This window comes from Anolis carolinensis, chromosome 3 (genome assembly GCF_035594765.1).
Source record: "Anolis carolinensis isolate JA03-04 chromosome 3, rAnoCar3.1.pri, whole genome shotgun sequence".
Lineage (NCBI taxonomy): Eukaryota > Metazoa > Chordata > Lepidosauria > Squamata > Dactyloidae > Anolis > Anolis carolinensis.
The window spans coordinates 192,201,010-192,345,188 of NC_085843.1; the positions used below are offsets into that span (position 1 = coordinate 192,201,010).

Sequence of the window (144,179 nt, forward strand, 5' to 3'; positions counted from 1 at the left end):
GGTGTCACCGGGGAGGCCTTTCTGTGCCCGTTTAGCACGGGCCACAGCAGGGATCAGCGCCCCGCATCACCGTATCAGAGTCACGCAAGGAATGCGGGAGGACCTTAGGGTGTGGCTTGAATTTTTGGACAGGTTCAATGGTATCGCCATTTGGCAAGATAGATGGGAGCCGGGGAATGAACTCCAGGTACACTCCGATGCGGCAGGCAGCAGCGGCTTCGGAGTATATCTTCAAGGGCACTGGTGCGCGGCCAGGTGGCCGGACAGTTGGGTGGGAGGTAGCATTCTGCGGGACCTCACCTTCCTTGAGTTTTTTCCCATATTAGTAGCTGTGCGAACCTGGACCGAACAATTCAGGAACAAGAGAGTACGATTTTGGTGTGACAATCAGGCCGTAGTCAGGGTCATCAACAAACAAACATCAAAATCTCCTAGGGTCATGAGGCTTGTAACGTTTTTTGTACTAACTTGCTTGGAAGCTAACATCACTTTCTTAGCCCAATATATTCCAGGTGTTCACAATGAAGTAGCGGATGCATTGTCCCGTTTCCAGGACGACAGGTTTCGGTCGCTAGCACCAGAAGCGGACCTCCAGCCCACCATTTTCCCACAGGAGCTGTGGACCCTTGGAGAGGAGAAGCCTGGTCGGAACTGATGCTAACCATCGCACCCGCGACCAGGAGGGCCTACCGGGCAGCTATGACTACATTCATCAAATTTAGGCTGGAGGCGGGGTACGGCAGCCGGTGGCCAACCAGCGAGGACGAGGTGTTACATTTCATCATACATCAGAAGAGGGCCAACGTCTCAGCGCACACCATGCGACGGCAATTGGCAGGCATTGCCTTCTACAGCAAAGCGGCAGGATGGGGAGATCCATGCAACGACTATCGAACAAGGAAGTTATTAAGAGGATGGAGCAAGCGGGCACCGAAGCAAAAAGATGGAAGACGCCCCCTCTCTTACAACACTCTCAGCAGGCTCATCTCGTCGTTGAAGGGAATCTGCGCTTCACGTTATGAGGTGAAACTTTTCACAGCAGCTTATACCACAGCCTTCTTCGGGGCACTAAGGCTAGGGGAGGTGGTGGCCGACTCCAAGTCCAATGGTTCTGGGAGGGCACTACAGCTCAAGGATGTTTCTATCAGGCGCAATTCACTAGTGATTCGGATCAGGCAATCCAAGACTGATCAAGGGGGAAGGGGGGCATCCCTCAACATACAAGGGTTAGAACCGGGGCGGTTATGTCCAGTTAGGGCACTCTCGGAATTCTTGCACATGCGTAGGTTATCCCCGGGAACGCTGTTCGTCCATCGCAATGGTACCCCTCTATCGAGGTACCAGTTCATGGCAATATTCTGTAGTGCCCTTCGAGGCCTGGGTCTTCCCGCTGCGGAGTACGGAGGACACTCTTTTAGGATAGGAGCAGCCACCACTGCAGCGGTGGGAGGTGTGCCAGTAGACATCATAAAAGCCATGGGGAGGTGGAAATCGGCAGCTTACTCGTCATACATCAGACCTGGCCTTCTCCTGGAGGCTACGAGGTCTGCCGGCCCCTCTCCTCCTTTTCCGCAGGTGCGCCGCCGTGAGTCGAGGAGATCAGGCGACGGGAGAGAGATGTCATCATCCAGCAGCGGTCGGTCGGGGGGGACCGAGCGCCGTGGCCGCCAAAGGACAGCGAAATTACCCCCTGAGCACTGGACGGACTGATGAGGACTCGCGCATCAGGCTGCGAGGCGGGATAGGACTCAGGTCGTCGCTCAGCTGCATGGCAGCGCTTAGTGGCCCACCGTTTGGGCAATCGGTATCCATGCCGAGGACCGTTGTCAGTTGGACACATCGTTATTCATGTTATGGTTTTTTGTTGGCTACGGAAGGTAGGGTTGGCGGCAAGGAGAGTGGGGGCCCCCACCCTCCTTTTGTGGCGTGTGGCATGGGTCTCGGATCTCGTAAAATACTCCGCCCCCCCCTTTTCATTGGCATCAGGGGGGAGGGGATATTTTAGATACCACCAGGTGGCGCCGGAGACCGACTACCGGGCCAGGTGTCGGTTGCGCCGTGACTCGTCTGGATCAGGCAGCAATGGGCTGTCAGATCATTGATCCGGGACCCATGCAGGGCAGCCAACCCTTCATTCTGTAACCAATAAAATGTTGTGGCCAGTTTACCCAAACCGTTAATGTGTCTGTGTGCTTATTGTTCAACATCGCCCTGGAAGAGGCAGTCGACCATGCCCAAGCAAACTGTCTTCTCCACATTCTTCTATGACTCCTGAATGACTCCCTGAGATCCATCCTGTTTATAGAGGTTTAGGAAAGTATTCAGTTTTACCATGTTCATTCTTGTTCTTTTTTAATGGACACCCAATGAGAAGTTTTTTCTTTATTCCTATTTTTGCCAAGGATTAAGAATGATATCATGAGTGACTTGCTTATCACAGGATTACTGGCTGAGATGAAATGAGATTAGTTCTGCCTAATTCAGATCTAATACTTTATCTACTCTTAATACATTTAATTGAAAGCATCTTGCAAATGTAATGATTGAGTGCGCAGTGATGAGTTTGGCATGGAAGACTTCCTGATACATTTTGATCTTTTTTTCCAGTTTCAAATCATAAGTATACATGGCTATGACTGCACTCAAGGAATTCATTCTGTCTTCATGAATGGTAGACATTTTATTTTAAAAAATTAGAGGAATTTAATCTAAATGCATCTGCCAGATGAATGAGCTGTAGTAAAAAAGAGATTTGACTTATTGCCTGTATGAACTCTATAGGTATTAGAGGACTCGTGGAAGTGAATGATATTAGCTGGACCCAGCACACAGGAATGTACAATTATTATTATTCATATTATTATACAATAATACTCCACAGTAAACCTGTTTATACTGCTCTGTGGTTTTCAACAGACGGTATGTCGGATTTCATTTGAAAGATTGCACTCCTTTAAGTCCTTCTTTCACAAAGCTGTAAAAAGTTGACTTTGGGGGGATTACAGCTTGATCATTGATTAAATAACTAACCATTTGCTGCCTTTTCATGGTGTCTGAGGTCTTGATTACATTTTGAAAAGGTGATGCCTATAAATCTCTGAGCAGGGAGGGTTGGAATTACAGTATGTGAGAGGGAGGAGAAGGGGAAAAAGAGGGAGAATATATATGAGCATTTTGGTGAATGTTTGAGAATGGGAAGTGACTGATACAGGTCAACAGTAGGATCGTTCTACTATTTGGGGCTATGGCATCACAGACATCACATATGTGGCCATTATCAATATTGTAACTATTTTTATTTATACCCGACTTTTTACACCAAACCAGGATTAAGGTGCCTTACAAATTAAGAGGTTCAATATAGTGAAAGCATGTCCTGAAACCCAATATTTAAATGAAATTATACTCTATAAACAGTTTAAAAATTAAAATTCAAAATGTTCAAAAAAAAAGTTTCAAAACAGTACAGCGCATGATTGCAAACTTTTATTAAAGATCCTTCATTCTCAAACACCTGTCCCAATTTAAAAATACCACTAGATTTGCCTTTGCACTACCATTGCAGCTTAAGAAAGGTAAAGGTAAAGGTTTCCCCTGACGTTAAGTCCAGTCATGTCTGACTCTGGGGGTTGATGCTCATCTCCATTTCTAAGCCGAAGAGCTGGCGTTGTCCATAGACACCTCCAAGGTCATGTGGCCGGCATGACTGCATGGAGCGCTGTTACTTCCCGCCGGAGCGGTACCTATTGATCTACCCACATTGTCATGTTTTCGAACTGCTAGGTTGGCAGAAGCTGGAGCTAACAGCGGGCGCTCACTCCGCTCCTGGGATTTGAACCTGCGACCTGCAGCTTAAGAATCAAAGTATAAATACTTTCTGTGTGTGCCCCCCAGCACTCACATTATTTGATAAAATTATTTCTTCCTCACAAACTATAATAATCAGCCCTGGTTCTATTCTACCTCCCTTTTGTGATCAGTTTCATTAGGCAGCATAGATTTCTAATAAAAAGAACACATTACTACTGGCTCAAAGCATATATTTTATTTATTTATTTTCTTACTGTATTTTTATCTTATCTTTCTTCCAACATAGGGACTTAGGGTGGCTCAGAGCCTTCCACATTCACTGGGGTTAGGGGTACAACACCCCTGTGAAAGTGAAAAACTGTGAAGAAATTGCATTTTTTTTTACCTGAAAGAACACCTCTGTAGGAATTTAGGTCCTCCAGCATGACTCTATGGTCAATTTCTATTGGAAGGTGACTACAAAACCTCACTGGAGGACCTAGGGATTCTTATGATCTCTTCACAGACACTGCTTGAATCACCAAGTATCGTCACAGATTGTGACAATCCAGGCAGTGCCTACCCAGGGGGTGTAGGGACCTGTTGCACCACAATGTCCCAACTTCCCCCCACCTGATCACACAGAGAAGCATCAAGAAGCAGTCTGTCTCCATGGATTCCTATCGAAAGATGGGGTGCCTCCCGTCTTTTGCCACCGGCTATGTTTTTGGCGGTGGCAGGGGTTTTTTTTTGGTTTTTTTTTTTTGGTTTTTTGTTTGTTTGTTTGTTTGTTTTGCAGTTTTGCCCCAGAGCTGCCCCAGAAGTACTTCTTTGAGGTGTGATGGGTGCTGTCGGGCCCTGTGGCAAAACTGCTAAAAACCCATTGCTGCCACTGAAAAATAGCCTGTATGAAGCGGTCCCTGGATTATATTCTCTGTAGAAATCTCTAGGTCCTCCAGCATTACAGGAGGAAGTTGACAATAGACTATGGCTTTCTAGAGAGAATATTTTCAATCAAATCCGTAAATAATCAAATCTGCAAGTCAAAACCACAAATGTGGAAGAGTGACTCAGTACTAGACTTTTCCATGGATCTAATCCCCCCACCAAAAAAAAGAAGATACTGCACAGAGAATGTCTTTTAAATTCAAACCGAACAAAACAAATAGAGAAGATAAACAAACAATACCAGTCAAACTACTGGAGATCACTCATCAAATTTTAAATTTCTATAAATAAGTCATTCCTTGCCTGTTCTGCCTCAAACTCCCTCAGAATCATCTTAAAGCAACTTTTATTACAATTCCAAGTTTCAGATCAATCTTGTTGAGCCATTTCAGAACAAACCCGTAGAATCCAGCACTCACCGCTTTTAATAATAGCAAAATGTGATTCATTCAGCTCAGTCTTCACAAAGGGGTAACCTCTGTGGTTCATAATTCTGCAAAGTAACAGAAAACAAGATATATGTCATTGACTTACAAAATCAACGGAAGTATAGCTCAGTAGATGCTTTGAAGGTAACCAAGGTCTTCAGTTGCTGATGTGAAAAGCATTCACACTATAGAATTATAGCAGCATTTCCCCATTTTACCTGCCAACCTATCATATCCTAGGGCTGGCTGTTTAGGGAGAACATTTATCTCACCTTAGATTCCATTATATTGAGCCATGGCAGTTCGAGTGGAATCATAGTGCTATAATTCTGTAGTGTGAATGGGCTCCAGGTGATGAAAATACTTCTGTTCTAATCCCTTGACTTCACAACCATTGAAAGCAGACTCAATAGGACAATTATCAGGCTCAGGGTTAAGACCAACTTTATGTGTTAAATACCCGACTTGGTGGTGGGCATGAAATAATTGAATCCTAAGAATAATTTAATATCTATCTATTAGGCTTGATCGATCCATGAAAAATTTGATTCTAAACTCGTTTCAAAACTAGAGGGGGCAGTTTTTCGTTTTTGTTGCTAATAACGAATTTGGCCCCCAAAATTTTTCGAAATTAACGAAAATTCGTTATTTTCTAAATTAATTCGTTAATGGCGGACGCGCATGCGCGGTGGCCCAAAAACAGCCCGAAGGGGGGGGGACTTAGGGGGCTCTCCCGCCCTCATTTTTTGAGTGATCTTCTTCAAACTTGGTACAGTGGTAGAACACATTTAACACTGATAGCTCACCAAAATGTGGAACGTTTCCCTTATCCTCTGATTTTTGGCAAATTTTCATAGCTTTTATAATAAACCTTTTTTTAATAATTGCAGTAATCTGTTCCTGGTTTGAAAGTCTTATTTCCTGTTAAATTGGGTTGTCTTTACTGTGAAAGTCATTGTTCTACTTCAGAAACTTTGTTTTTGTGGCTGAAACTTTGTTAAATTGGTGTGTGTGTGATATATATTGTGTATATATATATATATATATATATATATAGTCCCTGCTTGTGTGTGTGTGTGTGTGTGTGTGTGTGTGTGTGTGTGTAGGTAAAGGTAAAGGTATCCCTTGACGTTAAGTTCAGTCATGTCTGACTCTGGGGGTTGGTGCTCATCTCCATTTCTAAGCCCAAGAGCCAGTGTTGTCCATAGACACCTCCAAGGTCATGTGGCCGGCATGACTACATGGAGTGCCATTACCTTCCCAGAAACACCCAGAAAATGGGAATTCCAGACAGGAAACAATCAGGGCCAGCTAATACCTCCCAACAAAGGATTCCCCCAGGTAGGAAGCAGCCAGGCTTTGAAGCTGCAAGGCTATTCAATGCTAATCAAGGTGACCAATTGCAACATTCACACTTGCCTCCCACAGACAAGAGTTCTTTCTCCCACCCTGGACCTTCCACAGATATATAAACCCCACTTGCCTAGCTTCGCACAGACGTCAAAACCTCTATGTCTGCCACAGATGTGGGTGAAACGTCAGGAGAGAATGCTTCTGGCACATGGCCATAGAGCCTGGAATACATACCACAACAGTGTGATCCCGGCCATGAAAGCTTTCGACAACACAACCACAGTATCCATTCAAGTTCATGTAGCGTGGTATGGACTGGAGACCTGTATTGGGGGGAGGGAGGGTGCGAATCTGGGCCCCTGGGAGCAGCCGAGGACGGGCCTGGCCCACACCCCCTCGCATCCCGGGCCTCTTCCTTCCTCTTCCTTTTGTTATTTAAACTATATATTGTGAAATTATGGTGTGTTTTTTTTCATGCGTGTTCTGTGTTCAAGATAGGGAGACCAAAGAGGAAAAGCAAGGGAGGGACGGAGGCCCCAACACTTCCGGCTCCCATGCGAACTCCCCCCTTGTGTGCCTTGGAGGGTGGAGCATGCGCACTGGCTCTCCCTTTCTCTATGGCTCTTTTCAGGTCGCTTGGGAACCCGAAGTGCCTCCTCCCTTTGCCTTTGTGTCCAAGAAGGAGAGAAGGACGTTGCAAGGTTTGCATTGAGGGTGTTTCTCTGGTGGGTTTGGCTTGGAAGGGGGCTCATTAAGGCCCAATTAATTAATGCACTGAGCTGAGGCGAGGCGGCGGCGGCGGCCATTTCCCCCCTCCGTCTTCCTCCTCCTCCTCGGCCTCCTTCTCCCTCTCCCCCTCCCATTGGCTGAGCCTCCCATTGGCTGAGGGGCAAAAGGAAAGGAGTTTGGGTGCTTTGCAAAAGCTCTTTTTTCTTAACGAAAAAAACGAAGAAATTAGAAAAAACGGCCTCTCGCGATTCGAAACTGCGATATCCAGACGTGTGGACAACCAAGGTTCGATATTGCTTCAAAACAATCGAAAATAACGAATCAATAACGGTAAACGGGGAAAACGAATTATTTGAGCAAGCCTACTATCTATCTAAGTATCTATGGCCTGGGATGTCTGTATAGATACTATTCTGTTTAGTATCTCTTCTGACAATAATTTGTGTAAGTTGAGTGGCGGAGCCTGTATAACTGAATAAATCCATTTCCTTTCTGAAATGCAAAGAAATGTGTGTCTCTTAATAAGTAAGGATCTCAATAATGTGCAATAATTTTCCAATCCTCCCACCTTTTATGGAGGAAACTGTTTTTTTCCAGTTAGGGCTTTTGTTACTAGAGCATGACCAGGAATTGATAGCAGGTAGCAAATCTCCTAGCAACTCATCATCTAAGGCTACAAAATAACATTATGGAAGTAATTACAAAGGTTCAAAGTAGAATGCTTTGAACAGGAATTGGGTTGCTTCAAGGAAAAAACATGAAGAAAAAGATTACACACAGGTCATATCTTAAGAAAATGACATACACAATATAGCAATATCCAAATTATTTTACAAGGGGATATTCTTTTACAAGGGGATATTCAACATGTAGTATGCTAGTCAGTTCTCTTTCTTTGACATGCAAATAATCCATAGGATTCTGCAGCATCTGCTGGTCACATTCATGCATTGCTAGATGTATGCTTAAAATATGTAATGTATTTCTTTAGCTGGACATAGATATGCATGTTGTTGAATGTTTAGACTGCCAATACTATAGCAGAAAACATATTTATACCATTTGCCATGTGAGAAGCTTTGAGATATGTGAAGATAACTTTCATGTTGCCTCTCACTATCTTGGCTTATGTTCTCTGCTCCAGTTTTCCTGGAAACTGATACAGTACTCCAGGTGAAAACTGGCCAGATCAGTAATATTACTTGCCTTAATGCGGTCCTTATATTTCTGTTAAGGGAAAGTAGACTTGTCTAATCACAGAATCATAGAGTTGGAAGAGACCTCATGGGCCATCTAGTCCAACCCCTTGCCAAGAAGCAGGAAATCGCATTCAAAGCTTCATATACAACTGTATCAGACTGTTGACTCATGCTTGTGCTCTACTTGTTTAGCTTATGGTGTATTATATAGTATTTGTGGACATAATATTTGTTGACTAAATGTAATCCACTTTTCATTTTTCTTCAGTTGCTGAGAAACCATTCACAAGCACTTTCTAAATTCAGTTTGTCAATCAGCTACAATATCTCCTAATCTACCAAGACGGTATTTAATTTTTTTTTAAACCATATTTTTGAGAACCAAAACCAGCATTATTTTATGAATGCTCACAGAGACAGAGATTTATGGTCTATCCTAGATGTGTTGCAGGTATCAATGTAAAGTTACTCTGGTGGTGTTTGTCCAGCTCTTTTTTTTTCTTTTTAAAGATGGTGTGCAGGGAATTCACGTGAAAGACAGGACAGTAGATTCTGGACAGGCAGGTGGAAAAATCTGGCAGAGTTATTTATTTTTATTTATTTACCGTATTTATTTTCCGCCCTTCTCACCCCGAAGGGGACTCAGGGCGGATCACATTGCACACATATAAGGCAAACATTGAATGCCTTAACATAGAACAGAGACAGAGACAAATGCAGGCTCCGAGCTGGCCTCGAACTCATGACCTCTTGGTCAGAGTGATTTGTTGCAGCTGGCAGCTGGCTACTCACCAGCCTGTGGATCCTCAAATCCCTTTAGGTACAATGGTACAAGGAAATTGTGTCCTTTGTATAAAATGGCAAAATCAAGCTTTGTCTTTTGGAATTACTATTTTTTTTAAAAAACATTTTCAAGCTGTGGATGGTTGAATCTGTCCACACAGAATCCATGTATACAGAGGGCCGACTGTAACTACAGCTTTGTTGAGATGACAGATTTCTACTTGGGCAGCAGTCTCTCATCTCTACCATATGTTGAAGGCACCTGAATTTAGTGATCCTGTAGTTGTTGAAATATTTTGATCTTGTAAAGCAAAAAATCATTAGAAAACAAACTCTACCACACACAGCCTGTGGACCATATGTATAGATCCTATGAGAGTTATTATCAGACAGCATTTCCTTTAAAATGCATAACTTATGACACAGAAAAAAATGCATTGTGACTGCACTATTCTCTACATGAATCTCATACAATTTCTTTAAAATTCTGTAGGGTATAGATGAAAATGTGATAAAAAATAGTAGCACAATGGTGACGAGTGTAGAAACCAAGTCCTGTAAGGAATGGTTGAAAGAAATGAGGTATGTTTAGCCTGAAGGAGAAAAAAAAATGAACGTGTGACATGACAGCTGTCACCAAATATCTGAAAGGCTACCATGCAGAAAGTGGAAAAGGTTTGTTTCTCTGCTGTTCTAGAGGACAGAACTCAGAAAGGTGCTTGGGGAGAAACTAAAGAAACCTGTTTCAGTTACACAATAGGACAAACATTCACCGGCAGCAGTTATTTGGCACTGGGGTAGCCTTTCTCATGATGTGCTCCCTTTGGAAAAAATTAAGCAGAAGCAGAATGACCATATGTCAGAGATGCTCTAGCTACATCTTATTCTGCAGTCCCCAGCCTTTAGAAGGATATTGGAAAAAAATGTTCAAAAATGTCTTCCAACTCTGCTCCTGGAATAATTTCCCATGCCATACATGCATATGTAGAAATACAAGTTGAAAATAGCTCATCCAGAATTCCAAGATCCAAAGTTGTCCATGTTGATGGCTGAGAAAGTGACACCTTTGCTTTCTGATGTTTGTTTCATGTGCTAAATTATTTTTAAAATATATGTGTTTACAAGGTATATATGAAACATAAATATGGAATTTGTTTCCAAAAGATACCAAATACAAAATTGAAAAATGTGTTATCGGTGGCAGCACATTATTGGTGACAGGTAAAATATTATGTACAGATCAAAACTGTCAAAACGTATCAGATCACTTGGGTACAGTTATAGCAAATGAATTCATATCTTCAACACGTTTTTTCAGTTCCTGTAAAATTTGTTTGGATGTATTTGGTGCCTTTTGGAAACAAGCTCTACAAATGAATTTTGTATTTAGACTTGGATACTGTCTCTGAGATATCTCATTATGTACATCTGAATATTCCAAAATCTGAAAAGGAAACTGGAATATGAAACACTTCTAATTCCAAGCCTTTAGCTTGGGAGTGTGAGTATGTTATTGTCATTTTATACTTTTGATATTAGTGAAGCAGTTGTGGCATTAAATGTTTGCCGTTTATATGTACGAGGGTTGAATGAAAAGCAATGCCTCCACCTTAGTTACTTTGGTTTGAATGCAAATATTTTAATAAATCGAACGCAGAAATAATCCTTAGAATGTGCTCTTTAACTACGACTATTCACTTTTCCACATAATCACCAGACAATTGGATAAATTTCTGCCAAAGATGAACAAGTTTTTTGAAGCTGTCACGGAAGAAGTCGACACTCTGTTTCTGCAACCAGCATCTCACAGGACCCATCGTGCATAGATCTTCGGATAGCCAAGCAAAGCAATAATGTGACCCACATGTTCTTGTGAAATGCCGATTATGCTTGAAATTTCTCTCTGAGTGGTGCGACGATCGTCCTGAATCAATCTGTCAACTTTTTGCTTGTGAAACTCGGTAGTCACTGTGACAGGACGTCCAACTCTTTGTTTGTCACGCAAGTCAGATATTCCCACCTCAACATCTTTAAACTTACTTGCCCAATGATTCACAGTACTCACATCAACACAATCACCATAAACAGCTTGCATCCTCTGATGAATCTCCTTTGGGGTGACACCTTCTACTGTCAAGAATTCAGTGACTGCACGTTGCTTAATTCGCATTGACAGACTGTCTGCACAGAGTTCCATACTTCACACTTTAACAACACAACCATTAAATGCTAAGACTTCCCACAAAATGGAACTGTAGAGGAGAGACTACTGAACAAGTCAGTACCTGCTGCTTACGAGTACTGCCATCTGTTGAGGAGTTACTAAGGTGGAGGCATTGGTTTTTATTCAACCCTCATATGTTAATCACCCTGAGTCACTCTAGGTCTAGAAATAAAGTTATTATTATTATTATTATTATTATTATTATTATTATTATTATTGACACAAAGACACAGTATGACACAGCAAACGAGATATAGATGCTGGATCTCGTATCACAAAATCACAAGTCCAACACTTCCCAAGCATTTAGGAATGTGTGATGTATTTTCAGATGATGCGCACAGATCCCAGTAAGGTGGCCTTTTGCAGTTCACAGATCATAATTTTGTCAATGTTTATTGTTTCCAAATGCCGGCTGAGATCCCAATCACCACTGGGACCACCTGTACTTGTTTATGTCAGAGCCTTTGCAGTTCGATCTTGAGGTCTTGGTAACGATTGAATTTTTCTTGTTGTTTTTCATCAATTTGACTGTCACCTGGTATGGTGACATCAGTAATCCAAACATTTTTCTTTTCCACAACCATGAGGTCTGGTGTATTGTGTTCCAGAACTTTATCAGTCTGGATTCGAAAGACCCACAGTATTTTTATGTGTTCATTTTCCAATACCTTTGCAGGTTTGTGATCCCACCAGTTCTTTATTACTGGCAGATGGTACTTGTGACATAAATTCCAGTGAATCATTTGGATCACATAGTTGTGCCTCTGTTTGTAGTCCGTCTGTGCGATTTTTTTTACAGCAGCTGAGGATATGATCAATGGTTTCGTCAGCTTCCTTGCACAGTCTAGATTTTGAGTCATCAGCTGATGATGACGATGATGATGATGATTATTATTAATAATAATATTTAGGATAATAGATACTCAATCTGTAATCCCACATGATTTAAACTAGAGTCTGCTGTAAAAGTACAGTTGAGCCTCCATTTTCATGGTGATTCAGGCACAGCCCACACACTCACTCTTCCTACCTTTTTTTCTCTTCCAGTTACTGAACATGACCTGTTTCACCTGAGCAAGGAAGAAACATGGCGCATTTCTTTTTCTACCTGCCCCATTGTTTATTTCCAATAGAAAAAGGGGGTCACCAATGCAAAACAGATTAATACAACATGCAGGAAGGAGTCTGTGTGACATGATCCCCCTCTTCTTCCTGTTGTGGTGTATGTCTGTTTCACCTGAGTAAATGAAGGGAGAAACTTGGTACCTTTTTGTTTGTCTGCCTGACTGCTTTCTCTACCCTCCTTTCTCTACTCTGAAGGGTACTCAAGGCGGCTTACATATGGTAACCATTAGATGCCTTAAAATACATACAAACGGAGACTTAAAATCAATTAAGTTTAAAATGAATACATATTAAACATTTAAAACATTACATTCAATATTAAAATCACATCATCCAAAAATCATAGTCCAATTCCGTCATCAATTATCCATAATTCCAAGTCTATTATTGCACTGTACTAATCACCGAAAGCCGGGTCCTAGAGCCAAGTTTTTTCTTTGCGGTCTCCATCAGTAGTAGGGTTGCCATAAGTCAAAAGGTACAAAGTATTGCAGGCAAAAAGTTTTCATTTTTATAATGAAGGGAACTCTTTGAGGGGAAAATGGGATTGTTTGGGGGCAAAGAATGCTTTTCAGTTGATGACAAAATATTGTGGGGTGTGCCTACAGTACAGGGTTATTATGGTATGTATCATTCTCTAAATTAGGTAATTCTTTGGATTGTTATTTCACATTTGCTTTCATCTCCACAATTCCTTGGTTTTAAAAGCAAGTATTGTTTTTTCATGGTTCCCAGGTGGAGAAAATTGGCATTTATTAAAATGCTGTAAATAAAACCAGCCATAAAAATGCTGCCAGTGTGTCCAGGGATTCATTCCTTGATCTGTTGTGCTGCCAAAAAGGGTCATTAGAGCTCCATGCATACTGAAAGTGTGTAACTGTGGCTGCTAAAACTGAAGGGACTCTCAGTTCTGACCTTGGAAAATACTCCCACTTTTCTTGAGAATTTCCTTGACTAAAAGAACATCACCATTCCAACTTACTTCCCTAAACTAAGAAAACGGAAACTGTCTAGGGCAAAAATATCAAAAGACATTTTCAGGAAGCTTGGAAAATATTTTATCAGCTATGACTAGTCCTGACAAATTGACATTTGGAGACTGATCTGGTCTTAAATATTTCAGTCTCTTGACTGAAAGGGAACTAACTAACAGCTGAAGGTACCTTATGGCCTGAATACTGTTATTACTTCCAAACAGAATGGATCTATTGAATCAATGAGATTTATTTAGATGTTGCCTCGCACTTTAACTGTTAATTTAATCAATCTCCTCTAGTCTGAATAAAACTCAATAAAACTAGGCTTCCATCTGCTGTCCTCTCCCATTTCCTTTGTGAATTTTCATGATGACAATTCTGCTGCTATGGTTGGTCCAAGTTTATGGGAATACTCCAGTCAAGAGGTTCAAAAGTTACTTTAAAAAAGCTATTTTTTCCCATTACTCACCATGATATTTAAAAAGTATTCTATTGCCATTCCTTTTTACAGTATTAAATAAGTTACTTGTTGCATTACTTGCTGCTTTGCTCATTTGCTACTGTGAAGAAACTGGACCCTGCTTAGAATCCACAGGTCTCTATTTTGCCCCATATCCTGGTTTGGAGGGTTTTTCAGCTACTGGAGCCAATTTTGGTGCTGTGGAGGCAATAGGGTGGAAGGCGAATAGGTCCCAAATCCCAATTCTACAAATGCAAACATTCCATCAGCCAGGCTTTAGCACAGCGGGTTAATCGCCAAGCTGCAATAAATCTTGCCAACCAGAAGGTTGAGAGTTCAAAGACCGGGTCAGGGTGAGCTCCTGACCTTTAGCCCAGCCTCTGCTTACCTAGCAGTTCAAAAACAAAAGTGAGTAGATAAATAGGAAGCACATTAAAGAGGGGAGGTATTTAGGCTCAAAAAAAGGAGGAAGTTTATGAACAAAGCTCTTTGGTAGGGAGATGGAGCAATACCACCTCCTGGTGACCGGAACTGAGCACAGCCTCCAAATATGTCGAAAGACGAGAAAGCCTCTATCTGTTGTCTGTCTTGTCATTGTTATAATCAGCACTGAATGTTTGCCATATATTTGTTCTGTGATCCGCCATGAGTCCCCTTCAGGGTGAGAAAAGTGTAATATAAGTACTGTAGATAAATCTATATCTATATATATAATAAAAGTCAATGTTTGTATGCGGGTATGTATGTATGCAGGTATGTGGCAGCTTTCTGATTGGCCACCACTTCCACAGGCCACTGAGACCACCAGAAATGACAGATCTGGCCCAAACTTGACACATTTAACCCCCATGAGTCACTTTATGGCCTGGTGCCGTTTGGGGGAGGATGAACCACAGATGATGGGATTTGCAGTACTTTCAAACACTTTAACTCCCACAGACTACTGCAATGCCCACCAATGATGGAAATGGACCAAACTTGGCACACAGAACCACTGTGGCCCCCTTTACGTCCTGATATATATTGGGGCAGGATGGACCAAGGATGATGGAATTTGCAGTACCTTCCCTCACTTCTTGAGACCACAGCAACTGCCACAAATCACAGAACTGAACCAAACCAGGCACACATATCCCAAATGACACACTTCACATGCTGCAGCAGTTTAACGGAGGATGGACCAAGGATTATGGGATTTTCAGTACCTTCATCCAATTCACCTCCCACAAACCACTGTGATGCCCATGAATGACAAAACTGTATCAAACTTGACAGGGTAGCCCACTTTACATCCTGGTGCAGTTTGGGGGAGGAGGGACCGTAGATGATGGGACTTGCACTATCTTCACTCACTTCCTGGGACTACTGTGACCCCCACCAATGACTGATCAAGACCAAACTTGGCACATAGAGCCACCATGGCCCACTCTACATCTTGGTGAGGTTTGAAAGAACTTGGACCTTGGATGATGGGACTTGCAGTATGTTCACTCACTTCCTGAGACCACTGTCACCCCCATCAAAACTTGACACAGACAACACCCAGGACTCAGTCTACAGCCAGGTGCAGTTTGGAGGACGATGGACCATGCACGATGGGACTTCCAATACCTTCACTCACTTCCTGAGAGCACTGCGACCCGCACAAATGACTGATCAAGACCAAACATGGTACATGGAGCCCCCATGACCTACTCTACATACTGGCTCTGTTTGGAGAGGGATGGACACTGGACGATGGGACTTGCATATGGGAGTTGGAGCTCACCCGCACCCACTGAACCCACCTGACATTGGATATAGGCTACACTTGGAACACAGGCAAACAATGCCTTTCTCAAATGACCCAGGCACCGCAGGGTCTCCAAGCTAGTAAATTATATTTACAAATAAGCAAAAAAGAACAAAATAGACCACTTCACTATGTTACCTGTAATTCATTACCTCCTAGCTGTGCCTAAATCAAAGAGCATGGTACCAAAAACAAGACACATTATTTTGGACACGAGGCACAAACAACTCTTTCAGTCCTTGGCCATAAATATGAAATGCTAGTGCAGATCATGGCTAAAAATAAGTTGTTCCTTAGGTTGCATCCATTTTGCAGAATTAATGCAGCTGGACACTACTTTAACTGCCATGGCTCAATGCTATGGAATCAGAGGAATTGTAGTTTGTGAACCACCAGTCGTCTTGGGTAGAGAAAGCTGAAGACTTTGTAAAACCTCTATTCTATGATTCCACAGCACTGACTCATAGTAAAGTGGGATCAAGCAGTATTACTGTACTTCTTCAGTGTAGATGAACCCTATTGAGTCTTTTGCTTGAGGAAGAAACCTAAAAATGGGCTTCTGTCTGCTGCTTACTATAATATGATTTGGGGAAGGAAATCGGAAACAAGCTGTAGAAGTCATCATTGATAAATCTCCCTCTTCATCAGATGATTTCAGATAAGAAGGCCTATCTGGGACAGTATGTCAAGGACAGAACGCCACCAGATAAAGTTCAACACAGTTTATTAAAGTTACAGAACTAAAAAGTGCCCGTATGAAACAAAGGACTAGGCAAACACTTGCCTTCAGTGTAAAAATACACAAAAAAGACTCCGCTGATACTAAAAGCGGTACAAAAGATAAACCGGATTAAACAGGAGTTTAATCCGGGTTAAACAGAAAATGCTTACTTCAGCCTGGCAATTAGAACAAACAAAAGCTGATAAACAAAGATTCAAAGAAACATAAAAAGTTGACAGCAGATTCCTCTCTGCTACTTCGAAAGCTGCCAATGAGTAACTAAGGTTGTTACTCCTCCGTGCAACAAACAGAATCCGGATCCAGGCGCTTCAATCAGGGTAGCCACGGTCAGCAGGGTCCCAGTCCGGTCCGAGGTCGAAAGCCAGGTACAGATGTCTTCGGTTCACCAATTCCACCGAAAGCCACAGAAAGGGTAGTCCGAGGTCGTAGTCAGTCAGTCAGTCCAACGTCAATCCAGAATAGGCAATTAATGTCCGTCAAGAAGACGACGGAGGTCCAAGCTAATAAGATTAAACATAGGTTGCACAACAAAAGCCCACACAGTTCCTCCCGCCGTCTATGCCCAGTGTCCTTGGTAACTTACATATTCAGCAAACGAAACACACCCGTCTTCAGGAAATTCCCAACAAGAGCCCAAGCGTTCGTCCAGATTACCTTGCCCAACGCAATTAGCCCTGGATTCAAGACCCCATTTTATGCCAGTTTACAACTCCTCATCGCTATCAGCTGTTACCCTAATTCCAGGTGCCTCATCATCATCATCCTCATCAGAGCTAAAACATCTTTGACTACGCCCCACAGCATCCCCAGCTGTGGATCCCGTTCCATCCCTCCAACTCGTCCACGGGTCCGATCCTGCAACCCGCCAGTCGCTTCCCATGCTATCATTACCAGGAACACCCAAATCCTCCCTCACACGAGTCCATTCCATGTCATCCTCCTCTGAGCTAACCACCTCTTCCTCCATTCCCTCGGTAAAACCCTCAAAGGAGTCTTCGTCAGTTGGTTCTGCAAATAAGTCCCTCAGCCGTTTCCTCTCTCGCTCCTCAAGAGAGTCTGACTCTTGAGGAGTCTTACGACCACGTCTCCCAGTATTGGAGCCATAAGGCTCAACCATAACACAGTACTGTTTATTCATAATTCCTACATTCACAAGTATAGAAAAGTATACTTCCCACTTGTCAATCCTCACTTTATATGTCTCTATTATGGATGGATGGATTTTCTGAATGACTGGTTAATTTAATATTCCACATTTCCCTCAAATTCTAGGACTCAAGTTTAGGAAAGTTAAAACAGATACAGCTAAAAGTTCACATCAAAAGGTAAAATACGATTAAACTATTTGGTGTAAGGTGCAACAAAAAGTAAACTATCTACCTCTGTGTGAATAATGTATGATGAATGAAAATCTGCAGATAAACAGCCCGTTTCCATTTAAAGGAGATGCTAACGTGAAGGGCCCAATCAAATTAAAACTGGAATTATGCACATTCAAAGCTGCATTAGGTTGAGACAAGGACATACAGATGGTAGAGCCTGAGCTACTATGTGATTTCTGGAAGGCTGGCAGTATCTCAGCAAACTATATTGCTAAAATGAATTTATATTGCTAAAATGAAGACAGCCTGAATTAGCTATTAACTATTTTTCATGTGGAGGTGATGTCTGCTTCATTCATTTCAGCTACTCAGAAGAGATTGGGCTCAGAGGTTGATCCCTTCAACTTGAAGACTGTTTTTTTCCTCCCCAATGAATATTTTATGGCATAGGGGAACACTACATGCTCACAGGTCCTTCCACAATACGCAGGCCCTGGTGATGTTACAATGAATGCTACAAGAAAGCAATCCCTGATGGTGTCATTAGGCACAATATCTTCAGAATATATTTTCGCAGTGTATGCCATTCAGTATACATGTCTAACAAATGAAAAACACACTTTTAAAGGAGGTGTTCTCATTCTGAGATTTCTCCATCCTGTCCTGAGAATCATAAAAGAGTCAGGCACTGAGATTTTAAGGCCCCATCTACACTGTATAATGCAGTTTCAGAATACAGATTAACTGCATTAAACTGGATTATACGGGTCTACACTGCCATATAATCCAATTCAATGCTGTCATTCTGCATTCTGAAATATTAACTGCACTATATGGCAGTGTAGACGGGGGCCACTCTGATATTTGGGAGATCTTAATGCCAATTACGTAAAAATGTCAAGTCTAACAAATGAGGAAAATATACAAGCATTTACAATGGGTTCTTGGTATCTGCCAAGAACTCATAAGTTCCATACCTAGTACGTATACAAAAATCTGTGGATGCTGAAGGCCCATTATATACAGTGACATAATTAAATTGTGTTCCTCTCTCTAAAATGGCAAAATCAAGGTTTGCTTTTGGAAAAAAAATTGGCATAGGAATTTTTTCAAGCCTTAATTGAATCTAGGGACATAACATCTGTGATTATGAAGAGCCAATTGTATGTATGTTACAAGCCTGCATTCTTGCCCTGAGACTCTTCCCCATCACTCTGAGGACTAGAAAAGGTATTGCAAAAGATCTCAGAAGACAAGCAATTGTGCCCAGCCTGTACCTTGGCTTTATGGGTTTTCAAGACTTTAATCAGAAAAAAGTGTTTTTATGACTATCCTAATACCTGCCAACACCTGTTATGTCAAGTAAACCCTGCAGCTAATATATGTACTAGGTAAAAGTAATAGATTATTATTAGAGGAGTGTACTCATGATTATGAACTCTGTGCACACTTAGTTTTTAAAGGGTGCTGCTGTTTGGTTATCATCAGAAAAGCAAGCACAATATTTGGGTTTAAAACCTCTTCAACAACCACATTCTTCAAGATGTTTGAACTATTTTTGGCACCACTAACTGAGGCAATACTTCAGCTATGTCATTTCCCCTCTGCCCTCACACCCTTGCAGACATCTGAAAGCACAAGACATTTTAATATGTCAAGTGTGGCGATTCTTATGAGGCTCTTTATTTCTACATTAATTTTTAGCAGTGAACGTAAAACTTGCTTTTCCAGCACTATTTCAAAGTCAGATCGAATCAAGAGTGTACTAGAGGGAAACATTTACACTATTTCTTTAAAATCTAAAATTCAAACAGGGAACAGACCATAATAAGAAAAATACCAAGCACCGTTTTCCATCTCCCATTCATTATGGCATGCTTTATTGAAAAGATTTGAAATGCGAATATAGCTTTGATCTCTCACTGCTGTAATTCATATAATCATTAATGAAATATGGCAGGATAATGCAAATCTCCTTCATTGTCTTTGGACCAGAGACATTTCAGTTAAGGTAATTTTTATTAAAGATAGATTTCCTGGTGTTGGCAGATATACCTCTAAGGCAATGTAGTATCTGAGAGTCTCTCATAATTATTAGAGAGTCTGTCATAATAATATCTCCTTAAGCATTCAACATCTGTTCAAGGATTATAGTTGATTCATAATATACCTATACACCAATCATAGTTATAATTGCAAATTTTCCAACATTTCTAAGCAAATCAAGAGTATGTCAAGATGGCAAAAGTGAGGCAAAATATGCAAGCTAACACAAGCTATAAGAGTTTGCTTTTGCCTGAGCATATTGTGAAGGGTACAGTTCTGCCTTCCCCTTTCCTTTTTCTCTTGCATATTAAATGAGTGCAAACCATTTTTGCACTTTGGATTCAATTTTCAGCAACTAATATATGCTGAGGACAAAGTGGAGGGGTGTGTGTGAAAAAAGTGAGAAACTAGAAGCTCGTTTATCTGAGCCCAATAACCTGCAGTGGCTGAGAAGTCACTCCGAGATGCCTACATGCTGTCTAGTGACTGTTTGTTTATTACAAGATAATCCAAATTAAACTGTCTTAGATCCACACTAAGGAAATGTTGGGAAATGCTCCAGAGTTCAGGCACTTTGGTCATGGTGTGGATAGTATGGTTAGATGCGATGAAAACCTATCTGCTGCCCACACAGGCCACTGCCATTATCTCTTTTCCCTGTGGTTGCCAACACAACAAAGGGGGAGCAAATTGGGACTGAGTTGTGCATCTACAGATGGCCACAGAGCTCTGGAAAAGCTCCTGGCCATTGTAGGTACCCCATGCTGACATCAGCAGAGGGGTCCATGTGACCACAGAGAAGGAGGTGAACTTCGCCCCTTCTCGCTGGACACACAGATCCATCTGTTGATGTCAACTCATGATCCCTTCAAGAACAGAAGATCTCCTAGGCCCCTTCCACATAGCTGAATAAAATCCCACATTATCTGGTTTGAAATGGAATATATGGCAATGTGGACTCAGATAATCCTATTCAATGCAGATATTGTGGGATTTTCTGCCTTGATATTCTGGGCTATATGGCTGTGTGGAAGGGCCCCCAGAGTTCTGTGGCTGTTTGGCAGTCAGGACAGCAATACAGAAAATAAGATAATGTTTCAGATCCCCCACCCCAGGACTATGGATGCCTCTGGGGCTGGTCCAGTGTGTTGAAAGCCTCAATCCCAAATATTAGCAGAGTGTTAATCAACAGTCCGAGATCAAGCCAATAGTCCAACAAAGCTGCAAACATTAGCAGGATAGGGTTGTTGTATGTCTTTCGGGCTATGTGGCCATGTTCCAGAAGTATTCTCTCCTGACGTTTCGCCCACATCTATGGCAGGCATCCTCAAACCTCTGAGGATGCCTGCCATAGATGTGGGCGAAACGTCAGGAGAGAATACTTCTGGAACATGGCCACACAGCCCAAAAGACATACAACAACCCTGTGATCCTGGCCATGAAAGCCTTCGACAACACATTAGCAGGATAACACAATAGAGAAGCCTGGGTCATAACAATGATTACCATAGTGTCCAGAATACAAGGTTAAATCAGAATCCATAAGCCAAGGTCCAAGGTAAGTCCAGAGTTCAGGAACATGAGATAGCAAGAGTCCAAGCTCATAGCTTCTAGAACTGACATTGCCGTCAATAATAAGATGCCACCCCTGGGCTCCTTAAATTCTAAGTTCACAGGTATTACCTGTTGCTGATTCTCTTCTCAGCAAATCTCAAGGACTTGCACAGCTGAGACTTCTTCTTTGCAGGTCCACAAAAGCTATACAGTTAACTCAGAGGAACTTGCTTGCACTTGTTCTGCAGGCTGAGGGAGCTGCTGGGCACTGCTGGTCTTCTGCTCAACTATTGAGCCTTCAACTAGCATCTCCTCATCCTCGCTTTCCATACTTTCCTCTGGACTGGCTGTGGATTATGTGGCCACTGTGTAGAAAGGCCCTAGGATATTTTAGAAGCATCTAAAAATGACAGATGATTATATGAGCCTGCCAAATTTGGACACTTAGGAGCTCATCACAAAGGACAGATTTTGTCAGCATATGCCGGCTCCACCCTTCTTCACCCACGGAGCCGACCAGCTTCCAGTAAACAACATTGCGGGGCTCTGTGGGTGAAATAGGGCAGAGCCAAAGCATGCCACCACCACAGCAACACTGGAAGTCCCCCCCCCCCCCCCCCGCATGGGATTGCCTTTAACTGAAGTCAGGAAATGCAGGGCATGGGGCGCTGGGTTCCCCATGCCCCCTGACGATGTACAACATTTCCAGTGGCCGTGCGACAAGGTAGTTGGAAGGTATTATTTAACTGAGGTCTGTTCTCTATAAGTACCACATCAATTAAATCATAAAAGAGTTATGTGAGAGGCAATAGAAAATTGATCTATTGCCCTCTCCCCACTTTCTCAAAGCACATAGTATTCTCAACTAGTCACATTATTTTGCTCTATGAGATAGTCAGTCTCACAAATACCTTTATGGTTGTTTTTCACAAAGCCTAAAACTGGGTGTCTGAATTAGTTGCCTCATTCTTTATCTAAATATTGGATAGGCCATAGAACAACATTAAGTTACATATACATGTACAGTAGAGTCTCACTTATCCAAGCTAAACGGGCTGGCAGAAGCTTGGATAAGCGAATATCTTGGATAATAAGGAGGGATTAAGGAAAAGCCTATTAAACATCAAATTAGGTTATGATTTTACAAATTAAGCACCAAAACATCATGTTATACAACAAATTTGTCAGAAAAAGTAGTTCAATATGCAGTAATGTTATGTTGTAATTACTGTATTTACGAATTTAGCACCAAAATATCATGATATATTGAAAACATTGACTACAAAAAATGGCTTGGATAATCCAGAAGCTTGGATAAGTGAGGCTTGGATGAGACTCTACTGTATATATTTTCAACCCGTGATGTTAAATAGTAAAAGACATGAACTAGTCTAGCCTTATCCTTCATTTCTCAGCTTCCTGCATTTAGCTTTTTTTTTTTGGAATGAGGAGTATTGAATCCTGCCATAGAGGATTCAATAGAAAATCCTCAACTGCAGGAGTAACATCCAGGAATATATCTATTTCATTACCTGAGATATATCAGTATAGTAGCACAATCCAGCTCTTTAAAGAAACCCTGCAGAGATTTAAAGCAAGTTCAAACTTCTGTGTAATGAAGTTTCCACAAAGCCCAAATTTCTCCATGTGCATAGTTTTATGTTGTCTTGAACTATTTGGCTTTAAACTGTCTTGTTTTATATTGTCAAACTATTCATTGTACTATATTTTCATTTTTTACTGTCTTCAATTGGTTAAATTGATTTTACTAGTATGTCATTTTAAGTTACCATAATATAGGACAGGATAGAAAAGCTTTAATATATAAAATATAAACAACTGTGGTCTCAGCAAGTGCCAAAACAAGAGAAAGGGGTACTCATTCAGTTAGACAATAAAAAAATTCAATAAGCCTGAGCAAAAAGATAAGGCTCAGATTAGATAAGCAAAAACACAAGGCTCAGATTAGATAAGAGGAAATACAGATTAAATATGAGGATAAGGCTGAGATGAAAGAAGAGGATAAGGCTCAGATTCTGGAAACATGACTGGATCCCACCAATCTCCACACTTACGTTTAGGAAAGTATACTTCTCCATGTAAATACTTTTGTAGTCCTTTCCCCTTCAACTGCAACCTCATTCTGTTTTAATTCTTTTAATTATGAGAACCTCTAGCACCGAGCTTTCTGAGGTTATGTATTACAATTGATTCTTGTTTAGTTTTCTCTATAGTCACTCCATGTGGTTCATTGGCATTGAATGTTTGCCACTGTGTATCTTGTTGTAAGCCCCCTGAGTCCCTTCGGGGAGATAGGGCGGACTATAAATAAAGTTTAATTTCATTTCATTTCATCACAAACATTGTCAACAGATTTTCTTTTCCTAATAATAATAATAATAATAATAATAATAATAATAATAATACTTTATTTATAACCCGCTTCTATCTCCCCAAGGGGACTCAGAGTGATTCACATGGGGATCAAGCCCAATCAACAAATAAAACAATACGACAACAGCAAATATAATTAAAACAATAACAGTAAAATAACATTAAAAATACAAAGACACATACATACATGGATATGTTTCTAATTAGGAAACATATCCATGTATGCCTGTGTCTATGTATTTTTAAAATTAGAAACATATCCATTTCAGTGGCAATTACTGCAACTCAATCAACAAATTGTGCAAATTATAAAAGTTATAACAGTACCTAAACTTGAACAACATCAGCCTTTGTTTGTGGTGGCAGAGGAGGAAGCATTTTTTCATGCAACACACCTAGGGACTACAGGCGACACACTAATGTAGCCCGATACATCTTTGGAAAGCTGTTTGCCCATTCCTTCTAGTGCGCGTAATATATAAAGGTAAAGGTTTCCCCTGACGTTAAGTGCAGTCATGTCTGACTCTGGGGGTTGGAGCTCATCTCCATTTCTAAGCTGAAGAGCCGGCGTTGTCCGTAGACACCTCCAAGGTCATGTGGCTGGCATGACTGCATGGCGCGCCGCTACCTTCCCGCCGGAGCCGTACCTATTGATCTACTCACATTGGCATGTTTTTGAACTGCTAGGTTGGCAGAAGCTGGAGCTAACAGTGGGCACTCCCGCCGCTCCCGGGGTTTGAACCTGGGACCTTTCGGTCTGCAAGTTCAGCAGCTCAGTGCTTTAACACACTTCGCCACTGGGGTTCCTTTTGCGTAATACATATGAGTGTGGAAATATGGACTTGCTTCTCGTACAGTGTGTGTCGGAGAGACCCATGGGGATTCCCAGCAACTCAGCAATGCCCTTTCTCTATATTTCCCTTCTCACTACTTCCCCATTCCTTCTAGTGCAATACTTCAGCTATGTCATATGAGTGTGGGGATGTGGAGTAGAGTAGGTTGCTGGGTCACATTATATGTTGGGTTCACGCTACCTTGCCTAGCAGATGGTTCATTTCCTGTTGCTGAGGTGAATCTCCTCGAGTGGCTCCAGGTCCCTCATCTCTCACCGAATCCCTTATCAAAGGGAGATGCATTCATTCTCTTACTAAGAGTCATTCCCTCTTACTGAGTCATCTTGTTTAATTTTAATTTTTTGGTCTCTTGAACATTGAATGATGTGAGATGGATTGTTACGAGCATTTGGGGATAGAAAATCCCGACTCTGTGTGTTTATAACTCATGGATGATCTGGGGGCGTGCAATTGCTACATATTCAATTGTTACAGAAGATATAAAATCTTTTAAGATGCAAATATAGTGTTTCTACTCCCTCTGCTGGGCAGGTACGGGTAATCTCTCTTTGGAATGCTATTTCTTGTTATTGAGCTGGCACCTTGGTTCAGTCTCCGCATATGAAAATACCATATTTAGTTTCATGCTGGTATTGACACAGGGCCAAATGAAGAACAAGAACACTGGTCAAATGGCAAACAATTCATGTGTGTTAAAATTAACATACTTCTATATGATTTGAGCAGTTACCATCTTTATTCTAGGAAGAGATGACAAAATCAATATTTTTGTTTACAATCACCCTCTCAAAATCAAAATGTAGGATTTTTCTTTCTTTGTTCAGAACATTCTACTAACAATCAGGAAATGAAGAATTACAGTTTGCCTTCCACATTCACTGGAGTTGGGGGTGCAGAACCCGCACAAAAGTTGAAAAATCATGAATAAAAAACCCACTTTTTTACCCAAGAAAACCTCAAGAGAAAATTGACCGTAGAGCCACACTGGAGCAGCTAGGCCCCTTCTACACCGCCATATAATCCAGATTGTCAAAATATATTATGCACATTATCTACTTTGAACTGGATTATATGAGTCAACACTTCTATATAATACATTTCAAAACAGATAATCTGGAGGTCATATGGCAGTGTAGAAGGGGCCCTAGAGATTCCATACTAATTAATTCCTTTAATAACCACATATGCAAAAGTTAAACCTGCAAAGGAGAAGGATCAATTGCATTTCCTTTTTGCTGCACAAACCACGCAAATGAAGAGGCAACACACGTAAATGGGTTAACTATGGGCAACTTTATTAATGGGGTTGTTGTGTTTTTTCCAGGCAGTATGGCCATGTTCCAGAAGTATACTCCCCTGATGTTTCACCCACATCTATGGCAGGCATCCTCAGAGGTTGTGGGGTATATGTGAGGTATATATCCTATATAAAACCCCTTCCCGCTTCTAGTTGCACAGGGGTCAGAAAGCCCATTTTATCAAGTGGTCATGAATCCTAGATATGTGAACTACCCATCACAAATAGGTCTTTTTCTTCTTTCTTCTCCCACTGACCCTATAGGCTTTGAATCCATTCCTTCAATATCCTTGCAACCCATGCAGAATCAACCTATACCATTTTGATGTAGGCATCTGAGCTACAATAACCACAATTCCTGAGTCAAACTACAGTAGTGACTGTTGGGAGTTATAGTTGAGTACAATTGGAGGATGCCAGTTTGGGGAAGCTTCATTCTCTATGTGGCTTGCTTAGAAATTGAAACTCAACATGGCTTACAAAATAAAAAATGAATGCCATACAGATGAAAACCTACATTATTGATACAGCTCAATTAATGAAATAGATGTATTTTTCTACTCTTGGTCACTACTTCTTGAATAAAAAATTAGCACCACAGGCAGAAATCACATGGAAAGAATAGCAATAGGCACTACAAAAAGAAATAATGATTCTAATATTTTCAGCAAAGTTTTTATTCACATGATATATTATATTCCATCATTTCAAAATGAACCAACATACACATACTTTCTTTTACTTTAGGTGTAGTTACTGGGAGGGAAGGATCGAAAACAAAAATTAGAGCTAAATGTGACTACTGGTTAGATTGAAGGTTAGCCAATTGTGGCTCTGGGGTTCATGTGCTTCAACTCAGATTTCTTTTTCTATTCCTTCACATCTCTAGAATCCTTAGACCAGAGTTTCTCAAACTGTGCTTCTCCAGATGTTTCGGACTTCAACTCCCACAATTCCTAGCAGCTGGTAAGCTGGATGGGATTTCTGGGAGCTGAAGTCCGGGGCCGGGCTGTGGCTCAGGCTGTTGAGCAGCTGCCTTAAATCACTCTGACCATGAGGTCATGAGTTCGAGGCCAGCCCGTGGCGGGGTGAGCGCCCGTCAATTAAAAATAAAAAATAGCCCCTGCTCGTTGCTGACCTAGCAACCCGAAAGATAGTTGCATCTATCAAGTAGGAGATAAGGTACCACTTATAAGTGGGGAGGCAAGATTAACTAATTTACGACCTGGAATGAGGAAGTGCCGTCAGTGTGGATGATGAAGCAGCTGCTCCCCCCTGTGGCCAGAATCGAACATCCCCTCAGAAGAAGGTTAACTTGCCTCTGCGTGTGTCTCTCAGTCTCTGTTTGATGTGTTTATGGGCATTGAATGTTTGCCCTATGTGTGTTATAATGTGATCCGCCCTGAGTCCCCTTCGGGGTGAGAAGGGCGGAATATAAATGCTGTAAATAAATAAATAAAATAAATAATACTCAGGAGGCAGAAAAATGAATTGGCTCTTCTACAGATAAGACTCTTGCAATATACAGATGACCTTCATCGTGGCAGACATCTTGCTAATATCCTAGAAAGGGGTATTCAAATAGAGATTGCTGCTCAGAATGACTATCCCAGCTTGGTTGAAAAAAAAAATCAATTATCACTTTTCTTTGCTTCTATCCTGCTTATCCAAAGATAACCCAAATCATTCTGCATTCACAACACAAGTACATTGGATTGATGTTATCGATGATGACCTTAGAGAGGAGAATGGTATTTTTCTACTAGGGCAATAAGTTTAGCTTTAAACCCACTATCAACAGCTACTGGAAATTACTATTTTTGCACTCCTCCAACAAACTCCCTTGCTATTTTCAAATAAACGCTTATAGATTGAAGTAACAAGGCAGTGCTCAGTTAACAATAAGTTGTTAAACAAGTTTGTGCGTTTGCAAAATGGCAAGTGAAGGACATCCTTTTAGGAGCTTCAGTCAGGGGAAACACTGTTATTACCTAGAAGGAGATGGATAAGATACCATAAAGTAGTTATTTAGTGCCTCCTGCCCAGATATTTAGGACAGTCTCTCACTAATCCCTTCCATATCCTTCCAAGTCCTCTTTTTTTTTCCTTGACACAGGGGGGAAAGCTTATCTCCAATCTTCAGCCCAAGTTTACTTACTCCCTCAAGAATGAATATGGCTTCCATTACAGCAGACATGAACCTACTCTTGGCTTCATGCTGAACTTCGAAGAATCTCTCATTATATTCAGCCTCTTGGACAAGTCTTTGAATTTAGCTATACAATTTGAAATGAATTTGCCATCCCAATGACATGAAAAACTATTACCAGGATGCAAAAATTTGATTTCATAATCTGTCATTTTAATATTTGTGCCCATAATGCTTCTCCAATTAATGCGATTAAGCAGTGAATCCTATAACATATGCAAGGGTTTTTCTCCTAGTCTTTGCTAAATTCAAGCCAGCCCTGTTACTCTAGTGAGCATCTTTTTAGAGCTTTCTAAAACCTTTCCAGAATTTGACAGCTGTCATATGCAGAAGAGCTCCAAATTAGTGCTGCTTCCTTTAATGTTACCTTGACCTGGAGTGAGTGCCCAGGATCTATCTAAATTATCTCTGTGGAGAAAATTTTGCTGAGACAAAAATATTACTTTGTTGCCTGGCTACTTTGGCTGGCCCAAGCGTTATTCATAAAGGCTGACCTACCACAACTGCTTTGATTAGTCAGCAATTACTTCTTCATCCATCTGCTAGCCTTCTCCTTATACAAAGCACACTAACCTTAGTACATTTTAGCATCTGGCTTCTTTCATTTTAATTTTTGGTTCTTTCCCATCTGGTTTAAGTCTTATTTATATATATAAAAGAGTGATGGCATCAGGGCAGCGGACAAAACAACGAAACTACAGGCCCCCAACCTTGAAATTTGACAACACAACCCATCATCCACGGCTATAGGTTGATACAACAAAAAGAAAAGAAAAATAAAGTCCTAATTAGTGGGAGAGGAATAATTGTTTTTATCCAATTGCTGCCAGTTAGAAGTCTAAGTTCCGCCCACTTGGTCTCCTAGCAACCTACTCAACCCAGGGGACAGGCCTCACTTAGGCCTCTTCCACAGATTATCTAATTTGCACTGGATTATATGGCAGTGTAGACTCAAGGCCCTTCCACACAGCTATATAACCCATTTATAATCTTATATTATCTGCTTGGCACTGGATTAACTTGACTCCACACTGCCACATAATCCACTTCAGTGTGCATTTTATACAGCTGTATAGAAGGGGCTTCATATAATCCAGTTCTAAGCAGATAATATAAGATTATCAATATACAGTAGAGTCTCACTTATCCAACATAAACAGGCCAGCAGAACGTTGGATAAGTGAATATATTGCATAATAAGAAGGGATTCAGAAAAAGCCTATTAAACATCAAATTAGGTAATGATTATACAAATTAAGCACCAAACATCATGTTATACAACAAATTGGACAGAAAAAGTAGTTCCATGCGCAGTAATGCTGTGTAGTAATTACTGTATTTACAAATTTAGCACCAAAATATCACAATGAATTTAAAACATTGACTACAAAAACATTGACTACTAAAAGGCAGACTGCATTGGATAATCCAGAACACTGGATAAGCGAATGCTGGATAAGTGAGATTCTACTGTAATATGAAATAATTACTGTGGTAATCCAGTCCAACCCAATTCTGCCATGGAGGACACAATGCAAGCACGCCCAACAGATGGCCACCCAGCCTCTCAATAATAATAATAATAATAATAATAATAATAATAATAATAATAATAAGATCATACAACAGATATTCAATACCACCCTACCTCAACAATTTCTCACCAACACCACCAGACAACACCACAGCAACGCTTGGCCGGGCACAGCTAGTCTTTTATAAAATACTAGCTTGAGTACCCGGCGATGCCCGGGTCATTTGAAAAGGGCATGGTTTGTTTTTGGATGTTAGGTAATATCAATTTGGTCATAAGTTATGCTATGTCTTAGAAAAATACTCAGTCTTCCCTGTTGCTTTTTATGAATGCTCCCATTAGAAAATGCATAAGGATGTGAGTAAACTACAATTCCCAGAAACTTTGGGTCAACTCTCCCAAAACTCCCCCAGTATTCAGTTGGCCATGTTGGGTCTGTGTGCCAAGTTTGGTCCAGATCCATCACCTGCTGGATTCAATGTTCTCTGGATAAGGGTGAACTACAACTCCCAGATTCCCAGGGCAATCTTTCTGAAACACCTGCTAGGATTCACAGTTGGCGATGTTGGGTCTGTGTGCCAAGTTAGTTCAGGTTGGTAGGGTTCAGAGTGCTCTTAGATTGCAGGTAGACTATACATCCCAGTCCCTAAAACTCCTATAAATCATGGTGAATTATCTCCAAACCTCTCCAATATGTTCAGTTGCTGATCAGTTCCTCTGTTTGCTGTGTGCCATAGAAAAGAACAGGAAAGGGTTAAGGGAGAGGCAGTGGGTGGGGTCATGCAAATAGGGAAAGGAACACTGGGATGTGCTCACTGTAATCTGCAATGTCCTTGGAGAGGGTGACTTGGTGGCTCCACAGCACTGGGAACTATAGCCTGTTTATAGAGTCGGAGGCTGTGTGAGCGAATGCCCGTGTCACATACACATATACAGATTTTCACTTTTATTATGTGTATAAACTAGCTTGGGGACCTGGTGATGCTCAGGTTATTTGAAAAAGGTATTGTTTGTTTTTGGATGGTAGGTATTTTCAGTTTGGTGTGGGTGAACTACAGTTCTCAGAATCGTTGATCAATCTTTCCTGAACTGGCCAGAATTCAAAGTTTGCCATTTTGGGTCTATATCTGTCCAGATCTGTCATTGGCTGGTCATCCTCTGGCTGTAGTGCTCTCTGGATGTGGGTGAACTACAACTCTGTTTTCCCCAAACATCTGCAGGATGTTCTGTTGGTCATGGGTCTTCGCTGTGCCAAGTTTGGTCCAGGTCCATTGTTGGTGGGAGTCACTGTTTCTCTGGATGCAGGTGAATTATAACTCTCTTTTCACCAAACTACTCCAGTATGTTCTGTTAGTTATGGCGGCTCTGTGTGTTATGTTTGGTAGTGATCAATCATCGGTGGGGTTCAGAGTGCTCTTTGATTGCAGGTGAACTATACATCCCAGTACCTACAACTCCAAAATGTCCAGGCAATTCCCGTCAAAATCCACTAGTATTCAAATTTGGGCATATCAGTTATGCATGCCAAGTTTGGTCCAGATCCATCATTGTTTGGGTTCATAGTGCATTCTGGTGTAGGTGAACTACAACTCCTATAAAAACCTCAGTTGGGGTCATGGTGCTCTGACTTGATGCAGGATGAACTACAACTTCCACCATGTGGAGTCAGTCCCCCAAACTCCTTCAGTATGTTTAGTTGCTGCTTAGTTCTGCTCTGTTTGTTATGCAGACAGGAAAAGCAGGAAAGGGTTAAGGGAGAGGTAATGGGCGGGGTCATGCACATTCCACACCAAAGGAGAACCCTGGGGTGCTGTATGTGGTGGAGGAAAACATAAAATCTAGGGTGGTGGACAGTAGTGTTTGGAGAGGACATTGGCAGGGGTTGGGCTACATGTTCATGGTGCTTGCTATAACCTACAATGTCCTCAGAGGAAGTACTTTTTGTGGCTCCTCAGCACTGTGGGTTGTAGCTGTTTGTGGAGGCAGGATGCTGTCTGTGTAACTCAAATGTTCTAATGCTAGAACACAACTAAAGCAAATTATAATATTTTGATTAAATTAAACAGGTTGGAAACCTATTTTTAAAATCTCGAAAAGCTATTTAAAATAGTTTGGCAGTTATATATTCAAAGCCCCTTTTCAGATGCCAGTCAGTTGCCAAGAACCTGCCTGTGTAAAATGTCTTTGCCAGACAGCAGAAAGGCAGAATTTGCTGCATTTACTTTAACCAATTCTTCACTTCAAAGGTAGAAAAGTGGTACAGTATTCAACTTTGTGGGCAAACATAAATTGTCCTAGATTCCCAGAACATTATCTGCCTCTCTGGTCTAGGGATGAATGAAAATTGACATCAGAATTTGTCAATAAGATAATTGATTTTCAAAAGGCCATATTTCTCAAGGTGCATGATGACCTTATTCTCAGTTTGAGAGATAGTGAAGTGCAGAAAGATATGATAGTGTGAGTCCTACAAGTTAAGACTTGTTTTCACATTTCATTTTTATGTTGATAATTGGATTTTAAGTAATGTATCTCACTCTAAGCATAAACATACTGAAATATTTTCACTGTGCTTTTTGTTAAGAAGAGATTGTCTAATAATAATAATACTCTGGCAATACACACTTATTCAGGGATTTCTCACATTGAATTTATTAAGATTTCCTTCTGAATTAATGAGAGCATTGAAATGTATATCCATTTGCCTCTTAGGGCCCTTCCATACAATCATATAACCCAGAATAGCAAGGCAGAAAAATCCCACAATATCTGCTTTGAACGGGCTTATCTGAGTCCACACTGCCATGTATTCCAGTTCCAGAACATGTGGCAATATGAGAGAGAAGAATGAATGACTTCCCAGAAGACACAATGGTTACAATGTCATGGGCTGTGTTTTGACAGCTTGCTTGCTATTCCTTTCTTCTTCCATAAATTGCTTTAGAGTATCAATATGTTTCATACATTTCTGACATTCATTGGCTTTCAATGACTTGCATTCTAGAGAAACTGGAATAAATGAATTACACCCAATTGAACTTAATATTCCTTCCCCACCACACAATAGACGGCAATTGGTTTGAAATGCACAGCTCTTCTGTCATGGGCATTCAATTCAATACGACAGAGAAAACCATCATTCCAAAATAAATATTGGCTGAATGCCTCCAGAGACAAAGTTTAATTTAAATCAGATGGCCAAAGCAGACTGACAGTCCACTCTGGCACTTTAATATCGATATTTTAACTTGTTTATTTTAACTAGTAACTATTGTTGAATTTTTATTTGAGTTTTATTTGAGTTGGGTCTTGTTAAATTCTGCAAGTGTTCTTTATGTACATTGGTGTTGCTCTGATGTTTTAAAGGCTGATTTTATGTGTTTATGTGCTTTTTTGTAAACCGCTCGAGTTCCTTTTGGGAGATGGTGGCGGGATGACGATGGTAATAATAATAATAATAATAATAATAATAATAATAATAATAATAATAATTAATAATAATAATAATTTGAAGTTGATACAATGTACAATCTTTGCCAGAAAGCTGGGTAGCTTTTACTGGTCACAATTTTTCATGGTGATGGTATTTTGTTGTTTCTGCCTTTCTGGAGCAGCACGTTCACCAAGATAAGTTTCTTTGGAAGGAAACGGAAGATTTGAAGGTATCCTGGCAGCTTATATTGTATGGAAACATTTAAATAGTTGGAATTATGATGTTTATTTATTTGGTCATTCTCAGTGGCTAATCTATTCTGAACTTTAAAGGATCTGTCCAAAGTGCTGAACTCTATCCCCCAGATAGGTTCAGCACTTTTACATCATCTCCTTTAAAGCTCAGAGTAAAACCTGGAACAAATTCACTAGCTGACTAACATGGAAACCATCAGCTGCCACTGATCCTCTGCAGAAGCCAGATCTCCTATTGCAAGCAACATTCATTTCCTGTCAATGGGATTATTTGAGCGTTCTTTTGGCACTGTGCTGGTACAGCTGTACCAAAAGTTCCGACTTTATTTTCTTGCTGCTAATGTTTGCAATCATAGGACAGGCCGCCTGTCAATCATCATTAAGTTTGGTTCCACCCCTTGTTCAGGGCTCTGGGAGGGAAGGAGCCATTTTTAAGTTAGTCTCTTTTAGGAAGCTAAGCTATTGGACGTAGACCGTAGAAAAGCTTGATATCTCAAGAACATCCGGGGATATAGAACATCCGGGGAAACATCTGAGGAAACAGAAACAGAAATTCCAGGGGAAAAGTCCCAAAAGCTCTGGCTGAGAGCTTACAGCCTCTCAGCCTCACAGCTCCTGAGGGAAACAACCCTAAGTTTCTAAAGACTCAAAGAGAGAACAGCATCACAGATCCACGGAAAACCCGCTGAAACATCTGCAAGCCTTGGCTGGTAGGTCCATTCGATACCCAGACACATTTGGAATCTGTAGTGGTCCCACATCAGCTAAGCCCATATTGATAGACAGCCTGGGAGAGGTTATAAGAGGGTTTTCACAGTTATCCAAAGCCAATCGCCTGTCCCTTGGGGACAAGACTCAAAGGGCCAACAGTTTATTAAGGAAACCTTGAAGTGTTATTTGGCTCCTCGAAGATTTATTATTTGTTCATCAATAAAGACTTTGTTATTTCATTAAAGACTCAAAGGGCCATCCTTTTTGGGAAAATTCTCAACAACCTCTCTTTAGGTGCCCTGGCTTCCTGCTGGGCATAAAGTATACGTCCTATACAAAAAGACAATAGTTACAGGCCCAGCGCGTGACAGAACAAGCACATTATATATTGCAAGGCCTTTGATTTTTTTTCCTGTCTTCACCATGCTCCTCCCACAGGTCCCTCCTCCCTCATCAACAGCACTATTTATGTTAACCATGAGTAATAACCTCAAGCAGTGTTTCTCAAACTCTGCTTCTCTGGGATTTCAGTTTCCAGAAATCCCAGCCAGTTTACTAGCTGTTAGGAATTCTAGGAGCTGAAGTTCAAAACATCTAGAGGAGTAGAGTTTGAGAAATACTACTCTAAAAGAACCAGATTTCATCCAATCTTGGAAGCTAGGCAGAGTGGCCCATGGTTAGTACTTGGATGGGAAACTGTCAGTGAATACCAGAGGTTATATTTCAGAGGAAGAAACTAGCAAAACCACTTCTGAGTATTCCTTGGCTAAGAAAATCTAATGAAGTACATAAGTTGACAGAGGACTTGCCACAAACTTCCATGGACATATCTTGACCTAGGAGCCCCAGATGGCGCAGTGGATCAAACCCTTGTGCTGCCGAATCCAACCCGGGGAGAATGCAGGTGAGCTCCCTCTATCAGCTCCAGCTCCATGTGGGGGCATGAGAGAAGCCTCCCACAAGGATGGTAAAAGCATCAAAACATCCAAGTGTCCCCTGGGCAACATCCTTGCAGACGACCAATTCTTTCACACCAGAAGTGACTTGCAGTTTCTCAAGTCTCTCCTGACACACACACAAAAAAGAGCTGCTGGAAGGAATTTATCCACATGGACAAAAGAAATACTATTTTAAATCTCTCATAAAAGGACATTATATGAGTTAGTGCAACTGAGCACATTGTATATATGTTGTTCTGGGTTTAAGAATAAACCATTTGTCCTTTATTGTTCACATGCGTGACACATATCTTCTTTCTTTGGCAAAGAAGTGCGTGGACTATACATTTTGATTTTTCATTATGTCACAAAAGGTTTCTTTTCAGGTGCAGCACCCGCTTTCTGGAACACTCTCCCAGAAGAATTAAGAGCGACACCATCCTTACTTTGCTTTAGGAAAGCTTCTGAGTGATACATTGTGGGATTTTCTGGAATTTTAGTTTGTAAATAACAGGTGTCTCCAGTGGAGATATTAATGGATAAGAATTTTATTGGTTTTATTGTTGTATCTTTTTACCATGATCTTAATTTTTTGTTGTTAACAAATTTTAACTGTTGGAATTTGTATTGAGGGGGATGTGGTAATTACTATATAACATCACTGTGTATTGAACTGCTTTTTCTGTCGATTTATTGTAAAACATGATGATTCGGTGCTTAATTTGTAAAATCATAACGTAATTGATGTTTAATAGGCTTTTCCTTTATCCCTCCTTATTATTCAACATTTTCACGTATCCAACATTCTGCCGGCCCGTTTATGTTGGATAAGTGAGACTCTACTGTATATGCTGTTATTGGATTTTGTTTTTATTGGTTGATTCTTGGGTCCGATTCCCATGTGAACTGCCTCGAGTCCCCTTAGGGAGACGGAGGCAAGTTATAAATAAAGTGTTGTTGTTGTTGTTGGGTTGTATGTATTCCGGGCTGTATGGCCATGTTCTAGAAGTATTCTCTCCTGACGTTTTGCCCACTAGGAAACTAGTGGGCGAAACTAGGAAACTAGGCCATGCCTCACAACCTCTGAGGATGCCTGCCATAGATGTGGGCGAAACGTCAGGAGAGAATACTTCTAGAACATGGCCATACAGCCCGGAATACATACAACAACCCTGTGATCCCGGCCATGAAAGCCTTCAACAACATGTTGTTGTTGTTGTTGTTGGAATTGAAATCCAAAACACCTGGAGAGCCAAAGTTTGCCCATGCCTGGTGTAGATTCACCCTCAAGATCTCTTTGCTTATAGTGTGTGTGATAGTAGCGGCAGGGAAAAGCCAACCTCTTGTAGCTCTAATTTCCAATACTGGGCTCAAAAAGATACTGGAGCTTTAAAGAGCCTGTCCCTTCGTGCGGAACTATTTGTGGGCGGAACCAATCTTCGCGGCCGACGGGGCGAGCCGGAGCCTTTGGGGGCAAGGATTAGCGGCGGACCCACGGCGGCGCTTGCTTGCTTCCTCCTCGGGCCTTCACTCCCTGACGGCTGCTGTTCAGCCATGCAGCCCTTCATGGTCAACATTAAGCTGTCGGCTCGGACCCTCACCGGGGCGCTGAACCCCCAAAACAAGGGGGCGGCAGACTGGTAAGTAAGGAATGGCGGCGACAGTCTTGGCCAGGATATTTAGTATTGCTTTCGCTATCTGCTGTGGTATAATATGTGGGATATGAGAGGAAACTGTGGGGTCCTGATTAGATTTTTCCAGGGTTATAGGGTCCGATCGCATTATTTTTTATATATATATAGTCACACAGTCTTTTAGTCTGTTTCCAAGTAAATATGCACAATAGACTCTCGGGCCCCTTCCATACAGCTGAATAAAATAGCACAATATCTGCTTTGAACTGGGATCTATGGCAGTGTGGACTCAGATAACCCAGTTCAAAGCAGATATTGTGGGGGTTTCTGTCTTGATATTCTGTGTTATATGGCTGTGTGGAAGGGCCCTCAGACTCCATCTATACAGCCAAATAAAACCTTGATTATCTGCTTTGAACTGGATTGTATGGCAGTGTAGACTCATACAATCCTGTTCAAAGCAGATAATGTGGGTATGTATTTATTGTATCAGAAGTGAATTGAGAATACAATTATAATGTATTTAAAAAAACACAAAGTTAAAATCTTGGCATTATGCTAAATTTTCTTTAACCAGAAGCTGGCCACTTTGAGTGCCTTTGGTGTCTTTGCAAGAAGATCCTCCATTGTGCATGTGGCGGGGCTCAGACTGTATTGTAGTAAATGGTCTGTGGTTTGTGTTGTCGAAGGCTTTTGTGGCCGGAATCACAGGGTTGTTGTGAGTTTTCTGGGCTGTATGGCCATGTTCCAGAAGACTATGTTTGCTCTTCTCCACACTCGCATGTCATGGACTCCACTTTGTAGCCCCATTTCTTAAGATTGGCTCTGCATCTCGTGGTGCCAGAGTGCAGTCTGTTCAGCCCCTTCCAAGTCACCCAGTCTTCTGTGAGACCAGGAAGGCGTTTCTCATCCGGTATCAGCCACTGATTGAGGTTCCAGGTTTTAACCTGCCACTTTTGGATTCTCACTTGCTGAGATGTTCCTGTGAGTTTCTCTGTAGATCATAGGAAGCTGTTTCTTGATTTAATTTATTGGCATGCTGGCTGATATCCAAACAGAGGATGAACTGGAGATGTCAATGCCTTGGTCCTTTCATTACTGGCTGCTACTTCCCAGCGGATATCAGATGGTGCAATACCGGCTAAACAGTATAATTTCTCCAGCAGTGTTGGGCATAGACATCCAGTGATAATGCTGCATGTCTCATCAAGAGCCACATCCACTGTTTTAATGTTGTGAGATGTATTCCATACTGGGCATGTGTACTCAACAGCAGAGTAGCAAAGCACAAGGGCAGATGCCTTCACTGTATCTGGTTGTGATCCCCAGGTGGTGCTCTGATTTACAAGAAGCACTGCTTGACTATCAAGCAAAAAGTGGGTGCTAGAAATAATACCATACGAAAGCTGATAATGTGGGTTATCTGCTTGGATCATCTGGATTATATGGCAGTGTAGATCCACTCGCCATGGCCAGGTGCTGGATACATGTAGTTTCTGATTGCTTGAAAGTTGCTATTAAAAATAGACCTAACTCATACTGTACCCTATTCTATATCATGCCATAAAATACACAGGCAGTCCCCAAGCTTCAAATATTCGACTTACATACAACAGCTGGATCATCTGTCAGAATTTTAAAACCGTGTAAAAACCTACTTCTTCTGGCAGGCCTACCCAGTCAGTATTTAAGCATGAATTTTAAATGCGTGTCTTGTGTTTAATCTCTGTTTTGTGTATTTTAATATTTATTTTATAGAAATATGCTTTAATATGTAGCCTTTATAGAAATACATTTGTAATATGTGGATGAAGGCTGCCAAGTTCGAATCCCACCCCGGGAGAGCGCGGATGAGCTCTGTCTATCAGCTTCAGCTCCATGCGGGGACATGAGAGAAGCCTCCTACAAGGATGGTAAAAACATCAAAACATGCGGGCGTCCCCTGGGCAACGTCCTTGCAGACGGCCAATTCTCTCACTCCAGAAGCAACTCCGGTTGTTCCTGACACGAAAAAAATAGCATAATTAAGAGCATGAGATAGAAATGGCAGCTGAAAAATCATCAGTCTATCATCGATTCACAAATGACTTTGGTATCCTATTTTTCAGAACAGAATAATAATGTATGTCTATAGAATTGTTGTTGGGATTGCTGAATTGTTAAAATTGGTTTAGAATATTTTAAGCACTAAATATATGGTATGATTTTTATTTATATGGACACTACTTACAACCTACAGTTTCTCCTGGTGCCTTTATGTGGCTTAAGCCATGTGTGACTGATCTGTTATGTTCATGAACCTGCAACATACAGTACTGGGTAAAGGAAAAGAGGATTTCAGATGTTTTTTAGATGTGTAGTATCTTCCGCAACAAGTCTAGTCAAATAGAGTATATGTAAGGTGATGAATGATTATGTAATTCTAATGGGAAATTATGCATGAAATAAAACGAACAGAGGTAAAGAAGGGGTACAAGTCAGTTGTGATGAAAAGGTGGAGAGTGAAGCTGTGAGATTCAACTCCACAGACTTCAGGAAAAACATATTCATAAATTATAAATTGAAAACATTAGGACTTCTTGCTATTTTGCATAGATGGCTGGTTCAGAACTCCACACCTGCAGTGTTACTAGAGGTGGCCAAAGAGTTCACTTTGTCTTGAAGCATCAGAGAATTATAATTCACTAAAACTTTCAACCAGGAACACCTTAACTGTTCCTTTATGTATTTCTGCTTTGCTTTATCATGTTTGTGCACACCAGATGTATTACATTTACAAAGTCTTGTGAAACATATTTTTTTTGTCTGAGAACATAGTGGTAGTGGTCAGGTAATGATGATGATGATGACCGTTAATGTTATTATTTCTAGGGGCTGGCAAGGGTTGATTGCATATGGATGTCATTCTCTAATTCTGGTGATTGATCCCAAGACTGCTCAGACGTTACAAGTTTTGGAAAGGCACAAGGCTAATGTTGTCAAGGTAACATTTTAAAATGAATTTAATGCTTGGTGGCTTGCATAAGGTTTTATCTTTCCTCCAATAATGTTTTATTTCCTTTAATGTGAGTTTTAATTAAACTAAAATGATCATGCAGCAACAATCCTTCCAACAAAAACTAAACAAAATAAAGAGTAAATATCTCCAGATTTATAGAGACAGCCCCGTAATCCATATCTGCAGTTTGACTTACCCACACGTGGAGAAAAATAGTTTCCCTTTGGAATTTGCTACGTTCTCCAAGAAATACTATAATTTGCTATCCCTGAAGTTCCCTTGCAGTGGAAAACAAGATATAAATAAAGGAAATAAATAAAATAAGTAAATAAACCTAGAACATTCCTAGAGAAAATATCTCTAGGAATGTCTTGGTTCTTCAGTTGTCACTTTAACGTATGATGTGACTGGAAGTAAGATAATTTAAGGGTATTCACCTGCATCTTGTGGTTTTAGGTAACTGTGGAATGATTGGTAATGTATTCTCCATAGATGTGGAGGTCTTGTAGTAATGTTTAGATTGTTATTGCAGTTCACATTTTACAAGTATGACATAGAAAAAAAAATGCTATCATGTTTCTGTTCAGTTTTCCTCTTAGCCATAACTTCCTAACAGGACATTATGTTAAACTCTCCACTTTTCCTTTTCCACTAACATTTAGTATTCTGTGCCTTCAGAGCATGCTCAGTTCTCATTGAAGTTTTCTCTGTTTTCCCACCCTGTAAACCACAGTGTTCATATGAATATTCTGATAGTCTTCTTGTTTCTTCTAGTTTGTGGCAAGTCTGTTTCAAGTGGCTGTGGTTGTTTTCTTGTCTTCAGGTTAAATGGGCTAAAGAAAACTACCATCACAACATTGGATCACCTTATTCTTTGCGCCTAGCCTCTGCTGATGTTACTGGAAAGATCATTGTTTGGGATGTAGCCACAGGAGCTGCTCGCTGTGAGATCCAAGAGCACACAAAACCCATTCAGGGTAAAGAAACTATTTTCATACTACTGCATTTTGCAATAATGAATTCACTTACCCATTAGATGGTGAAGTAAGTCTATCTTTTGAATATTTTTTATGTTCAGGTAATTCCTGTTCATGTACTCTTCCTTCCAAGCAACAGACACTCAGTTCAGCATTCTGAAAGGGTCTTACTTGTGGATAAGTACATACGCATATACAGTACATAAATCCTTTTTTTGGATGGAGGGTTCAGAGAGCCAATATTTTGCCCTTGTACTTAATCAAAACAACTCCCACTGCTAGGCAACCGTTAAGCCCCTGTAGAAGCTAACTTCTCCTGTCTCGTGATTTGGAGAAAAAGGGGAGACCATGAAAATTTGACTATTCTACATTCCTAGAAGAAGGAAAGAGGTGGGTGTTTTCTGTTTGGGAGCACACCATTATTTCTTTGCCCCAACTGAGCTGAGATCAGCTGCTTCTAAGTGTTCTCAATTGCCTCCCTGCTTCTTTCTCACTGGTGACAGCAGCCAGAGTCCTTCAGGGTTGATAGCTACCTTGCAATGGGGGAGAGAGAGATGTGGAAATGTATGTTCAGGTAGGATTTGAGTTTTAATATGACTGCTCAGCTTTACACATTTAATGTGCTTTATCCAAAGGCTTTACAAAGCAAGTCTTAAAACTTCATAGTTGAGAGAAGTGAAACTTTAAGTCTTGACAAGTTTGAAAATATTTATATGAAAGATTATTAAAATATTTTCTAACGCTTATCCTTACAGCTGATTACACCAGTCATTAATGCTGCAATCTTATACACACTTCCATGATATTTCTGCCTAAGTTTATGTTATAGGGTTGCATTATCCATTTATTGCAAATATTGTTTGATTTTTGTTTGTTTGAACTGTTTAGAAATAAAGCCATTAGACTTTAGGGAGCCCCTGAGTAATCAGTAACATCTTGAGGACATCACTGTTGATTTATTTTAGATTGTCTGAGCATAGCTGTTTCCCACTCACCTTTCTACCTCTCTCACTTTTTCCATGGTCACAAACCTTCACATCTTAGTTTGACCCTTATTGTAGTAATGAAGCTATGGAGCTGCTATAAAAAAAGGTAAACCATCCTGAGATGATTTGTTTGTACATCAGAAGGGCTGGGAGATACAGGGAAGAATATAGAAAGTGCATCCTTCAAAGTCTTCTGGGGGCCAGTGCTGCCACACTCACTGTACATACTTGCATGTGTTAATTCTCTTCCCTGATTCCTCAGTCTTTTTGTACTAGTCCTTTAGGTTAATAACAGAACTTGGTATATAATGAGTTTATGTCACTGTTACATACAACGAACAGCATCCAATTGTTCATAGCCTTCATAAGCTTGTTAGCAGTTCAAACTCTGGAGAATTTCACTCCGTTGCTAAGCAACAGTGAATTATTTCAATAGCTTTGTGTCTCCTGGTAATGTGGTTTGTAAATCAGGAAATAGGGTGGTAAGAGGGAAATCAGCAACCAAACAATCCATCACAACAGCAAGTTTTGTCAGTGGAGGTTTAGGGACTCTTTTTCCCATATGAAAAACCTGTCACCTCTCCTTATAGAATAGTAGAGTTGGAAGAGACCTCATGGGCCATCCAGTCCAACCCCCCGCTAAGAAGCATGTGTCCTTTCTCAACACATTTCTTGATTATGCCAGCAAAGTAGTACAGATGAATGATAATCATATGATCTGACAAGAGAGGAGTAGAGGATTGTATAGATATTATATAGATTGCTTTTTTGGAAAACATAGTAATTGTAATGGTATTATATCATTTGTATAGTTATGATCTACATTATATGCATATCTGACTGTATATAATGATGTAGCCAGAATGTTTGTTGTGATCTTACAGTATTTATATGCTGTCAATATATCTATATCCTTCATATCTAAATTGGAAACAGGTAGTGGTGGGGACTCTACTGATGTTATATCCTGAGTCCCCTAGGGGAGATGGGTGGAAAATAAATAAAGTGTGTTGTTGTTGTTGTTGTTGTTGTTGTGGTTATTATTATTCAAATAAGCTACTTGAAAAGAATTCAGACTAAATCATGGAAATGGTTTAGCATCTTTACATTTGAAATGCCTTATTACACAGAACTATTCATTACTGTGTTTAATTAATTATAAATTATGCTTTGTAGCCATATCATTTCCATTACATCATAAAAAGCGGTGAAGACAAATGCTACATGGTTTTCAGTGAAAAAAATGTCTGGGACATATTGGGTCATGGGAGATTTTGTGAGATAACTCCTCACATTCACATATGCCTGTAAACCTTTGGAGTTTGAAGAAATGAAGAGTAGGATGGGAACACAGAGAAATTAAGAGCACAATGGTTTCTGTAAGGATTATAGAACTGTGTTGATGTTCATTTGCTTTTTATTGCATCTGAGCACCAATGATCCATAACATGGCAATTTTATTCTAAGATTATGAAAAACAGTATAGGTTGGTATGTTGCTCCAGGCCTCTGGAGACCATTATTATAATCCCCATTCAGCCATGCTAACCCTATAGCTGACTTTGGGCAAGTCACAGTCTCTCAGCCCCAGACAAAGACAATTGAAAACTCCCTCTAAACAAATCTTGCCAAGAAAATCTTATGACAGATTTGCCTTAGGGTTGCCATAAGTCAGAAGTGACTTGAAGATGGTAATAAATGCTTCTTCAGTCTGCTGTCCTGAATAATTAGGTTGGCATCATCACTCAATGGTAGATTACCTGACAAATGTGTTGTTTCCTATCACCTTAAGTGTCTCCCTTGGTCTCATGGCAGCAATTGCCAAGTTTTATGTCTTTCATTAAAAATTAATAAAAAGCTCTAATATATATGTGCGTGTGTGAATTTCCTTAAGGTTGAAAGTGATAGCAGCTGAACAAAGAAGAAAAGATTGTTTTCTACATTAGTCTTTTAAAAAACAATCTTACATGTTAATGTTCTGTTATATGTCTCAGCCTCCATTGGCTTCCCCCCCCCCCTCCCTATAGCAAGCTGTGAGCCCCCTGCTGTTTTTAGTGCTACCCACATTCCTCATTATCATTAGGGTTATAGATGTGTTTTATTCCTGAAGTGAAATTCATAGCATCTTGGCAAAATGAATAATTGATAGTTTGCTTCCCAAGTTGTCTCATAAAACTTTTCATGACCCAGAATGACCTACACATTATCTCCTCTCATTGCAAACACTGCTAAAGTAATTCTGCTCTTGTCTTGATTACTTCTTAAGATGAAGCGCAGACAGTACAATCACAAATGTGATTTCAAAAACACAGTGATGAATAATTCTATGTAATAAGGTGTTTGAATCCTGGACATGTGAAACAGTTTCTGTCATTTAAGGCAGATTCTTTTTGAGCAGGTTATTTGAACTACTGACATATTTAAAGAAGTTTTCCTTGCATTCATGTAAGAGTGGGAAGATCAAAAATGGAGCCATTCTAATAGTTGAAGTTCTTTTTAGCATACATTTTCTTAATCCCTCAAGCACAGAGGGACAGATGAAGGCTGTACTTTCTCAGTAGAAAGAGAGTGGTTTCAGGTGACTGTTGCCTACAAATGACTGTTGGCTACAAAACCATTTGTTGATTTCCAGACATGTCTTTACTCAAACTCCAAGACATTGCCAGTAATTATTTAATTTACCTTACTTGATGTAATTATGGTCATTTTCCCTAGCTTCCTATATAAATAAGAATGAAAAAATAGAACCATTTATCTGTCTTGAAGTTTGATTGTTTTTAAAATAAAAAATATACAACATGTAAAATTTCCTCAACACACAATAGCCTTTTAGGATTTAAACCAGATTTGTCCTTGCTCAAGGGACAGGGCAGATAATATTTCTCCTTGAAATGTGTTTTCCAACTTTCCCATTCATTTCATAGTTCTCGCATTCAGCAGGACAGATGTGCTCTGCCATCTGATATTCTTTGTCCAAAAATGTGTATATATTACATCTGGGGACCCTTAAAATCTCTATACAAAAGCAATAATTTAATAACAGTTTGGAATAGTTAGCCAGAATTTTTCTCAGTATTTAATTACCAGTTAATTGAAATATTTCCTTGAGAGCTTTTCTTTACCCATCTCACCCAAATAGCACCGGTAATTGAATAACTTGAAGTGCATCAGTTGTAAAACAGCCTTTATTCCACTTTCAGATCTAATTATATGAGCTGGAGAGACTCTTGATATTCCAAATATCTAATAAAGCCAGTTCTGAAGTCTTTCTTATCTTTCTTATTATTGATGAAAATCCCTATTTTTTCAGTAAGTTTATACATGTAGTACGTTTATAAATGTTCATAATTAGATGTAATGAACCTGGGGAACTATGAATTTGAAGTTTCAGCACAGGCAGTTAGTTGTTTTCAGCTCTTTATTTGAGGAGTTTTCGACTTTCTATGTGATCCAATCATTAATTCTGTAGTGAAACTTTTCCTCACATGTCACTTCCTGTTCTTCACTTTGAAACTGTGCCTCCCTCTCTTGACAGACATGCAATGGTTATGGAGTCAGGATGCTTCTCGAGATTTGTTACTTGCAGTTCACCCACCAAATTACATTGTGTTATGGAATGCGGATACTGGCACCAAACTCTGGAAGAAAAGTTATGCAGAAAATATCCTTTCTTTTTCATTTGATCCCTTTGATCCTTCAAATTTAACATGTAAGTTCTGCATTAGGAAAGTACATATGACACTTCATTTCCAGGGTAAAAGAATTCCAGTGTAAGTAGTACTGTGATATAAAGTTTTGCTGATGAGTCATAACTGCCAAAAGCACAAAAATGCATTAAGAAAAATATCATAGGATGATCTAATTAACCTTGGCTTGTGACTTTTATAGGAAGCTTGGAGTGGGAGCGTCGGGAATTGAATGTGAAGTGGGCAGATGAGACTGGTTATGGAAGAAGTCATTAATTAAAACAACATATAACTAAATGTACTGTGAAACAAGTTCAAAGTTTGAGAGAATGGATGTGCATACATATTATAATATTTAGGCAGCTGCCTTATGCCTCAGGCCAATTTTTATTTAGTCTACTGAGCAGGGACTCTGATAGTACCATAGTGCAGAAAATTCAGGATTATGTACAGGCTACATTTACATCTCACATTAAAACATAGCTTAGTGTGTGGATAGAAAAGTTATCAGGATCACGGGGACTGTAGCAGCCCTTCATCATATAGGAGGGTGGTCATTATCATTTGCTCTCTGAGCACCTCCAGTCCCCTGAAACTGCTTTTAAACCTATCAGTTGCAACCTGAGAAACCTCCAAGGAAATCAGCTGATGATTTTGAGCCCTCCATCTGGGTCTAAATTCAGGAAGACCCCTAAAAAAACAAAGAAATTCTTTTTCTGGAGAGCTTAAAACCAAAATGATATAGGTTCTGTAACCACATTTTGCCTACTGCTAGTAAACTAGACCCGCTATTAACTTATTTTCTAATCCAGACTAAATGAAAAATGGTGCATAAGAAAGTAAAAGGTTTCAAATTCCTTTCAGCTGCAGAAAAGGATGTGACTCAAGCTCATTTTAATTCATGAAGGCTAATTTCTGTCATATTAATTTTGACATAGAATCATGGCCAATGTCTTACTCAAAACTACAGGTTAATCTGTTCCTGTCCAGATGTGTTGTAGTTTGACAACCCTGTAATAGACAAAGAAAAGTAGTGAAAGATTTCTTAGCACGGTTTCAGAGTGCTTCCTTGGTTGGAACATGGGAAGTTATTGGTTAGTTTACAAGAATAAAAATGATTAATTTGGTTAGTTGAAATATTTCTGTTTATCATCCTTTCATCTTGGCCAGTCAAGTATAAACTTCTCCATAACAATGAATATAGTTCCTGTTCTCATTGATTTCAATATAGGAATTAAAATGGTAATATAGTTTACATGTTACATATGAATATGAGTAAGGGGTTGTATGCAAAAAAATTTTTTATTTAAAAGTAATTCCCACTGTATTCACTGAAACTTACTTTTAAGCAAGTTGTGTAAGATTGCAACCTAAAGATTATAAAGTCATTCCACATTCAGATTTCAACTAAATTACGATGTTATGAGAAAATAATTCTGCATTTGAGAGATACATTGTAGAGAAACACTTATATCTGAACATGTGCAGGTGGTTGAAAGTCAGTGCACTGAGCTAATACCAGAAGGATAAACATGTCTTCCACCATATTCAGAACCATTGACAATAGAGATGTGCATGAAATTCGTTCTTATTGTTTCTTCCGTGTCTTTTGTTTGTTCGGAAGCACGAAACAGAAAGCCCCCTCCCCACACGAAACTCACCTCAACACAAAAGCCTGGAGCCAAAATTTCATGCATGTGTGTTTCTTCTCTTCCTCCTCCTCCCTCCCTCACACTCACAATGCCCTGCATTCACTCACGGTAGTCACGGCCGGGCAGCCCCATATCCGGACCTCAGGATCAGGGTGGAAGGAACCATTTCCCCTCCCTTCTTTCCAGGCATGTGTATGTATGTGTGTTGGTGTGATGAACCATGGGCCTTGTAGTCCTGCTCAGGACATTGTAATCCCTGATGAAGATGAAAACTTGGGTTTTTTACCTTCCCAGTCTGAACTGGATTCCTCTCAGCCAGATCCTTCCCAGGCAGATCTGGAAACCTTGCACCTGCAAGAAAGTTGTGCCCCAGAAGTATGTCAAACAACCCCAGAGCCTACTTCTCCCGTGTTCTTGCGCCGGGAGTTTTGTAAACAACAGAGAAGTTTGGATTCAGCTTCGCGCAGGAGTGCGAGGATAGCAGCTAAGAATGTTGCCAATTAACATTGGTTCTCGTGAGAATCTTTAAGGAGTTTAACATCTGGTCTCAGAGTTTAGCTTTCGTTTCTGATTCCCAGAGAACCGCTTTGGTGAGAAAGTTGGACTCTATATAGGTGTTTTGCCCGCGTAGCAACTTCGCGGAGTCAATTCGTCAGCCTACGGAGCGAGTTGTGTCTGGACAGCGCGCTCCGATTCAAGCCTCGCTTCAGCTCAAGCCTTGCCTTGTTATCCAGCCTTCGCCTTGCTTCCCAGCCTTTGTTTACCTACGGACTTTGCCTTGTTTCCCAGGACTAATCCTTGCCTTGTTTCACGGATTTTACCAAGTTATTCCACGGACCTTGTTCTTGTTCTTAGTTACCTTGTTCCACGTTCAAGCCTTGTTTCAAGTATCAAGTTATTTCCTAGCCACGCTCAAGTTTTATGGACTAAGGACCTTGTCATCTCCCCTCACTTTGCTTGGCAAAGTGAGTGTTTCGGTTATTGGATTACAACTTTGGACCTTAATATTTCTTATTGGACATTGCTTTTTTGGACTAATTCTGACCTTTCCTGAAGGGTCTAATTCTGGACTATTTTCTATACTTGTTTTTATTAACTTTATATATTCCTTCAATAAAGATATTAGTTAGATTCTGGCCTCTGTGTATGGTTATTGGTGCCTCTGCCGCCTGGGTCGTGACAGTTTGACTCCGCCACCCATAAGCACCAACTAACCGAGGCCAGGATGTCTACCGGAGCCGCGCCGGCTGGACAGCCGCTCAGCTACACCATCAGCAAGGACGAAGTGGACCGCATCCGTGACAGACTCAACGCGCAGGATGGAGAAATAAAAGGGTTGAGGGAGCGCGGAGTTCGCCTCCCGGCCATGGCGTTGCCTACCAAGTTTTCTGGAGAAGCTGCTAAGGTTCATGTTTTCCGCCGCCAATGTCAAGCTTATCTAGAGGCCCGTGATGCCGAGTTTCCCCAAGAAGACATCAAGGTGGCGTGGGTCTACAGTCTTCTAGACGGACCAGCGGCTAGCTGGGCGACGGCCCTGTTTGATCAAGCCTCCCCCCACCTAAGTTCAGCACAACGCTTCTTGGATCACCTTAAGGAGACCTGGGGAATCGAGGACAATTTGGAGGCAGCCGGTCACAAGCTCCGGCGCCTCCTTCAAGGAGACAGACCCATGTCTCAGTACATAGCCGAGTTCCGCGTGCTGGCCCACAACACCGGCTGGAACGATGTAGCCCTCAGAGGACAATTTCGGGAGGGTCTCAACATTGAAATGCTGGAAGAAATCTCCAAGGTGGATCCTCCCCAGACCCTCGAGGCACTCATTGATCAATGTTTACGGGCTGAAGTCATGATTGCCAACAGGAAACAATGGGTTCGAGGCCAGGGCGGTAGAGCCGGGGCAAAACCCCCCGCTCCCGCCAGTGTTCAGCCACGTCCGGTGTGGAGACCCCCGCCGCCAACCCCATACCCCAGAGGAGGCGAGGAGGTGCCGATGCAGTTGGGCAATGTGCGTCCCAGACTAGATGCCGCCGAGAAGGCCCGTCGTCAACGCTTGAACCTCTGCTGGTACTGCGGGAACGGGGGCCACTTCGCCAGAGAGTGCCCAGCCAAAGGGAAGCCTGCCGCCCGTCTTGCGGCGGCGTCCTCCACGGAGTCGAAGGCGTCTGAGCCGACTGGCACACAGCCGGCGGGGGAAGCCAACGACCGGGTGTAGAGAGGCTCGCCAACCCGGTCAAAAAATCCATCCAAGAGCCGCCAACCGGGGTCCTGTTCCTTCTCGTGGTCACATTATGGTCAGCAAAAAGGGGACCCGTCATGATCCACGCCATGATAGACTCTGGAGCTACCAACAATTTCATCGATAGAGAGTATGCCGACTCTCTGGGATTACAATATCATGATTTCAAGAATGCCCGTGTGGTGCAAGCCATAGACGGCCGTCCCCTCAAGACGGGCCCCGTAAGCCAGTGGTCGGAACCCACCAGGATGTGGATAAGGGAACATATGGAAGAGATTTCCTTCTTTGTTACCGAGGTTCCCCATTTCCCTGTGATTTTGGGAATTCCATGGCTGACACTCCACGACCCTAACATCTCCTGGTCCAACAGAGAACTGCAGTTTGCTTCACCGTACTGCCAAAACCATTGCCTCGTAGCCAAGGTATGCCATGCCACAGACTCCGAGCCCATCATCACCTTGCCAAAGAAGTACTCCGAGTATTGGGATGTATTCAATGAGAAAGAAGCCGAAAAATTACCCCCACATAGACCTTATGACTGTGCCATTGACTTGGTGGAGGGGGCCCCGATCCCGCGAGGGCATCTCTACTCCCTGACTGAACCAGAGCAAGAAGCTCTCAGGGAATTCTTAGAGACAAACCTTCGCAAGGGGTTCATCAGACCCTCTCAATCCCCAGCCGCCTCCCCAGTGATGTTTGTGAAGAAGAAGTCAGGGGAATTACGCTTGGTGGTGGACTACAGAGCATTGAACAATATCACCAAGCGGAACAGCTATCCCCTGCCCTTAATCTCGGATCTACTGGACCGACTTCGAGGAGCCAAGGTCTACACCAAGCTGGATCTTCGGGGGGCTTATAATCTAGTTCGCATCAGAGAAGGGGACGAGTGGAAGACCGCCTTCCAGACTAAATTCGGATTATTCGAGTCCCGAGTTATGAATTTCGGTTTATGCGGAGCTCCCGCAACGTTCCAGCATTTTGTCAACGATATTTTTCAGGACTATCTAGACAGATTCTTGATAATCTACCTGGACGATTTTTTGGTGTTTTCCAGATCACAATCAGAACATGAGAACCACGTCAAAATGGTGTTGCAACGACTGCGGGATCATGGACTTTATGCCAAGCTAGAAAAATGCGCTTTTGATCTACAAGAGGTAGATTTCCTTGGCTACCGCATCTCGCCTCTAGGGCTTTCCATGGATCCAGCCAAAGTTTCAGCAGTATTGGAATGGCGGGCGCCAACTAACAAGAAAGAGGTGCAGCGTTTCTTGGGGTTCGCGAACTACTACCGCAAGTTCATTCCAGATTTTGCCCGCTGGTCCGACCCCATCACTAGCTGCATCCGTGGAAAGCAGCCTTTCCGCTGGACTGATCAAGCAGAGAAAGGGTTCCAGCAACTGAAGAAACTATTCACCTCCCAGCCAATTCTACAGCACCCAAATCCTGGAACCCCTTTTGTGGTGCAAGCGGACGCCTCTGATGTGGCAATTGGGGCTGTACTCTTACAACCGGTGGGAGATCACCTCCACCCCTGTGCCTTTTATTCTCGTCAACTAACCACACCAGAGAGGAATTACACCATTTGGGAAAAAGAACTACTGGCCATAAAGGCAGCCTTTGAAACTTGGAGACATTGGCTAGAAGGGGCCAAATTCCCCATTGAAGTCCACACTGATCATCGTAATCTAGAACATCTAAGAACTGCCCGCAAACTAAATCAGAGGCAGCAACGTTGGGCTTTATTCTTTGAACGTTTCAACTTCCAGATCCATTATGTGACCCCAGCTCAAACCAAGCAAGCAGACGCCCTGTCACGTAAACCGGAATACGCTGCAGGACGCAAGGAGACCTTTGAATCCCAACTGCTACAACCTGAGAACTTTGCCACGCTCACAGTGGGGAACACCAAATCCAGTCCCATTGGTTCAACTTCCCCTACTCCAGGACCCATCTGTGCTCAAGAAATCAGGGCTAGTCAGCAAGCAGATGCCTGGGCGCAGGACCAACTTCGCCAAGGTCTGCATTTTCCCTTTTCGCTTAAAGATGGGCTGCTCTGCTATAGAAATCATGTTTATATCCCACCCGGACCGGGCAGGGAAAAAGCGCTTCGTCTGTGTCATGACTGCAAACCAGCAGGACACTTCGGACTATTTAAAACCATGCATTTGATCCTAAGAGATTTTTGGTGGCCCAAGATCCGCAAGGATGTGGAAAAATATGTCAACACCTGCCCAGTATGCCAGCGCTCCAAGATACGAAGGGAGAAGCCCTCAGGGCTTTTGCACCCCCTTCCTACCCCATCTCGCCCATGGGAAATAATTTCCGCGGATTTCATCACTGACCTACCACCTTCCTGTGGATTCACCACGATCTTAGTGGTGGTGGACCTATTCACCAAGTTAGCCCATTTCATTCCCTGCGAAGGCCTCCCCACGGCCAAAGAAACTGCGGATCTATTTCTTCAGCATGTTTTCAGACTACATGGATTGCCCAAGAGTTTAGTCACAGACCGTGGATCTCAATTCACCTCTCGTTTTTGGAAGGCACTACAAAAACTACTGGGCATAGACTCTCGCTTATCTTCAGCTCATCATCCCCAAACAGATGGGCAAACGGAGCGCACCAATGCCACTTTGGAGCAGTATCTTCGCTGTTATGTAAACTACCAACAGGACAATTGGGCTTCTCTGTTACCACTGTCTGAGTTTGCCTACAATAATGGAGTTCAAGCTTCTACAAAAGAAACGCCGTTCTTTGCAAACTACGGTTTCCATCCACGTTTCTTTCCCCCTGTCATTGAAACTTCAGAAGTTCCCGCAGCAGAGGATTGGCTGCAGGAACTCACAGCGGTGCAACAACTTTTGCTCCAGCAACTGGACCAAGCCAAGGAGGACTATAAACGCCACGCTGACAAACACCGCCAGCCGGGCCCCGAAATCAAGGTAGGAGATCGGGTTTTTCTGTCCACTCGCTTTCTGCCCTCCCACCGCCCATGCCGGAAGTTAGATGCCCGCTTCATTGGCCCCTATCCAGTGGTGGCGCAATTAAACCCCGTGACTTTCAAACTCCAACTTCCGCGTTCAATGCGCATTCACCCAGTGTTTCACCGTTCCCTGCTCCTTCCGGCGGATGGTGTGCGTCCTGATACAGACCAACCGGCCCCCCCTCCTGTTTTGATGAATGGGGAGGAGGAGTTCGAGGTTGAGGACATTTTGGATTCTCGCTTTCATCGCCGCCGCCTACAATATCTCATTGACTGGGTGGGTTTTGGGCCTGAGGAACGCTCTTGGGAAGACGCCTCCACAGTCCATGCTCCTGATCTAACCCGTCGCTTCCATCTGACCTATCCCACCAAACCGCGACCTCGCGCCTCGGGGAGAGGACCCCAGTTTGGGAGGGGCCCTGAGGAGGGGGATAGTGTGATGAACCATGGGCCTTGTAGTCCTGCTCAGGACATTGTAATCCCTGATGAAGATGAAAACTTGGGTTTTTTACCTTCCCAGTCTGAACTGGATTCCTCTCAGCCAGATCCTTCCCAGGCAGATCTGGAAACCTTGCACCTGCAAGAAAGTTGTGCCCCAGAAGTATGTCAAACAACCCCAGAGCCTACTTCTCCCGTGTTCTTGCGCCGGGAGTTTTGTAAACAACAGAGAAGTTTGGATTCAGCTTCGCGCAGGAGTGCGAGGATAGCAGCTAAGAATGTTGCCAATTAACATTGGTTCTCGTGAGAATCTTTAAGGAGTTTAACATCTGGTCTCAGAGTTTAGCTTTCGTTTCTGATTCCCAGAGAACCGCTTTGGTGAGAAAGTTGGACTCTATATAGGTGTTTTGCCCGCGTAGCAACTTCGCGGAGTCAATTCGTCAGCCTACGGAGCGAGTTGTGTCTGGACAGCGCGCTCCGATTCAAGCCTCGCTTCAGCTCAAGCCTTGCCTTGTTATCCAGCCTTCGCCTTGCTTCCCAGCCTTTGTTTACCTACGGACTTTGCCTTGTTTCCCAGGACTAATCCTTGCCTTGTTTCACGGATTTTACCAAGTTATTCCACGGACCTTGTTCTTGTTCTTAGTTACCTTGTTCCACGTTCAAGCCTTGTTTCAAGTATCAAGTTATTTCCTAGCCACGCTCAAGTTTTATGGACTAAGGACCTTGTCATCTCCCCTCACTTTGCTTGGCAAAGTGAGTGTTTCGGTTATTGGATTACAACTTTGGACCTTAATATTTCTTATTGGACATTGCTTTTTTGGACTAATTCTGACCTTTCCTGAAGGGTCTAATTCTGGACTATTTTCTATACTTGTTTTTATTAACTTTATATATTCCTTCAATAAAGATATTAGTTAGATTCTGGCCTCTGTGTATGGTTATTGGTGCCTCTGCCGCCTGGGTCGTGACAGTTGGCACTCAGCTGCAGGCAGGCACTGAGAGATGAGTGTGCACTTTCCAAGCCTACCTGCACCCCACCACACACACACTTTCTTTCCTGGGAGAATTTTTGTGTGGCATGGGGTGTGCAGGCAGACCTAGAAAGCTTGTGCATGCCTCTCAGTGCCTGCCTGCAGCCAAGCACCTGCACAGTCACACATGCCCTGCTGCCCACCACACTCTCCGAGTAGAAAGGAGGGAGGGGCAGTGGTTCCTGCTTGCTTGCTTGCTGAGGTCTGGATGTGGGGCTGCCTGGCCATGACTACCGTGAGTGAATGCAGGGCATTGCAGGTGTGAGGGAGGGAGGGAGGAGGAGGAAGAGAAGAAGCACAGTACCTGCCAGGCAGCCAAACACCTCCGGAAGGGGAGCCAGTAGGTGGGAAGCCCCCCCCTCCCCATAATGGACTGATTCCCCCCCCCCCCCCAAAAAAAAACAATAAAAAATAACCCAATTTCGGGAGGCTTTTCAAAAACAGATCAGGCCCCACAACAAAAGCCGGAAACAAAATGAAGACAAGCTTTTACCTGAATGCACACCACTAATTGACAATTGAGAATTCCTGGAGAGCAAAATAAATCCCAGCAGACTAGAAGAGATCAAATGATGTCCCCATTTTCAGAAAGGGCAAAAAAAGGGGACAAATGATTATTGTCCTGTCGGCCTGATTTCAATACCAGGAAAGATCCTGGAACAGATTTTTAAAATCATTTTAACTTATTGTATACGAAAGTAGAATAGTACAAATCTCAATAACAATTCCACCAGTTAAATAAAATAAGCAAATAATATTCCACTTACATTTTTTCTCCATTTGCTATGTCCTATTTTTTTAACCTTACCAATTCCATACTTATCTACCTGTTGTACCCAACGGTTTTTCCTGGAACAAACAGATAATCCATAAGCAGTTAGAGACTAGAATCCAGAGTAGTGGATTCAAGCTACAGAGAAAGAGAATCTCACCTAAATGTCAGGGAAAATCTTTCTGACAGTAAAGGCTACTTAACATAGGAGTACACCGCCTTGGAGCATAGTGAAATCTCCTTCTGTAATAAATAAAAATGCCATATGCTGCTAGGATTCTTCACTCCCCAGAAACATTACTTGTAATGATTTGCCAGTTACTTTAGCATTCACAAAACTGTTACCATTAGTGTACATGATACATTAAAAATGAAATTATATGGCCAAAGTGCTCTACATATTTATAGTGAAATCATTTTTTTTTCTTTGTGCAGTGCTTACCAGTGAGGGAATAGTGTTCATTTCAGACTTCTCTCCATCCAAGGCACCAGTCAGTTCTGGGAAAAAGGTTTACATTTCCAGTCCACATTCTAGTCCTGTTCATAACAAACTGGCAGCTGCAACAGGAGCTAAGAAGGCCTTAGACAAAGTAAAAATTCTAATCACTAATGAAAAACCAAGGCAAGTATTCAGGGCATGTTTTTATTGTGCTCACAAAACTTGTGCTGTAAGCATGAACCTATACAACATTTTGCTATATGTAGTTTTAGACATCACTAGGAAGGAACTAAATTTGTTAAACTATGTGCTGCTGTCCTCGACATCTGCAGGCTGCTTCAGTGCAGCTTCTGTTCACTTTCCAGGAGATTTGCCTGGCCACCTTCTTCCCCCTTCAAAGTTTATCAAACCACAAGCAACACTAGGACACAATGGGAGTAAGCTGTCTATGTAGAGGAACACCAAATTGCCTGAATATTTGCTGCCTTCAGATGTGTGGAATATAGTGTCAAATAATTTAAAACTTATCTTTTTGGTAACTTTCAAAATTTAGTTTTTCTACTTTCTCACATCACTCTAAAGGAAGCTGGGCTGAAATTCCATTTTTTTTCTGGTCTGAAGCACACAAGGGATTTCAGCCAGAAGCACAAGATATGGTGCAAATATCTTTCTTCAGTGCTGCTCAGAAAGAGTTGTTGTTTTTTCTCCCCTCTCTTTCAGTTCTTGGTTTTACTTCTCTTTTTTGCCCTACAATGTCTTGGTTGGACATTTTCTATTTCCCTTCTTTGTCTTCTGCACATATCCTCTTCCTTCTTCTCTCCACACTCCCATGACTTTTAAAAATACAATTATAATGGTTTCCACTAGTCAACCAGTCCTTCAACCAAGTAAAAGAGCTACCATGTCTGAGGCAAAATACAGAAACACAAAATGTGGGATTCTTAGCAGCTCTCATTACTTTTCATTGAGCTAAACCTAACTTTTAGTCCCACTTAGATCAAATTAGACTTAACTGGGATGTGATACATTAGTACAATGTTATACCTGCAGTTCTTAAGTATAAGGCAAGATGTTGTTTCAGAAGTATAAGTCACACAAGTAGCCTTAGTATATGTTACTCAACACTTTTTAGTTTTCTTGGGAATTGCAAGTTAATTTATCAAAAAAGCAGGATTGCTGCTTACAGTTGAAAGTATTTTAATAGGTCTTCTTTGTGATGTGTTTAGTGCTGAATCGGTAACACTGAATGACTGCCTTCAGTTATCCTACTTGCCTTCCAAACGAAACTACATGTTGTTACTCTACCCAAGAGAAATCTTGATTCTTGACCTTGAAGTAAACCAAACAGTAGGTGTCATTGCCATTGAAAGAACAGGAATCCCGTTTCTACAGGTAATAAAACTGCCTGGCAAATATGCATGCTTTAGTTCTCAGCGTTCTCTTGAAATAGATTTTTAAGATTCCTTTTGCTCTATATTTGTCTAAAAGGGTTGGTGTAATACTTAAGTTCAAAGGAAATGCTACTAATTTTTTTCATTTAAATATTGCAAATTAATGTTTAATACATTTGTTTCTGACTAGATGATATACTGCTACATTCCTTTCGTCCAAAGTTTTTGCAATACCTGGGTTTATTTTCTCTGATTTCTTTATGGAAGATAGATTTGTTTTTTAAACATACTGTATGTAAGCATGAATGTATGTGTGTAAGACAACAGTTGTGAGTCATTGGGAAACTTGGCATCAAAGGTTTGGAGTAAAAATGTGTGCCAAAAATAAAGTAACCTTGAAATAATGTTAAGATTGCTTGCTATAACCCTGAGTTCTGTTGTCTCCTTCTCAGTGTTTTGCCAGAATAAATTTGACAACTTGATATGTGCAAGTTGTTGAGTGCTTCAAGGTCTCATCATGTGGTGCTTTCTATCATACAGAAATGTTTGAAAGAAAGAAAATAAATTGAACACTTGTAGAATCTTTATTATAGTTTGATGATGGTTGTTAGCATGTTGTGAAAAGCAATAAACATGATTGAAGAAAATTACAGCCCAAAATGGGCCAAAATGATTTAATATCTAAAGTCTGCTGGAAATTCTCCCTCATTTCATGACATTATGAAAATTATTATAGTAGAAATAATTCTGTGGTGAATGGAAATCCCATTTTTATGGTTGTTTAGATATTTTCTTTAATAGTGACACAAGGCATTTTGAGCATGGGGGCTTATCTGAACTTGTTTGAACTTCTGGAATCATTACTCTGTGTGAGCTAGGAAGAAGAAAAGCTAAACATCACAGCGTTTATAAATGTCTGAGAATAAATTACGCTCAGTCATGTGGATAGATGGAGAAATTGAGGCATTTTGAAGGCATTAATCTACCCCCAAAAATCTAAACATCCTATCAAGGTCACCTTCAAGTTTAAAACTTCTAGAAGAATGTTCAACTGACTCACTGCACTGTACTGATCTCCAAGCTCCTATGTTGTAGTATAGAACCAGCAGTTCATCTGTTAAAGTGAGGGATGACCAAGAAGGAAGGCAAATCCAGGAAGCGAGATTCATGCTGTGCACTTTGTACACTTTAAACCTCCGATTTATTGGAAGTAATTTAAAGTGACTGCTGTTGGAATTGCATACTCAACCAGATGTACTGAAGTCTCTCCCAATGGGACTAATACTCAGGCCACCTTATGAAAAGAAGGTTCGAAATTCTCTATGTATATTTAATTTTGTAAAAGCTGTACTCTGCAGCTTTTACTAAAGCAGCCTTATGCTGCCCTGTTCATTTAGGTAAGCTTTATCCTGCTCCATATGAAGTCATGGCTCATTACAGGAACACCATTATGAGACAGATATATCAACTTGTTAATCTGTATTGGGATTTGTGTTGGTCAGTAGTCATGACTGCTATAGAAACTTGAAAAGTATTCACTCTCTATTTTTGTTTCTCTTTATCAAGGTAATTCCTTGTTTCCAGCGTGATGGGTTGTTTTGCCTTCATGAAAATGGCTGCATAACGTTAAGAATTCGCAGGTCTGCCAATAGTTTAAGTGCTACACCAAATGAAGATCCTGGTGAGCATGCTCATCATATCTACAAAATTAAATCTTCATTTTTGTTCCAACTTGGATAATGAACAGATAAATTACAATTAGATATTTCTAATATCTCTATATAGTTAAGACTTGAGGATAGTCCGTTTCATAATGCAGTAGTGCCCTAAATTCTCAGTAAGTAAAGAGATGGGTATTATTTGTTTAAAAAAGACTACCAGGTTTTGGAGAACAAGCCGTGGAAGCCATGATAAATATCATTATACATTTATATCATTCTTTTTAATAATGAGTCTTGCTAGATCAATTTCTTCTCCAAATAGTATGACCTAGTCATTTTAAAAAAATCTTCCAGTCTTTCATATGCACATCAATATTAACTACAATATTACCAGTTCATCTCATCAGTTCTGCAGTGAAAGTCAGCAGAACTGGTACAAGAGAACGGCAGTTGTGTTGGTTTTGACAGTTTTGGGTTTCTGATAATTTGTACTTTGCCATTCGCAGACCCTGACCACATTCAGGAGCTGGTTTATGACTTACGAAGTCAGTGTGATGCCATCAGGGTTACTAAAACTGTTCGCCCTTTCAGTATGGTTTGCTGTCCAGTGAATGAAAACTCTGCAGCCCTCATAGTGAGTGATGGCAGAGTAATGATATGGGAATTGAAGTCCACTGTTTCAGGCCGAAGTCTGCGCACTAGGTAACCTAATTAATATGGTTGGTTTTTAATTTATTGTATGCACACGGGGAACATATAGAAATGGTTATACTGTTAAGTTTCTAATGTTGATGGTTAAAGTCATATCCTGTTTGTACATTTCTATATCTAGAGTGAGTGAAGATCACTAAAAATATAATCTAAAATAAAATGTTTGCGAGTGTAACTAACAGTGGTCTATCCCACCTTTACATATGACATATGTAAGAGTGGAAATATGTGCCTATGGGTTGCTTGTTTTCCCATCAACACTTGTTTTTGCAGCACTGGGACAAACTCCTCTCATTGCCAGAAAAAGCCTGGTCAAGAGCCTACATCACAATATACATTGGATAACTTTATGATTCCTTAGCTGCATTGCAGAAACAATTTTAATGAATTGTGAAAGATGTCTTGGCAAGAGTGCTCCAATGCACTTTAGGCACTGGGCAGCTCAGATGTGCATCAGGCACTTCTGTTTTGTGATATGGCACTTCTTACCCAGTATTGGGCATGTGTGTCGGTGCCCATTGTATATCCGGCCATGACACAGAAGCCACTCCTTTACACTGACATTACAGCAGCTCTTAGCTGAATACAAATATTGAGAAATGAAACAATTCAATTTTATGCATACATAAGGTTATTTACAACAGCACAGCTTTTAAGCAGAAAGACAGTATTTCTTTTTTTTGTTATACAAACAGCAAGAGCCATGTTCTGGAATTTCCCAGGAACAGCTGTTTTTTTCTTGAGAGAATGCATGCAACTTTGGTTTACTAGAAACATCTTTTAAAAAGATTTTTTTTAAAAAAATATTGAAAATAATTTGTCTGTTGAAGTGCTATGTGTTTCTGTATGAAACTCAGTGAGCCTCCAAAGGCTCATGATCACTGGGTGCAGTCAAATAATTAATGAGGGTAGCGCATTGTATTTTAATCACAGTTATGCTTCTTATATGTTCTACTTTACTTTCTACCATGGATAGGAATGACATTCATTGCATTCCCTTTCATGGAAGAAGATAAAAGTCTAGATCGAGACACAATGTCAGCATGTGGATTAAACCCACTCCCTGTTGTCACCAAGTGCTGTTATTCAGGATTATTCCTGTTTGCAGAGACATAGCCTTTCTTCTGCATAGCTCATTGTGTATTTTGTTTGTACCTCATATTAAGTGTAGTGGAACGTTGCATGCTGAAAATTTACTGTTATTTTGTACAGCAATTCAGGTGCTTCCCCTCTGTATTCACCCATCTCATTCTGTGGAATTCCTGTTGGAACATCTCAAAATAAACTTCCAGACCTGTCGCTAGATAATATGATAGGTAAGCATGTGTGTGAATTAATCAGCTTCTTAGAGAGAGTTTTACAGCTGATATAGAGTGTGCTCTAAATATGCACATTCAGTAGTAAATAGGACATAAAACCCAGTCAGTGCATGGGGTTTTTAAAATGTTTTTTCCTGTTTATTTTTGGTTTTTTTCTGCATCCCAGTTCCCACTGAACTCAATGAGATTTGTTTTTAAATAATACTGATGAACATAGATTACTCTCAATGGAAATTTAAAAGCAAGTGTTTTAATATGTAATTCGGCTTTTCCCATCCAATAAAACAGGGGAAGGCACACTTTCTACAGAAGAGCAGCTACGGAGTTTCTCTTTGCAGGAAGTACATTTAAAGTTCCTGCTAACAGGACTTCTTTCAGGACTGCCTTTGCCTCCATTTGCTATCCGCATGTGTCCACCTCTTACAACAAAAAATATAAAACAGTATGAGCCCCTACTTGCTGTTGGTAAGTATCATTGCTCATTTTGATTCTTTACAATGGGTATATATGTGAATTCTGCACAACTTCAGGGGACTATAATGTTTTGAATGTGCATACTGCTGAAATTTAGACCTTTTACAGGATCTTCAAAAATATATGAACTATTTTCAAAGAAATGATTTTCAGCTCCTTGGAATATTCTTGTCATATGTGTATTATATTATTTTGGTTTGTATCATATTCTAAATCAAAAACGTGGTGCAAGGAACAGCACATTTCTCAACATTATTTTTACAATTACAAAATAGGTATTTTATATTTTATTAAAATTTAAAATGCAGTGACTAATTCTAACCAAGTATCTGCTTAACTATGACGTCAAAGTATAGCTCTGAAAGATGTGTTGTGTTTATGAAGTTTATTTGATGGGCAGATTTAATAAAAAGCTAGGATGCAACTGCTCAGAGCAATTAAGGGATTTAACATACAATGGCTGTGTGTCCAGTTTCTTGTCATGGCTTATCTATGACATCTTATATAGTGGAATGAAGTTTTTGCAATACTGAAATTTGAGGGGGAAATGGAAAAAACAAAACAATGCAGCAAATTCAATTTTATTTCCCAAAATGAAATTTAAAATTTAAACATGAATCTATAAATTATTCCAAATTGCCCTTTGTAGGAACAAGCAATGGTTCAGTCTTGGTGTATAATCTTACAAGTGGGCTTCTCCATAAAGAGCTAAGCATTCATTCCTGTGAAGTCAAGTAAGTTCATTTTAATTGTTTATATTTCTCTTTAGAGAGAAGAAAATTAAAATGCTAAATATGCTAAGTAATACAAACATTTGGCATTATCATAAGTGATGTACTGAAAAATTGTTCGGTAGGATAATTGTGCTTCGCAAATAGAGCCATAGTTCTGTGAAAACATTGATTCATTGCAAAATTATTCTGCATTATATTTGTTTGAATTGGTAACTATTATGTGCATTGTTCAAGGCTGAACATAAGCTTTTGTTTTCTGTAGAACATTGTAGAGTAGAGAATTCTTCTTAATAAGATTTTGATTATATCCATATTCATATGGGACAGACTATATGTTAGAAGCAGCTCATGATTGTTTCTCCTTACAATTTTTAATGTAAACAAACAAAGCCCAGGAGACTCTTGGCAGTCTCCATTAAGAGACCAGACCCCAGGGATGAGAAGCAGATAGACTGAAGAAAATGTCACAGTCCTTTAAACCCTTAAGACAGTCCCCTGCTCTTGTTTTCATTTCCTTGGAGGCTACTGTACTTTGGTCATAGAAAAGTACAAGACTATAAGGCTTGTCAAAAAGGAGGACAGTAGGAAACAAGACCACATTACAGATGGGTAGATTAAAGCAAGGGAGTCATGGTCTTGAGTCTGCTAGATCTTAACAGGGCTATTGATGACAGGGTGAATTGGAGATCTCTCATTCGTAGGACCTCCATAAGTAGAAAATGGACTTGATGGCAACTAACAACAACAAATTTTAATCAAAAGGGTACACTTTCATGCTAATCATGATCATGAGCCTATCTAAAGCAGAGAATAAATAGTACTGGAGTATTTTCAGGTGAGAAATGTTCCAAGGAAAGTTTGGAACTAGATGAGAGGAAAGGGGATCACAGCGCCTGCCCTGAGGAGTTGGGTTTGACTGCTCTCAGAGAGTCCCAAACCTGAGGACAAAAGACAGGAGTCGCCTGTGGAAATAATGCTGCATTGTGGCAGTTGGAGAAGAAGATCAAGCGATGTAGAATTAATGCAGTTTGACCCCATTTTTAACTGTCATGGCTCAGTGGTCTGAAACCCTGAGAATGAAAAAGATCTAGAAATGATGTCTCTTGAAGGAATGTAATAATTATGGAAACACAGTAAACCCTACTGTAAGTTATGGAAAGTTGTTTATGCATTATTTGAAATTCCCTTTATGTTTAAATATAGTGTAACTTCCCTCTATAAAAGTTATAAGTGAATTTTGGATAGAATCTTTCATCATTCTCATGTGTACGTTATTTGAGTAAAATCCTATAACTGACCAAATTAAATGTCCTGAAAACTATTTTTAATAGGTATTAGTAACATGTAAGGGGATTTAGAATAAAAATACAACACAATAGCTGGCCATTAATTTTAAAAGGATAAAATGTTTGTGTTATTTGGATTCTGCAATAACATCTGATATATTAGTAGAAATTGATTTTGGTTAATTTAAATTTTAACAGTAATCTGTTTAACTACAAATTCATCTGCCTTTAATGCTGTCTTGAAAGGAGAGTAACACTGCACAAACCAATAAACAAACTTGGTTTGTTGTGCTGCTTTAAGTTGGTAGGAAGAGCCAAGCATTAAGCAGTGTACACCAGAACACTTGGTCATTTACAACAAACCAGATTTCTTAGCAATTCTGATTTTGTTGTTCTTTTTAGTTTATTACATTTTTTAATATGTTTTTAGACTGTAGAAACAAATTCTATGACCTGCATGAAACACTTAGATAGAAGGGATGACAAAGGACAGCACAGTCGGTTCTGAAAATGAAATCCCAAAAGTATAGACTTCTCTGCCAAATAATTTTCAGTCAGTGAAAAGAACTTGGTGTGGCTTTCCTTTGTTTGGATCATTTTATGCTTGTGAGCAGCTGTTTTCAGCTTTGAATTATATAAAATCTGACACCAGAAACAGATTAACAAATGATCTGAGTGCTGCATGTGTTGCTCTCAAACTTACAAAGTATGAACCAAGGTTAGATAAAATATCAACATGTATACAACAGCAAAAATTATATTAATTGTTCAAAAGCATGCCAAATGCAAACTTTTACCTTTCAGTAAAGAGTTGTTTGTATCATTGAAAGCTCTGTTGTGTGTGTGTTTTTTTTCTTTTAAGGCAAAAGATGTTAATGTATGAATTTTGGGAGGGAAGTGCAGTTTGGGCACTCAGACTCTAAAACAGGGGTCCCCAAACTAAGGCCCAGGGGCCGGATGCGGCCCTCCAAGGTCATTTACCTGGCCCCCACCCTCAGTTTTATAATATAATATTTTTATATCAGTTTTAATAATATAATATATTGTATATAGATATAATAATATTATGTTATACAATATAATACTAATAATAATACCATATAATAATATTAATTATATGTTATATATTACATATTATATAATAATATAGTGGTATAGTTCAATATAGTAATATATAATGCTAATATTGTGCTATGCTAATAATATAATATATTGTATGTACATACAGCTGCTCTGAATCACCTTTGGGGTGAGAAGGGCAGGATATAAATGTAGTAAATAAATGCAGTAAATAAATAATTAATTTTAGACTTAGGCTCGGCCAAAGTCTGAAATGACTTGAAGGCACACAACAACAACAATACTAATTAACTTGACTCTCTCATTGGCCAGTAGCAGGCCCACACTTTCCATTGAAATCCTGATAGGTTTATGTTGGTTAAAATTGTTTTCATTTTTAAATATTGTATTGTTCTTTCGTTGTTGTTGTTGTTGTTGCACTGCAAGTAAGACATGTGCCGTATGCATAGAAATTTGTTCATATTTTTTTTCAAATGATAATTCGGCCCCTCAACAGTCTGAATGATTGTGGACCGGCCCCCTGCTTCAAAAGTTTGAGGACCCCTGCTCTAAAAGGTTCGCCATCACTGTTATAGAGGACTTGTATTTTATACAGTGGTTCCTTAATGAAGAATACTCATATAATTTTATTTTTTCCACTCCAGTCTTGTACAGTAGAGTCTCACTTATCCTACATAAATGGGCTGATGGAACGTTTGAAAAATGAATATGTTGGATAAAAAGGAACGATTAAGGGAAAGCCTATTAAACGTCCAATTATATTATTATTTACAAATTAAGCTCCAAAACATCATGTTTTACAACAATTCGACAGAAAAAGGAATTCAATACACGGTAACATTATTTAGTAATTACTGTATTTATGAATTTAGCACCAAAACATCACAATGTATTGAAAACATTGACTACAAAAACATTGGCTACTAACAAATTGACTATAAATAAAGATAGAATTACATAAAATGAAGTTACAGTAACAACATTGTTGGAAGTTAAATCTGTAAAAAGTTCAGTCCTTGCTGCCTAGAGAAACAGCTGTGGATCTGGGCGGAAGGCAAACTGTGTTGGATAATCCAGAACATTGGATAAGCGAAGGTTGGATAAGCAAGACTCTACTGTAGTTGTTTTTGAGACTGTATGTTTGATATTGTATTCCATCTTTTGACTCTTTTAAAGGCTGTCATATTTTATATTAACATTATAAAATGTAAAGCTTAAATAATAATATTAATATACCACAAATATTAATGTTAAAACCATTTAAAATGTCTTATCTAATTAAAGTTCAAACGATACTTTATGCAATGTTATATGCATAATTTTAGACATAGGCAGACTTTCATCTTTTTCTCTCTTTAATAATTGATATCCTTGCTTGGGCTTTCCCTAATCTTATGCCTGCAATTTAAGGAGCATTTAAAGCCTTTTGAACATTTTGTTTCAATTTAATTGGACACCCCCCCCCCCCCGCCTCTTAAAAAACCCAACAACAACTAACTATTAACTATTGGGATTTTTTTTATTAGAGTTTAGAAAACGTATTTTAGGACCAGTCCAAGTTCTGAATAGGGCTAAAACTACTTATCAACTGAAATTAGAGAAAATGGGATGTATTGAGGGCAGTATGTAATTAAAAATGATGAAGAATTACAGAGCTTTCAACTATTCTTTTTTATATAAAAAAAGTTTGATTTAACATGTTATATGTAGGACTTTCCATCTCTAAGGTAAACGTAAATGTTTTCCCCTGACAATAAGTCTAGTCTGACTGTGGGGGTTGGTGCTCATCTCCATTTCTAAGCCAAAGAGCCGGCGTTGTCTGTAGACACCACCAAGGTCATATGGCTGGCATGATTACATGGAGCACTGTTACCTTCCCGTCAGAGTGGTACCTTTTGATCTACTCACATTTGCATGTTTTCGAACTGCTAGGTTGGCAGAAGCTGGGCCTAACAGCGGGAGCTCACCCTGCTCCCCGAATTCAAACTGCCGACCTTTCAGTCATCAAGTTCAGCAGCTCAGTGGTTTAATCTGCTGCACCACCAAGGGCTCTATCTCTAAAATCCCATAAAATTGTATCTGTTAAAGACCACACACTTAACAGATGTGCTCTTTCAGTAATATTGATATGATAAAAAATTGACAGGTGACTTTCACACACATGAATAGCTTTTAGAGTAGGATGCTGTAACTTACCTGTAAGTTAAAACCGGGAAATTTTATGTCCCCACTCTTCCATTTTATTAAAACGGTTGTTATAAATCACAACATTTTAACAATCTCTAAGCCTCCTAAATAAATAAACTAGTGTTGTGAAACTGTTAATTGTATCTAGTGAATGTAAAGGAGTTTTTATGACAATGTGAAAAATGCAAATATTTTTTATGCAAGATAAGCATAATATTCTGTGATATATTAACACCGGGACACTTACTTTGATTTAGTGTTATGAATGAATTTCCCCCACCATTTATGCAAAACAACAGAAGGGGAAACAAAACTTCCTCAAGCTTCTGTTAGAAGAAGTGCACCAACCACAATCACTACAACTAGATGGCTCATACTGGGCTCAGTGTGGAGTTATATTTTTTGTGACTATTGTACTGAACACAGCAGAATGGTCCAGGGGATGGGTGGGAAAGATGTCTTTCTGGATTCCCACAAAATAAGCACACAGAACAACAGCACTTGGATGATATGCGCTTGAAACTTCTCTTTCTGTTTGTTCTTGGAAATAAATATTCATGAAGTAAATTAATCTGAATGTTATTAGTATAACTGGAAAGTTTATAATCAAGTACATTTCCCTAAATAACAAATATTTCTAAAATAGATTTAATCCTCTTTTTATTTGGTATGATTAGAAGACCTATAGTCAAGTTAATCTGCGTAATCATCAGCCCATCTTAAAATTCTTGATGAGTTTAGACTGGTTAGGCTGTGATCCCAAGGATCCATGCTGGGAATTCAAGACAGCACCACATGTTTATTGTGATAAAGCTGTGGATGTTATATGTATGTCTAGAAAAAGAAAAACATGTGTGATGGTACTTGTTTATTCTATAGCACAGCACTTAGAGCAGTTATGATCTCTTTCAGCATCTTGCTGACTGTTTTCCATTAGGAACGTCACATAAGCTTTTATATTGTTTTCACATAGATAGGGGAGATTTCCCATCATTTTGTATCTTGATAAGAGTTTACCAAATTCACTCTTCCTAAATGAATTTATGAATCCAAAACACAGTTCAGCTCTATGTCTTTACAAAAAATGTAGTAATGCAATTATCTGAATCAGAAATTCCTCCAAAATGTATGTAGTGGAAATATGGTAGGGCAGAAAACATAAAGAACAGGGTTATATTAGGGAAAACCACTTGCAAAAGTGTAACAGTGGCTCATACAGGATTACTTGAGGTTTGAATACTATAGACCAGTAGTGGTGAACCTATGGTACGCACATGCCAGAAGGGCACACAGAACCTAGGGTACGCACATGCCAGAAGGGCACCCTCTCTCCTGGCATGTGTGCCATTGCCCACCCCCACTTGCTCGCCCGCCTGCTCTACATCCTGCTAGCCTGCCTGCCCCTCCATCCCGCCTCTGCTCACGTGCCTGCACTCCCACTCGCTTGCCTGTACCTCCCCCCCCCATGCTTGCCCGCTCCCCACTTGCTCGCCCACCCTCCACCCCAGTTTGGGCACTTGGTGTCTAAAATGTTTGCTCTCACTACTATAGACTCATAGGAGGACCTAACAATGCCTAGAAGAGTATTTTCTGTAGACTTCCACCTTGATTCTATGGTCGACTTTTGCCTACTTTCGTCTTGGCATTTACTATACATAACAGCTATACATTCCCTAAAGCAGTGGTTCTCAACCTGTGAGTTCCCAGGCGTTTTGGTCTACAACTCCCAAAAATCCTAACACCTGGTAAGTTGGCTGGGATTTCTGGGAGTTGTAAGCCAAAATACCTGGAGACCCACAGGTTGAGAACCACTGCCCTAAAGGCGATGCCATCTGATATTGGAAGCTAAGCCACATCAGCCCTGGTAATTACTTCAGTGGGAGACTACCAATGAATACCAGGTGCTATATTTTAGAGGAAAAAACGGGCAAAACTATCTCTGTGTATTTATTACATGAGAAAACCCTACAAAATTCATGGGCCCAAAGTTAGCTTCTTTCTCTCAATTTAAGATAAGTCTATAAATCCTCAGGGGACATAGAAGAGAGGAGGAAAGAGCAAACAAAAAAGAGGAATAAGGGGTGAATTGTTAAGGAGGAGTCTTTTCTTTTTTGACTGTCCTCAATTTTCATAATTTTAGATGCATAAACTTTTGATGGATCCTTCCCTTATAATACCATTGATTTCTTCCCTGGCCTTTCATTCAACATTATGCTAATTTAAAATAGTATGTCTAAATGCAATTTTAAAGTTGGAAGAGATCACAAAGGTCAACCCACTGGCATGCAGGAATACACAATCAAAGTGTTCAAAACCCTGCTTCTGTTTAAAAACTTCCAAAGAAGACTCCACCATACTTTGAGGCAGAATATTCCATTCTCAAACTGCTGTTACCATTAGGAAGTTCTTTCTAGTGTTTAGGCAGAATCTCTTTTCCTGTAGTTTGAATTCATTGTTCTATTTCCCAGCCTCTAGAGCAGCAGAAAACAAGTTTGCTCCATCTTCCATATGGCATCCTTTCAAATATTTAAACATGCCTCTCATGTCACCTCTTAACTTCCCCTGGCTAAGTAAGCTCGTTCCTTGTAGGCATGATTTCCAAACCTTTTACCATTTTGGTCATCTTCTTCTGGACATGTTCCAAAGCAGATACCAAAATTATTATTATTATTGAAATTATTATTTACTTCATTTATACCCTGCCGTTCTCCCTGTGGGGACTCGGGAAGGCTAACACTTTGGTTACAATTTAAAACAAGGCAAATACAAAAAATGAAAAAAAAACCATTAAATAGTACTGCGTAGACTTAAAATGTGAAAAGATCTATTGTTTCTTTGTTCCTTCAAATTTTTCTATTAAATCGTGCCATCCAGAAAGTAATTGTAAGGAATTAAATCTATGCCAAGTGTTTTGAAACACCCGAGGAAAACTATCTCTCTACATTAATATTAATATCTAAGAATCAGTCTCTTGAGCAGCCATAGATATATTGCTGTCTCCTTAGAACTGAAATGTTTTTGTTGTTATGTGTTCTGTACTGCTGTCTTTACTCACTTGGACATTTACTCCATCTTTAAAAGACTGATTATATTTGCATGCCAAATCATATTTGTATCTTATATATTGTAGAATCATAGAATCATAGAATAGTAGAGTTGGAAGAGACCTCATGGGCCATCCAGTCCAACCCCCTGCCAAGAAGCAGGAAATCGCATTCAAAGCACCCCCGACAGATGGCCATCCAGCCTCTGCTTAAAAGCCTCCAAGGAAGGAGCCTCCACCACAGCCCGGGGGAGAGAGTTCCACTGTCGAACAGCTCTCACAGTGAGGAAGTTCTTCCTGATGTTCAGGTGGAATCTCCTTTCCTGTAGTTTGAAGCCATTGTTCCGTGTCCTAGTCTGCAGGGCAGCAGAAAACAAGCTTGCTCCCTCCTGCCTATGACTTCCCTTCATGTATTTGTACATGGCTATCATGTCTCCTCTCAGCCTTCTCTTCTGCAGGCTAAACATGCCCAGCTCTTTAAGCCGCTCCTCATAGGGCTTGTTCTCCAGACCCTTAATCATTTTAGTCGCCCTCCTCTGGACGCTTTCCAGCTTGTCAACATCTCCCTTCAACTGTAGTGCCCAGAATTGGACGCAGTATTCCAGGTGTGGTCTGACCAAGGCAGAATAGAGGGGGAGCATGACTTCCCTGGATCTATACCCCTATTGATGCAGGCCAGAATCCCGTTGGCTTTTTTAGCTGCTGCATCACATTGTTGGCTCATGTTTAACTTGTTGTCCACGAGGACTCCAAGGTCTTTTTCGCACACACTGCTGTCAAGCCAGGCGTCCCCCATTCTGTATCTTTGATTTCCATTTTTTCTGCCGAAATGAAGTATCTTGCATTTGTCCCTGTTGAACTTCATTTTGTTAGTTTCGGCCCATCTCTCTAGTCTGTCAAGATCGTTTTGAATTCTGCTCCTGTCTTCTGGAGTGTTGGCTATCCCTCCCAGTTTTGTGTCGTCTGCAAACTTGATGATCGTGCCTTCTAACCCTTCGTCTAAGTCGTTAATAAAGATGTTGAACAGAACCGGGCCCAGGACGGAGCCCTGCGGCACTCCACTTGTCACTTCTTTCCATGATGAAGATGACGCATTGGTGAGCACCCTTTGGGTTCGTTCGCTTAGCCAATTGCAGATCCACCTAACCGTAGTTTTGTCTAGCCCACATTTTACTAGTTTATTTGCCAGAAGGTCGTGGGGGACTTTGTCGAAGGCCTTACTGAAATCCAGGTACGCTACATCCACAGCATTCCCTGTATCGACCCAACTCGTAACTCTATCGAAAAAAGAGATCAGATTAGTCTGGCATGACTTGTTTTTGGTAAATCCGTGTTGACTATTAGCAGTGACCGCATTTGTTTCTAAGTGTTCGCAGACCACTTCCTTGATGATCTTTTCCAGAATCTTGCCTGGTATCGATGTGAGGCTGACCGGACGGTAATTGTTTGGGTAGTTCTTTTTTCCCTTCTTGAAGATAGGGACCACATTCGCCCTCCTCCAATCTGCTGGGACTTCTCCCGTTCTCCAAGAATTCTCGAAGATAATTGCCAGTGGTTCTGAAATAACTTCCGCTAATTCCTTCAATACTCTTGGATGTAGCTGATCTGGCCCTGGGGGCTTGAATTCGTTTAGAGAGGCCAGGTGTTCCTGGACAGCTTGTTTCCCTATTTGGGGTTGGATTTCCGCCAATCCTTCGTCCATTCCATGTTGCTGAGGTTGAAGATGGCTTTCTTTTTGTGAGAAGACCGAGGCAAAGAAGGCATTGAGCAGTTCTGCCTTTTCCCTGTCCCCTGTCGCCATCACCCCATCTTCTCCTTGCAGAGGCCCTATCGCCTCCTTTTTCTTCCTTTTTCTACCAACGTAAGCAAAAAAGCCTTTTTTGTTGTTTTTTATGTCCCTGGCAAGCCTGAGCTCACTTTGTGCTTTAGCCTTGCGAACCTTTTCCCTACAGGTGTTGGCTATACGTTTGAATTCTTCTTTGGTGATTTCTCCCCTTTTCCACTTCTTGTGCATGTCACTTTTGAGCTTTAGCTCAGTTAGAAGTTCTTTGGACATCCATTCTGGCTTCTTTGCACTTATCTTATTTTTCTTCTTTGTTGGCACTGTTTGCATTTGCACCTTGAGTATTTCACTTTTGAAAAACTCCCATCCATCCTTAACTCCCTTGTTTTTTAATATTGGCGTCCATGGAATGCCGCTCAGTAATTCCTTCATTTTTTGGAAGTCCGCTCTCTTAAAGTCGAGAATGCGTGTTTGACTTGTCTTAGTTTCAGCATTCCTTTGTATTGCAAACTCCATGAGCACATGGTCACTTGCCCCTAAGGATCCAACCCCTTCAACTGTGTGGATCAGGTCTTCCACATTTGTTAAGATTAGATCAAGAGTTGCTGATCCTCTTGTTGCCACTTCTACCTTCTGGACCATAAAATTGTCTGCAAGGCAAGTGAGGAATTTGTTGGACTTTTTACTCTTGGCTGAGTTTGTTTTCCAGCAGATATCGGAATAATTGAAATCGCCCATGACTACTATATCTCTTCTTTGTGCCTGTTTGATCAGCTGTTGACAGAAGGCTTCATCAAGTCCTTCATCCTGACTCGGAGGTCTGTAGTAGACACCCACGACAAGATCTTTTTGAGTCCCGGTTCCCTTGATTCTTATCCAGATGCTTTCAAGCTGGTTTCCCGGATTACAGTCTTGCATTTCTTCTGCAACGTAACTGTTTTTGACATATAAAGCTACTCCCCCTCCTCTCCCTTTTGTTCTATTTCTGTGAAAGAGGTTATAGCCCTCAATGGCTACATTCCAGTGATGGGAGTCATCCCACCAGGTTTCAGTGATGCCTATGACATCGTATGTGTGTTGCTGTGCTAAGAGTTGGAGTTCGTCTTGCTTATTTCTCATGCTCTGAGCATTGGTGTAAAGACATGTAAGCCCCTGTGACCTCCCCTTGAGCTGTTTATTTGGGATTATTGTGCTCTCCGTGCTTGGTCCTTGCTGTGTTTGTGCAGCCCTCCGTTTAGCCTTTTGGCGGTTCCCTATGGTCGTGGGTAATATAGTGTTCGCCAGGCTGTTGTTCCCCTCCCCCAGTGGATCTAGTTTAAAGTGCGCCTGATGAGGTTTGTGAGTCTGTGTGCAAAAAGATGTTTTCCTGTTTGTGTGAGATGCACCCCATCACTTGCCAATAGGCCATCCTCCTGGAAGAGTAGACCATGGTCAAGGAAGCCAAAATGCTCCTCTTGGCACCATTTTCTGAGCCAGTTATTGACCTGTACTATTTTTCCGGCCCTTGTAGAGCCGTGTCCTACAACAGGGAGGAGGGATGAAAAGATCACATGTACATTATACAGTTTTAGCTTTGTTCCCAGAGCTCGAAAATCATTTGTGATCTTTTGAAAAGTATGCCTAGCGGTGTCATTGGTACCTACATGAATCAACATAAGGTGGGGAGGGTGATGGGGCTTTAGGAGCCTGCTGAGCCTCTGAGTGATATGGTGTATTTTTGCCCCCGGGAGGCAGCATGTTTCTCGAGCCATCCCATCCGGTCTGGAAATGATGGCTTCCGTTCCTCTAAGGAGGGAGTCACCTACTACCAAGACCTGTTTCCTTTGAGGATTGACAGGGTCCCTTTTGTGCAAGACAGTGCGTGTGTCCCCTGAAGAGTGTTCCTGTTGAAGTGAATCATGCAGGTGTAAAGTGTTGTCCTCCTCCACAACATCCCCAGTGCATTCATCAATGACAATCCATTGAGATACATCCGAGAGCCCATTACTCTCCCAAGGATGTTCCTGTTGCTCCTGGTGTACGATTGGGGATGGAGCATTTGCATGATTACATAAGTGTGAATGTGGTGATGCACTGTCCCCGTCAGGGCTATCCCCTGCGCATTGATCAAGGGTGGCCCACTGAGTGGTATCTAAGAAACTGGTCCTCCACAAGATGTGTTTCCTGATTGTATGTTAATGGTGTTAGAATTTCAAATCTGTTGTGTAAATGCAGCTGAGCAGAGGAGTTCTGCGGAGGCTGCCTGGTCCTGTGTCTCCTTCTATGGGTGACCTCCTTCCAAGCCTGAGGGTTGTCTACCTTTGAGTTGATCTCCCCATAAGGTTCCTGATCATGGTGGTGTTGGTGTAATGCAGGCTGCAGATCTACAGCAGTGTGTTGTGCAGTGTCCAAGAAGAGCTCGAGCGCCTGAATGTCCTTAAGGGTCTTAATACGGTGCTCGAGCTGTTGGATCCTCTGCTCCATCAGTCATCTGTTTGCATTTGGAGCAGATGTAGTTGACTAGTTTTTGTGTGAAAAAGCAGAACATGCCACAGCTGGTGCATGTGGTGGCAAGTATTTGCTGTTGGTCCATCTCTTGGTGAGTGAAGTGACCGAGGAGGATTGTGTGTGTTATGGGCAGAATGCTATCCACCTTCCTGTGTGTGTATTTTTAAAGTTGTTTTGTTTATTGTATATACTGTAAGAATGTGTTTTACTGTAGTGGCTCAGAAAGCTTCAACAGGAAGCCAACACTTTCAATAACAATAGCCTTGCCTCACCTTCCCAACAATGGCAGAACAGCAAGCCTTAATTACAGCTAGCTCACACTCAAGAATCAGCCCAGACTCAGGTTTTTAAAGGTAAAGAGTCCAACAAACACAGGTTTTTAAGGCTTTTACGGCTATCTAAGAAAAGAGTAGGCAATCTAAGAAAAGAGTGCACACTCTCAGGTTTTAAAGGAAATATTAGACAGGCCTTACCTAAACCAAGGAGCAAGCTGCTTTCCTGCTTCCTCTCCTCACCTCTGCGTGAACTCTGGCTCAGAAAGCTTCAACAGGAAGCCAACACTTTCAATAGCATGGGGATTATATTTTTCCTCAAGGGAACCACTGCGTACTTCATAGTTGTGTTTTCCCTGATTCACTGCAAATGGAGTCATTTTTATCCACTGAAACATTTCTAACAAACTAACATTGTTTGTGTAATTTGTGTGATCTGTATTCTTTGACAGAGGCATTGAGTGGACGAGCTTGAGTAGCTTCCTTTCCTTTGCCACATCAACACCTAATAATCTCGGGCTAGTGAGAAATGAGCTGCAGCTGGTTGATCTTCCCACAGGTAAATGTATTCATAACTCTTGATAATAGGGTCGGTGAGAAATAATACCGTTGTAATATTGGCTTATGGAGAATTCAGTATATTGGCATTGAGTATATTGGAATGATGAATGTGGAATAATTGAGCAGACTAACAAGCATATTTTTTTCAAACTGGAATTCAAAACATTTTTGATTGTCACAGCCTAGAAGGCCAAAATAAATTTGAAGAATGTGCTCCTGTTGTCAAATGAATGAGCAATACTAAAAGTGGATGTATTCGATTTTTGTTAGTATACCAAAATAAATTCAGCACTGGCCAGAAAATCCAAAGAACTCTATAGTGCTCTTGAATCCTAACACCACTATGCTATTGTTTGCTATTGTAACTTTGAACAAATTGTGGTAGCATAGCATAATAAAAGTGTTTGTTTTGAATAAAGGGCTTTTGGAAAAATAAAGATTAAAATCTTTTGTGGAAAGTGGAGAAAGGGACTGTGCCTAATGAGGTGGTTTGGAGATTTGATTTCCAGTATTTGGGCCATATCCAAACTACCATAATGTATTATTTCAGACACCTAATAGCTTAGACAAAATGTACTGTAAGTGTAATTAAGGAAGTACAAGATGTTGTACAAGTGCTTGGCTAGTTGTAGCAGTTCTCTTAGTAAGATTTAACCTAATGAAATTATAATGAGGTATGGAGTAGCTTTTTCAGTGGGTTGCATAAGTGGAACCAAAATAATTTGATTTGACACTTGTGCAAAGTTGAAAATGTCATTTCCTCTGGGAGCTGAAACCTTTCACTGTTAAAAGGACAATTCCACATGCAGCCCATAGTAGTTGAAAGGTCATACCTTGGCTTGGCTTTACATTTTTTTTATCTATTCTTTTGGTTTTAGGAAGAAGCATTGCATTTCGTGGAGAACGAGGCAGTGATGAGCCATCCATCGAAATGATAAAGGTGTCTCACTTGAAGTAAGAAACTCCAAATGGAAACCAGTGGGACAACAGAGTATGGGGATCAGTTGTATTTTCACTGTACTCAGTGATCTGGATGCATAGAACATAGCTGCAAGTGTCATAGAAAATGTAAAGAACTAACAAACCTATCTCATCTGCATGTAGGAATAAAGCAATCAAATCCAATTATAAAATAATACATTATCAAGTAAGTAAAGGCATCCCTTCCCCACTGCACCCAGGATCTATTTTCTTGTGTAATCTGTAAATTTGTACAGACTTGTATATTTCCCATTAAATTAGTCTCATACTTTCATACACACTCATCACCAACCCTTTTCTTCTGTCAAATAAATAAACAAATAACAGATTGAGTATCCCTTATCTAAAAATGCTTAGGACCAAAAGTGTTTTGGATTTTGGATTATTTTCCCCTAAAGTTTAGAATATCAGTCTTTGCATATTCGTAAATAACTGGGTGGAATACAGCTTTCCCTCTTATGGGTTTTTGTGTGTTTTCCAGGCTGTATGGCCATGTTCCAGAAATATTCTCTCCTGACGTTTCGCCCACATCTATGGCAGGCATCCTCAGAGGTTGTGAGATATATCTCATATACCTCACAACCTCTGAGGATGCTTGCCATAGATGTGGGTGAAACGTCAGGAGAGAATACTTCTGGAACATGGCCATACAACCTGGAAAACACAAAAAACCCTGTGATTCCGGCCATGAAAGCCTTCGACAACACATTTTTCCTCTAATGTTTAGTATAGGGCAGAGTAATGGGAGTGGATTGTTATTTGTTCATTGTCATAAAAATAGATAATTCGATCATGATTCCAGATATAAAATATTAAATATCAATTACCAGTGTAGTTGAGCTTTATAGAACTGAGACATGAAGTGGTAGAGAAACTGAGGATCTGTAAATGGTGTGAATTTGAATGTGGTACTCAGTGCATATCCACAGCTTCTTCCAATTCACAGATCTTCATGCCTTTCTCACATCTCTTTCCAGCCTTATATCACTTGTGTCACTTTCAGCGATCCCTCCAGCTGACTATATCTGCTGTGTGAATGAACATGCTTTGACACCACTACCTCAAAGCTTGAAATTGACAACTGGTGGCAAAAGATTTTGGATGTTGGGAGTATTTTAGATTTTGGATTTCCAGATAAGGGATTTTAATCCCGAATAATATTTTTAAAACATAGCTCATATGTTATTTGCAGTCCACCCTCACCCCTTTGTGCATATCTTTTATATATTTAAGCAATATATAAGACATACTTTCACTATGTTACAGCTCATCCATTCTCATAAACCACATGCGATAGAATGGAACAGAGTGTGGAATAAAATGGAAATCCACATATTACAACATCATATTTTCTGCATTAAAGACAAGTAGCGGAAATCATCACCATAGTGTCAGGGCTTGTACTGATAGATTCTATTGTGTAGATTCTATTAAGGTCTGTAGAAAATTCTCTTGAGTGTTTCTAATGTGGAAAATTGCTTGGTTTTATTTTATTTCTTTTCATTTCAGACAATACTTGGCTGTGGTGTTTAAAGACAAGCCTTTGGAACTGTGGGACATCAGGACTTGTACTCTACTGAGAGAAATGTCCAAAAACTTTCCTACCATTACTGCTTTGGTGAGGAAGTGTCAAAGACAGAACGCCACCAAATAGAGTACAACACAGTTTATTGAAGTTACAGAACTAAAAAATGCCCGTAGGAAGCAAAGGACTAGGCAAACACTTGTCTTCAGTGTGAAAAGTAACAGAAACAGCTCCGTTTGAATTAAAACGGTTCGAAAGGATAAACCGGATTAAACAGGAGTTTAATCCGGATTAAATCAAAAGTGCTTACTTCAGCCTGGCAATTTAAACAAACAAAAGTTGGTAAACAGAGGTCAAAATGAACACAAAAAACTGGCAGCAGATTCCTCTCTGCTACTCAAAAGCTACAGATGAGTAACTCAGGCTGTTTACTCCTCCGTGCAACGAGCGAAATCCGGGCCCAGGCACATCAATCAGGGTAACGGCGGTCAGCAGGGTCCCAATCCGGTCCAAGGTCGAAAGCCAAGTGCAGACGTCTAAAGTTCCACAAGTTCCACCGATAGCCACAGAAGGGATAGTCCAAGGTCGTAGTTAGTCAGTCAGTCCAGCGTCAATCCAGAGTAGGTAATTAATGTCCGTCAAAAAGACGACGGAGGTCCAAGCTATCAAGATTAAACACAAGTTGCACAGAAAAACCCCACACAGTTCCTCCCGCCGTCTATGCCCAGTGTCCTTGGTAACTTACGTATCCAGCAACGAATCACACCCGTCTTCAGGAAGTTCCCCAACAAGAGCCCAAGCGTTCGTCCAGATTACCTTGCCCAACGCAATTAGCCATTGATCCTAAACCCCATTTTATCCCAGTTCATAACTCCTCATCGCTGTCAGCTGCTATCCTAATTCCAGGTGCCTCATCATCATCATCCTCATCAGAGCTAAAACACCTTTGACTACGCCCCACAGCATCCCCAGCTGTGGATCCCGCTCCATCCCTCCAGCCCGTCCATGGGTCTGATCCTGCAACCCGCCAATCGCCTCCCATGCTATCATTGCCGGTGACACCCAAATCCTCCCTCACACGAGTCCACTCCATGTCATCCTCCTCTGAGCTAACCATCTCTTCCTCCATTCCCTCGGTAAAACCCTCAAATGAGTCTTCATCTGTTGGTTCTGCAAATAAGTCCCGGAGCCGTTTCCTTTCACGCTCCTCAAAAGAGTCTGACTCACGAGGAGTCTTATGACCCCGTCTCCTAGTACCGGAGCCAGAAGGCTCAACCATAACAGGAAGTGTGTTCACTTTTCTTTAGATAAGAAAAATGTATTCTTGTTTGGCCTAAAAAGACTGTCTTCTTAATAATAATAATAATAAAACTTTATTTATATACCGCCCTATCTCCCGGATGGGACTCAGGGCGGTTTACAGTCATAAAAGCAACACAAACATTACATAACAACATAATACACATTATTAAACAAAGTAAAATAATACAATTATAACAATAAATCACACTTACATGACCAGATCAAGGGGACGGGAACCATAAAGGGAAATCTAATGCAATATATTCAGGCTCAGAAGTCGGCGGTAGTCCAATATAATTACTCAAAAACCTGCCGACACCACCAGGTCTTCAGTTCCTTACGGAAATTGGATAATGTAGGGGATTGCCTGATCTCTTTTGGCAATGCATTCCAGAGCCGGGGGGGCCACTGCCGAGAAGGCTCGTTCCCTCGTCCCCACCAGCCGCACTTGAGACGGTGGTGGGAGCGCGAGAAGAGCCTCCCCGGAAGATCTCAAGGTCCGCACTGGCTCATAGGAGGAGATGCGATCTTGTTGATAGAACATAAATCCTCTCTTGCAGAAACCATCCCCTTGCTTTTTGTCTTGTAATATAATGAAACAGAATAAATGGAATCTGATTTGTGTATTGCTGTATTTCATAACACTTTTTCATGCAAGTGAATTGGGATGGTATGTACTCTTGGCAAGTAATCCTTAGAGATGAGTGAAAAGTTATGACTTCTGTTCTCTCAGGAATGGTCACCTTCTCATAACCTTAAGAGCTTAAGAAAGAAACAGCTTGCTGCCCGTGAAGCCATGGCCCGACAAACAGGGGTGTCAGATACAGAGCAGAGCAGTTTGGAGTCTTCGGTAATCAGGTATTAGCATCATTCTAAATTAGAAATTACTGTGTTGTTGTTGTTTTTAGTTTGCTTTGAATGTTTTCTTGCCAGAAATTACTATACATTAACTGTCAAGGACAGAACGCCACAAGATCAAAGATAACAGAGTTTATTGGATTTACAGAACTCAAAATGCCCGTAAAAGACAAGGGCCAGGCAACATTAGCCTCAAAAAGCAAAAAGGGGCAAGAAAAACGTTCAAAAGATAAACCGGATTAAACCGGAGTTTAATCCGGGTAAAATCAAAACAGCTTGCTTCAGCTTGGGAACAAACAAAACAGAAGCTGGGAAACAAAGAGTTCAAAAGAATGTAACTAATTGGCAGCAGATGCCTCTCTGCTGCCAGTACTATGTTTTGAGTAACTTAGAAGTCACTCCTACACCCAGCAGGCAAACTTCCAATACAAACACAACAGCCGAGGATTGAAGCAGTAGAGTAGTCCCAGTTCTTTCCGAAGGTCGATAGGCAGAAGCAGACGTTTGCAGTTTTCCAAGTCCAGAAGGAGAATCCAAGCCCGTAGTCAGTTCAGTCCGTAAATCCAGAGTAGCAGATGGCGTCCGTCAAGAAGACGACGGAAGGTCAAAGCTATTGAGATTAAGCAGAGGTTTGCACAAACAAAAGCCCACACAATTCCTCCCGCCGTCTGAACCCAAATTCCAAAACAACTTACGTAATCAGCACACGAAACACACCCGTCTTCAGGAAAACGTCCCACACAGATCCCAAGCGTTTGTCCAGATTACCTTGCCCAACGCAATTTGCTATTGCTCCCAAGCCCCATTTTATGCCAGTTACAAGTCCTCATCACTATCAGCTGTTCTCCTTAACCCGGGCGTTTCCTCATCACTTTCCTCATCAGAACTGGAACACCTCTGACTACGCCCCACAGCATCCCCAGCTGTGGATCCCGTCCCATCCCTCCAGCTTGTCCATGGGTCTAGTCCTGAAGGTCCCCAATCATCTTCCATCCCATCATTGCCAGTGGCACCCAATTCCTCCCTTACCCGAGTCCAATCCATCTCATCCTCTTCTGAGCTAACCAGCTCTTCCTCCATTCTCTCCGTAAACCCCTCAAAAGACTCTTCGTCAGATGGTTCTGCAAAGATATCTCGCAGCCTCTTTCTTTCGCGCTCCTCGAGAGTATCTGACTCTCGAGGAGTCTTACGTCCACGTCTGCCAGAAGCAGAGCCATGAGGCTCAATCATAACATTAACATTCATATAGTTAACTTCGGATCTATGGAAATAAAATATGGGTTCATGTTGTCATTGAAATCAGCTGCCTGATTTCTTTGTATTGTTAGAATGACAGGAGGAAGGAAGCATTGTTCAGAATTGCTCAGCATTATTGTAATATGTAAGGAGGTGGGATGAAGGGGAAAAAACATCTTATACTTCATGAATCAATCTGCTGCTTAGAACAAACACAATTAAAGTATGTTTTAATGCAATCAGTTCCCCTGAATCATAGTGACAGGTGCATGCTGTACTGTGTCTGACATATAAACAATTACTGGCACCAAGGAAAATTAAATTCTCAACCAAGAAAACTCAAAATGTGTTTGCAAGAAATAGTACAGAATAACTGCATAATTAATTATATGATGGGATTACCATAATAAAGCATAAAAGAGCCAGACTTTAAATAAGACATGTAGGGGGATTATCTGATGTTGATCCTAAGATCCAATTTGTGATCATTAAAGTTTATATCTAAGGCTGGATCTACACTGCCAAATAGCAGATTTTCAGAATGCAGTTTAACTGCATTGAACTGAATTATATGAGTCTACCCTGCCATAAAAGCCAGTTCAATGCAGTTAAACTGCATTCTGAAGCACTGTTATATGGCAGTGTAGATACAGCTTCAGGCTCCACTTTGTTGCTTAAGCTTGTGCTTTTCTAGGTTTAAATAGCTCTTTTTCATTCTTTTAAATTCTGAAGATAATTTATGTTGACATTGTGAGTGTCTGCCAGACTTCGAATCACATTCATTAACTATATACTTTCCTAAAACAATGTACATGGAGACAAGATGGTTGTAGGGTTTATTTTACAATTTCTTAGATTTTAAGCTAGACTTCACATAGTAAGCTTCAATGCTACATATATGTGTGTGAAGCATAAAACTATGATAAACTGTGGTGAAGTTGTGGGGTAAATTCCACATTTATAGCAAGATAGCTGCCTGTTTTCCTTTTCCTGATCAAAGCTAAACACACACGTAAGAAAAAAAGAGCTGCATGCATGATATTCGTTTATTAAATTCCTAGCCCACCTTTCCTCTATCCACCTCAAAGCAATTTACAAAGAATTTCAAGGCAATCTATCATCCAGGTATTTACCAGCCCCAGTTGTTATATTACCATATGTCTTCACACCATACCTTTAGATGATGAATTAAAAGCACTTGTTTTCTCTCCTTAGAGACCTTTTTGGTGCCTTGGCCATGTCTATAAGATACAGTAGAGTCTCACTTATCCAACATAAACGGGCCGGCAGAACGTTGGATAAGCAAATATTTTGAATAATAAGGAGAGATTAAGGAGAAGCCTATTAAACATCAAATTAGGTTATGATTTTACAAATTAAGCACCAAAACATCATATTATACAACAAATTTGACAGAAAAAGTAGTTCAATATGCAGTAATGCTACGTAGTAATTACTGTATTTATGAATTTAGCACCAAAATATCATGATGTATTGAAAACATTGACTACAAAAATGCGTTGGATAATCCAGAACGTTGGATAAGTGAGTGTTGGATAAGTGAGACTCTACTGTAATAGTGTTTGTTGGTTTGTGTTGCTTTTCTATAAAACTTGGGTTCAGGCTGTTTGACCAATATGAGCTGCCCTGGGCTTTGAGAATTTCAAGGCCTTTATTTTGATTCTTTCAGCTTCTGAGATACGCTTAGTGTCAGTGTATGAAAGACTTTCTTGGTAGCATTTCCAAGCTTTGGAACACCCTACCTCTTTTGTCCTTCCATCAGTTTAATTCAGGCAAGCCTCAAACAACTAAATCCAGTTATTGCAGAAGAGTATTTTAATTGGATGGGTATAATATTTTTCTGGTGGTTTGTTTTTAAATAGTATTTCAAATGTTTATGGTTCTTGCTCATTTTATGTTGCAAAGTATAGTTATTCTATAATGTAATCTGTCTGGAGTCCTGTTCACAAGAGAAATATAAATGAAATGAATGAATAATTTTATAAATATATTATAACTCTTTTCTTTTTGTAAAGGAAACAATTTTTTTTGTTTTTCTTTTACAGTTTACTGCAAGAAGCTGAGAGCAAATCCGAACTCAGTCAGAATATTTCTGCTCGGGAGCACTTTGTATTTACAGATACTGATGGGCAAGTTTATCATTTGACCGTAGAAGGAAATTCTGTCAAAGACAGTGCAAGAATTCCTCCTGATGTAAGTTCAGTGTTAAATTTTGAATTTTTTATTCATATGTTGTTTTATTTTTTTTTAATTACAACAGATACAGCAAAAGCACCTGTTACTCTTTATTCCCTTTTTTATTGTTAATAATAGTATAATATAAAAGGAATATCTGTCTTCTTGGTCAATAGAGAGATTCTTATATCTTTTCAGTGTGTCTTCATTCATACATTTTACCATTTTTGCCCATTGCTGCAAAACAGGGTCTTTTATATAGCAATTTATGTTAGTATGAAGTAAGCAAGGATATACCTCAGTAAGAAAGTAGATATGTTCCCAAGCTGACAGCTTTTCTAGTTGCCAGCTGTCACAAGACAAATTGTTGTCATGACTTTATACTTAGAGAGTTCCATTCAGAAGATAATACCGATGGGAAATCCCATATCACAGAACCTATTGCATCTCTAGCATCTATCCTCTGTGTCAGATTCCTTATGTTCATAGGGTAGTTTGCATTATATCAAATAGTCTTGGAGTTCATAAATAAGTACTAAAAATGAACTATTGATCTGCATTCCTAGAAGCTTCACTCCAGGCTATTGTTAGTGTCAGTTTCCATTAAGCCATTCTTAAGGATCAGACTGTTTTGGTAATCTTTACAGCACTGTCTTTGAAGCATCTATGAAACCTATTCTTGCATTTTTAAAAAAGATGCAATCCGCAAGGTCTCAGATTTAAAATTGGGATCAGAAATTGTTGAGTGCTGTATGAAGTGGAATTGTCCCAAATTTTAATAACAGGCGTGGCTTCTGAATTCCTGCCTGTGTCTTTCAAATCCCCATCAAACTGTTAAGAAATGTTTTCATCTTGTTGTTTGCCCCAAAGCACTTTATAACTATATTACTGCACTTTAGTTCAAATGTCCCCTCCACACCATCCCCCTCCATCAACCTGGTGGTTCATTTCATTTTATTTTGTTTTTACTCGTTTTATGCTTTTAATGAGTTTTTATTAATAATGTATTGTTTTTATAATGTCGATCTTACTGTGTTTTATTTATTGTAATATGTCTTAACTGTTGTACTTTTTTTTGTTTTCGGGCCTTTGTCCCGTGTTAGCCGCCCTTAGTCTCTGTCAGGAGATGGTGGCGGGATAGAAAAATAAAGTTACTTACTTACTTACCTATTTCTTTTTATTTTTAATTTCTGTTGTTGTTTTTATCTGTTCTTGAAATCTTTGTAGGGAAGCATGGGAAGTATTACATGCATTGCTTGGAAAGGAGATACCTTGGTTCTGGGAGATGTTGATGGAAACTTGAATTTCTGGGATTTGAAAGCCAGAGTATCCAGGTAATGATATGCATGACATTCAGATGTGGCACAATTTAGATGGTGTTCTGATGTCATTTCATGATGAATTTCCAGGAAATAATATGAATATATAGTGTTGCTTCCTGGCACACTGGGGGAAAATGCTAGTCCACAAGATCAGATCGTTGTTTTTGTTTTGATAACTTCTGTCACGTTAATATCAATTTATGTTGACTCCATGAATGAGAGACCTTCCAGTCACTTTGTCACCAGCAGCCCTTTTCTTCAGCTGTTTAGGTCTTGCAGATTCAGGGCCATGGCTTCCTTGTTTAAGTCTATCCATCTGTAATGTGATATATTTTCTTTTCCTATTGTCTTTTACTTGTACTTTATTGTCTTTTCTTGTGAGTCATACCTTCTCATGATATGTCCAAAGTACAACAGTCTTAGTTTAGTTGTTTTTTATGTTACCATTAATTTTTGAAAATCAGACTATGGGCAACATTTTACAAAATGGCTGTCCATATAGCTAAGAAAGTGACTGAGGTTTTTGCATGCTTCATAATGGCATTTTTGTTAGTTTTTGTGAGTTGACTCAAAATCTGGTCGATAATGATTTGTCTCAAAAGGCAAATTTATTAGTAATTATATATGAGACTGTTCATCATACAGGTGTGTTTTAAGACCAAAATATAGAAACTACCATGTTTATTTGAGTCTAATGCTCATCTTTTTTTGGTTAAATTACATAGCCAAAATTGAAGTGTGCATTAGATTTGATGGCGCATTAGAATCGTGCATGTAGACCCGCCTGCTTCCCTCCATCAGGCCAAAGTTACACCAACTTCAGCCTGACGAAGGAGTATGGCTTCCCAACTGCCTGCTTCACAACACCTTCAAACCAAGGGGGAGGCCGGCAGGCTGCAGAACAGCCAACAGGCAAAGGGAAGCCACACACCTCTGTTGGGTCAATTGGCCTCATGAAGTTTGAAGCCTCGTGAAGGAGGTTGGTTGGGAACTGCACAAGGGTAGCAAAGGGGCACAGGCTGCCACTTCCCCTTCCCTGTGCCGTTGGGCCTCTTTTCAGAGAGGCAGGCAGCGGAAACAGCTGATAGGTAAGGGGAAGTCATGCCCTTTCACCAGTCTTGTGTGGTTTCCATATTGGGAGCATTATATTCGACAGCAAAACCTTTTTTTAAATGTATGCCTTCAAAATTGAGGTGTGCATTACATTTGATGGTGCATTATACTTGAGTAAATACGAGTACATGCCCAGAAAGGTTATCATAAATGTTCTGATTCTGTGTATGGTAAGGTGGAATAGTAAATGCTTCACCAATTTGTTAACTAATTATATAGTTCATGGCTTGGTATGATGCAATGGTTTCAGTGTTAGACAAGGACTTTGGAAGACCAGGTTTGAGACCCCATTCAACTATGGAAACTGATTTGTTGACCTCAGGCAAATTACACTCTCACCCTCAGAGGAAGGCAACCCTCTGATCGAATGTTGCCAGTAGAACCTAATGTTAAGTTTTCCTTAGTAATGGGAAATGACCTGAAGACAAAGTGGTATAGCAATCACAGTATGAATATGGACAGATGGAAGGTGATGTTGACTGAAAGCTCTTTCTTCTTGGAAAGGTTTTTGCTTATCATTTTAGAAATGGACTAAAATGTCTGTGTGATATCAAAACACAAACAAAGTCTTTATGACAAATGTATACTGTTTATGGCCTTTCAGGGGAATCCCAACACACCGAGGCTGGGTGAAGAAGATCCGCTTTGCTCCTGGAAAAGGAAACCAAAAGCTCATAGCAATGTACAATGATGGGGCTGAAGTCTGGGATACAAAGGAGGTAGATACCAATTTTGTTTAACATCTCCCTTTTTTTTTTCTAAATAGGGTTGAAACCCTACTTAATTGTGTTATGGATACTTTCTGTTTGTGACACTGATTAGTTGTGCCTGTATACTCTTTAAAATCACAAATTTTCTTAGTTTTTTTTCAGATATTTCAGCTGTTACAGTTGATCCTAGTAGTTTTTTTTTATCATAAAGAGATACAGAGAGAACAGAAATACACCTTGTATTGGAAACAAAACATATTTCCTTACTTATATATAAAACAAGCAATTAGAAATATCTGTATCATCAATTTTTTGTCCTTTGCATTTTTTCTAAATGGAAGACCACCAGGTAATAATGATTAGAAAGAATGTGTGTGTGCGTTCCTTAAAAAAATCCCAGAGATAAATCTCAATAGCATTTGTGATTAAGGATGGTGATAGAAAACAAGAAGAAAATTTGACATAAGTGTAGCCAAAGTGTCTTATATGTACTGTCAAGAATGATTGATATATATATAGATATGAAGAGAGATATTTTCCTCAATTGCTGTAGCCTTCTTAACCCTGAGATTTGTTTGGCCTTTCAGGTACAGATGGTTAGCAGTTTAAGAACTGGGAGAAATGTCAACTTCCGAGTACTTGATGTTGATTGGTGTACGTCAGATAAGGTGATTTTAGCATCGGATGATGGATGTATCAGAGTGCTAGAGATGACAATGAAATCTGCATGCTTTAGGATGGATGAGCAAGAGTTGTCAGGTAAGGAAAAAGCCGCCTTTCTTATTCAATTGAATCATGTGGCACTTGAAATAATAAGATGTTTACATGTTGAAGCATCCAGAGAATGAGAAATATATATTCTACCCACAAGAGTAATACAAGTTCCATAATTTAGGCACAGGAGCTGGAATGGATTGAAATTGTTTCTTATTCAAAAAAGGTAGTGTTATGTGGTAATAAAGATTCGATCTTCCTGTGCATTTCATCTCAGGACTGAACAACTACAGAGGAAGAGTGAAATAAGAGACAGTGGAATTGGAAAATATCCACAAACTCCAGTCCATTGAGACTAGGCTGAATTTATTTAGTTTATTTATTTACCATAATGTAGCCTGCCTTTCTCAACCCTGAAGGTACTCAAGGCGGCCTTACAAAAGCAACAATTCAATGCCGCAATGAATAGATAAAAACATTAAAACCAGCCAATTATAATATAACATTGAAAAAATAATTAAAATCACATGAACAGAGACACTAGCTTCCTGGCACAATATACATATTGCAACATTAGTGAGACCACCAGCAGCCCCCTGACCAGTTTATCTTGTCTCCTTTCTGGTTCCTTACCAACTCCACACTACATTCCAATAATCCCCTCCACCATTCATATGATTATTTACTCATCTTTCCCTTAGGGAACATCTTTCATGGGAATCCTAATTGGAATCCGCCGAGTCCCTTTGGGGAGATAGGATGGAATATAAATAAAGTTATTCTTATTATGCCTAGCTATCTTTGTCTGCCAATGGCTATCATTAATATTGAATTTGTCACCTGATCACCATACCCATAAGTTTAGGATTTCTATGGCTATTGACACAGTATGCTATATAGGTCTGTTCTTAGACACTTTGTCTACACTGCCATATAATCCAGTTCAAAGCAGAAAATCTGGATTTTATATGGCAATGTAGAAGGGGCCTTAGTCACACTACTGTCTCTTAAACTTGCCACTGATAATATGATTGCTCTCCTGATATGGCAGTACTTTTCAAGAGATTATAAACTCACATTATCAATTTTTATCAACTATCTATAATAAGCACATGTCCCAAATATTTAATCTCTTTTACTATATTTGTGGGGGGTTTTCAGGTGTCATTGTGAATCTAATGTAAGTTTTCTTTTTCTTTTTCATCCTTTCCTCCTCTCCTTTTGTTTTCCAGAACCTGTGTGGTGTCCATATCTTCTCATTCCGAGAGCCTCTTTAGCTTTGAAGGCATTTTTGCTACACCAACCTTGGAATAATAAATATTCTCTAGACATTTCTGACATGTAAGACTCATTATTAAAATTCAAAAGTCTAGTTTTATAAAGTGACAACACACATACTAAGAGTTTAAAACAGCAATGGAACAGCTTTATAACTGTTGGAGGAGAGCATGCTGGAGCTGGGTGAAGTTTAAACCATTGTTAGGCAGAACAAGAACTTATCTTCATGCACAATTATTTTCTCAACTCTGTTGGGGAAATGCAGACACGTAAACTCACATGATGTCAAGATAAAGTTAGGCGCCTCTGGATTAGGAGTATGTGGGTGGGTCACTACTACCTTTAGTTTAGGTGTAATTTTCATAAAATTGGAAGTCAACATTTGTCATTTTTTAATTTTTCTGAACACACTGCATTTATATAGAAACAAACCATGTTTCTTCTATATGCAATACTTCCCTGTGCATAACAGTCAAATAAAGTTGATTCTTTCATGAGCTGAGCAAAGAGGATAACTGGTTGTATGACATATATCTGTGAATGTATTAAACAGTGGATTAGAAATCATATATGCAAGTATTTGAATTAGTAAAGGTAAGGGTTTCCCCTGACATTAAGTCTATTCATATCGGACTCTGGGGGTTGGTGCTTATCTCCATTTCTAAGCCAAAGAACCGGCGTTATCCGTAGACACCTCCTAGGTCATGTGACCAACATGACTGCATGGAATGTCATTACCTTCCTGCTGGAGCGGTACCTATTGATCTACTCACATTTGCATGTTTTCGAACTGCTAGGTTGGCAGAAGCTGGGCTTAACAGCGGGACCGCCAATCATTTGGTCAGCAAGTTTAGCAGCTCCACAGTTTAATCCGCTGCACTATCAGGGGACCCAGTATTTTAATTATTAACAAAGATAAATTGCAACCTATATTGTGGCAGAGACACTGCAGAATAAGACCCCTCCCATATATTTTCTGCCTTCCAAATTTGGGAAGGGGATACACTTCAGAGCAGATGGGGAGGGAGAAGCGGGAGGGAAACTTTTGTTACATTAGTAGAAGTCTGATAATATAACATTAAATTTAACTCTTAATTGACAACAAAATACCAATGCAAGATAATGCTCTTCATTTAAAGCAACCTATTGCTGAAATGCTTTGTTGAGCTGTGAGAAGAAATTATCCATATTTACTTGTCCTACATAATGTTAGAATGATGATTCAGTCCCCCCCCCCCCCCCCCCAATTCTGGTTATTCCTCTGATTTGCAGCAGATGGTGTACTCTGGATGAGAATTGGGTTATTTTGTCTCAGACTAATTTATGCCTTGTTAATTGTATTGTTTGCTTTCCAGAAATTATTCAGAGAATGAAAATGTTAAAAATTTGCTACAAGAACAACTGCACTCATTATCCAAGTAAGCATATCTCAGTTAATGCATTCATATGTTAATCAAAATATACTCTTGATTGCTGGTGTTACTAATCGATATGCATATTTAGCTTCCAGCAGATCTGTTCAACTGATAATGTTATACATTTGTAGAAATGACAAATAAAACATCTTTATTGTCTCTCATTGTCAGTTTTTCAGTTCATTTTTTGTGTCAGCAGTATTGTTTGCAGCCATATTGCCCTGGCAGTCAGATCAATGTGAAGCATTGGCAGAGTTATCGAGTATGATGCCCTCTAATGCAAGTAACTCGCTGGCAAACTTCATGCAGATAGACTATAATCTTAATCAGTCTCTCAAAACACAGTCTTATCTTTTTTTCCTTTTACAATCTGCAGTACAATACTAAAGAAGTTTTTTATAAAATGATGCACAGTTGGTACCTGACCCCAGCAAAGCTAGCTAAAATGTATAAGGGAAGAAACAACAAGTGCTGGAAATGTAAAAAACAGAAAGCAACATTCTTCCACGTGGTGGACCTGTAAAAAAGCTAGAGCATTCTGGGGAAAAATACAAAAAACACTGCCAGAAATTTTTCAGTCAAAGATACAATTGGAGCCTGAATTATTTGTATTGGGAATGTCAAATAAACAAAATCGTTAAACTACAAAGTATTTCACTACATGATAATAGCAGGAAGAAGTATACACAGTTCTGGATGAAGGCAGATCTTCCAACAATAAAAGAACAGCTAGTGAAAGACTTTAAAATAGTATAAATGGACAAATTAGCAAAGAAAAAACACAAAAAACTTTATCAAGAACTGGGAAATATTTCTAAATTTTGTAAAAAAAGAAAAAAAGAAAAAAAGGAAAAGATTTAGGAAGAAGAAAGAATAGAAAAACAATGTAATAGGAAGGAAGAATGGAATTAAGCAGAGGCTGGATGGCCATCTGTCGGGGGTGCTTTGAATGCGATTTCCTGCTTCTTAGCAGGGGGTTGGACTAGATGGCCCATGTGGTCTCTTCCAACTCTACTATTCTATGATTCTATGATTCTATTAATTATATATAAATGTCTCCAACCAAAGGGACGGGAAATCATTAAATTGGGAGAGGTGAGAGGAGGGGAGGGTATAACCAAATACAAATATAGTATAGATGTTATAGGAACTATTGTATTGATTAATGCATATATTCATGTTTATATATTTGTTTCACTGTTTTTTTTATGAATATGTAAATTGAAAATAAATTCAGAAGAACAACAGTGACAATAGACATAATAGAAAGATTAGGTACATGACCACATACCATGGATTTGAAACAAGCAGCTATTGGGTTAATGTGATAAGCATTTTTGTCCTGAACTTTTGTGTATCTTTCACAAACTAAAAGATTAAAATGAACTGATGATCTTTAAAAAGTGCAGTATGATATTTTTGAATAATATTTATTCCAAACGTTAGCAGGGTTATGGAGGCATGGGAATATATTTTCATATATGTTGTGAATGCAATGTCCTCCAGATGAATTTTTTCAAGTGTAAAATTCTATTTTGCAGTGATATCAAGAAGCTTTTGCTTGATTCAGAATTTGCCCTTCTGCAGCGATGCCTTTTAGTTTCAAGGTAAGAAGTTTTATGCATGTTTTACATGTAGAATTCTAATGTAATTTTCAACCTGATTCTTTTGAGACTTCCCTAAAATAAGGCTATTTAATCCTTCCTATGTCCAATTACTTTTTTCCTGCACTCAAACAAGTGTTATTGGGTCATTCCTGCTATCTTAAGGTCTGTGGGCACCCTGGCCTGCCCACTATATGTTGGGGACTCTTTGGGGATGGAAAAACCATGCCATCTGTATTCCGAAGATAGTTTCAGGAGAACTATTGTTTCTTCATTAAAATGTTTCACTGGACAACAGTTTAATGTCTTTTTTCATAGTCTGCCTATTTTCTAATTTATTTTAGGGGAAGAGGCAGAGATAATGATAATAGCATTCAGAAATCGAAAATCATAAGAGCTATAAACCTTCAATTCAGACTTTTGCTTTTCCCAGGCTGTATGGTGATGAATCAGAACTGCATTTCTGGACCGCTGCTGCCCATTATTTGCATACCTTTTCCCAGGGGAAGACATTCACTGAAAAAGCAGAAAACATTTCTCAAGAAAAATGGATCAGTCCACTAGATATATGTTATGATACACTGTGCGAAAACTCATATTTCCAGGTATTGCATGTTTTTTAGCTAATAAGATGGCTCAAATAATTAAAGATAGCACCTTTACTTTCACATAAGGCTGTTCACCTTTCATTTAAGGCTTTCATATGTCATTCTTTTTTTGTGCTCATATCCCTGAATATGTGCATGTATAGCACTACTGGTTTCTATATTTTGCACAGTGTAGTGCAGGATGTGATGGGCAAATAAGAATTTTGTCGCTGACAGAAATGAGGAAAGGTATTTATCAATTTCTATTTATAGCCACACTATGCCATAGGTTGGACCCAATTGCAGCAATTTTGCTTAAGACATAGCTGGATCACTTTCTCAAAGTTTCATTAGTAATGGATCTGATGAATTTGCAGAAAGGAGGTGCACAAATATTTCTCAGTTGAAATATCAGGGCTTTTGGAGGCAGGAAAGTCTATAGCAATTCCCTTCTCCAAAATGCTAAAACGATACAGCAAAAATACCTGCGTTTTATGAGGAATGTAATACTTTCATTGATCATAGGAGATAGTGCTGTTTTCTTAACATATAATAACAACAACAACTTTATTTTTGTACGCCGCCTCCATCTCCCCGAAGGGACTCAGGGTGACTAACATGGAGCCAAGCCCAGATAATCACCATAAAACAAGATAAAAGACATACATAAAACAAAACAAAACAAAATAAAACATATTTATACACAATGGCTTAGTGAAATTATAAAATTATAAAATGATATAGTAGAACATAATTTAAAAACAGTTCAAGGATTAATCGAGGGCAAAGTGGGCCCTCTCCTTATACTGATATCCATATTCTTGTGTCCCTAAACTAATGCAGTGGTTGTTTTTTTTTATATATTTACTTTCCTAATTCTTACTGTAAGTCCTCATTACTTCACTTACTCTGCTATTAATGCCATCTTGCTCAACATGTTTTAATTCCCTTCATTTGTTTTTTTTTTCTTCCTTTTAATACTTATCAAAAGCATATCACTTTTTGGTGGCTGTTTTTCCTTCTCTGCTTTTTTGGAAACTTGGGTCTTTTTATTGTGAGTCTGTAATTTTGAGTCTATAAACCTCAAGCATTGGAAGAATTTAAAAAATATTTACATGACTTCCATAACTGCTATGCTATATTTGCTATGTCTTTGAATTTCCTGTCCTTTTTGTTCTCTTCTCTGTTTTTAATGCCAGTCTCCCCATTTATGGTTAAAAAATATATATACCTGGATGAATGTATCTGGACGGAGTTATTTCTATATAACTTTCCATGATAAGATGAACCCTTGAGAAATGTAAATTATTGAAGCACAACAATAGATTGTTTATCCTCTGGATGTCACTTTGTTTTCATATATATCACAGAAGCACAATTCTCGTTTTGTTAATAGTAATTTGCCATGTATAATTTATTTTCATCTAAATCTCTATAGAAATTCCAGCTTGAACGGGTCAATCTTCAAGAAGTTAAAAGATCAAATTACGATCACACCAGGAAATGCACAGACCAACTGCTGCTTCTGGGCCAGGTTTGTCTTGCCAATTTTCTTTCTTTCTTTTTTTTTACGATTGAATTCATTCCATTTTCATTAAAACAAGAAATTAATTAGCACACCAAGGATAAAATAAAGTTACACTGGCAATAGATATTATTATTGGGCAATTCTATTTTCTTTTTTCTTAAATAGAAACTCAGATTTTTTTAGTTAATTGGTTGCATTGGAAAATGTATTATTTATGTATTTATTTACTACATTTCTATCCTGCCCTTCTCACCCCAAAAGGGGGACTCAGTGGCCTTTCTTTTTATTCCTTCTCAGACGGATAGAGCTGTGCAGTTACTCTTGGAGACAAGTGCTGAGAATCCCTATTACTACTGTGATTCACTCAAAGCATGTTTGGTTACGACAGTTACTTCCTCAGGCCCATCCCAAAGTACCATCAAATTGGTGGCAACCAACATGATTGCAAATGGAAAGCTGGCAGGTGAAATGTTCTTTCTTTCTGAAGCCTTGAATTTAGACTCCATTGAAATGAAACACTTTAGTTAGGTGGGAAAATGCTGCTGATAATGGTTTCTTCTTCATGGTGTCTGCACATATGGGTTGTCCACACATGTGTTGTGTGGTTTAGAATCTTCTAGATCACTAAATTGAAACATTTTGGCAGAGGCCCCATCCACTCTCCCCATGTTATATAAATGCCGTGGGTGGGGCTGAGCTTCAGTGCTTTTTTCCTTTTCTAAAAGCAGCAGCTTGGAACCTCTCTATATCTCTTTGCACTATTTCTAATGGTTTTTCTCCTCTATGGCTTTGACTCAGACTGTCCCTGACTACTCTTTGTCTCTCGATCTAACTCGAACTGTTTTCTGGATTACTCCTCTGCTTACTCATTAGGATGGCTTGCACCTGAATCTTTCCACCCCACAACTCGTAGTGGTGGTGGAGGACCCAGTTTTTCCTTCCTTACAACAACAAGCTCCTACCACCATTGTGTTGCCCTCGCTTCCTTCCTTACTTCAGCTGATTAAAACAACAGGCGTATCCCCCTTTGCAGTCCCCGCAACCTCAAAGAGGGCTGAAAATCTTTACCATGTTGACCTGTCTACTGCAGCATGGCTTGCTAAACAACTGAAGTCCAACTGTCATAGTCAATTTCAGTCAGTCTCACCCTTCTCAGAAGCCCCAATCAGCACCAGTAGATAAGGAGGGGAAGTAGCTTGATGTTTTTTTTTTTTTGGGGGGGGGGGATCTACTCCTCAGCATGCCTCTCTGCCTGCATGCCTCATTATGGGGCTTCCATGGGATCATACCAAAGCTTCCTATGGGGAAAGATCTCTCCTTTCCTTGATCTCCCACCTGAAGAACAGGCTCAGACCAAAGTTTTCCAACAAGGGGCTTGTCTCCTGGCGAATCTCCAGAAAGAACTCGCCAAACATATGGCTGACTCTCTTGGTAAACTCCTTGCCACTGCCGTAATCTTACATCGCCACTTATGGCTTGATGTGTCAGCCCTATCCATCTCGGCCCGGTTGGTCATTGAGGACCTTCCCGTGGATGAAGCAAGCCTGTTCAAATCTGAAAAAGACACTCAGTTGGAGCATGCCCAGAAAATGAGACAGATTACTCACAACTCCTCATATCCCTCCCTGCAATGCTGGGAGAGTTATCGCCACTACTGCCATAGACACTTCAGTCCGAAGTCATACCAAGCGAAGCCCTTCCTGTTTCTCAGACCCTTTAGTCTGCCTCTTTCTAAAAGCCTTTAATAATGTTCACCACCACTACCACCTTCCCTATCACTCCCAGCTTAGAATCTGGAACTTGTAATTCCCAACTCTCCAAGCTGTCCTTTGAACCCATGGCCTCTATCAACCTTGCCCACCTGTCTTGGAAGATCATTTTCTTGGTGGCCATCACCTTGTCTAGGCGAGCCAGTGAACTCTGTGCTTTGCGGTCTGACGCCCCTTGCACTTCCACAGGGACAAGGTGATACTCTGCACTGATGTGACCTTCCTCCCAAAGGTAGTGTCACAATTCCATATGTGTCAAGACATTACCCTTCCGGCCTTTATTCAACACCCGGCCTCCCTACTGGAAGTGGCTCTCCACTCACTGGATGTTAGAAGGGCACTTGCATTCTATGTCGATAGAATGGCTTCCCATCGGAAATCTCTATGGTTATTCTTGAAGTACTGATCGGCTGCCTTAGGCCTCTCAGTGTCCTCACAAAGGCTAGCATCCTGGATTTTTCTCAAGCATCTGCCTCGCCTACTGCCTAGTGGGCAAAAACCCACCACAACACGTGAAAGGCCACTTGGATAGAGCCATAGCCACCTCCCAAAGCCTTCTTGCATGACATTCTGATTGATTAGATCTGCCAGGCAGCGACATGATTTACACCTCTGACATTTGTATCCATTACAAGCTGGACATCATGGTCTGGAAGGATACTGCCTTCGGCAGGGCCATTTTATTTACTTGTGTGGCATGAACCACCTTCTCAGGTTAGTAGCTTGCTAGTAACCCATATGTGCAATTTCATAGACACCGCAAAGAAGATTACCTGAAACTGTTTCTTTGAGTGGTGATCTGGGAAATTTGCACACCCCGCCCATCCTTCCTGTTTGGTTATGCCTTGTTACCTAGCTGCTGCCTAGCAGCTAGTGAACGGAGCGGGTGGGGCCTCTGCAGAAATGTTTCAATTTAGAGATTTTGAAGGTTCTAAACTGCACCGTGCATGCGTGGATACCTATATGTACGAAATTCATAGATCACCATTCGAAGAAACACTGTTACAGATAAACAACCCGTTCTTCTTGGGGGAAATGGGTAGCATCTTTGTGAAACTGTACTGTGGTCTATCTAGTTTCTGTATTTGTTACATCACATCTGTGTGATGCATATACCTCTTCTTGTCACCCATAGTTTGCATCAGAGTGTGAATCTCTGGATTGGGAAAGACTCAAGTCTTTTCATTTTTTGATTCATTGTACAATTTAAAAAATAAATACCTGGGCACAAATTTAGACCAGAGGAAGTTGAGCTGGGGGACTCTTCACACTTCAGGTAGCAAATGGCAAGGTTTGATGTTGTCGGCTGCCATTAGAGGCTTCTTAGTTTGAAATGTGGATTAATCAAGCTTGTAGAAATTAAGATAGCAATTGCTTCTTCTTTTACAGAAGGTGTCCAGTTGCTGTGCTTAATAGATAAAGCTGCTGATGCGTGTCGTTACCTGCAAACCTATGGAGAATGGAATCGAGCTGCATGGCTTGCAAAAGTAGGCAATTTTCTCAGTCCTTGTTTCCTATCCCCTGTGATCTGTTGCTTGCTGATAAACAACCATAATTATGCTGATAGACAACCACCAGGGAAGAAGCTAGCAAAGTAAAAGCTAGCATACCTTTCAGGAAGGGTGATGTGGAGGAATCACTCAATATTCTGGAAAAATGAAAAATGTCAGCCACACATTTCAAGCACTGATAACAATAACTGTTCAAAATGTTATATTAAGAGATTTGCAGCTTTAATATCAACTTCTGTAAGAATATTATAGATTAACAGCTAAAACAAGTTGAAAATAGGGAGAATGTGGATATATCTTCTAGGTGCAGTATGAACCAGAATCATTGGATTGGGAAATTAGCTGTATCCATGACTTACAGGTCTAAGTCAGGACTCTGCAAGTGGTAATAGGACCATCTGCAGAGTCCTATGTAATGACTTTTTGTTGTTATAGTTCAATCTCCAAGGTTGCTTCAAATTTCCTTCCTGTTAACCTCCACTGAGATTTCTTTACAACCATTTCTAGCTTTGAATTGTTCTCGTACTTTCTGTCTTGGTTGCATTTGGTTGTGGACTTCCTTTCTACTGGTTAATTTGGCCAGATATCACTCCGTCCATTCTTCTTATCCCACATCTTTAGTTCACTGGCACACCATCACTTTCTGGGAATATCTTTACGCTGTAGCTGAGTTTCTGCAAAAAACCTTTGGTGAGACTTTAATATAGCCAGAGATTAATAAAATTGAAACTTTCCAAGAATTGATCAGAACTTTTCATGTCAGTCCCATTATTTCCTCATAATATGGTAAAACACACACGACCACCCCCTTCCTTCCAAACCTTACATATTAAGAATGTGTGTATTTTTGTACCTATTTGCACTATGACTCATATTCTAAAATTGATTGAAGTATTTCCACTCTTTTCTAGGTTCGTCTGAATGCAGAGGAATGCGCAGATGTTATGAAGCGTTGGGTTGATAATCTTTGCTCTCCACAAGTCAATCAGAAATCCAAGGCCATCCTTGTCCTTCTCTCCCTTGGTTGTTTCATGAGAGTTGCAGAGATGTTACACAGGTCCAATGATGTTCATTTCATCATTTTATCTGTTTACTTTCATCCAGTCCAACAGTGTTGACCGTTACTGGTGGCAGTAGTGGCAATAGTACAACAGTCATGTCTACATAGGGATCGTGAATGCAGCAGTACAGATGCATCCCACACATTACTTCAGAAATAAATGGTAGCTCTTGTCTGCTATCCCTCCACTCAAAAATGGAAAGAAAGGCCTATTTGGCATCCTGAAGAAAACATATTGTGCCATATATTTTCCATGGTGTCTCCCACATGCTGTTTTAAATTTTAACTGAATGAAAATACACACATGCAGTTATGGGACCAGATTGTAAATTATGAGGCTAAAAGGCCCTGGAATGAAAGAATTTTCACTGACTAGAGCCCAGTTCATCAAATTCCTGGAATATTCTTCCCATTTGTCAAATAATATAAATTGATATTCATGCAAGTGAGAGACAGAGAAAGCAAACAGTGAGTCTAAAAGGCTATGAAAGGCAAGTATACAAGCTCTGTGTGTTTGTTTTTTTATTTGATACACTTTGTAGTAAGCAGAAATAGTTTGATGAGGGAAACACATACAATATATCAATTTCTGTTTGGAATTAATAGCCTTTAAAAAATGTGTACCAAAAGCATTACTGAGTCTTGTTGCAATCCTGTCAATGTGTTTTCCTACATAGTGACAATATATACTTTAAGTTGCCTTTTGTATCCTAATGATTTGTTCCTCTCTTTAACAGTATGAGGTATTTTGATAGGGCCGCCTTATTCCTCGAAGCCTGCCTCAAGTATGGCACAATTGAGGTTAACGAAGATGCAAATATCCTTTTTGAAATTATTACTGCTGATTAGGGGAGTAATTTGGGCTGGTTTTTAAAAAAGTATTTGGTTCGAACTGAAAAACAAATATTTAAGGTGGGATGGCAGGGTAACATTTTCTAAGGAAGGAAATGGCAACAGTTTATCCAGGGAATAACATGCAGTGTGCTCCATGAGGTTGTTTTAAATATTTTGATGCCCAAGATCAAAGTATGGGCAGTTCTTATTGTTAGTATCACTATCCATAAATGCCCCATCCCAAAATGAATCTTTTTCGAGAATGAGATGACAGTGTTCTGGTTCTGGTTATTGCCATTGGTTCATGTCTGTTTCCTTAACACACATTTTACAGAAACTGATCCATGCGGTATTTGCAGATTATGCCAGAAACCTAAAGACTTTGGGGTTTACGCAGGCTGCTGCTTTGTTTGCCTCTAAAGCAGGACCAGCTGGGAAAGATTTATTAGATGAGCTTGAACAATTGAAAGAAGAAGGACTTAAAGAGTGACAGCTCTAAGTGAACTTCTACAGAAATGAAGCTTTATCTGACGGAGTCATTCATGCAGTAATTCTTTGAAGATAAGTTCTTTAAAATGAGCCTTTTTTTGGGAAAAGAATACATGTTTGGCTGCAATAGAAATTATCAATGAGTATGTGTCAACAGGGTTTTCTTTCAAAATTGATAGAGATAACATTTTCATGTTAAGCAAAATTATATTTCTCTTTAATCAAAAGTTTAAAATGGTTCCTATAAAAGTTTCCAGCTACTTAAGGGAAAGACATATCCATTTTAAGTTTTCTTTAAATAAATGTGGAAGCCCCAAAGCCAGAACCAGTCTGTATCAATGCTGGAGACAGTATTTGGACCAACCCTTTTTTTCAGTTTCCTTCCCTTTCAAAACAATCAGTCAGAAATCCCTCCTCAAATAACCAAAACTCCCGGAAACCACAGTTAAATGGAATGGTTTGGTTGATTTTTGTCCCTTGCAGACTACCCAAACCCAAAAGGAAGAACAATTTAATGAGAAATTAAAGGATTCCACTGTCACTTTATACCCATGGTTTGGAAGCACTCTTTGAAGGACTTTGCACACTCCCTGAAATGTGATTAATATGAAATATCTTGAGGGAAAGCAAGCAGGGAATCCTTGACCCTAAGAAACTAGCCTTTTGAAGAATTTTTACTACTGCGTTTTCATGTCCAGGAGTTGGGCAAGAGATGTAATTGAAGTACAGAAGCACATCAAAGTGCTTTTCAGTAATGTGAACGACATGCCATCCCTATAGATCAGGCCAAAGGCCTCTTTGTTCCAAATAGTATCCAAAAAGATGGCTATTAAAAGACCAAAAGCAGCTAAATGACAACCCATTCCACAGCAACAGATTTTCAGAAGCATGCTGTTTCTAATTCTAGAAGCCTATATGGCTATCATAATTAGAAGCCATTAATTGCACTTTCCCATATAAATTGTCCCCTTTTCAAACCACCCTAAATTGGTGATTATAATGAACATGCAAAGAAAATATATAGTAATGTCTAAGAAATATTCTGCTCTCCTGGTGATTTAAAATGAAACTGCTGTTAATTGTATAAATAGACTTTTCTGTTGCAAACTAACAAGAATTAAAGATTTGTCCTTTTCTCTGTGTATTGAGCATCATGTGTTTTTAATAGTCTACCTAAGTAGAGCCTTGATCAGAACCTGGATGCTTTTCTTATGAGATTATGTAAATTGTTGTTCTAATTCCACCATTTCTGGTTGCTATCCAAATGACTACATGTTTAGTGTTGATAAAAATTTAATGCTGATTTTTATTTAATGTGCATTTTCCCCAGAAATATCAGAGGCATTGAGTTAAAGTACTCTGTGGGTTATAATCAGTGGATGAGTCCTTGAATTTGAGATCAGAAACATCTCAAAACTCTATCTTTAAGCGTGCCTCCTCACTGCAATGGAATAAATGATTCTCTTGTTCATTTTGGCTGATATTTGAATACTTCACAACGCATGTAATGCCTACTTCAGAAAGAGTATTTCTGCAATACAGTAGTACCAAGTGGCAGAACTCATTAGTTCTTAGAAAGAGATTGATGCAGTTTTATTCATTCCTTGCAGTATGGCAGGGTAAACCATTCCAAGAAACACATATATTTTTCACAAACAAGCATCTTTGGGGGGGGGGGGAGTGAGAAATGAGCTAAAATTAAAATACTTTCTCAAGTGAATTGCAGTTTCGAAGGGAAAACACTGATCTATATGGTCAAATTCTGAATATAGAATATTATACAAACTGGAATTTTCTCTGTAGATATAGAAATTTGCCTAGAATGTTTTTATTTGGCTTACCTTTTATGTTTGTATGGTCAGGACTTACTTGCCTTCTATGTTTTTATAATGTGCAATTAGAGATTGCAGCTCTTTGTCTTCAAACACATGAATAGAGTCTGTTTTCTTAGCTAGATTACTCCAGTCAATTAATAATTCAGTACTGATGCTTTACCATGAAAGAAATACTCTTATTTAGATCACAACAATTATATTCTCCTGCTTTTATTGGGTCGTGTTTCGAGAATGAGAATAAAGTAATAAAGATTTTCACCAAAGGAAGAAGTGATCATTGACAAAAGTTTACATTGGAGGAATAATTCCAATTTTCAGATCATCTGAGAATTAGATATTGAGGTCCTAGTGAAATATAGTGAGCATCAGACTGTGAATTCATGTAATTATCTTCTGAAAATATCATCTGGCTCAGTCCTGTATAAGTTGATTCATACATTCAGTATAGTAGAGGATATGTTGATGCTTTTCTTCATCGTTTAATCAGATTGTGAGTTTAATCAGATTGTGATATTCTTTTAAGACAAGAATAACTTTATCTGAATCTGCAAGCTTTTCAAAATACAGGAAACTTTGCTATGATTCAGAGACTCTTATAGAAAGGACTGTTTTGAGCATACTGCCTCCAAGTGATAATAAGCAGTAAGTGACTCTTAAGAGCTAGTGTGCTATAGTTGCTTGAGCATTATACTGGGACTATGTGAGACCAAGGCCCAAATCCTCACTCAACCATAAAAACTTACTGGGTGACCTTGGATTTGTCACATTCTCTCAGTCTGAGGACAGAAAAGCCAACACCTCTGAAAAAATCATGAAAAACCTGTGATAGATTGAGGTACCTATGAACCAGAAATGGCTCGAAGGCATACAACAACGTTAAACTGCCTCATTTTTTTCTTGAAGCTGAAAGTAAGCACATCCTAAAATCATTCCAGGTAACTATACTATGGTGAAATATAGATATTTCATGTGCCATGTTTGATGTATACAAGTACTTGTTTCTTCTTCATGGTCTTTGTGAAATATGCACCTGTGGTAGTTTCCTATGTGCTTGTAGCTGTCAGAACTCTTCTAGAAAGCTCTTAAGTAATAGGGCTAGAGCACTGCCCAGCCTCCCAGAGGATATAGCCAGAACAGAGGGGCTGTAGCCTCAGTTCCTTTTGTCCACAAAAGCAGCAGCATTGGAGCTCTCTTTAGCAACTTACTATTGACCTGCGGATTGCCTAACGACTACTCTACTTCTATACCCTTATTGCCTGATATTAACTTGGATGTCTCTGGCTTTCTGCTACTACAGTCAGGCCAGTATGACTTCTGCTAATCAGAAGTGTATTTCTTGTTGGGGGAAGTTGCCCCAGAGCGACTGCCACCCCTTGTGTTTGCTTTGCCGTGAGGACAATCACACCCCAGCCTCCAGTTCCGGTGGCTCCGGCACTGCCTCAGTCCCTGGACATAGCCCCAGTCTTGCCGAGATGCCCTGGTGTCTCAACAGCTACTCCCCTGCATGGTTCAGACAACATTAGAGCAGCCAGTCTCTCCAGCCCCAGAGGGGGCTGCCAACTCACCTCTTGATTGTCCAGCAGCCCAGATGCCAGCTAAAAGCCGGGGCAAACAGATCGGCAAGTGCTTGGGCTCCAGGCCAGAAGATGCGGAAGCGTTTGTGGCCTACACCGGCAAAATGCCAGGGGTCAAAGCGGCATGAAGATCCTGGCATCTCAACAGCTATTCCTGGTCAAAGTTTTCCCCCCGCGTTCCACTCGCTGACAGAAGCACCCAGAGCTCTGCCCCTGGGACCCCCAGTGTTCTCATCTCCACATTTGCTGCTGCAGGTTTCTTGGAAGTGATCTCATCAACCCGCATAGCTGTGTTTTCTTTTCTGACCACACTGACTTAAATGATAGATGTTAGTGTGGAAATCATTAATTTCATTTGAAAAATCAGTGGCCACACTCTTCCATGGGCATAGCTGTTGTCTGTGTTGAAATTCATGGGTCAGAGGTCCTACATGAAACACCTTTGTAGGATACACAGGAGTCTGAAATAGAGCAGGTACGAGGAGGTCTCTTCTTATCTTTGGTTCAGAGTGCTGTTTCCCTTCATATCAACTTTGTATAGCACAGCAAGCTATTTCTAAAAAATATATAAGCAAAAAAAAGAATGGCTACTGGCATGAAACTATAATGTGTTCTTTTTACCTTGAAACCAACATTGCTTATTTAGTATATAGTGATTTTTAAAGAAAACATAATCATGATTTTATGAATTTGCTGTTGTGCTTTTAAGTTTTTAGTTCCTTCATAACTTATCGTTTGCACAACTGATAGACATTATACAAACAGTGTAAAAACTGAATTTACATTTGTTGTGAGTGCTTGCTTTCCTCCTGAGATTATTCTTCAATCCTTCATCTTTTGCTGCCCCTGCTGGTGTTCAAATGGTATAGCGAATAGGATAATCCTATTAAGAATTCAATTATCTAACTTCTGTCAACATGCGGGCAGCATGCACAGATGAACCTTTGCATTCTGAATCCATGATACATTTATTTAGGCTCCTGGCTGTGTTGCTAGCAGTTACGAATACATTTCCTATTCTATAAAAGATGTGGATTTATATCTGGAACAGATACAGAATTTTGTTTCTGTACAACGTAGAAATTCCTCTGAAAGAACAATGATGGCAGATTATCCTTTTCTGATATTCCATCAAGCCAGAATGCAATTACTCTTTTCTTTGCAGCAAAATCTTAGTAAGACCAAAGTATGGAAGGGAACCTTCACAAGCAGTTGAGGCCAGACACTGATAAGAATAAACTATCAAAACATGAATGCTCCATATAATGGAAAGCATGGACCTCTTTCACAGGTCTATTTTGCAAAGCTCTCAGAGCAATTCATGCTATTGTTAGTCTACAACAGGGGTCCCCAAACTTTTTAAACAGGGGGCCATTTCACGGTCCCTCAGACCGTTGGAGGGCCGAACTATAGTGTTTTTTTTAAAACTATGAACAAATTCCTATGCACACTGCACATATCTTATTATGAAGTAAACAAAAACAAAAAAAACAAAAACAAAAAGGGAACAAATACAGCCTCAATGTTAATAATAATCATCATCATCATAAAAAATAATAAAGAGGGTTGGAAGAGACCCCTTGGGCCATCTAGTCCAAACCCCTTTTGCTTTTGTGCACCAAAACATAATCAAAGCACTCCTGACAGATAATCACTCAATAATAATAATAATAATAATAATAATAATAATAATAATGGGATCTGCGCACATCATCCGAAAATACATCACCCAGTCCTAGACGCTTGGGAAGTGTTCGACTTGTGATTTTGTGATACGAAATCCAGCATATCTATCTTGTTTGCTGTGTCAGACTATGTCGTTGTGTTAACAACAACAACAATAATAAATGTTTTATTACCCATCTCTTCTGACAGCAAGAGGTAGGGTGCAAAACATAAAATACATACCAAAAATACCTAGATAAAAACACACCATTATAAAAAAAAGAACATAAACCAAACACAGAGTACAAATTTAACATGTAGCAGCAGTGTAAATCAAACCCCATGATTGTAAGTCAGGTTTTAACTGGTTGGAGTAAACATCCCCCAGAGGACTTCAGTGTCCTAATGGGCATGGATTGTGCAGGAGGATGATTCCTCGGCGGCAGCGGCGGGAAAGGAGCGCGCGGGGCGAGCGAGGGAGAAAGGCACTCGCCTTCCCTGCCTCCTCGCTCGCCCTGCATGCTCCTTCCTCGGTGGCAGTGGCAGCAGAAAAGGTGCACGCGGGGCGAGGGAGAAGGGAAAGGCCTTTTCCTCTTTCTCCTTGCCACACGCACCTTTCTTGGCGGAGGAGGAGGGAGCTACTGTCCCACGGGCCGGATAAATAGCTCTGGCGGGCCGCATGTGGCCCGCGGGCCGTAGTTTGGGGACCCCTGGTCTACAATCTGGTTGGATAGACAGGAATGACCAGAAATTAAACGGCAAAATGCTGAGAACAGCCCTAACATGGGATTGATGTGGATATGGTTGATTGTGTTCTCTGAAATCTTATCAATGAAATCACAATCTATTTAGTCCCAATTCTGCAAAATCACTTGCATTCAACATAAATGAAAATTACCGTAAATCTTTTTACTGATAGGCCTTAAAAGATATCATTAATGATGGTTAATAAAGCTTTTCACAGCTTAGATTAAATCAATGCATGGCCAAGAAAATAAAGCAATTTCATCTCCTTTATACCTTTTCAAGTTCAGGATCCTTGAAAGTGAGAACAGAAAAAAAATCTGTTCCCTTTCCTTGGGGAGAAGGCAGATCCTGGAGGCTTCCTCTCATAGTTGTTCCAAAATATTGATAGCCACAGAGACAGCTTTCATGTTACCTGCTGTCCATATTTTTCAGCATTCTTTCTTCATTTGCATATTCATACACATGCAGGGTGAAAGATTTATTTGCTTTTCAGCATTCTGCAATCAGCTTTACTACAACCTGACAGAATGCTCTCTTTAAGAATCATGGGCTGAGAAAATAAGAGAATATCCTGTTCTATTTATTTGTCCAATGCAGAGTTTAGGGGCCTTTGTGACATAGGACATATATCCTGTTGGAAGAAGAGCAAGTAAATGTACCTTTAATGTTGCGAATAATGTTGATAGTTGCTTCACAAAAGAATTAACGGACACAAATCTGGAATTAGAGATAGCTCTATCTAAAAACCAGAACATTTCAACCACGGTACGGAGACGGTGTTAGTCACCTTGGTGGATCACCTCCACAGAAAACTAGACAGGGGGAGTGTGTCTTTATTGCTTCTCTTGGACATCTCAGTAGCTTTCAATACCATCAAGCATGGTATCTTTCTGGGGTGGCTCTCTGGAATGGGTCTTGGGGGCACCGCTCTGCAGTGGCTCTGCTCCTTCCTGGAGGGTCACACACCCAGTTAGTGAAGTTGGGGGACACTTGTTCGGACCCCTGGCCTTTGACCTGTGGGGTCCCATAAGGTTCCATTCTTTCTCCCATGCTTTTCATGGAACTGCATGAAACTGCTGGGCGAGGTCATCTGGAGTTTTGGAGTTCAGTGCCATCTCTATGCAGATGACACTTAACTCTATTCCTCTTTTCCACCTAACTCCTAGGAAGCCTTCCGGATCCTGGGGCAGTGCGTGGCTGCTGTGATGGACTAAATGGAGGCTAACAAGCTGAGGCTTAATCCAGGCAAGACAGAGGTCCTCCTGGTTAGTTGCGAGACCGATCAGGGTATAGGGTGGCTACCTGTGCTCGATGGGGTTATACTCCCCTTGAGGACACAGGTCCGCATTCTGGGAGTCCTCTTGGAATCAACACTCACACTTGATGCTCAGGTGTCTGGGCTGACTGGGAGGGGATTTGCACAGTTAAAACCTGTGCGCCAGCTGAGACCGTACCTCAAGAAGTCTGACTTGACCATGGTGGCCCACGCGTTGGTTACATCTAGATTGGACTACTGCAATGCATTCTAAGACGGCCCAGAAATTGCAACTGGTGTAAAGGTCAGCAGCCAGGTTGCTAACAGGGAGCATACAACACCACTACTGAAGTAGCTCCACTGGCTGCCAATAATTTTCCAGTCTCAATTCAAAGTGCAGGTTATGATCTACAAAGCCCTTAATGGTTTCGTTCCTGCTTATCTACGTGACCGTGTCTCTCCCTACGAACTGGCTTGGGCTCTTAGATCTGCCGGGGAGGTCCTTCTCTCGCTCCCGCCTCTGTCACAAGTATGGTTGGTGGGGATGAGAGAGAGGGCCTTTTCAGCGCTGCCCCCCCTCCCCCGGTTCTGAAACTCTCTTCCCAGGGAGATCAGATTAACCCCCACCCTGTCCACATTCTGCAAAGACTTGGATGTTTCAATGTGCTTTTGAACAATAGGTCAGCTCATAATTTATCACTGTTTAGTCCGAATTGTTTACTGTCCTGATCTCCAGCACTTTATTCCCTTCCCTGCTCCTTTTGTCCTGAGTTTTGCACAAGTCCTGCCCTTGTCCTTTGCAGTTTTAATTATCCCACTTCTCGGTCCTTTGATGCTTATTGATGTACCTTGGTGCTTTTATTCTGTGGTTTAATTGCTTTTATTATATTGTTATGTGTTTTGTTTTGGGATATTTTATGTCTTGTATACATGTTTTCTGGGCTTCCACCCTATATTAGCTGTTCCGAGTCCCTTTGGGGAGATGGAGGCGGGTCATAAAAGTAAAGTTATTATTTTATTATTGGTGAACATACAGTAAGAGATGTAGAGGTTGCAGTATTTGAACAAGTAAATTACAAAGGGATAGAAAGAGAAACAGATTCATTATATTCATAAATTCCAATCCATAGCAGAGATATGAGCAAAGATACTGGCTTCACAACACATTATATATTTTTAAATGAGTCCCTACTAACAATATAACAAAAGCAACATTCTCAGAGCAATCTCTGGGAAATTGACTTTTGGAAAAGCAGATGTATTGCTTTCATACATCATCACTAACTGATCTGAAAGATCTTTATCATCTTATGAAGTCCTTTGGAAATTCAGGACAAGGATCATGATTTGTATCTTTTTGGATTATATTACATTTTAATCCATTTAGACAACTGTATAAATATGCTTTATGCTGAGGCCTTATTACTATTTTGTGCTATATCTGAAGAAGTGGGTTTATATCCACAAAAGGTCATGTAATAATAAAACCAGTTAGTCTTAAGGGTGCTGCCATACTTCTTATTTCCCCTCCCCCATCCTTTCTCCTATTTATTAGTGGAGAACAGTGCTTGATTTTTTTTTTTACATTAGAACTCCACAAATCTTTCAGTATGAATGAGTTATAGTCCAAAAATGACTTTTCCAAGCTCAGGTCGGATGATAACATATTAAAAGCTATCCACAAAACAATCAGAACCAAAGGGGGGAAACCAAACAATTCTGGAGGTCAAATATTAAGATGATTTTGTAGAGTATGGGATACATTCCAGAAACAATGAGGAGCATTCCTCATTCAGCATTCCTCACTATATCTGAGGACAATAGTGTACCTTAGAGCATGGAAGACCTTATGGGATGTATAACTCTTGATCTTCAACATCTCCCTGCAACCACCACCCCCCCTCCCGACATACACATATATCTGCTTTCTGAAGCAGAGTTTGGAAAAGTTATGTTCTTATTATAACTCAGAATTATCCAGCCTGCATGACTGGGTTGAAGTGACTGCCTCTTTTTATCTGACAGTTGGGCCAGAAACCCATACCAGGCATTTCTGCAGTATTTTTATATCTAAAGTCCCATATGCAAAATTGTTTGTGGAATGAAGAACATGTACTGGACTATAATGATGCCTGAGATAAGGAAGACCTCCAAGGCCTCAGGATGTTATGCACCATAATTTTAAGAGGTCATTATTCTATAACTATGGCAGATTTGTACTGTTAGACCACAATACCTTAGGGAGATATTTGTAAAAAAAATAAAGAGGTATGTTTGCATAGTGAAGAACAGTGTTTTGTTCTGATTAGTTCCTACAGCAAAAGTGGGAGATTGATTCAGAAAATAAAATAAATTTGGCAAGCTATCTAAGGAAATGGTTGAGTCATTTCTTGGAATCTTATTTACATGTTCCCGAGATATCATCTTTGCTAGACACATCCAACAGACAGAATTCTATATACTTGTTACTTTAAAGCCCTTATCAATGAGCAAATCTCACGAAGCATTCCAGAACAGAAGTATCAAGTTCACAGAGTTCTTTTTAACTGAATAGAAGAAGACTTATTTCAAAAATATGTCAGGAAACAATCTGATACAGTCTACGCATGAAGAAACATGCAAGGTTTATGCTATAATTGAAAGTCAAGAAACTTGGGAATGGTATGGGGAAAATGAATGAATGATTCAGTTGTACACAGACTATAAATTTATCAGTTTCGGTAGTGTGTAAAGAAGTTCCTTTCTGCTCACTGCGTCATTACTTCACAAAGAGGAAAAAGATACTAACTTTGTGTGGTCTGTGTTGGCCCAAACTGCACAAATCACAACAAAACAAAATTAGCAACTCAAGTACAGATTGCATCTTTCTCAAGAAGGATGGAGAATCCTTGAGACACTGTAGTGCCATTCTGAGCTGGCTACTGTCACTAGAATCACACTAATGGTGAGACTTCTTGATATCATTAATAAAGATTGCTGCATATAAGCCATTCCAAGAGTGCTTTGGGCTGTAGAGAGAAATACATATGTGCATACTGTTACAGATTGATGATGAGAAATGGAAGCTCTTATGTGTGCCGGCAATCCAGACACCCGTAAGAACAATAACATGCCACTCAGGTTTGCAGAACCAACATGCAGGAACTTTACTGATTCCAAAAGATCAAAAACGGTAGTATTGGCAATGGTCCCTCTGATCATTTACAGAAGTCCACAATCATAAATAGTCTTTTCTCAGTCCACAAATCTGTTTCAGAGAAGAATACAGTCCTGGCTCTTCTCCCTTTTTTTCTCAGCAGCAAACAGGCCTCAAAAAGCAATGCCTCAAAGCTATCTTCACCAGCAGTACTCCGTCAGCAATAAAAACTTGTCCAAACTGGTTCTATAGGAGCAGAACAGAAACAGTATCAAATCAATCCCCAGGTTTTTGCAGACTCAGCCAATTGGCTTCATGCACTTCATTTTCCAGTTAATACACAGCACAGTGCCTTTGCAAACCATGACACATATATGCATATCGACATATGTGTCATTATCTGGCTGCTGCAAAGACTGTTGGACTTCCCAGAGAAAGCGTTCTACTTCCAGAGGACAGAATGAAAACAAGAGCAACCAGGAACCATTTTTGTTTTCTTCTGTTTTGACATGGATCAATCAACCCCTGCAACCTTCACTGCCTCAAAAGCATTTAGACCATTTGGGGGTTTTTTTGTTATACAGTAGAGTCTCACTTATCCAACATTCTGGATTATCCAACGCATTTTTGTAGTCAATGTTTTCAATGCATCGTGATATTTTGGTGCTAAATTTGTAAATACAGTAATTACTGCATATTATTACTGCGTATTGAACTACTTTTTCTGTCAAATTTGTTGTATAACATGATGTTTTGGTGCTTAATTTGTAAAATCATAACCTATTTTTATGTTTAATAGGCTTTTCCTTAATCTCTCCTTATTATCCAACATATTCGCTTATCCAACGTTCAGCCGGCCCGTTTTTGAAAAAGGAAAGGAAAGGATAGCTGACTGTATTTGAAAAAGGAAAGGAAAGGATAGCTGACTATAGACTGCAAAAGGGCTGCAATTGAACCTTTTTGTATCTAAAGCATATTTATGACCTTGCCATCCAGAAAGTTTTATTGTATGCTTATCAGGTATTTTTTAAAGTCAACCAAAGGAAGTCTATTGACTTTCACTGATTTCAAGAAGAAATTGATGGACATTTCCCCCAAATTGTTTAGAGTGGTTGCATTTTAATTTGTTCCCATCCTGTGTCTCAATCTGTTGCTGTCGTAATACAAGATTAAAACTCAATTTGTAAAAAAGATTCACTGTAGTTTTGAAGTTCTTTATGTTCTATAGTGTAAGTTATTTTCTTTGTTTTACACTTTTTGGTATCCCTCTGTTCACAAAATCCTTAATATAATATTTATGTATTTATTTGCTTTGATTTATATTCCACGTTTTTTAAACATCACTCATCATCTAATCAGCAGCATATTGGTAGCTTGCTATCTGATGCTACTGTGTAAGCACTGAAGAAATCAGGTCATAGTAGGATTGACAGTTCAGGATCATTCCAGGCCCGTAGGTTTTGGAGCAAAATCTGAGAAACAGGAATGGCCCTGATGATGTTTTTAAATGATGTGCATTGACTACCAATCACAGTTGCTTGCTGCTGCTGCTCAGTCGTTTAGTCGTCTCCGACTCTTCGTGACCTCGTGGACCAGCCCACGCCAGAGCTCCCTGTCGGCCGTCGCCACCCCCAGTTCCTTCAAGGTCAAGCCAGTCACTTCAAGGATACCGTCCATCCATCTTGCCCTTGGTCGGCCTCTCTTCCTTTTTCCTTCCATTTTCCCCAGCATCGTGATTTTTTCCAAGCTTTCCTTTTTCCTCATGATGTGGCCAAAATACTTCAGCTTTGCCTCTAATATCCTTCCCTCCAGTGAGCAGCCGGGCATTATTTCCTGGAGGATGGACTGGTTGGATCTTCTTGCGGTCCAAGGCACTCTCAGGATTTTCCTCCAGCACCAGAGTTCAAAAGCGTCTATCTTCCTTTGCTCAGCCTTCCTTATGGTCCAGCTCTCGCATCCATAGGTTACTATGGGGAATACCATTGCTTTGACTATGCGGACCTTCGTTGCCAGTGTGATGTCTCTGCTCTTCACTATTTTGTCAAGGTTGGCCATTGCTCTCCTCCCAAGAAGTAAACGTCTTCTGATTTCCTGGCTGCAGTCTGCATCTGCAGTGATCTTCGCGCCTAGAAATATAAAGTCTGTCACTGCCTCCACGTTTTCTTCCTCTATTTGCCAGTTATCAATAGGTGTAGTTGCCATGATCTTGGTTTTCTTGACGTTTAACTGCAACCCAGCTTTTGCACTTTCTTCTTTCACCTTGGTGATAAGGCTCCTCAGCTCCTGCTCGCTTTCGGCCATCAGAGTGGTATCATCTGCATACCTAAGGTTGTTAATGTTTCTTCCAACTTGCTTAAAAGAAATGCTTAATACAACTAGCTTGGATCCAATGCATAACATCCCATTGCTTCCTGGTCAGTGTGTGCTCCCATGGTATGTTTCCCTTTGCTGCTCCAGGAAAACTGGTATTTGAAACAAGGTGGAATTTTCTGACTTGTGGCAGCAAACTCCAAAGCTGCTAGTCCTTTCTCCATTATAATCTTGATTGCTGGAGCCCCCGGTGGCACATTGGGTTAAACCATTGTGCCACCAGGACTGATGACTTGAAGGTTGGGTTGCTGACCTAAAGGTTGCCAGTTCGAATCCAATCCGGGGAGAGTGCGGATGAGCTCCCTCTATCAGCTCCAGCCCCATGTGGGGACATGAGAGAAGCCTCCCACAAGGATGGTAAAAACATCAAAAACATCTGTGCGTCTCCTGGGCAACATTCTTGCAGAAGGCCAATTCTCTCACACCAGAGGCGACTTTCAATTGCTTAAGTTGCTCCTGACACACACACACACACACAAAATCTTGATGTTCTTCCTGGGATCACCAACTTCCCTGACATCCAGTATATTTTGCTGATAACATCTCGTAAAGCTTCAAAAGCATGTTAAAAAATTACTGATTTTTATATTTTGATTGATTATGTATGTTTGCCTTTTTAAGATTTCTCATGAATTAGAGTCACACAGCCTTGATATGGGAAACCATAGCACTCATGGTGGGGAAAGCAGAAATAGAAGTATTACCATTTGGGCTATAATTTCCAGAATTTCTCCAGCCATTACATCCAGTATCTTCCATTTTCTGAAGAAGAGAATACTAGCTCCAGAGAGTTTTGCCCTTCCTCTTCTTTCTTCAATTTGAATAATTTTATATAACCATTTTTTCTTCCCATCAATCATTTGTTTATTTTCTTACACTGAAATGCATTATAGTTGATGTTTAAAATGTTACTGTGTCTACCTTTCAAAGCATAAAACATTATTTTGTTTAAAGAGCAATATAAAATTATTCATGAAAAAAGTTATAATGTATTTGAGCAGCAGCATGCATTTCTTTCTTCTGCCGGGGTGTTTTATTTTTTATTTTTTTTAAAGAGCTTTCCAGACATGGAGATAATCATTTGCCAAAACAATGCTGTCCTCAGTCTTGCTTTTTTGCACCCTTCCTTCAATCCCTTCATTTTCAATCTAGCATTTCTTGAACAGAGACACAAAGTATGTTTTTCTTCAGCTCAATTGTTCTTGAATTGAAAGCGATCAATCCTGACTGCATAATGTAGAGATATATAAACCCACAAGGCATAAAAGGCAGGAAGTTAATTACAAATCCTTCCCAAAGTATATTCAGTATAGCTCACTAACTTGAATTGCCTTCTGCATTTCCTTTTTTTCTCCTTACGTTCTTTATGCATCAGTTTTGTGTGTGAAATTCTGTGTGATGCAACATTCATAGTCAAGGTTTCTTGTTCTTGCCACTCATTGGATTGCATTAATTATATTGATTTTGTAAACCCCAAAAAGATGATTCTCAAATCATCAGAACATATGTGCTCTATCTTGCAAGATATAAACAACAGGTTCTTAATCTCTACCAGATAATGGTACAGATGATGTTGTCAGCTCACCACAGCCGCTCCTGAATGAACACACGAGACTCTCTGTGGTATCACCAGGAACTTTTACTGTAGGAAACATGAACATCAGAAAAGCCAAGAATGGGAGGCTCCGGCCAACCCTCCTTTATATACCCTCCCCCTCATTTGAACAGTCTCTTCCCGCTCAGTAAAACCCCGCGCAAATTCCCCGCCAAGTCCATCAGCCGTTTCTCCTCCGAGTCCTGGGACGCAGGTGTCTTATCAATGTCAGTGACCCTGAAACTCAGAGCCACATCCAGGCTCTAGTAGCAGGGTTCTGACATGGCGTCCTCCTCCCCTTCGTCCTGGAAGGAAAAGATTAAACACAACTATTGTTCTCCGCTGTCCAGAGTTCCTTTATACTTTTTTAACAGGCTGCAATGGAATACCGGGTGTACCTTTCCTAGGTCCTTTGGTAGCCTCAGCTCATAGGTCACTTCGTTTATTCTTTTTGCTACCCTGAATGGCCCTATATAGCGTGGAGCCAATTTCTTGGATGGGAACCCCAATTTCAGGTTTTTTGTGCTCAGCCAAACCAGATCTCCTTCGCCCAATTTGTCCCCCTCTCGGCGCCTACGATCCGCAAAGAGCTTGTACTTCTTTTGTGTTTCCCGCAATGCCTCTACCACGGTTTGCCACCCTTGCTTGATTTTGGCCGGCCATTCCTCGTCGGTCTGGCCCTCCCCTTCCTTCCACTCGGGTAGCCTGGGGAAAGGTGCCACCTCCTGTCCGTATACTATTTCGAATGGGGCACGACCTGTGGCCGAATGTACGGCCCCGTTAAAAGCCATCTCAGCAAACGGAAGAAGGTCCGCCCAATCATCCTGTCTATAATTGGTGTACATCCTTAAGAATTGGCACAGTGTCTGTTGGGTACGTTCGACCCCCCCGTTGGTCGCGGGATGAAAGGCCGAGCTCAGGTTCCTTTCTGCTCCTAACAGCTGTAAGAATTTTCCCCAAAATTTTGCAGTAAATTGGACTCCCCGGTCACTAATTATCTTGTCGGGACACCCATGTAGGCGATATACATGCTTCACATACAAATCAGCAAGTTTTTCAGCTGAAGGGAGTTTTGGCAGAGCCACAAAGTGTGCCTGTTTTGAGAATAGGTCCAATATTGTCCAAATGTATCTGTGGCCTCTGCTGGGGGGTAGTTCGCCTACAAAATCCATGGCTACGCATTCCCATGGCCTCATGGGCTCCACCACCTTCTGCAATAGCCCCTGGGGCTTCCCCGGTGGTGTTTTTCCCTCTGCACATAATTCACACTGCGTGACGTATCCCCTGGCGTCTTTCCTCATTCCGGGCCACCAGCATTGTTTGGCCAACAGTTTAATAGTCCTGGTGGGGCCTAGATGACCCGCACCCTTGTTATCATGGTACTTCCTTAACATTTCTCGTCTTAAACATTCAGGAATATACAATTTCTTATTTACAAACACCAAATCCCCACACAATTCTCCCTTTTCTTTGTTTGTTTGTAACCATTTGTCCATTCCATACGCTCGCTTCAACTCTTCCTCCCATATTTCTCCTCCCCCCGTGGAAATGGCAGTACGTTTGTTTTCTTTGGCCGCTTGTGCTCGAGTTAGTACTGCCAGGCCCCATTGCTTATCAAGAAAAATACTCCCTTCAGATTCCTGAATTCCTCCCCCGTGCTGAGGCATCCGAGAGAGAGCGTCAGCGAGTATATTATGTTTCCCCTGGAAGAATCTGAGTCTGAAATCAAAACGGCTGAAATATTGGGCCCATCTAATTTGCTTCGCTGATAGTTTACGAGGGGATCTTAGATACTGTAAATTTCTATGGTCAGTCCACACCTCAAACGGTGTTCCACTTCCTTCCAGAAAGTGTCTCCAGCATTCTAGTGCTTTTAGAATCGCTAAGGCTTCTCTCTCCCAAATCGGCCAGTTTTTTTCTGTATCGCTAAACTTTTTTGACAGATAGCCACATGGCTTCAGGTTCCCCCCCTCGTCTTTCTGTAGCAGAACTGCCCCATATGCCCGGTCTGACGCATCGCAATGTAATACAAAGGCTTTAGACATATCAGGGTGCTGTAGGACAGGCTCCTCAGTAAAACGCTTTTTAAGGGCTTCGAAAGCTTCCTGGCATTCCATTGTCCAGGCCAGTTTGGCCCCTGGGGCCTTCACTTTGGCTGTTTCTCCCCTACCTTTAGTCTTTAACAAATCCGTTAATGGCAAAGTGAGGCGCGCAAAGTCCTTGATAAATGTTCTATAGAAGTTTGCGAACCCTAGGAAGGATTGCAGCTGCTTCCGTGTTTTGGGGGCTTCCCACCCCCTCACGTCTTCTACCTTCGCAGGGTCCATCGCCACTCCCTGGGAGGAAATCCTATACCCCAGAAAGTCTATCTGGTCTTTATTGAACTCGCACTTGGCAAGCTTCGCATACAGTTTTGCTTCTCTCAACTTTTGCAGGACTTCCCTGACTAGTTCTATGTGTTGCTCCTTAGTCCGAGATACTAACAATATGTCATCTAAAAAAACAAAGACTCCCTTGTACAACAATGGATGCAACACTTCGTTGATTAATTGCATGAACGCGGCGCCTCCGCCGCACAAACCGAAAGGGAGCACACGATAATTGAATAATCCGAATGCACAGGAGAAGGCCGTCTTCCACCTGTCCTCTGGTTTAATCTGCAATTTATGGTACGCTTCAATTAAGTCCAATTTAGTGAATATCTGTCCCTCCGATAACTGGGCGATCAAGTCCTTCACTAAAGGTAGGGGGTATTTATTTCCAGAACTGATTGCATTCAGGCCCCTGTAGTCAATGCAGAGCCTCAGCGTTTGGTCCTTTTTGCGCCTGAACAACACAGGCGCCCCTAGAGGGGAATTTGAAGGCTCTATGAAACCCCTCGCTAGGTTTTTATCAATGTATTTTCTCAGTTCCTCCTTTTCCCTAGCCGACATTGGGTATATTTTTGCCTTAGGAAGCTCTGCTCCTGGGACTAGCTCTATCTTCACTTCAACTCTCCGCTTCGGTGGGAAACTGTCTGCTTCCTTCTCATCAAATACGTCCACAAAATCCCGATACTCTGGGGGTAATTTATCTGCCAGTTCTGCTATCCTGATAGAGTCTTCCTCCCCCCTTTTCCCCGGCTCCCTTTCCACTTCCTGGCTCCCTCCTTCCAACTTCATCCTGAAGATCATGCTCTTATCCTCCCAGTTGATTTGCGGGTTGGCCTGCCCCAGCCATGGCATGCCTAGTATAACATTATAGCTGGCTATTTGTGATATCACAAATGACACCTTTCCTTCCCAACTCCCTATCTTACACTTTACATCTTCGGCACTGTACTTAGCTAATGATCCCGATGCTGTGGATCCGTCCAACTGCGAAAAAGCTATTGGGGATTCTAGGTTCGTTCTTTCGCATCCCAATCCCTCGGCTAATTCAGGGGAGATGATGTTCCTGGAACATCCACAATCCACAAATGCTTTGCAGGTTGCTTGTTTGCTGCCACTTTCCAGCTGAATGGGGACCACTATCATGGCTTTGTCCTGACTTACCAACCCCCCCGAGTGGTGCCTCATCGGTGGTTCTTCCTCGGCGCGTTTCCCTGCCACGGCTCTTGGTTTGGGCGGGCCTCCGCCTTCCCCTTTTCTCTGCCAGCACTCGGCAGCCCTGTGGCCCAAACGGCCGCACACGAAGCAGCCCCTCCTGCTGGTGCTCACGTTCCCTGTCGGCTCCGTTCTCCTCCCGGCTGGGGTTGATCCCTCCTTCCGGCTCCCCTCTTTCATCTGCGGCCGCTGCTGTAGCCCTCCTCGGTGCCTCCTCGCCTGGGCCAGCGATGTCTCGATGCGCCCCGCCAGCTGAATCCATCCGCGCAGTGTGTCAGGCTCATCACGATGCACCGCCCAGGAGAGGATCTCCCGCCTGAGCCCCTCTTTGAAGAGTTCTATCTTTGTCACTGCAGACCATTCCGGCACCTTTTCAGCGAGGCATTGGAACTCCTCCGCATACTCAGATACCGACCTCTGCCCCTGGGAGACGGTCTTCAACTCCTCCCTCGCCCGGATCTGCTCCAGTGGATCTCGGAAACGGGTCTCCAGGGCCCCCATAAAGCGTCGGAGTGACCCCAGACATGGGTCGCGCCGCGCGTGTAGTTGAACGTACCAGCTGGCCGCTCCCCTCTTCAACACTGCACCAATGGCCCGTACCCGGCTGGATTCCGTTCTAAAAGTGTGGGCATTGTCCTCCATATAGCCCCTCACCGTGGTCAGGAAAAAATCCAGTTCAGAGGACTCTCCCCCAAACTCGATCCTTAGTTCCTCCCGTCTCGGTAGGGGTCCCTGTGGTGGCAATCCCCAATTCTCCGCCCGTCGCAAGCCCCCTTGCGGGCCAGTGGGCCCCGCTGCTGCTTCCCTTTGTCCTGTGCCACGCCCGGCATTCGCCAGGGGCACCAGGGTCTCAGTTGGGAGCGTAGCCGGGATTCTCGGAGGCTTTTCCCCTTCGTCGTCACTCTCCTCCACCCGCGTCAGGCTCGTTTGGATCTTGGGCCGGGCACCGGGCTCCTTTCGCATTTCCCTTCCCTTCGGTGCTGGGAGGTCTGCAAAGCCCTGGCTGCTTCCCATGCTCACGTCCCACATTGAGCTAGCCCGGAGTTCCCTTCCTCGCTCCGGCTCCGCCAAAACCGCCAGGCGCTCCATCGCCCTCGACATCACTGCCAGGGTGGTCTCCATCGCCGACATCCTCTCCTCCAGAAACACCATCTTTTGCGGGCCTGGGGAAGGTGAACCTTCCTCTCCTCCGGTGCTATCTCCCCGCACCACTCCGCGCCTCTGGGTTACCCCATTCGGCTGGGCATAAGCGGTGGATGACGCCAGGGCCGCCAGCTGGTGGAACTCAGCGTCCGTCTCGGGAGTGGCCCTTTCCGACCTTCCTCCTCCGGCGCCCAAGAGCTCTTCATCCTCCACTTGCATGTTACACCTCACCGCTACAGCGGGATGGTGTCCGTATTCTTGGCTTAGTGTCAGCTCACCACAGCCGCTCCTGAATGAACACACGAGACTCTCTGTGGTATCACCAGGAACTTTTACTGTAGGAAACATGAACATCAGAAAAGCCAAGAATGGGAGGCTCCGGCCAACCCTCCTTTATATACCCTCCCCCTCATTTGAACAGTCTCTTCCCGCTCAGTAAAACCCCACGCAAATTCCCCGCCAAGTCCATCAGCCGTTTCTCCTCCGAGTCCTGGGACGCAGGTGTCTTATCAATGTCAGTGACCCTGAAACTCAGAGCCACATCCAGGCTCTAGTAGCAGGGTTCTGACAGATGTCTCCACTGTTATACCTCATTTTTTGATCTTCTCTTTCCAAATAACTCGAATAGTGTTATGTTTACTCATCTTTGGGATGAAGATGTAAAATTTCTATCTTGCCTTATTGGTTGATTAAGCAACACTTCTCTACTGGGTTATGCTTTTATTGTGCAAGTATAAATTACTGTTTTAATAATGATGGATTGATTTGATCTTATTGATGGATTTGATGGCATTTGTGTATTATGTTGAGCAGGGGGCCTAAAAATATTTTAAAGGAAGCAGACTGAAAAAAGATTTTAAAAGAAAATCATTGGGGTTGCCCTAAGTCAACAGGCAACATGCACACATTATCTTAAATATAATATTGTAATAGAAGGAAAACTGCATAAATTAGTAAAAGGCCATACATTATGTTTTGTTTTACTTTACTTGATTTCAGTAGATTAAGCCAGATGTAGAGGTGGAATTGACTCATTGAGATCCAGGGGTCTCCATTTTGCCACAAATTATGTATCTCATTGATTTCAGTGCATCAATTCTAGGGACGAACAGCTGCAAAGGGACCAGAACCATTTTTTAACCCATAACCCACCTGTGGTATCCATGCCCAGCACACCAAAAATCTCTGTTTATCTTTTCTCTTTCAAAATGGAAACCAAGAGGGATGATATGTTACTGCCTACTGCCACTTGGGATGGAAAATGCAGAGAAATAAAGGTATTTGAGATTTGGAGCGGGGGGGGGGGGGGGGTTAGAGCTGAAGGACTTTAAAAAATATTTGCGCTCACTGCTATACTGCTTTTCTTCTTTAATTTTTCTCTCATTATGATGTACTAGCTGTGCCCGGCCACGCGTTGCTGTGGCGAAGTCTGGTGGTATGGAAAATAAAGTATTGACAAATTGGTGGTAGTTAAGGTAAAGGGTAAAGGTTTTCCCCTGACGTTAAGTCCAGTCGTGTCCGACTCTGGGGGTTGGTCCTCATCTCCATTTCTAAACCGAAGAGCTGGCGTTGTCCGTAGAGTCCTCCAAAGTCATGTGGCCGGCATGACTTCATGGAGCGCCGTTACCTTCCCGCCGGAGCAGTACCTATTCATCTACTCTCCTTTGTGAGGCCTAACTCTGCCTGTCCCCTGGGCTGAGTGCGTTGCTAGGAGACCAAGTGGGCGGAGCTTAGCCTTCTAACTGGCAGCAGTTGGATAAAAACAATTATTCCTCTCCCTCTAATTAGGACTTTATTTTTATTTTCTTTTTGTTGTATGAACGTAGAGGAATGGATGACGGGATGTGCTGCCAAGTTTAGTGTTTCTGGGATGTGTAGTTTTGTTGTTTTGTCCTAGGCCAAAATTTCATTACCCTTTTATATATATAGATTTATTGTGTAATGCAATACAAATTTTTAATAAGATCCCAAAAACCACAGCACAATTAAGAGTTCTTTGTGAGACATTATTACAGATTTGAAAGACATTATTACAGAGTTGATCCAGTAGAGTGCAGCAGAGATCAAGGAATAATAAGCAATACCTGAATTATGTCAGGGCACAGAGATCAGAAACAGAACCACTAATTAAGTTATTTTTTGTTAGAAGCTTCTTCCTTTCCGCTACCATTTATCAATATGCATACTCCAGTATTTCAATTTTAACTGTTGTTCTTTCCTTGGAAATTATGGATTTTCATTTAACTACTGCCTTGAAAAGAAAGAGACCCCTTGATGTTTTTTTAAATCTATCAAAGTAGAATCAGTGAAGGAAACGCATCTGAAAGAGCAGAAACTACACATCAAATTTTTAATTTTTTTTGAAATAGTGGAAATAATTCGGAATGAAAATAATGCCATTACAATGATTTAGCTATGTACAAATGTATAAAAAGGAACCCCTGATGGCGCAGCGTGTTAAAGCGCTGAGCGGCTGAATTTGCAGACCAAAAGGTCACATGTTCGAATTCAGGAAGCGGAGAGAGCGCCCACTGTTAGTTCCAGCTTCTGCCAACCTAGCAGTTCGAATACATGCAAATGTGAGTAGATCAATAGGTACCGCTCTGGCAGGAAGATAACGGCACTCCATGCCATCATGCCGGCCACATGACCTTGGAGATGTCTACAGATAATGCCAGCTCTTCAGCTTAGAAATGAAGATGAGCATCAATCCCCAGAGTCGGACGCAACTGGACTTAACGTCAGGGGAAACCTTTACCTACCTTTACTAAATGTATAAAGAGCAGCCATTATTGCTATGGGTTGGTGGCTTATTTTGCAAAGTAAGAGTAATCTATTTCATGATGATAAATTCAAGATCATTGGGTTCCCTTCCTGCCTCCTCCCCGCCATTTCCCTGTCAAGAGGAAATGAAATGTTCATCAAAAGAGACAAGCTGATGAAGAAACACAACCTACAAACTATCTACAGACCCACTAAGAAAATCCAACAAATACTATGTTCAGTGAAGGACAAGAGGGATCCTCTCACCTCTGCAGGAGTCTACCGTATACCATGCAGCTGTGGACAAGTCTACATAGGGACCACTAAACGCAGCATTGCCCAAACACGAATCAATCAACATGAAAGGCACTGCAGACTGATTCAACCAAAGAAGTCAGCCACAGCAGAGCACTTGATGAACCAACCTGGACACATCATATTATTTAAGAACACAGAAATGCTGGACCACTCTAACAACTATCATGTCATACTACACAGACAAGCCACTGAAATCCACAAGCATGTGGACTTTTTCAACAGAAAGGAGGAAACCTTGAAAATGAAGAAAATTTGGCTACCAGGATTTTAAAAAGCTCTAAAATCAGAACAGTAAATATGGAACAACACTCTGAAAACAGAGGAATTACAGACATGAATCAATTAGGGGCAGCTAACACCTCAGAACAAAGGATTTCCCCAGGCAGGAATGAAGCTTGCAAGGTTATTAATGCTAACCAAGGTGATTAATTACAACATTCGCACTGGCCTCCAATAGACAAAGAGTACTTTCCCTGGACCTTCCATGCTTAGTTTTTGCAATATACCTCACAATCTCTGAGGTTGCCTGCCATAGATGTGAGCGAAACCTCAGGAGAGAATGCTTCTGGAACATGGCCATGCAGCCCAGAAAACACACAACAACCCTGTGATTCCGCCCATGAAAGCCTTCAACAACACAACATGTATCTTTTCCATACTGCAATCTGATTTGCTGTAACACATCTCTGTTTTTCAGGCAAAAAAGTCAAATACAATCTTCCCTCACTTATTGCGGGGGTTACGTTCCAGGATCACCTGCGAAAAGTGAAAATCCACAAAGTAGGGACGCTATATTTGGATGCTATATAGGGACACTCCCGCCGCTGCCGCTGCCTTGTGAGGTAAAAACAAAGCTGCTTCAACCTCCTTCCTAAAAGTCTATCTTTCTCACAATGGGGGGGGGGGGGTAACACGTTGTGTAAGCCATCTTATTCTCTTATAGGAGGAATCTTTAAATTTTGGCAGCCCAGCCACCAAGAAGGCCCATGTTCAGAGCTGGCCCAAGGAAATTTTCAAGTGTAAGCGAAACAGGATTTTGGTCCCCCCCCCCCCCAAAAAAACCCCCCAATCACCGAGAAATAAAAGGTAGAAGGTAGAGGTGAATAGAACATAAATCGGCCGGCAGAACGTTGGATAAGCGAATATGTTGGATAATAAGGAGAGATTAAGAAAAAGCCTATTAAACATCAAAATAGGTTATGAGTTTACAAATTAAGCACCACAACATCATGTTATACAACAAATTTGACAGGAAAAGTAGTTACATGGGTAGTAATGCTATGTAGTAACTACAGTAGAGTCTCACTTATCCAGCACTCGCTTATCCAACGTTCTGGATTATCCAACACATTTTTGTAGTCAATGTTTTCAATACATTGTGATATTTTGGTGCTAAATTCATAAATACATTAATCACCTGGGTGATCAGCGGCCGCGTCCAGGAAGTAAGGAAGAATTGGGCGATCTGTGCTGTGAGCGTGTGCACAGCACAGATAGGCCATTTTGCTCTTACTTCCTAGACTAAGGGCAAAATGGCCTATCTGTGCTCTGTGCATGCACACAGCACAGATCGCCCAATTCTCCCTTACTTCCTGGGTGCGGCCGCCAATTGCCCGGGCGATCAGCGGCCGCGTCCAGGAAGTAAGGGCAAATTGGCCGATCTGTGCTCTGCGCATGCGCACAGCACAGATAGGCCATTTTTCCCTTAGTTCCTGGATGCAGGCGCAGATCGCCCGGGTGATCTGCGCCTGCGTCTAGGAACTAAGGGAAAAATGGACGATCTGTGCTGTGTAGTTTGGCGCGGGCGCGAGGGATTGAAGCCCCGCGCCGACGCCTCGACAGCGCCCCTAGCAGCCAGCGCCCGAGGCCGCCGCTTAATCAGCCTCATATGTTCAACCGGCCCTGCCCATGTTCCTGAGATGTCTGCAAAGGTGTTGAGAACAAAAGAAAGGAGGCCGAGATTGTGACCACAGTATCCCCTGAATGTGGATTGGAACCAAACGCAGAAATTGCAGTATCCATGGCTACACAGCCTCCAGAAAATGCATTTTCCTTAATCAATCTGCTATGTCCTTTTGGGATCAGCACTAGGTCATGGTAGGCCACAGAAAATGAGAACAAAGGTGGCAGAAAGTGAGAGTCCTCATGGAAATGATGTGGTTTCCTCATTTAGGGGAGTCATTATTTACTACCTAACAAGCTGTGTTTTGGCATTTTTTATATAAAAGTGCTTCAGTGCTAGTGATGTCCTTACAATTGCTCCACATTTTCCAGTCCCAGTTTTGAGCCCTGCATGAGATATAGTCTCATTGGCTGGAGCACATTATGTGGCTTACTCCAGATTTTCTGGTGAGCTTTGTAATGCACCATTTCTCGCTTGATGTGCTGTGCAGTGTGCATTGGGCTGTGCATTTTGTGGGCACCTTTCCCTCGAGCCAGCTTCGAACTGCATTATATGGTCTGTCTAGAAGGATCTCCAGTGGTCATCTCTGTTTTCACAATAAAGTACTGGCTAGGTACAGGATATTATCAATTCCAGGGTAAAGGTTTTCCCCTAACATTAAGTCTAATTGTGTCCAATGTTCGGGGTTGGTACTCATCTCCATTTCTAAGCCGAAGTAGACACCTCCAAGGTCACATGGCCAGCATGACTGCATGGAGCGCTTTTACCTTCCCGCTAGAGCGGTACCTATTGATCTACTCACATTTACATGTTTTTGAACTGCTAGGTTGGCTTAAGCTGGAACTGACAGCAAGAACTCACGCTGCTCCCCAGATTCGAACCGCCAACCTTTCGGTCTGCAAATTCAGCAGCTCAGAGGTTTAACCCTCCACACCACCGGGGACTCATCAAACCCAATATTAATGTATTTCTAAAATATTGACATGTAAATTGAACTGAGTCTGCTTGGCATAAGGCTAACAATACTTTGATTATTCTTTTCCTGCATGGTAGAGGATTGGACTGGATGGCCCATGTGGTCTCTTTCAATTTTATGATTCTATGTTTCTAATAGGATTCAAGGTCATGGATTTGTCAATTAAGTTTGTCCTCAGGACTCCACTTGTCAAATATCAGTGTGCTGGAAGAAGCAAGGACCACCAGCATTGAAGCGATGCTCCTACGCCATCGACTCCACTGGACTGGCCACGTTGTCCAAATACTTGATCACCATCTCCCAAAGCAGTTACTATACTCCCAACTCAAGAATGGAAAACATAAAGTTGGTGTACAGGGAAAGAGATTTAAAAATGGGCTCAAAGCCAACCTTAACTGTGGCATAGACATCAAGAACTGGGAAGCCCTGGCCCTTGAGCACTCTTATTGGAGGTCAGCTGTTACCAGCAGTGCTGCAGAATTCGAAAAGGCACTAATGGAGGGCTTAACGGAGAAACATGCCAAGAGGAAGGCACATCAAGCCAACCCTGACCGGGACCGCCTTCCGTCTGGAAACTGATGTCTTCACTGCAGAAGAACATGTGGGTCAAAAATAGGTCTCCACAGCCACCTACATATCCACCACCAAGACACTACACTTGGGAGGACCATCATCCTCGAGCTACGAGGGATCGCCTAAGTAGGACTCTACTTCATTCAGTGATTTACTATAATGATTAAGACTGCTTCATTTAAAGTAGTCTTTTTCTTTTAAAATATTTTTAATAGAGATTTCAAATATTTTGCTCTCCATGGGAAAAGTCCCTAGTCCAATCTGTAATCAACATTCTAAAGATAAAACTTCAGTTCCATAAGTCAAACTCTGAACATATTCACTTCACACATTATAATAATAAATAATAAAACTTTATTTATACCCCGCCACCATCTCCCCAATGGGGACTCGGGGCGGCTAACATGGGGCCATGCCCAGAGCAATACAACATAATAAAATATAAAAACAACATATCATAACACCATTTAAAATACAATAGATAATAATAAACAGAACATTGTCAAGCATGGTGATGTCTTGATCCAACATTTAATACTGAACTATTTCATTTGGCCCAGCTAGAAGAAACACATCAAGATCTAGAAATGCACATTACTTAGATCTGTTTACATAGTATCCCAACAGAAGAAAGGATGTATTGAAAATTGATGACAGGAAAGCCTTGATGTGTCCCAGTTTTCAAAGGCACATAACAGCAAACTTGCTCGTGCATGCATATTTGTGTGGTTTGTGTTTTTTTCCCTTCCCCTTTTCACTTCTGGTAAATTGTTGCTTCAGTGACTGATTGCAGATTTAGACCTTTTCAATAATCTATGACAGGGTAAAAGCCTAAGTGACCTCAGGTGAAAGAGACTGGTTACTGCTGGGAGATATATTTGTTCAATAAATCTTCATTTCAACAGCTGGGTTGCTTTAACATTGCCAGCACTTACATCACCTGTTAAACATGCTGCATTGGGTCTGGAAAGCCCTTTTTTTTGTCTTAAGGAGAATTCCACAATGCTGGTGTGTCCTCCTCTTCCTGTCAATTTCAGCATATGATATATTATATAAAGTGTTGAGTTAAATTGTTTCGAAGCCTTAACAGGAAGCAGAGAGACTCATTTTGGGGCATTATTACATAGTAGCACCTTCAAGAATTCCAATGTAAAATCATTAGGGAACCACACTTCACTTACAGTTTGCATTATAATTTTTCCCTCCTTGCTGCCATTTGAGCTCTCTGTATTAGCCTGAAAGCAGAAGTGACTGGGAGAAAACCACGTCATTTTGATGAAAAAAAGTATCTCCAAAATTGCTCTACAAATTCCAAAATCAGAAGCATGTTGTAGATGTCCAGTTGCAGTGTGACTCGAAATGGAAAGCATATTACTGTCAGCCCCAAAGAGAAGACCGAAGGCCGGAAACGTTTCCCTTGTTTTTCCTAAAATATCGAGAGCATGTTGTAGATGTCCAGTTGCAGTGTGACCTGAAATGGAAAGCATATTATTGTCATCCCCAGAAGACTGAAGGCTGGAACCATTTCCCTTGCTTTTCCTAAAATATCGAGAGTGCCAAATATTTTCCTTTGCTTTGGGCAATTTTGTATTTCACCTTTTAAAAAGATGTTTAAAAGACAGCCCTTTGATATGCCAGATAGCTTTATAACAATGATTTTGAGCACTGTAGTAATGCTTTAGCTTTCTTCCAACACATTCCTGCCCATCTAGGAACCAAATTACATGACAAAAGCCAAAATTGAGGAAAAAGCACTTACTACCTGCCCATAGTGATAGTATAATAAATCTCCTTTGTACCATGGCAGGCTGTTCATTCATCTAATCCAGTGGTTCTCAACCTGTGGGTCTCCCAGGTGTTTTGGCCTACAACTCCCAGAAATCCCAGCCAGTTTACCAGTTGTTAAAGCCAAAACATCTGGGGACCCACAGGTTGAGAACCACTGATCTAATCCAATGTTTTCCTTAATCTGGCTTTCCAGGTGTTTTGGACTTCAGTATCCTTGATCATAGGCCAAAGCAGCTACCACTTTTAGGTGCTGAAGTCCAAAACATCTGGAGGACTAGAGTTTGGGAATCACTGATCTAATCCAACATATGACTGGAAGCTGCTCTTCAGGATTCAAAAAAGTGGTTTTTCTCATATCTGCTATGTAGACCTTCAAAAAAGTAAAATCCAAACTCTTTGTTTGTATCAGCCATCTGACCTAGCAGGTTATGCATTGTAAAGACTCACAAAGCAACAAGAAATATAATGAGAGAGTTACACGAAAAAATATGAGGGAAATTACATCAGTATGAGATCTTTATAGGGAGGACATGTCTGAGTTTCTGTGGTTACCATCACTCATTGATACCTCACATTTAAAACCTTTGTAATTCAACAGAGGGCACGTAGTCATTTAACTTTCAGTGTTGAATTTCAATGCAAAATTTCAAACAAGGGACTTCCTAGAAGCAGAAGTAGGGTCCTGCCATAATTTATTGAAAAGTAATCTTTTAAAGGGACTAGAAAACATTAGAGAGCTTTTTGAGGCACTAAGAAATTTAAACACAGTTTAAAACAAAGTTAAAACAAATTAAAGGCATTTTAAAAGAACAGTGAAATTAAAACAATATAGCACTTTCACAAAAGCCCCTTTAAAATGGCAGATGGGAATGAATGGGATTTACTATTCTTCGGAAATTGTAGAATTAATGCCGTTTGATCCAATGTTGTGGAATCTAGGGAGCTCTAGTTTGGTGAGGCATTGACATTCTTTGGCAGAGAATGCTAAAGACCTTGTAAAACAACAACTATTATTCCATATCATTGAGCCATGGCAGTTAAAGTGGGGTCAAACTGCATCAAGTCTACAGTGGAGATGCACCCTGAGTTTTCCTACCCACAACAGGCAAAGTAAATAACAGTTTCCTCCACATTAACTTACTGAACATGCATGCACAACAAAACAGATCTAAAAGGGGAAACTAGTAAAATTTGCTAAGCAGTTACTTTTACAAAAATGTAGATACAGATATTTGGATAACAAAATGGAAATCATAAGAAAGGTGGGAACAAGTGAAATAAAAAAAAACCAACACATTTTGGAAGAAGTTCTCAAATAGTCTCTAGAATGTTCAATATATTTTTGTATTTCTGCCTAAGATGTCTTTAATCACTTTGGTATGCACACAAATACTGATATTGATCTTCAAGTATCTGCATACAAGTTTTTTTGGCTCTGTTCTGCCCATGCTATCTTAACTATTTGGAAAGTGAACTGGCTGCACAGGGAACAGATCGGAGACTATATAGTTGAATCAAACAATCATTTATTGTTGTTTATTCGACCAGTCGCTCCCTACTCTTGGTGACCTGTCGGCTGTCACTACCCCCAGCTCCTTCAAGGTCAAGCCAGTCCCTTCAAGGATGCCATCCATCCACCTTGCCCTTGGTCGGCCCCTCTTCCTTTTTCCTTCCATCTTCCCCAGCATCATGATCTTCTCCAAGCTTTCCTGTCTTCTCATTATGTGGACAAAGTACTTCATCTTTGCCTCTAATATCCTTCCCTCCAGTGAGCAGTCGGGCATTATTTCCTGGAGTATGGACTGGTTGGATCTTTTTGTGGTCCAAGGCACTCTCAGAATTTTCCTCCAGCACCACAGTTCAAAAGTGTCTATCTTCCTTCGCTCAACCTTCCTTATGATCCAGCTCCCGCATCCATAGGTTACATAAGTTATTAACTGAGAAGAATTTTAGATTTTCTCTCCTCCCGAGTCTTTAATTAAATAAAGTCTTTATGAGGAGAGGTAAAGTCTTTGAGAGATAGACATAGTTCTGGCTGAACTGAGACAAATTTTTATTTCTTCTTATTATCCCTTTCTTGTCTCTTTCAACAGTCTCTAAGATGGTCCCAAAATTTACCACCAACTGAACTTGAATACAGTTCCAACTGGATGTGCTATTTTGTAGACCAGGGGTCACCAAGCTAAGGCCCGGGGGCCACATGCGGCCCATCGAAGCCATTTATCCAACCCCCGCGGCGGCGGCTCCCTTCTCCTCCATTGAGGAAGGCATGTGCGGAGCAAGGGAGGAGGGAAAGGCCTTTCCCTCCTCCTCTCTCACCTGGTGCATGCCTTCCAAAGCTTTGCTTGTTTATAATGATATTTTAATTATTATTTAATTAATAATTAATTATTAAGGGGTACTTTCCTAGTGCTTTTGGTGCACAGTCAGAAGGGAGTTGGACTAAATGGCCCAAGGGGTCTCTTCCAAATCTCATTATTATTATTATTATTATTATTATTATTATTATTATTATTATTATTATTATTATTATTATGACACAGCAAACAAGATAGATATGCTGGATTTCGTATCACAAAATCACAAGTCGAACACTTCCCAAGTGTCTAGGACTGTGTGATGTATTTTTGGATGATGCGCGCAGATCCCAGCAGGGTGGCCTTTTGCAGTTGACAGATTGTAATTATTATTATTATTATTATTATTATTATTATTATTATTATTATTGACACAAAGACACAGTATAACACAGAAAACAAGATATATATGCTGGATTTTGTATCACAAAATCCCAAGTCAAACGCTTCCTAAGTCTTTAGGACTGTGTGATGTATTGTTGTTGTTGTTGTTGTTGTTGTTATTATTATTATTATTATTATTATTATTATTAACAACATTGAGGCCAGGTGGCCATCTCTTAGGGGTGCTTTACTTGTGCTTTTGGTGCACAAAGGCAGAAAGGGGTTGGACTAAATGGCCCAAGGGGTCTCTTCCAACCCTCTTTATTATTTTTATTATGATTATGATTATTATTAACATTGAGGCTGTATTTGTTCCTGTTTTGTTTTTGTTTTTTTACTTCAAAATAAGATATGTGCCGTGTGCATAGGAATTTGTTCATAGTTTTTTGTTTTTTTTAAAAAAACCTATATTCTGGCCCTCCAACGGTCTGAGGGACCATGAACTGGTCCCCTGTTTAAAAAGTTTGGGGATCCCTGTTGTAGACCCTCCAACCTTCCTCTCTTTTCACCTTCCAGTCATGAAAAAAGTGGACTCATCCAAGAACAGAAGTGCCTTGCTTGAGGCTCTGCCCCTGAGGAGATTTTTAAAGGAGCAGGGCAATGGAGCTTTCAAATGCAAAGAGGCTATCTAGACTGACCCCCGTACATAAAATATTAATCCTTCTAACTAAAAAGGTCTTAGCTAGGGGTAAACAGTGAGGATCTTCATGGGGCATGACAGGCTCATTGCCCAGAATGTGGGGTAAAGGCATTTCTTGTTAAAGCATTTTAAGGCCCAAGGAACTGTATAGGATGTGGATCATCATGAACATCATGTATCAGGATAGTGGCCAGTACAAGATGAATGCATTTGCATGCTTGTTTGTGTAGACAGGTCCCCATTTGATCTGGTCTTTCATTTTGTAGTGACTTCAGCTAGGACCATGGATAAGGAGGTCTGTGCTCAGTGAGCTAAGATCAGCCAGGACAGAGAATAAGCACTCTGGAATGAAGGCAAAGCTACGAAGATTTATTGCAATTTGGCCAAATAGGATGCAGGTAGAAGCAATATGCTTCAAAAGGTACAAGCACAAATTAACTGAAAAACATCAGACATTTTATGCAGTTTTGGCAGCTATTCAGACTTCCTACTTCCTCCTTTGATTGATTGATTGAAATGCAAGGCTGGCTTGGATCCACACAGGGATTGGGTGGAGGTTCCCTCAATGTTACAGGAAGAGGGAGGAGATTCCCTATGGCGGGGAAGGAGAACGGCTCATGGTTGAATAGTTTGAAGGATCCAATTCATTGCAGAGGAAGTGGTGACATGGGTATGCAGATGATTCCTTGATTAACACAAGTGTTCTGTTCCATATGAGACAGAGGTGCAAGACCTGGAAAACAAGAATCAAAAGACAAAGAGTAACAGTTCCAAATAATCAGGGGCTTGGCTGGCCATTAAGAAAATTAATGAATTCATGTTTGTTGAGACTTCTCTTTCATGGGAGTGACACAAAATATTAATTTGATACATTTATTAAAGAGTTGGAGCCCCGGTGGCGAAGTGCATTAAAGCACTGAGCTGGAGACCGAAAGGTCCCAGGTTCAAACCCTGGGAGCGGTGTGAGCAGCTGCTGTTAGCTCCAGCTCCTGCCAACCTAGCAGTTCGAAACATACCAATGTGAGTAGATCAATAGGTACCGCTCTGGCGGGAAGGTAATGGCGCGCCATGCAGTCATGCCGGCCACATGACCTTGGAGGTGTATACGGACAACGCCGGCTCTTCGGCTTAGAAATGGAAATGAGCACCAACCCCCAGAGTCAGACATGACTGGACTTAACGTCAGGGGAAAAACTTTACATTATTAAAGAGTTAGATTTAATAGTTTTAGGATATAGCTGCTGCTAGGTCCTTCCAGACATTTCGCCTGACATTTTGCAACTTTGTTTAAAAATAAAGAAAAAAAATCATATTTCTAGTTTGCATTCTCTTCATTGCACATAAACTTTTGGGGAGGGGGTGCCATGGCCCAATAACAATTTCATGTGTTAATATTGAAAACTTTAAATAAAAGGTATGCTGAAACATGTTGGATTGTTATTTATTTTTGTTGAGAGATTCTCAGGCTCTCTGGCACTTATTTGAGTTATTCACCATTTTATATAAGGGACACCATTTTACTATTTATTTATTTATTTATTTATTTCCATCATTTCTATGCAGCCCTTCTCACCCGAAGGGACTCAGGGCGGCTCACAATCTGGCAAAATTCAGTGCCGGTACACAGTACAAAAATAAAACATAAGCAATTAAAACAATCAATTTAGTATAATTCAATAAATACATTTAAAACAGTACAATAAAAATACTTAATCCATTCGTCCACATAAACCTTACACGTAAACCTTAATCAGGACCGAGTTAAAGCCAACATAATTCATTCATTAAACGCTTGTTCGCAAAGCCAGGTCTTCGCCATTGTATATAATGGGACACGAGTATCCATTGTATCCATGGATTTTGGTATCTTGGAACCAACCTCTGGTAAATATCGAGATCCATGGACATTCTTATCTCTAAAGATCCGTTTATGTATGGAAGAATGTTACCAAATGGTCACAAGATGGCAGTGTTTTTGGGCATTGCCTCAATAATGAGTTCAGATACAATATTTCTAAGTGTTTTCTGATGCCTATCTCAAAGAACTGTATTGATCAAAATGACTTAAGATACAGCATGATCATTGCAATATATGAAAAGGACATTCCATCAACAGTATGCCAGGGAAGTGAGATGCATGGATGCTGGCTAATTTGCTGTAATTACATTAGATTGGAGCTCAGTTTGGGTTTAGGCTTTTAGGTTTCTGATATGCATAAATCTAAAAACATTCTTGATGCAGTGTTGTGTAAATGATTATATTACAGGAAGGAGATCTTCTGGAAACTTAAGGAGCAGAGACACAAAGAAGATAAAAAATGAAGGAACAATATACCCAGTGAGATTTTTCAGGTATCTCACTGACACCAAGTTAATGAAATGTATTTGATGCAAGGAAATATAATGATTAGATGTGCCATTTTGAATCTAAAAAGAGCACCATGACCTCTTCATTCAATAATGATTTTCATCTGAAGAGCACTATTTTTGTTTTTAAAGCAAGCAGCTATATTCCCTTCTATTGCATAGTTTGCACTATTTCATTTTATTTCATCCTAAATTTGTCATTCTATGTTGTAGCATATGCTGTCCCAAAGGCATCAGAGCAAGATATAGCATTTAAAGGAGATCATAAAATAAGAAATATACTATCTAAACTTACACAAAACATTTTTACTGTCAAACGCTAAGTGCCATCTAAAATAAAATGGTTGTATGTGACTCCTTTTAAATGCATTCTGAATCTTTAGGGAAGGGTTTTTCTTGAATGATAGAATCGCTATCAGGAAACTGCCTATAAGTCTTCCCTTTTTTATTAGGAGAAAAAAAAATAATTTTAAGAAATATTCATTTGTTGACATCAAATCTTGTCTTTACAATATGATGTTCATCATGCAGAAAAATTGGCTAGGAAATTTAAAGTCTCACTTCAGCACATATATATCTATTTTCTTTTTGCTCTCTTTATGGAATTTGGCTATGTAAGACATGTTAGCCAACACACATGACATTACATCAGTGACACAATACTCTCTGCCTTACTCTTCACTGTAGAGGTTGTTCCTTTATCTTCTATCTTTTAATATTAAAAGTGTGCATTGGTCAATCTGTCTCAAAATCATTGTCCAGATATCTGAACTCCAAGGGATTGTTTAGTTTTAAATACTGCTTAACAAATTTTATAGTGGCTAACAGTACTACTGTATGTTGAATATCTGGTTCCTCAAGAGTAGGAGTGTCCTCCATACCAGGAAGTTCTACATTTCTTTTGGTTAGAATACCTTCACTTCTGGTCATTCTGACTAATAAAATGACATATATATTCTATTTCTGTGCACTTCAATGGACTACTGGAACAGTGAGATCCTACTCCTCTTATCACCTAGTGAAACTTGGCTGTTCCTGACTTCTCATATGTAAGCATGTGTTGTCTCTCCATACATAGATGTCACCAGCAAAGTTATGGTGAGGAGTTGCTGTTAGCAATGCAACATTGAGCCATGACTCTTAAATTGCTTTCAAGATGTATTGATTCTACAGTACAGATGTACCTAAGAAAACTCAATTTCCTGGTTCTCTATAAATGACCAACCACGTTCTTTGTATGATTAGTCAGAGAATATAAAAGCAGGGGTTTTTTCTCTTTTTTTCATATATAATTTTTATTAACAAGAAAAGAGTATTTTCAATACATAAAAAGTGGGGGAACAATATAAAATATAGAAAAGTAGGAAAGAAAAGAGTAAAGTAAAAAAAAATAGAAGATAGAAGATTTCCTTTATACATGAAAGTGGGGGAACAATAAATGTATAGGAAAGTGTGAAATACAAAAAATTTCTTTGTCAATCAAGTTTAACAGACTTACAAAATGGCAGCAGTAAACAGTTTTGGATCAGGTCTTTCAATGTTCAAAAAGAAAGAAAAATACAATAGGAAAGACATCAGGATTGGAAGGTAAATTACAGGATGGCAGATTGCCGTTAACCCCACAAACCAGGAATTGTTCTGCTCTATACTAATATTCTATTGGGGCCCCTGGTGGCACAGTGTGTTAAAGTGCTGAACTTGCGGACCGAAAGGTCCCAGGTTCAAATCCCGAGAGCTGCTTGAGCACCCGCTGTTAGCTCCAGCTCCTGCCCCTCAGAGTCGGTCATGACTGGACTTAACATCAGGGGAAACATTTACCTTTACCTATACTGATATTCTAGGGTGCATCTATATTGTAGAATCAATGCAGTTTGACACCACTCTAAGTGCCTTTGTTCAATGTTATGGAATCCTGGGATTGGCAGTTTGGTGAGGCACCAGCATTATTTGGCAGAGAAGGCTAAAGACCTAATAAAAAGATTCCATAGTATTGAGCCATGGCAGTTAAAGTCATGCCAAACTACATTAATTCTACAATGTAGATGTGCCTCTAGATATCAATTTGGAGTGACTTATTATCGAAGTGTGTTAAAGCGCTGAGCTGCTGAACTTGCAGACCGAAAGGTCCCAGGTTCAAATCCTGGGAGCGGCTTGAGCGCCCGCTGTTAGCTCCAGCTCCTGCCAACTTAGCAGTTCAAAACATGCCAATGTGAGTAGATCAATAGGTACAGCTCTGGCGGGAAGGTAATGGCGTTCCGTGCACATGACCTTGGAGCTTTGATTTCTAAACAGAGAAGGGAAGCCCAACAATTTATTTCTTTGAAAAATATTTCTTTTTCAAAAAAACAAAAACAAAAAAACAATAGGGGGGAGGAATAAGGGGGTTTTACACAAAGAATAAAGAAGAAAAGCCCCACATGTCCTCCCCAGCCAAACCCACCCCTACCACTTCAAAAAATTCCAGCCCATTCCCTTTATAAAAAATAAATAAAAATATGCTAAGCAGCCAGGCAAAAAATAAACTCAAATCTGTGCCCAGTGCCCTCACCAGCAAGGCAAGGAAGCTGCAAGGCAAGGCAAAAGGCAGGTCAAGGCAACCACCAAACAAATACATGAATGAAACCGATGAAACAAATACCGCACTCAACATTAGAATATAGCCATACAGATGTTCTTGGATTTTAACTCCCATCAGCCCTAGACAGCATAATCAATGGTGATAAATTTTAGAAGCTATCATTAATAATACAGGCAGTCTCCAGGTTACAAACATCTGACTTGCACATGACTCATAGAGACCTAATAAAATGATTCCATAGTATTGAGCCATGGCAGTTAAAGTCATGCCAAACTACATTAATTCTACAATGTAGATGTGCCTCTAGATATCAATTTGGAGTGACTTATTATCGAAGTGTGTTAAAGCGCTGAGCTGCTGAACTTGCAGACCGAAAGGTCCCAGGTTCAAATCCTGGGAGCGGCTTGAGCACCCGCCGTTAGCTCCAGCTCCTGCCAACTTAGCAGTTCGAAAACATGCCAATGTGAGTAGATCAATAGGTACAGCTCTGGTGGGAAGGTAATGGCGTTCCGTGCAGTCATGCCGGCCACATGACCTTGGAGGTGTCTACGGACAATGCTGGCTCTTTGGCTTAGAAATGGAGATGAGCACCAACCCCCAGAGTCAGACATGACTGGACTTAACATCAGGGGAAACCTTTACCTTTTATTATTGGATAAGCTGACTGTGTCAAGGAGCCTCCGGTGGCCAAGGGGATAAAAGCCTTGTGACTTGAAGGTTGGGTTGCTGACCTGAAAGCTGCCAGGTTTGAATCCCGCCCAGGGAGAGCGCGGATGAGCTCTCTATCAGCTCCAGCTCCATGCGGGGACATGAGAGAAGCCTCCCACAAGGATGGTAAAACATCAAAAACATCCGGGCGTCCCCTGGGCAACGTCCTTGCAGACAGCCAATTCTCTCACTCCAGAAGCAACTTCGGGTTGCTCCTGATAAGAAAAAAAAAGCTGACTGAGTATTGGCTTGTCTTCTCAAATGCTATCTGCTTGACGTTGCCTGTCTTAGGAGAAAATGCATTAAGTTGTTTTGGAATTAGTTGCTCATTCCTCAGTTCCCAAAAGATACTCCTTGAAAAAAGAAATCTGGGAAAGCCTTCTGGTTGTAGCTGTTTTATATTTTAAAATATTTCAACTCATTTCCCCACTTAGTACAAAACAGAAACACTATTTATGAATGATGGCTGCGGCATGAACCAAAATTATTTTCTATTAAGACGTGCTCTCGTCATTCCTGGTCAGATGCCAAACTAAGCATTGTGGCCAGTGACAGTTTTAAGGTCTTATACCTCGGGGGGAAATGCTAAAGAAAGAACCGACTTATGCTGTTAGAAATGGTAGAATCCCATGAGTATATACACTTCCTTTCTAGGCCTGTTGTCCTCAGAAACCATAGCCTCTACATTACATCATTCCAATATACAATCTCACTTTGTCCTTACTGAACTCCCAACACACCTGGTGCGGTATAATATTTGTTGTTGCTCATTTTATGAACTACTATGGCAAGAAAGCTATGAATCCCTAATTATAGTGTAAACTGCTTCTCTGTTACAATACTTCCTGTCTTTTCCTCTTGGGAATTTGTAGGATTTTCACTGAGGAAAGCATATGGTGTGTGTATATGTACATATGTGTGCGCACGTGTGTGCTTTTTCTATGCCTTATAACAAATTTCCTTCCCTCTGGAACTCTTCACACTGATCCTAGCCTGTTTATGATGGTATTAGAAAATAAGCTTATCATCTCTCACTGAGGCAAGTAATTGAACGAGAGTATGAATATTGCAAGACTTTTCACATAAATAGCAACAAATTAGTGTACATTTCAGATTGGTCCCACCCTTGCATTTAAGCTGCTTTTCTATAATGTTTTTTCCAAGTAGTTAGTGGCTGTCTTTTTAATGCTGTATTGTTGTCAAGGCATTGTATAGCTGCCTTTTATGTAAAGTTGCCTTGAGTCCCCTTTGGGGTAGAGAAAGGCAGGATAGAAATATTGTAAATAAATAAAGAAATAAAGAAATACATAAAACACAGGACTATTACAATTATTAAACATTGACTGTGTACAGATCTAAAATACCTAACCTAAGGGCTTTACATTCTCTGCCTGGCGGTTTTATTTCCTCCATTTTCTATGCCGTAAGCCACTATATCTTCAACAGTCCTGTTCAAGTCTTGCAAACTCAGGACCATGGCTTCCTTGGTTAAGTCTATCTATCTGGAATGTTGCCTTCATCTTTCTTATTGCCTTCTATCATTCCAACCGTTCTTCTTTTCTAACAAGTTATGTTTTGTCAAAATACGTCCAAAATACAATGGTTATTTCATTTAGTCATCTTGGCTTCTATGGATTGTTCAGGCTGGATTTTCTCTTGCCTTTAACCCTCCTGATATCTGCAGCACATTTCAAATGAGTTCATTTTCTTACTAGTCTTCTTCACTGTTCAGATTTAACAATTATATATAGAATTTGGAGATTCAATCCCAACTTTAATATTCAATGACACATCTTTACATTTCAGTATCTTACATAATCCCTTCATAACTGGCATCTAAAGTCCTAGTCTTCTTTTGATTTCATGACACCATTTTCCACTCTAAATAATGACTGAGCCAAGAATTGGAAAATCTTTCACTGTTTTGATGCTGTCTTCATCTTTTTTTGACCACAAATTTATTACATACATTTAAGCATAGCACTTGACAGAAATTAAGTACATCTTAAGGCAAGAGCCACACTGAGTACTGGAGAGCAAGAATAGCTCCCAAACTCTTAGTTTGCACAGCTTCAAATGCTCCATCAATGTGTAACTCAAACCCATAAACATGGTTAAAAAACTTGGCTAGCAGATGATAATGCAGCCTTTTCCTTTCATTTAAAACAGAAGACAAATTCCTAAACAAACTAAGATAGTCTTCTGAACATTTTTGCTTAGTTATTTCAATATCCAATTCCAATCAATTTGCTCAGGAAGGCTGTGTGAAGGAAGATAGACACTTTTGAAGTGTGGTGTTGAAGGAAAATTCTGAGAGTGCCTTGGACCACAAGAAGATCCAACCAGTCTATACTCCAGGAAATAAACCCCGACTACTCATTTGAGGGGAGGGGGGATATTAAAGGCAAAGATGAAGTACTTTGTCCACATAATGAGAAGACAGGAAAGCTTGGAGAAGATCATGATGCTGGGGAAGATGGAAGGAAAAAAGGAATAGGGGCCAACCAAGGACAAGATGGATGGATGGTGTCCTTGAAGTGACTGGCTTGACCTTGAAGGAGCTGGGGGTGGCCACGGCTGACAGGGAGCTCTGGCATGGACTGGTCCATGAGGTCACGAAAAGTCGGAAGTGACTGAACATTTCAATATCCAAAAGAGTGAAACTACTCCCTGATAGCAGTGTTCATTGATGGTGGGTGAGTGTGTGCATATGAATGAGAAAGGGACAGGAAGGGAGATGTTTGGGTAAATGCATCTTCAGGTAATTATTTATTTTGCGACCTTGCTCACCACAGAACTGCAAGAATGGTTTATGATCATTCTCTGTTTTGTTCTTCCCTTATGGTTTATGAGGGGAAGGAATTCACCAGAGGAGTCAGAAATAATATATACTATCTCATCACATTAGAGCATGGATCCACTTAAAATCTGGTTTCAGTCTCCTGTAGAATCCTGTGTTTTGTAATTGAGGACCAGGACATGTCCAACCTAAATTACAAACCCCAGAATTCTGCAGTAGATAGAAACCAGATTTAAAGTGGATTCATGCTCTAGTATGATGAGGTCTTTATAGTACTATTTTATGTTGTTTGGGTTCTCTTAATACGAGTAGCACAAAAAAAGCAAAGGAAAAAATGACTGGTACAAAATTGCTTCCATCTTAGACACTAGTTTATTGTATAACAAAAACAAACATCCCAAGCATAATTGTGACTCATATCCTCAGAGTTCCAATTCCCACGTTATTTTCACTTAATTTGAAAGCAGCACCTTTTGTTTATTGCTCAAAGACCAAAAGCAGAATCGGCTTGCCTCTGTCCTATCACCTTGAAATCCTGCATCAGATCCAAAACCTGGTAGAAATATTGTGAAACAAATGCTTTAAAAAAAAGCTTTACAAAGGTGAAATTTGCCATCATTGCTCTCCCTGTCTCTCTCTTGTTAGCTATCATATTTTAATATTATGTGCTCAGCAGTATCCTTTCTCCTTAAAGGATATCCTTTAAGGCTATCCTTAACAGCCTTCCAAATTAAACTTTAAGATTCCAGGAAAGTTCTAACAAATGTTTAAATCACTCAGAAGCTAAGGCAAATGAAAGGAAAATAGAGCTCTCTTTTTCAGGAGTTATACTGCATAGTAGCACTATTTTAATCTCTCACACCAAGAGTTATTTTGCAGGAATGCCATAGTGGCAAGAGCTGAAATAAGGCTAACATGAATAGATGACAAAAGGTAAAGGGCCCAAAAGAACAAGGGGGTCTTGGGGGCCTCTGCCCTTTTGGGGAACTCCGTTTGAGGCACTTTGGGTTTGTTCACCTAAAAGAACATTTAAATGTTGATCTTTATTTATTTATTGTTGCATGTCAATGGTTTTGCCTTGCTGTTACATTGGCCAACACACATTTTATTGCCTCAAATGTGCTTCCTTGCCTCAACTTTGGCCTCCTATCATTGTAAAGTTGATCTTTGTTTGTTTACTGTTGCACATGAATGGTTTTGCCTTGTTTTTACACTGGCTAACACACATTTTATTTGCCTCGAATGTGCTTCCTTGCCACAGTGAATGGATGAAACCAAGTAAGTTTACTTATTTACATTCTCTTTTACTAGGTGTCATTATTTTTATATATTATACGATATTTATTAAGTACAGTAGAGTCTCACTTATCCAAGCTAAATGGGCCGTCAGACCCTTGGATAAGTGAATATCTTGGATAATAAGGTGGGATTAAGGAAAAGCCTATTAAACATCAAATTAGATTATGATTTTACAAATTAAGCACCAAAACATCATATTATACAACAAATTTGACAGAAAAAGTAGTTCAATATGCAGTAATGATATATTGTAATTACTGTATTTACGAATTTAGCACCAAAATATCACGATATATTGAAAACATTGACTACAAAAATGCATTGGATAATCCAGAACCTTTGATAAGCAAGTCTTGGATAAGTGAGACTCTAATGTACATTTTCTTATTTAAATCAAAAAATGGGGAAGGGTGGGGGCGGGATTAATAACATTTCAATGGGAAATTCACTTTGAAATAAGAGTATTTTGAGTTAAGAGTTAGGTCATGCAATGTATTAAACTCTTAAGTCTCTTTTGAGTCTCCTTCAGGAGAGATAAAGAGGGGTATAAATAAATAAATACAACAATAATAATAATAATAATAAGAAGAAGAAGAATAAGAAGAAGAAGAAGAAGTCATCAAGGTATCACTGTACTCAGAGAAGCTTACTTTGCCATGCTTTTGCTGGATTCTTAGCTAGACATTTTGGCTTTCAATATTCATATCTATTGTACCACAATCTCCAGACAAATTGAGAGGGAAGGAAAGGTTGCCTCTCTATAATCTGCTGAAAGGAGAACAAAAATAAAAACAGTAGTGATCATTTAAGATTTAATCTTATCTTGACTCCTGATATCAAGGGTATGCTGAATTGAGTACTGTTATAATTAATGCACAGAAAGAAAGGAAACTACTGCTCCTAATTTCTTTTTTTGGCACGTCTCTTGAATCAAAGATTAAATTCCAATTTAGGAAGAAACATACCAGTAATCAAATGGAATAGGGACTACCTGAAAACCATACCAATTTGATCCAATTCAACGGTTTTCAAGCAAACAAAATCTACCAAACCTGCACGTCAGACCTCCCATTCAAAGCAATGTTTCCTCAAGCTAAACTTGATATTATTTCAGTTTAAAGCTTTTTGAGCAGTTAAATAGTATGTTATCCCACAACCAAACAATCCTGTGGGTTAGATATGGGAGTTAATCGAGTCTTCTCGCATATCCATTGCCACATCTAAGGCTTTCAATGTTCTCCAACATAAATCATTATAATTATTATAGAAGCCATTGAAATCCACAAGCATGTGGACAACTTCAACAGAAAGGAGGAAACCATGAAAATGAACAAAATCTGGCTACCAGTATTAAAAAACTCTAAAATCAAAACAGTAGATGGGAACCAACACTCTGAGGGCAGAGGACAGCTAATGACTGAACAAAGGATGCCCCCAGGCAAGAGACAAAACCTTTCCAGTGATTAACTGAAACATTAATGCTGGCTTCCCAGTGACAAAGCACTCTTGCCACAGCCTGGACTCTCCACAGATATATATTCTTTCCTTTCCTTGCCTAGTTTATCCATACCTCACAACCTCTGAGGATGCCTGCCATAGAAGTGGGCGAAACGTCAGGAGAAAATACTTCTGGAACATGGCCACACAGCCTGAAAGACATACAACAACCCTATTATTATTTTATTATGACACAGCAAACAAGATAGATATGCTGGATTTCATATCACAAAATCACAAGTCGAACACTTCCCAAGTGTCTAGGACTATGTGATGTATTTTTGGATGATGCGCGCAGATCCCAGCAGGGTGATAAATAATAATAATAATAATAATAATAATAATAATAATAATAATAATAAGTAGTAGTAGTAGTAGTAGTAGTGGTAGTAGTAGTAGTATCTATACTTCTACCCTGCCCTTCTTACCCCAAAGGGGACTGACAGCGGCTTACACATTGGACACTTGAGTGCCACATTGCAAAAACACAGTGTACATCATATTAAACAATAAACAAATAAAACATATACTGTACACACAATAAAATTGTTAAAACTGATAAAAACATTGCCCTAAACCCATAGTCGTCCTTCATGCTGCGGTATCCGTTTCAGAATCTGTATTGCACTATTGCCTTATTCTCTGAAAGTCTGGTTCCAGAGCTAGAACTTAACTTTCTTCCTGAAAACCAGGAGGGAGGTTGATGTTTATTTGTTCAGTCGCTTCCGACTCTTTGTGACCTCATGGACCAGCCCACACCAGAGCTCCCTGTCGGCTGTCACCACCACCAGTTTCTTCAAGTCAAATCAGTCACTTCAAGGGTACCATCTATCCATCTTGCCCTTGGTGGGCCCCTCTTCCTTTTTCCTTCCATTTTCCCCAACATCATTCTTTTCTCCAAGATTTCCTGTCTTCTCATTATGTGGCCAAAGTACTTCATCTTTGCCTCTAACATCCTTCCCTCCAGTGTCCACTTGGGCATTATTTCCTGGAGTATGGACTGGTTGGATCTTCTTGCAGTCCAAGGCACTCTCAGAATCTTCCTCCAACATCACATGGCAAGGGCTATTTTAAATAGACAACTCACACCTATAGTCCCAGACATCTGTCCCAAAGAACATATGGTCAATTTGCTAAGAGTAAAAATATTTAGTATAAAGCATACAGGCAGTCCCTGGGTTATGAACAAGACAGGTTCTCTAGATTTGTTCTAAAGTCGAATTTATATGTAGGTCAGATTAGATTCATTTTTTAAAGTGTACATCCAGTCTTTTTTATTTTTATTTTGGATAGCATAGCACAGAGAAAGGTTAATATCCCCGTAACATTTGCTGTGCTATCTGTGCCATTGTTCAAGAGATTTCACCTCACTTTCTGTCTCTGTGACAATTGGATTTTGAAAATTTTAGGTTGTCATGGAAACAAAGATTGGTGAGAAACCTTGAGTGGAGGCAACTTTTTCCCATGATAATTCTTTCAGGAGTGAATTTCCCTTCCTAGGGGTAGATTTCTCTCACTTCCTGTTGTCTCAGCCTTATTTGTAACAAGGAGTGGTATATAAGTTGGATTTTTGTAACTCAGGGACTGCCTGTATGTATGCTTCACATGAACATTAAAAAACCACTTTTTCTAACCTGAAATGCCTCCTTTCTGGCAAAGAACAGTATTAGGACTATTTTTATTATTACATTTGCAAGATTGTCTGCTGGTTTCCTGGTAAGTGGATCTGTTCTATTCAAGGTCTCTTTAAAAACATCATTTGCAATCTCCCTAAGTATAGGATTTTTCCAATAAGCTAGGTGGTCTATTGAAAAGGTTCAAATCCCAGTAAGGGGCAGTAATTCTCATAGAGATAAATTAAATGCCAAGCAACTGAGTGGGAACTTCAGCTTTGGAGAGAGTTTTAAAATATCAGGTTGTGTTTGATGAGTGTTAATCTTACTGCTTTCCTTTTATTTGGAAATATAAGACCCTGCTGAGTTTGTTAGTTCTATGGAGGTCAGCCAGAATTCTGGAGCTTCTAGGAATGCCCAATGAGAAAGCAGTGCGAGCTAAGGTTAGACATTTCTAGCAGTGCGAGCTAAGGTTAGAATATAGTAGTGGTGTGCATTTGTATGGAATTGCTGTTTGTTTTGTTTGTTTTCTATTATTTCGGCTCATTTTCAATTTTGCCTCCGCTTCCAAAAATGAGGCGCCTATCTGAATGGGATTTTCATTTCGCGTCTGAAAAAAACCAAAAATTTTCAGACCATTGGGAGAAAATAGTTATAGTTCTCATAAGGGCCAGTTTTAGAGAGAAACTGAAGGTTTGAATAGAGACAGGAACCCAAAAATGTCTTTGCTTTCAAAAATGTATGTAATTTATAACAAATAATAAGACTATCCTATTGTATTTGTTCTCTATAAAGCCCAAAGAAGAGGGAGGTCCAAGCCACAGGCAATACAGAGAGATAGGGAGAAAGAGGGCCAGTTATAGAGAGAGAGAGAGAGAGAGAGCTTTGATTTCTAAACAGAGAAAGGAAGCCCAACAATTTATTTCTTTGAAAAATATTTCTTTTTCAAAAACAAAAACAAAAAATAGGGGGTAGGAATAAGGGGGTTTTACACAAAGAATAAAGAAGAAAAGCTCCACATGTCATCCCCAGCCAAACCTACCCTTACCACTTCAAAAAATTCCAGCCCGTTCCCTTTATAAAAAATAAATAAAAATATGCCAAGCAGCCAGGCAAAAAATAAAACTCAAATCTGTGCCCAGTGCCCAGTGCCCTCACCAGTAAGGCAAGGAAGCTGCAAGGCAAGGCAAAAGACAAGTCAAGGCAACCACCAAACAAATACACGAATGAAACCGACGAAACAAATACGCACTCAACATTAGAATATAGCCATACAGATGTTCTTGGATTTTAACTCCCATCAGCCCTAGACAGCATAATCAATGGTGATAAATTTTAGAAGCTATCATTAATAATATAGGCAGTCCCCAAGTTACAAACATCTGACTTGCACATGACTCATAGTTAAGAATGGGGGTGAAAAAACAGGAAGTGAGAGAAATCTACCCCTCGGAAGGGAAATTCACTCCTGGGAGAGTTATCATCGGGAAAAGTGTTTCCACTGAATTTTTCTAACCAATGCTTGTTTCTACAACAGGTCAAATATTTCAAAAATCGGTTATCACAGGGACAGAAATTGAGGTGAAATCTTCTGAACAGGGGCACAGACAGAAAACAAACATCACGGGGGTGTTAACCCCTATGGTATCCAAAGCTAATATATATCTATATTTGGCTGGCATTGCACTTAAAATGCATCTGTTTCGACTTGTATACAAATTCAACTTAAGAACAAACCTATAGAACCTATCTTGTTTGTAACTGGGGTAATGCCTGTATCTGGAGGGATGCAGCGATTGCTTCATAGGGGAATTACATGTTTGAAGGTGTTCCCACATCACATGCACCACTCCACTTGAAAATCTCTCATGTGAAAGGTTAGTCTTCCCAAAATAGTAGCTTTTAATTTTTAAGGATTTTTTTTACCACTTCAACCCACTTTCAAATGAATAACCCCACCACCATGCACATTTATGATGTTATGGTCCAACAAGAACTGGCCTTCATGCCTTGCTACGGATTGCACTTAGAGCTCAATAGTATTAGCTTGTTGGAAGAAGTATGTGCATGTACAGGCTCTCAGATTCAATCCTTGGCATTTCTGGGTAGTCTTACAAAAAGGATCATGTCCCAAAGCTCTGAAGAAATCCTGCAAGTAGGAATGGAAAGAAAATTCCAATAATCAAAGAGGAAAAGAGAAAAGACCTTTTCTGGTGTCTAAAAATCCTGATAAGGATCTTTTTCAAGCCTCGGTCTCCTCCCACTCCCCAATGAATCCTCAGATAGATCAAGGCACACCTATTTCCTTTCCTGGGAGGATAGAGCTTTGTGTGGCCCACTGAGGAGGATCATTACTGGGCCAAGTTGTGGCACAGATGGTTAGTAGGCAGCAGCAATGAATCACTACTGACCAAAAAGTAATTGGTTTGAAGCCCACATCGGGATTAAGCTCCCAACCATTAATAGCCTAGCTTGCTGCCCACCTGAGCAGCTCAAAAACAGTTGCAGCTGTCAGTAGAGAATCTAGGTACCATTTAATGCGAGGAGGCTAATTTAACTTAATTTACGATACCATAAAACTGCTGGTGTGCAAAGAGCAATGAGGAAGTACTACCATCAAAAAGGACTCAGTGTCACAGTGGATGATGAAGCGGCAGCTCCCCCCGTGGCCAGAATTGAACATTACCTCATGAAGCCAGAAGCTGGAAAATGTTAAATTGCCTCTATTGTCTGTATGTATGTTGTATGTCTAATAATGG

The 144,179-nt window shown here is 40.5% G+C and overlaps 1 protein-coding gene and 1 long non-coding RNA gene across 2 annotated transcripts in view; both read left to right on the forward strand.

The window, feature by feature from the left end:
* Positions 1-36,580: 36,580 nt before the first annotated feature.
* Positions 36,581-99,424, forward strand: wdr11 (WD repeat domain 11). The gene is made up of 29 exons (XM_003218610.4): positions 36,581-36,738; positions 39,604-39,715; positions 40,554-40,707; positions 45,228-45,401; positions 54,929-55,115; positions 56,159-56,324; positions 57,890-58,004; positions 58,491-58,686; positions 59,908-60,011; positions 60,303-60,479; positions 61,138-61,222; positions 73,813-73,919; positions 74,800-74,875; positions 76,412-76,520; positions 78,463-78,587; positions 81,890-82,037; positions 83,247-83,353; positions 85,059-85,173; positions 85,752-85,923; positions 87,111-87,219; positions 88,512-88,574; positions 90,113-90,178; positions 90,609-90,780; positions 92,201-92,296; positions 92,588-92,753; positions 95,449-95,546; positions 96,482-96,627; positions 97,368-97,447; positions 97,797-99,424. Exons 1-29 carry the CDS (start codon positions 36,653-36,655, stop codon positions 97,952-97,954), a joined length of 3,669 nt encoding a protein of 1,222 aa, XP_003218658.1. The 5' UTR covers positions 36,581-36,652; the 3' UTR covers positions 97,955-99,424.
* Positions 99,425-133,263: 33,839 nt separating this feature from the next.
* Positions 133,264-144,179, forward strand: part of LOC134297711 (uncharacterized) — a 13,864-nt gene continuing 2,948 nt past the window's right edge. Inside the window, exon 1 of the long non-coding RNA XR_010004563.1 lies at positions 133,264-138,289. This is a non-coding gene — a long non-coding RNA (uncharacterized LOC134297711). The remainder of the gene's footprint in view (positions 138,290-144,179) is intronic.

Excerpts from the sequence above, each read along its gene's own strand:
- wdr11 (XM_003218610.4), top strand. The coding sequence starts at position 36,653 with ATGCAGCCCTTCATGGTCAACATTAAGCTGTCGGCTCGGACCCTCACC. Across the intron at positions 56,325-57,889 it reads CAGGAATCCCGTTTCTACAG|GTAATTCCTTGTTTCCAGCG; the intron begins GTAATAAAACTG and ends CTCTTTATCAAG. Across the intron at positions 60,480-61,137 it reads TGAGCCCCTACTTGCTGTTG|GAACAAGCAATGGTTCAGTC; the intron begins GTAAGTATCATT and ends TGCCCTTTGTAG.